Raw genomic sequence first — 105512 nt, forward strand, 5'->3', positions numbered from 1 at the left:
GATAGAAAGGAGAAAATAAAGAAAAATAAAAGCGTAATACCAAAAAAGAGAGAGAAGGAGAACTACAATGAATCAGAGACTGGCCAAACAGTAAAGACTGGCTACAGGAAGAAATCAAAAAGAGCAAAAAGCCGTAAGGGTCTGTGCAGGAAGGACATTCCTGGATGCATGTTAATATATAAGGAAATGGGATAAAGACAGAAGGAAAAGCCTTCAGAGAAAGGAGAGAAAACTAACATTTTCGCAACGCAAAAGCCAACTTTATAACTTGGAGATGCCAGTCTGAACACTCAAAAAGCTGCATTTTCTTTCCTTGCAGACAGTTTTCCTAGTTGCCAACAGTGGTGGAAATTACATAGATTCCATTCACATGGTTCACGAGAGGCGTACTGTCTCAGAGATTCCAATTTCAAACATTTCTTCAGAGCTGCTAATACAAAAAAATGTTTTCACTTCATATTTACGTATCGGGAAAACTGAAAAGAATCAAAGGAAAAGCTACTATGACAATTAGAGACTTTGTAAGGTAGTGATTTTTTTTAATTAACAAAGAAAAATAGGTACCCATTATATATCATAAACAAAAACTAGTACAAAGATATAAAAGAAGACCACATTCATGACAGCAAAAAGAAGACAATATTTAGGCACAAATCTTACAAAAGAACGTCTGAAACCCAGTGAAGAAAACTAGAAAACACTCCTAAATGGCACAAGAATCGTCTCGAACAAACAGGAAGGCACTCCACATTCTCAGATAGGATGATTTGACATCGAAAAGGAATCAGTTTTCACTAAACTAATGTATGAGTTTATTGTGATTTAAATATTAAAAATTATCACAATTTTTTCTCTCTGGGGAGACAGGCTGGTTATAGAGTTGATTTAGAATAATGCACAAGCAGGCACCTGGGTGACTCAGTCGGTGGCTCAGTCCAACTCTTGATTTTGGCTCAGATCATGATCTCACGGTTCGTGAGTTTGAGCCCCGCGTCAGGCTCTGTGCTGACAGCTCAGAGCCTGGAACCTGCTTCGAATCTGTGTCTCCCTCTCTCTCTACCCCTCCTCTCCCTCTCTCTCAAAAATGCATTAAAAACTAAATATTAAAAAAAGGAATAACAAACAAGCAAGCAGAACCCTGAAAAGAACAGGAATGGGGGAGGGGAGGGGAGGGTGGCTGGACCTATAGGATATTAACACACACTACGAAGCTTCTGTGATCTAAAAAGGTTTCTATTGGTGTTTGAATAAACATACATGACCCGGGACAGAAAATCCTGAAACAGGTGCACGTGGATATGAAAATTTGGCAAACAACAAAGACAACATCTTACTACAGTAGGGAAAAGATGGACTTTTTCACAAGTGGTGTTGAGCTAACTGCATAGCCATAGGGGGGAAGCAAATTCTCTGCTCATGCTGCGTGTACACCAGGATAAATGGCCAATGGTGTTTATTTAAATAGTAAAAAAGATAAAACCACAAAATCCTAGAAGACAATATGACTGAATTTCTCTTTAACTCAAAGTGAATAAAACTTTCTTAATTAAGACTTAAAATCTAGAAGCAATAAGTGAAAAAGATTGATTAGTCTCATTACAAAAGAAAAACTTTTATGGCAAAAAAAAAAAAAAAAAGCATAAGCGAAGTGAGAAGACAGGAGACCCACATGAAAATGCATTGGAGAGTCAATGTCTAATGATAAAGAGGTTCTAAAAATAAGAGGAAAAAAAGCCAAGGACTCTACTGAAATGTCATCTATCTATAGATGATAGATAGATAGAAAGATAGATGATAGATAGATATAGATACAGACAGATATAGATATAGATTAGATATAGATACAGATAGATATAAGTGGTTTATGGAAAAATAAATGTGACTGATTCTTAGACAAATAAAAAGATGTTCAACCTAGCTCATAATAAGGGAAATCCAAATTAAAATTATACTGAAATACCACTGGATTGAAACACATCAAATGTGGCTACATCTGTATGTTCATAATGACACATACAGGCACAAAAGTCTTTATTGTTCCTCCCTGGAGGATGCCTGAGAAGCAATTCATTACTGTGAAACTAAGGAAGAGAAGAGAAAGGATCAAACATTTATCCTGCCTTTCCTAAATGGACTGTTGTTTACTATAATCAAAAAGGTGATAAAAGGAGTTTTCTCTTTATGGAACTGTCCCAGCTAATACATGAATGATGGAATTTAAATATCACCATTTGCAACCCTTCATGAATTAATGTATTGGCAAAATCCCCAAATTTGACAATATATGCTTTTCCTTTACCTGTCGCACTTCTAGGATCTAACCCAATGATACACTGGCAAAAATTTGAAAACCTATATTCAAAAGGCTGTTCATTACAGCACTATTTGTGAGATTGCACAAAACTTGGGGCAACCCAATTGTCCATTAGTTAAACTCAAGGTGAATTAACCAGATACATCTACAAAGTTCTAAGGTATGTTGCAGTATTTTTTTTAAATTTTTTTAACATTTATTTATTTTTGAGACAGAGAGAGACAGAGCATGAACGGGGGAGGGGCAGAGAGAGAGGGAGACACAGAATCGGAAGCAGGCTCCAGGCTCTGGGCCATCAGCCCAGAGCCTGACGCGGGGCTCGAACTCATGGACCACAAGATCATGACCTAAGCTGAAGTCGGACGCTCAACCGACTGAGCCACCCAGGCGCCCCTATTTTGCAGTATTAAAAAAAAAAGTGGGGCGCCATGGTGGCTCAGTCGGTTAAGCATCCAACTTCAACTCAGGTCATGATCTCATGGTTTGTGGGTTCGAGCCCTGCATCGGGCTCTGTGCTGACAGCTAAGAGCCTGGAGCCTGTTTTGGATTCTGTGTCTCCCTCTCTCTCTGATTCTCCCCCTCATGCTCTGTCTCTCTGTCGCTCTGTCTCTCTCCCCCACCCCCCGTCAAAAATAAATAAACATTAAAAATTAAAAAAAAAAAAAAGAATGAGGAAGATTTCTATTATGAGGTGATCTCTAAGATGTATAATCAAATGGAAAAAGAAAGGCGGAGAATAGTAAATACAATAGGCTAAGAAAAAGGAAAATATGAATATATATGGGAATTTACTTAAAATGTTAAAAACATTAATGGGGGCCTATGGAAAGAAGGAATAGAATAGAGAGGATAGAGATTAAAGCTAGACTCCTTCGAATAAATCTTATTCTGTAGATTTAATCTTAAGAGCATAGCTATAAAACAAAAATAACTTGAAAAACAATCCCTAAGAATCAAAAATAAAGTGAACCAAATGAACTTAAATGATATCGAGGAGATAGCATAACCACACAAAGGAATGTACATCTGCGGTGACAACTCTCTAAGGCAAAAATAACTTCAAACAAATCTTAAATTGTTTTCAGTAAATATATTGCTCCTGCAAATGTTGATATTGTGATTTGAAATTTGTATGTGTGCGCTGTGGGATAATGCAAATGATTAATTGCATTGGTGTCACTGAGATCCTGAATTTTAGTGTAGAAGAAAAAATCCAAATGTAAGATTGATGAGGCTAAGTAAAAACAATGGCCCTAAACTTTGAATTGGAAGTTTAAGCATGAACTCTGGATAGAGCTTATCTTAAACAGCAGATAAATACACAAAAATATTTCCTATCTCTGTCTGCTGCAAGTCCCAGAATCAATGACCAGCCCAATAGCAATGAGAATCCCCAGCACCCAGAGTTTGACTTCAATTTTCCCACTTAAGGGAGTAAGTACTCCTTGGAAAATAGGCTCTTACGGGTCTGGGTCATTAATGTATGAGATGAGTCTGAACATCTTATCACACCAGAAAACAGGGAAGCTATCGAGAATTGCTAGGGTTCTATGAAATAACTTGGGGTCCAAATGGAAACAACCCAAATGTCCATCAATGGAAGGGTGGGTAAATAAAATGTGTATACCCATAGAATAGAATGTTATTATGCAATAAAAGGAAACAAAGTATAGACACCTGTTACAGCATGGATGAACTTTGAAGGCATTTAGCCAAAAGAATCCAGGAACAAAAGATCACATGTTGTATAATTATATTGTATGGGCTCTCCAGAATGGGCTTATCCATGGGGACAGAAAGTCCCCATGGGTTGCCTAGGTCTGGGGGTGTGAAGGAGGAGGAGGCAGGCAGGGGGCGGCTGGGAGTGACAGCTAATGGATACAGGGTTTCTTTTGGGGTGACAAAATGTTCTAAACTTGATCTTGATGATGACTGTGCAACTCCGAATACAGTAAAAACAATATGCTAAAAACAATCCTTTAAATGGGTGAATTGGCATGTGAATTATGCACCTCAATAAAATTATCTTAAAAATTAAGGGGGCGCCTGGGTGGCTCAGTCGGTTAAGTGTCTGACTCTTGATTTTGGCTCAGATCATGACTGTCGTGGGATCGAGCCCCACATCGGGCTCCACATTGGGCATGGAGCCTGCTTAAGATTCTCTCCCTCCCTCTCCCTCTGCCCTTTCCCTGCCTATTGCTCATGGGCATGCTTGTGCTCTCCTTCTCAAAAAAAAAAAAAAACAAAACAAAACAAAAAAAAAAAACAAAAAAAAACAGGGACCAATGTGGTCCAAGGCAGCAAATTTGATTCTCAATAAGGACAATCAATACATTGGATGAGAACATGTGACGTAGGGTTAAATCCATACATTCATAATAATGTTCTTCAAAGTTTTGATTTTCTTTGGGGAAAAGTCTAGGAACTCATTATTATTAAAACCAGTAAGTAAAGAGAAAAACTCCAAGCATTTATTCTGCCCTTCTTAAATGAACTGTCCCTCAGGGTTATCAAATCGGTGATAAGGAGAAACTTCTACTTTATAGAAATAATCCAGCTACTAAATGAAGATTGGAGAGTGAGACCATTTTGCCATCTCTAATGAAGTAATGGATTTAGTCAATTGGGGATTGTTTTGTATAGCCCTCAAGCTAAGAATGGTTTTATATTTTTAGAGAATTATAAAAGAAAAAAAAAAAAAAAACAAGAAGAATATGCTCGTCCAGTGTCCAACACCACAGACAGCCAGGTAGGTAATCCTTGATTCTTTCCGGTGGAAGGAAGCTCACCCCACCACACAGGAGCAGCCTTGCCAAATAGATCAAATCTGATTCTGACCCTCCACCCTCCTACCACTTCATAGGAAGGACAGCAGACAGAGGGACAGGTTCAGGGTCCCAAGGACGATGAGTCAGCAAGAGTCAGACTGCTGGAGAATCTACAGGATAAAATCTATTGGCATCACCCAATAACTGCAGGGGGAAACCTATGTATTAAGACCCTGTAGGAGAGATGTCACCCAGAGGCCTGCCCGGGGCCTTGCTAGCACCCTGATTCCAGCAAACAAACAAGAGGGGCTCCTGGGTGGTTCAGTTGGTGAAGCATCCGACTCTTGATTTCTGCTCAGGTCATGATCTCATGGTGGTGAGACCCAGCCCCACCTCAAGATCTTTCCCTCTGCCCCTTCCCCTCCCTACACCCCAACCCCCACCCCCCAGCTCTCTCTTAAACAAAAAAGAAACACACACACGAATGTAACATCTATAAGCCAAGGCCGTGGGCGTGGGGGGAAGGGGAGCACAACTTGGGAGTTTAATAATAGTAACTCATTCCTGATGTGAAGTCTTTCCTGTTACTTTTGTTTAGATGGAATGATACACAATATACAATGCACACTTACATACTTTACCTATCTTAAACTCCTAGCAAGGAATTGAAGTTGCTCCCAAGCCAGCTCTGTAAAGCCAGAAACACCTCTGCACCACATCACCCACCTCCAGTGGTCTCCAGCTGGCCTTTCCTGCCCTTGTGCCCACAGCCTCCTTTTCACCAAACAGCAACAGAGAAAGGTCCCTGCAAAGGGTGTCTTTTCTCTGCAAGAATCAAACCCCCAAGACTAAAAAGTGTTATCGATCAGAAACGCTGCTCCTTTTCTTTCTGAGAGAAGAGGGAAGCAGTTTCTCCCTGCTCAGCGTCAAATAAGGAGCTTGTGAAAACCTACTTGTGCCCACTGTGCCCACTGTGCCCAAGGACTCTCCTCGGACCCTCAGAAGTGGCCACGGTTCCCAGCCTTTTCAACTTTGTCCTGTCAGAAGCCTGTCAGAGAGCAGGACAGACTTCAAGTGTGGATCTATGCGACCACTGGCAGCATCGGTCATCACCAGCCAGGGGTCTGACGTTCCTGCACGAGGACAGTAGCCCGAGGGGGGAGCCGAGGGTCACCAGCCAGGGGTCTGAGGTCCCTGGATGAGGACAGTAGCCAGAGGGGGGAGCCGAGGGTCACCAGCCAGGGGTATGAGGTCCCTGGACGAGGACAGTAGCCAGAGGGGGGAGCCGAGGGTCACCAGCCAGGGGTCTGAGGTTCCTGGACGAGGACAGTAGCCAGACGGGGGAGCTGAGGGTCACCAGCCCGGGGTCTGAGGTCCTGGATGAAGACAGTAGCCAGAGGGGGGAGCCGAGGTGCAGGCAGCAGGTGGAATTCGGGAGCCGGGCAGCTCTACCCACACAGGGAGAAATCTAGTGTCTTGTTACCCTCCTCCGTGTCACTGCTACCGGGAGCCTCAGTCTTCCACCTTTTCATCTCCGGGATGACACCGTTTCTCCCTAAACCCTAATTTTCATCATCCCTTCCCGTCAGAGCAGGAGACCCCGACTGCTTCCCGACAGCGTGGCCTCCTCACTCCCGAGCTGGCCTGAGGCCACCTGGGGAGCTTGGTCCTGGCTTCTCACCTTAGCCTCCAACCCGTCCCCACCCCCAGTTCCACACGCTGCGTCTTAGTCACATGGTGTCTTTGTGGAGAACAGTGCCCTTCTGCACCAAACCCGTGTTTAACGGCTCTTAGCGGTTTCCTAGCAGGTGAAAGCAGGGGTCATGACTAAAATGACCCAACTCCAGAGCTCGCTTTTCAGGCTCTGTGTGGAGCGGGCACTGGGGGACCCTGCCCAGCTCCTCCTTACGGGCTGGTGGGGGCACCCATCCCCCCCACTGCTGAGAAGAACGCTGCCTGGTGCTATGGGTTGAATCGTGTTTTTCCTTTCCCCCCCAAATCCCCCCGTTGCACGCCTAACCCCCGTACCTCGTATTGTGACTTTCTTGGAGACGGGTCCTCACAGAGGTGATCAAGTTAAAATGAAGTCATTAGGGTGGCCCCTAACCCCGTATGACTTGCTTCCTCATAGAAAGGAGACACAGACACGGAGAGGGAGGATGAGGCGAGGAGACGCAGGAGAAGGCGGCCGTGCGCAGGCCGCGGAGAAAAGCCTGGAACGGATCCTGCCTCACCACCCTCAGAAGGGACCGGCCCTGCAGACACATTGATTTGGCCTCCAGAACCGGAAGACAGTAAATGTCTGTTGTGGAAGCTTCTGGTCTGCGGCTCTTTGACGACAACCCCATGACACGACTGCAGGGGGTAACTCGCTCCTGTTCCTTCTCCTGAGCATCCCTGCTGTCCTGGCGGATGTCACCCCGCCTGGCCACCCCCCACGGCCAGTGATCAGTGGCCATGGAAAGACAAAAACCTAGCCTTCTTGCCTCAGAAGAAACCAACTGTGGGGCATGACTCATGCTTCAGGGCCTCCCGTGGGATCGGGCTGAGGCTGGCCTCCAGTGGAGCCCACACCCTCGCTTAGCTGCCCCCACACCCGCTTCGTCCCCGGATGCCTTCCTCCCTTGTCCCGAGAGCACTTCTTCAATCAACCCCTGCACCAGCCTCCCCGTATCAGACTCTGCTTCCAAGAGCCGGACTCTAGACGCTTAGCAGCTGAGTGAGAGCGTCTGGGTGGGTGGGGGTCTTTCCGGCACTCACCCCAACGTCACATCATCCCCACCTCCGCGTCTCCAGCTTGACTTCCTTCCTCCCAGAAACCTCATGGCTTTGACAGCCGGGACACTAGAAATCCAACAGAAATCCCCCAGAAATCCAACACCATCAGGCATGTGCCAGGGACACAGAGCACCCCCACCTCTCCGCTGAGCCACAGAGCAGAGCCCCAGGGACGCCAGCACGTTTTACTCCCCACTGAATTGCCACATTGCTGCCATGGCTCCTTCCCCCTTTTTTCAGCTTCTCGATGCGTTTGGGATGCCTGGGGATCATTAGAGAAGCTATTCAAGTCCTCGCGAGCAAGCCTCGCTAATGGACAGATGAAGGGGAAAAGAAAGAAAAAAGAAAAGAAAAGGGGAGGGGCGAATCTTACTGGTTTAAGATTCACTAGGGGGAGCGTCCACCCATTTTCCCACTAGATTTCACGTGGCTAACAGGTTTATCTCCCAGTTTTCTCTTGCAGTGAGAAGAAAGTGTTCTCTCTCAGTTTGCAGGCGTTTGGGGGGAGAGGTGTGACTTTTGTGTTTTGTTTTCTTATTATTTTTTCTAACCTTTGATTGAGTGCCTCGCTCGAGTCCGGCCCCAAAAACACATGGGAAGGGAGAGATTATATAAATCACTTTCCCTTTGATTGTGTTCCAGCAGATCCAGGCAAACCCACACTTACGACTTACAAATGGTTTCCACGTGTCCGCAGAGTCGATGGTTTTCAGGGCATAAGCGTGCACTTGGAAGCCTGCTGCTCCCTGCTGAAAACCGCTGTTCACTCTCTACTGAAGCATCGCAAAGGCAAGTCAATCCAGAGTAAAAAGACCTCAGAAGCTCCGCTGGCCAGCCAGCCTTCCAAGGCAAAGTCTCTGGGGAGTTGTCTCCAGAGATCAAATGTTTCCCTTTCAGAAAACATTCTACAATATTCAGCCAAAGTGCTATCTTGAATAGCCCGGGTTTTAAAATACAGCAGCAATACCAGGGGGAAGTCATTCTGTCTTTCTTCTGTTCAGGTTTCTTCCCACCAGGATTTCACATCTTCCTCTGGGTCATATCAGAACTGACTCCCTTTTAGTCCTTCTTTTGTTTTTCTTATTTTTACGGACACTGTTTTCATTGCTGGGCCCTAGTTTCGATCTAGTTTTCAGTCTGGCCTGTCATTGTAATTCCCCTCATATTTGTGAAAATACACTACGTGTCTAACCATCCTCAGTTGAAGATGGAAAGCTGAGCAAGATGTAGAGTCCATGCTCAAGAATTTTACAGAATTAACAGAGGAGGTTAATCAACAACCCACTAAGTACAACGTGGGGCAGAATATGATGTCTATCATGAGAATTTTGCAAAGTGATGGGGGGTGCCTCCTACAGGAGGCATTCAGGCCAGGCTTTAGAAATGGACATAATTTCAACAGTTAGGAATGGGTTGGGGAATGAGGGACATGGTTGGGGAATGCAAACATATTTTCTGGGGGGGGGGGGGGACAATCTGTGCAAAGGTCCAGAGGTAGGGGAACACAGGTCATGGCCACTGCACCGAAGCCAATCTAGTGTGAGCAAAGTATGGAGGGTGGATACACGAGCAGTGAAGACAGCAAAAATAGGTCAGTGCCAGATCATAAGGTCCCTTAAAGGCCTGGGAGAAGAATTTTGCCCTAATGTTAAGAAACTGGAAGCCATTAGGGGTGCCTGGATGGCTCAGTCAGTTGAGCAGCCAAGTCTTGAATTGGGCTCAGATCATTAATGGGTCACATGGGCCACGGGGATGCGGCTATTAGGGGCCGATGCCCCCAGCAGCTCTTCTCCTCCTCTCTCGCCATCAGAATCCCAACTGTGTTCAGCAGCTGGAAGGCCCTGTGCCTGTGAGGACCAGGCTCTCTCTCCAGTCCCAGGATGAATCTTGATTGGTCTAAGCCAGTCACTACCATTTTATACCCCATGTAGGTAGCTGATTCAGGTTTGGAAGGGAGATGCAGTCATGGTCAAGTATGATGGGAGGGGGGGATCAGCTGCCAAACATCTGAGAAATTATTCCCTGCTCGAAAAATAGGACTGTCAACTGTGTGCTATGCCTGGAGTTGTAGCAGCCATCTTTGAACGGTGAGGGAAGCCAGCCTAGCAGGACAAGCCAGGCCACCAAGGACAGCAGAGGGGACGGGGGGTGGGGGTGGGGGGGTGAGTTGAGTCCCAGCTGATGTTGCTGTTAGCTTGTCTGTTGCTTGCAGCCAAAAGTACCCCAATCCGTGTAACTCTCACTGGTCCACGTGGAAGAGTTTGGCTCCCCTTCCTCTGGTGCATCTGTTGCCTTCACTCAAATTAGGGGCAGAGTCCGGAGGGCCCTCTCTGTACATCAGCCCTCACGCCACAGCAGGTTTCATATCCCTGAAACAGCTTCGCCTTGGAAGAACCTGGGAAAACAAGTACAAATTCCTGGGAGCCAAAGCGCACACGTTTCCTGCCGACCCCCTCCCAAGTTGGGCCTTCTGTTCTGGAGTGACTCACGTCGCTTTTCCCCTGGACTCTTTCCAATGTTTTCGGCGTCCTGGTGCTCGTGTTTCTAAACCCCAGTGCAGAATCCCAACTGTGGGCTCGTCAGCTTTCTCCAGACTATGCTCTTCGTGTTTGCCAGGCATCTTTTCTGACAGGAGTCACAATGCTTTTCTTCCCAGATCCAAGCTCCCTGCTGGACCTGAAATGGTAGCAATCATAACAGTGCCTCACATACCACTGCAGAGTTCACAATAGTTTGCAAAGCATTTCCACACACGCCACCTAACTGAATCCTTGCAATGAGGTAGGAGATAAGGAGAGCAGACAGAATTATTCCTACTTTACGGGACAAGAAGCACATTTAGAGAGGATGACTGGTTGGGCCTGGGGTCGAATGGCAGCTGGCACGGGTAGGATGGAGACCCAGTTAGACGGGGTGTCTCTCCACCAAATTCAACTCCACCAAGTTCAACTCTGTTCCAGTCTTCCCTTGGTGCTTGGCACTCTTGGGCTTGCCTGGACAGCCACGAGGATGAGGACTTTGTTCATGCTCCTGCTTAAAAGACACAGAAAGAGGTCCAATTGATGTCAGACACCAGTGATGGGATTCAAGCCACGTTTCACTGTTCATTTGTTACGTAAATTTAACGTGGTGCCAGGAATTTGATACAGTCTGCTCTTTGTTCTACTAGGAAGAAGGTCTTCGGTTTGTGTTTTCTTGAGCTCTGTAGAGGGAAATGGAAAGCAGGGAGTGGACGATGTTCAGTGGCTGTGAGGCACGGGCTTGGCACAGAGAGCAGAGGGAAAGGAGGACTGGAGAGGAAAGTCACACGGAAAGGGGAGGGTCACTGTGGTGCAACCAGGACCTGTTCGGTGAGCTGAATAAAAAATGAAGGTAGTAGCCATATTTACCAAACACTTATTGTGCTTGAAGCGTAACAGTTAGTTATTGATGAGTGACAAAATGTCCCAAAGTTCTGTGCCTTAAAACTACAACTGTTTATCATTTCTGAGTTAGTTGTGTGGTTCCAGTGATCTGGGCTGGGCTGTTCTCGGCTTGGCATGCTCATGAGTCTGTGATCAGTGGGCAGGGTGGCTGGGGACATGCTGCTCTGGGGTGGCCGTGGCTGGGACAGTCATCAAACAGGCTAGCCTAGCCATGTCCTCATGGCAAAGTAGCCCAGCATGAGAAAGAACAGAAGTATGCAAGGTCCCTGCCACACTGTCCCATCTGCCGTCTTGGAGACAATGCAAGTCTCAAGATGACCTAGACACAGGGGTCGGGGAATAGATATCACATCTTGATGAACAGGGCAGCAAAGTCACTTGACGAAGGGCTTGGGAAGTGGGAGGGGTAAGGAATTGAGATCCATTCCACAAGTTGAACTGTGAGGGCTGAGAGAAAACCATGTGTAAGATCATCCTAATCCCACCACGTGGAAAATGGTTACAGGTTGGTCTGGTGACCTGTAAATGCTTGCTGAGTAGGACCACTGGAAAGACATCATTTGAGACCTTGTTGATGATTCCGAGGTCAAGGGGATATTTTTTCGTGAGAGAGGATAGCCGTCCACGCACCTAAAAAATAAAAGAGCAGATCAAGAACAATGGCTTTGGCCAAGGTCAGGGCTACTAGCACCTGGAACAAGGCCGCTCGGGAGGTTTGGAACATTCACCACATCCAATAGCTCATGCTCAACATATGAAGAGGTCTTGGCACACATCATTGTGTGTGACCCCACAACACCTCAAGGTGAGGAACATTCTAAGATTTCTCTCTGAGTTTGATTCAGGAAACTTTTGAGCGCTCTGATGGAGAAAGCAGCTGTCAGGTACATGTGAGATGTGTCGTGTAAGAACACTCCTCCCACCAAAGCAAAGGGAAAAGGAGTACGTTTTATACTTTGCCTCCCACCAAAGAACATCCTTCTTTCCAACCAAGCCCCTCAGAGCAGAGCTCTAGAATACTTCAAGGCTTGACATTCTTCTGTTCAAATCTGAAACGAGCCATTAGAAACAGATAATATCTGGAATATGTTATTCCCAACACATTTTTGTGATTACCTAAGTACCAATAGTCAAAATTTTTACGGAATGCTGAAGAGCAGCCTCGCTCTGACATCTGTTAACAGTAAGCAAGTGGAACAAAGTGGACGTCTCTCAATGATTCCAATCATGTCGCTGCCTTGTCCACGGTGAACATTTTTATGACTCAGTAGAAAGTGCTGCCTTTACAACAACGACTTACCGGGAGGAAGATGGGGAATCGGCCTGAAGCCCCTGCTAAAAATCAAAAATTTATGAAATTCATAAACTTGTAAAATGTTAGCATATTCCCTTTTACTAGCAGGCAGTAAAGCGACAGCGATGCTCAGACAGACAAGCGGTTCCAGTTAAGAAAAGGAACAGGGGCGCCTGGGTGGCTCAGTCGGTTAAGCGTCCAACTTTGGCTCAGGTCATAATTTCGTGGGTTCGAGCCCCACGTCGGGCTCTGTGCTGACAGCTGAGTCTGGAACCTGCTTCAGATTCTGTGTCTCCCTCTCTCTCTGCTCCTCCCCCACTCTCTCTCTCTCTCTCAAAAGTAAATAAACATTTTAAAAATTCAAAAAGAAAGAAAGAAAGAAAGAAAGAAAGAAAGAAAGAAAGAAAGAAAGAAAGAAACTGGAGCCAACCCACACCAAGACCCTCACGTTGGCCTGGGAAGGAAGGATTCTGCTGGTTATGCTTGACACACAAAATGGTTTGAAGAGAGGCGTACCTTGGTGGCTCAGTCGGTTAAGCACCTGATCTCGGCTCAGGTCATCATCTCACAGTTCATGAGTTCAAGCCCTGCATCAGACTCTGCAAGGAAACCGCCTGAGATTCTCTCTCTCCCTCTCTCTGCCCCCCCCCCAGCTCCCTCATGCACACATGCTCTCTCTCTCCCTCTCTCAGAATAAAAAACAAAACCAAAAAAAGAATATTTAAAAAAATGCGTCGAAGCGAGTCGCTTTAGGGATCTCAGAACCCTGCAAATAAACAGAAAGATTGCTTCTGGCCTCCAGAGAAGACAGAAGTGTGGCTGAGAGTCTGGAAACTTGGCTTCCACCCCTGCCTCTGCTACTTGCTGACTATTAGATTTGGGGCCAGTTGCTTCGTGTCTTGGGACCTCAGTTTCCCCCAACACTTAAGTGGGATTATAAAGGACCTACCCCAGTGGATCCCTGTGAGGTTTAGCTAAAGCGGGAGTGATGTGTAAGGATTGTAGAGCAAAGAGGCAAACTGTAACAAGGGCACGTAAGGACTGGAACAACACAGCCTCGGGGCACAAAGAGGAGGCCGGGGCTCCTGCCCACATCTCTAACTCTGGGCGATGACTCAGGCCTGAGAGCCTGAACAGTAGCTGCAGTGGCCAGACAACAACCAAGCGCTGGACAAAGGCGCAGGGACCTGAGGTCAGTCTTCATTTTCATTGATGAGGAAGAAGAAGCCCAGCTGGAAGGTTCCAGAGAAGCCCCGAGGCTCCGACATACAGCCAGCCCTCAACTCCCACCATTGCCAGGCAAATAGGCAGCACTAACACTCCCTCCTCCTTCATCCTCCACCTGCCTCCCCGTTGGGCACCGTTTCCTCCTTAAAAGTTCCTGAATGTTAAGTTTAACAGACAGGAAGGAGCAGTGGGCAAGAAAAGGGGGACTGACGTGATCAGAGTCGCCCCCGTCCTCATATTCTTCCAGATGGCCATTCCTCACTCCCACAAAGCCGTGCACGGCCCTGAGGCGCTCTTTGCCATGGCTCGTGAACGCCCAGCCCAATCCAAGGGGGGCTGCTGTATGCACTCGCTTTCAGGAGCTTCGGGGCGCATGTACACGCACACACACACGCTCACACACTCGTCACACGTACACACAGACACCTGCATGAATGCACACACACAGGTTCAACCACACAGGCACACACATAGGGGCACACACAGCTTCTCACATACAGATATAGGTTTGCACATACACACACACGCACACACACACGGGCACAGCGACAGCTTCCAGCTGAGTGACGGCAGCAGTGATGGCAATCATAATGCCCAGCTTACTCACCTGCTTGTAAACCCCCAGACCAGGTTTCCAGACAGTGACTTGCTTTTATTCATATATTTTTTTGAAAATATAACTCGTGTATAATTAGTATCATTTTGATGAAAATATTTCTGAAGAAAACAAAATATTCCAATCTAAGCCTACAGCAACTAAATTTAAGTAGCATTCATCTGTATAACAACTTAACAAATATTTTATTTTTTTTGTTTCAAGTTTCTATATAAATTCTAGTTAGTCAACATGTAGTATAATATTAGTTTCAGGCACAGAATTTAGTGATTCATCACTTGCATACAGCACCCAGTGCTTATCAATCACAAGGACCCTCCTTAATGCCCATCCCCCATCTAGCCCATTGCCCCGCCCACCTCCCCTCCAGCAACCTTCGGTTTGTTCTGTATAGTTAAGAGTTTGTTTTATGGTTTGCCTCTCTCTTTTTTCCCCTGTGTTCATCTGCTTTGTTTCTTAAATTCCACATATGAGTGAAATCATACGGTATTTGTCTTTCTCTGACTTATTTTGCTTCGCTTAATACACTCCAGCTCCATCCACATCTTTGCAAAATGGCGAGATTTCATTCTTTTCATGACTGAGTAATATTGCATTGTATATCCATAACACATTTTCTTTATCCATTTATCAGTCGATGGATATTTGGGCTCTTTCCATAATACGGCTCTTGTTGACAATGCTGCTATAAACCTCAGGGTGCAGGTACCCCTTCAAATCAGTAGTTTTGTATCCTTTGGGTAAATACCTAGTAGTTCAATTGCTGGGTCATAAGGTAGTTCTATTTTTAAATTTTGAGGAACCTCCATACTGTTTTCCAGAGTGGCTGCACCAGTTTGCATTCCCACCAACAGTGTAAGAGGGTTCCTGTTTCTCTGCATCCTCACCAACACCTGTTGTTTCCTGAGTTATTAATTTTAGCCATTCTGACAGGTGTGAGGTGATAGCTTATTGTGGTTTTGATTTGTATTTCCCTGATGATGAGTGATGTGGAGCATCTTTTCATGTGCCTGATAGCCATCTGGATGTCTTCATTGGAAAAATGTCTATTCATGCCTTCTGCCCATTTAATTGGATTGTTTGTTTTTGGGGTGTTGAGTTTGGTAAGTTATTTATAGATTTTTGGATACTAACCCTTTATCTTATGTATCATTTGCAAATACCATCTCCCATTCCATTGGTTGCCTTTTAGTTTTGTTGGTTGTTTCCTTCACTGTGCAGACGCTTTTTATCTTGATGAGGTCCCAACCGTTCATGTGTGCTTTTGTTTCCCTTGCCTCCGGAGATGTGTCTAGTAAGAAGTTGTTACGGCCAAGGTCAAAGAGGTTGCTGCCTCTGATTTCCTCTAGGATTTGATGGTTTCCTGTCTCACATTTAACTCTTTCATCCATTTTGAATTTATTTTTATGTATGGCATAAAAAGTGGTCCGGTTTCATTCTTTTGCATGTTGCTATCCAGTTTTCTCAACACCATTTGTTGAAGAGACTATTTTTTTTCCATTGGATATTTTTTCCTGCTTTGTCAAAGATGAGTTGGCCATATAGTTATGGGTCAATTTCTGGGTTTTCTATTGTGTTCCATTGATCTCTGTGTTCTTTTTTGTGCCAGTACCATACTGTCTTGATGACTAAAGCTTTGTAATGTAGCTTTAAGTCCAGAATTGTGATACCTCCTGCTTTGCTTTTCTTTTTCAAGATTGCTTTGGCTATTTGGGGTCTTTTGTGGTTCCATACAAATCTTAAGATTGTTTATTCTAGCTCTGTGAAGAATTCTGGTGTTATTTTGATGGGGATTGCATTAAATGTGTAGAGTCCTTTGGATAATATAGACATTTAAAACATTTTTGTTCTTCCAACCCATGAGCATGGAATTTTTTTTCCATTTCTTTGTGTCCTCTTCCGTTTCTCTCACAAGTGTTCTATAGTTTTCAGAGTAGAAATCTTTTACCTCTTTGCTTAGATTTATTTCTAGATATCTTATGGTTTGGGGTGCAATTGTAAATGGGATCGATTCTGATTTTCTGCCGCTTCGTTATTGGTGTATAAAAATGCAACCGATTTCTGTACATTGATTTTGTATCCTGTGACTGTACTGAATTTGTGTGTTGGCCGATGCTCCATTAGCATGACACGTGATTCCCCGTCACCTTACTTTCAACCTGCAGGTGTCTCGAGGTCTAAAATGAGACTCATGTAGTCCCAACAGTGACTTTCCGTCCAACACTTATAACGTGTCCTCCACGGTTTGTCACCGAGATTTGACACCATAGGCACTGGAGGACCATCAGTATTTAACATGGGTTCCCGAGGTGGGAGAGGGGCAGGGAGAAGGCCCTGGCTTGTAGGATTTGTTGAGTTCTGTGGTGTAGAAACTCCCTCAAGGGCAGTTCCAAGCTACCAGCATGACATCACTGAAAGTCAGGTTGGGAGAGACACCAGCAAAGACAGCTCCAGGAGCCCCAGCAATGGTTCAGGGGCCAGAGAGGCACCAGTGTGAACCACAGGAGCAGATGTCTTCCCGGTCAGAGACCATGATGCCAAACCCCGGGAGGAAACAAAACCAAAACACCTTCCCAGCTACAGGCCAAAGTTTATTTGTTCAGTTGACAATATTTACTCAAGCAAACTAAAACTATAGAAGAATATTAGGGAAGAGAAAACCTGCCTTTGGACTTTTGGCGAAACCTGTAGTTAACAAATTTAGAACGTTTTTCTCTCCAGAAACCGGCAGAATAAGTGTTACTGGGAAATCTCTGGCAGTCATCATTTCTTATGGAATTTTTTTTTTATCTTTTTGAGTCTGGTTTAAATTAACTTCAAACAGCTTTATGGCACACAAAGTCAGAAAAGAAGAACTTACTGGAAACACACCCAAATCTAAGCAAGGCCAGTGTGGAAGGATCCTCTGACTAATGTGTGTAGTTTTGCATAAGGGACTAAGGGACATCGGAAGCTTTGGGAATGATTACCTGGGGTGAGCACACACACCTGCCCCCTTTCCCAAGAAACCACCAAGTCCTACTGCGAGGACAGCCCTGGGCCATTATTCTGCAAAATCCTCATCAATTTCTTTTCATTCCTGCTTTAGCTCGGTTGTTTCCTGCTCACATTTTTATTAGGTTTTCTGAATGTAAACCTGAGATGACTCCCAGTGCAAACAGAGAAGCTTCTGTTACAGTCCATTTGAAAAACTGCCCACTGGAATAGAGAAAGAGAAAACACATTTTCGTATTTACCCAAAAGCAATGGAGCCTCAAACAATAAGTTAAGATTATAATATTCTTGAGGGAGGCGAATCCTCTATTCCAATATAAACTCTACAATTGGTTATCTCTATACCATTAAGGAAGTGTCCCAGCCGAATGAGCTAAATACACTCTGGATGGCCGAGATCATTTACAGAATAGCAATCAGAACAAAGGCAAAAGAGAGATAAAAATAGAACACCTCTCGCTGACAGCGACCCCCAAGCAGAAAGCTATAAACCTATTAGGAGTGTGCGTTTAACTTCTCATCCTTCAGGAGTTTATTAATGAAGCCATGTGGCTATGAGAGCTTGGATTTATGAGGCACAGGCTTCAAGACTCATACTTAGACACTGAAACTCAGAAAGGTGAACTTTCAGCGACGTTATCACTGCAGGTATGTGCAGAAGTGAGGATCAAACCCTGGTCCTTCTGTCTTCAAGGTCGATTCTCATTCCAGCAGATCAGAAGGGAGTGGGGAGGTCACAGCACCAAAGCATTCTTTCCATAGCATGCCTTTGAAAACTAAAATTCCCCTTGTGAATTTGTGAGATACGAGCGTTCTATTTTGTGCCACCTCTAGAAACTTGTATGTTGAGTGAACTGAAGTACATCTGATTTTGGGGCGACTGGGAGTTGAAGAGGGGTAAAGGAAGATGTAGCCTAACGTCCACCAGAAGGCTAAGGCATGAGGGTCCTGGAGTTGATTCTTTCTTCCAACATTTTGGAGCTGTGCAATCCTGGGCAAGTTACTTAACCTATATGAATCTCAGTCGTCCTCATCTAAGAAATGGGGATAATAATAAGTATCATCATATGTAACAGGCATCACCCTGTTGAGAGTGTTCAGTGAGATAAACCAGGCACGTGGTAAAGAGTCAGAGATTATCAGCTATCATTTCTGTTCTCCATTGGCCCAAAAATGTGCTTCCCACTTCCCCACATTTTAACATTTCTTCAGTGAAACTGACAGTCTGCAGCATCCTAGCATTGTGTCAAATTTTAATGGCACATCTTACAATCAATGGAGTCTCGCTTTCATGAAATACGGCGTTATAATTATCAGTACTATTATCGCCAGAGATTTGACCATAAAATAATAATGAGACTGCTTCCACGAGCTGTGGACAATAAGCAGCCTTATTATTTTATAATAGCATGGCAGATTTCCCAGCTAGAAGACTCTCCTGGGGGCCACTGTGCAATGGCTAAGATGGATGAATGTTGCCTTCTGGCAGTAACAGACTTTCAATAGATCTGTCTGACTTTAAGCAAGTGCAAGATACGAAAATCCACATTTTTATTGAAAAACTAATTAGAAGGTAATACTGTAAAATAGAAGAATGCTAAAAGTACCCATTTAGGCACATTTCTCAACCTTTATTCTCCACCCCCCATCATGAGCCGTTTAAGACATTTTTGTTCAAATCCCTTCCCCCAATGAAATTTTAATGTTAAAGACACACTATCTATCTATGTATTGGATGCATATCTGTGCTTGACACATAAAAACCTGTATGAACAATGTACAAAGGAGTATGACTTTTATGCTCCCTTGAGGATTCCCCTTTGAGAATGCATGGTTTAGAGACAGATGTTAAAGGTCATTTGAGATACTATTTGACGGGAAACTTTTATTTGCGCGTAGATTTTCCATGATGTGTCAACTGCAGAAAGGAAGAAACACAAGTAGCCTGTTAGATAAAATGTCCACAGTGGGGTCCCTGCTCCACGTTCATTACAGGCCAGTGTCTCTCTGTTTTTTAGACCATGGTACCCAAGCAACATACCAGGAAGGTGGGCGCAAGTATGAGCCAGATTTGACTTTATAATTGAAGAAAACTTGCCTCAAAGTTCAGTAGACTTCTTTTAGTGTGCACGAGGGTCTATCTACCCCATGACAAATAGGCATGAATGACCAGTAGTTCATTCAAATAACCGTGATTGGAATTACTTCTACAATAGATCTCAATATATATTTTTTTCTTATCTCATACTGTTTTTTCTCTAGTAGTTGAAATCAGCATGCAGGTCAACAAGTTTCCTGAATATTCTCTGCAGGTTAGCCCCAAGGGCAGGGTTCTCTGCCTCCCTAATCTTACTGGCCCTGGGCAGGCTGAAGTTTCCTGGATCCCAGAGGAAGGACACCTGAAGCAGCAGAAAACAACTGCTTCCTGTTTCCTGCTTCTCACTTCCTGTTCCCTGCTTCTCACTTCCTGCTTCCTGCTTTGGCCAAAGTCCAAAGCATCAGGAATGAAGGACTCCTGGCACCTCTGCCTCAGAGTAGATGGCAGAGGCTTGGACAGAAGATGGACAGAAGGTTCACAGGAAATGAGCTCTGCAGAGCTAGAAACCTTTGCCTGGCAGGAGGAAAGAACAGGGGCTAAAGGAAGGTTAATGAGGGGAGCCCCAACTTCGGTGATGGCAATGAAGAGAGGGAGCCAGTGTGGGAAAGCCAGGAAGGAGGCAGCAGGCTCACAGGGCAAAGTCCAAGGAAACAGTGGGCTCCAGTCATGGGCAGCAGCAGAGGGAGCCCAGCTGCCCCTACCCCCACGTGTGTGGGGACATATGTACAGAAGCCTGGAAGCAGCAGTGATGGCCCAAAAGTTAACCTCATCCCCCATCCAGGGGCCACATGAGAGCAGGCTGCGAGGTTCCTTTGAGGACTGCTCCAACCCAGGGCAAGATTTCAGAGGCACCTGGGGCTGGGCTCAGAGCAGCACCCACACCATCACCTCGATGCTCAGGAGATAGGCAGTTCAGTCTGCTAGTACCTGTTTAAAGAGGCCAGGGCCTTCCACTCCAATAAGATTGTTCGCCTGAAATGTGGAAGGAAGGAAGGGAAAAAGGAAGGAAAGAAGGAAGGGAGGTGGGCAGAGAGGGAGAGAGGGAGGGAGGAAGGGAGAAGGGAAGGAAGGAAGGAAGGAAGGAAGGAGCCTACAAGGCTGTCCACCTCAGTAAGGGCTCCATGCAAGGGGTTGGGATATTCAGTCCTTTCCTGTTGAGCCTCAGGAAAACAGGGACCTGGTAAGAGCCGTCTCTCCTCCCAGGGTCTGAGGGCCTCTTGCACCTTGGAACGACAGTGCTTGTTCTATAATATAAATATATTTTAAGTTTATGTATTTATTTTGAGGGGGGGAGGGCAGAAAATGAGGGAGAGAGAGAATCCCAAACAGGTTCCGTGCTGTTGGCACAGAGCCCAATGCTGGGGCTGGATCTCATGAAACACGAGATCATGACCTGAGCGGAAACCAAGAGTCAGATGCTTCACCGACTGAGCCACCCAAGTGCCCCTGTTCTCATAAGGATCCCATTCCTGGCTGCCTCCAAGCCTCACTCACAGATCCTCTTTCCCTATGCAAGGGCCCGTTGGAGCCCCTGACTCAGTGGGCCAGCTTGGGGTCCCCAAGCATGAGGAATTGAGAGGCTCCAGAAACATGCACCATCTTCATTTCTGGATAGAGTCCCAGGCCTGGCACCCCCGGTCCCAAGTTTTCATCTGACGGTAAGCCAGGGATGGCCACTCTCTTCTTATTTGGATAAGTGGAGGAGATAGGGGGGCAGAGCAACAGGAAAGAGGTCCCCTTCCTCGACTCCACAAACTCTCCAGGTGCTGCTTTGCCTCTGTGGATGCTTACGTAAGGGAGGTGCTAGCAAGCACGTCATTTCACACCCCGTGCCCACAGTCATTCAGGACTCGACAAGAACACTGGCGAGACCCACTTGTAATTGTCTGGTGGTTGAGTGCTTATTTAATCATTTTAATTCCACAACTGGGATAAATTCAAAATTTACTTTGCACGACCCTTACTTGGCAAATGAAGGGAGGTGACACAGGTGACTGGGTGCTGACATAAAGGTGGGTCAATAGAGTGTAACTTGGCTAATGGCATATAAATTAGAAACTGGAGAGTTTAGCATTGGAGGAATCTAGAAGGAGGAGGCTTATGCACATACACCCACACACATGCACACACAGGTGCACACACACCCACACACGCACGCACACACACACACACACACACACACACACACACACCTCATTGTCCTGTTTATTTCCAATACTGCTGTTCGCACAACCTGAATGTACTTAATTGGTTTACTTCTTTGTCACCAGTTGACCCACTGTTAGAATGTCCCTGAGAGCAGGAACCTTGTCTGTCTTGTTCAACCCAGGATCCCGGGGATCTAGAACAATGCCTGGAACCAGAGCCCATCACTGTTGGTGAGGAAGAGAGGGAGGGCTTAGCAGCCAGGCACCTGTCCCATAGTAAGTGCTAAGACCAGGCAGCCTGCAAGGCCACGCTCAGGGTGATGATGTCAATCTCTTCAATAGTTCAGAAGGCCAAGTACAAAACCACAGGTCTGGGACAGTAACCATCTCTTGAAAGTTACCTAAAGGGCAACTACGTTAGCTAAAGTAAGACAGTAAGATGGAGAAGAGGAAAGTCCTTCCTGGTTTCAGATACACAGGAGATTTGCAGTCACCCGGGAGAGGGAAGAAACCAAACACGCCATCGGCAAAGCCACGCTGCTGGCTTGCTCGCCACGAGAGCCCTGCTCACGGGGAGTTTGATGTTGGCACAGCCCAGCGAGCTGGAAACCTGGGCAGTGACCCCAACAGTAGGGCCTTCGCTCTGTCTGGAACACTAGGCCTGACGTGCCTCAGTTTATAACTTTGCCGTGGTCTACACAGTGGGCGCATGCCTGGAGTTCTGGCTTACAATGTGTGCTTAGCCTATATTCTGATGCACTTACACAGAAAGGACGGAGACCACGTGTGCCCTGGACTGATGGGACACCATGCACGTGCAGCTGGGAGATTTTTGTTTCCTCTGAGCATAACAAGCCAGCACAGTTGGAGCAGGACTGTGTCCAAGCCCAGCTCCAGACTGCACTGGGGACAACACCGTAAAGCGCTCATCAGCAAAATGGAGAGGTCCGGGAAGATGGAACCACTGTGGTCAGAGGACCCATGGTGTGTACCCTGGAAAAGTGAAGGCTTGAAAGGGCCGAGAAAGTTACAAGGGTCTGACAATGAGGAGGAGCGCAGCCGCTCTGCCATCCAAGCAGAACAAAGAATTTAGGCCAAGGAAATAGGAAAGCAAATACTGGCTAAGGGCAAGAGGATTTCTGCACCAGTTAGAGCTTTGGACAACTGAATATACAGCAGAAAACAAGCATGGCGTCCGCATCATCCCTGAGCTGCCATCTGCTCGTGGCGAGGCCTTGGGCAAGTTAGCTAATTTCTGTGAACCTCAGCTATTATCTCCAAATTGGGAAACATAGCAGTTTCGTCAACGTTGGCAGTGAAGGTTAAAATTAAATGGTGCATGTTGGTGGGAGTGCAAACTGGTGCAGCCTCTCTGGAAAACAGTGTGGAGGTTCCTCAAAAAATTAAAAATAGATCTACCTTATGACCCAGTGATAGCACTGCTGGGAATTTACCCAAAGGATACAGGAGTGCTGACACATAGGGGCACGTGCACCCCAATATTTATAGCAGCGGCTTCAACAATGGCCAAATTATGGAAAGAGCCCAAATGTCCATCAACTGATGAATAGATAAAGAAGATGTGGTTTATATGTACAATGAGAAAGAATGAAATCATGCCATTCGCAGCAATGTAGATGGAACTGGAGGGTATTATGCTGAGTGAAATAAGTCAGAGAAGGACAGATATCATATGTTTTCACTCATATGTGGAATTTGAGAAACTTAACAGAGGACCATGGGGGAGGGGAAGGGGAAAAATAGTTACAAACAGAGAGGGAAGGAGGCAAACCGTAAGAGACTCTTAAATACAGAGAACAAACTGAGGGTGGATGGTGGGGGTGGGGGAGAGGGGTAAGTGGGTGATGGGCATTGAGGGGGCACTCGTTGGGATGAGCACTGGGCATTGTATGAAAGTGATGAACCACGGGAATCTACCCCAAAAGCCAAGAGCACACTTTACGCACTGTATGTTAGCCAATTTGACAATACATTATATCTGAAAAAATAATAAAAATAAGTAAAGTAAAATTAAATTAAATTAAATTAAATTAAATTAAGAAGCGCATGTAAAACACTTAGCACAGAGAGTAAGCACCCAAAAACAGTAGCTCTGATCATCTCAATCTTATGGAATACTCATGACATAGACATAGTCCTCTATTATGTAAAGGGGTGCTAATAGGGGCCCAATTGTTTCCCCCTCCCCCCGCAAAAAAAAGATGTATTGGAGCCCTAAGCCCCAGTATCTCAGCCTAGGGCTTTATTTGGAGACAGGGTCTTTACGGAAGTAATCCAATTAACATGAGGTGATTAGAGTGGAAGCCAATCCAATATAACTGTTGTCTTTGCAAATAGGGAAATGTGAACATTCACACACGTAAACAGAAGATGACACACAGAGACGCAGGGAGAAGAGGGCTTTCCGCAGGCCGAGGACAGGGGCCTGGAGCAGACTCTCCCTCCCAACCGCAGAAGGGACCGTCGCGCTGACGCCTCGACCTTGGACTTCCAGCCTCCAGAACTGGGAGACAATAAATTTGTGTGGTTTAATCCCCCTGATCTGTGGTTGTTTGTTAAGGCGGCCCTAGCAAACTGAAACAGGTTCCCCACTCACCAAACACTGGCAGCCTCCCGTGGGGGCTGGGGGCGGACGTGACCAGATTGCCACCATATAAATACAGGCTCCTGGGCTGACCAGAGACTTTGATTCAGTTAGGTCAGGACAGGACCCAGATACGCATTTTGAAAAAACAGCCGCAAGGTCCAGCACGTGGAGGCTTGGTTTAGGGCCGGACAAGCTTCGAAGTAATTCTTCAGCTCTGTTAGCCCTCCACCTTGTTGTGCAAAGAGTGTGCGCAACACGTGTGTGTCTGTGTGGGTCCAGGCCTGTGTCGTTCTAAGCATATGCCAGATTCGGAAAGGATCCCCACGTCAAGATTCCACAAACGTACATGAGAAGAGAAAGGTGAAGAACACAAAATGAACCGATTTGTCTCTGCCCAAATTGGCTTCCATCCAGGCCCAAGCAGCCGCGGCAGCGGTCCTGCCTCCGTTGCCCGCGCGGCTCCAGCCACAGCCTCCCGGCGCCCCCTGATGCCCCTGCCACCCAGACAGCCACCAGGGGCCCCCGCGGACCAGGTCTGCGAGTAAAGACAGGGGAAGACCCACCGGAGGGTCCTGCCCCGCCCCCCAGCAGTGTGCCAGCCTATTCGAGGGCCAGGACATGTAGCCTCCGCGAGTGTTTGCCAACAGGTGGGGATATGTGACCTCGTGGAAAAATAACAGTGCACTTGGAAAGGTCACTACTTTACCTGTGTAACAGTGTCTAATTCCATTCAACTTAAACAAAGCAGATTGAGTAAGTTATAGAAGCCCAAAAGCTATATCGTTCCCTAATTCAGCTCCGGTCTTTTTTCCCTGGGTAATAGTTACCCACAGTTGCATGACAAATTACCTCCAAAATGTAGTGGCTTAAAACAACACACATTAATTATCTCACCATTTCTGCGGGTAGGAATCCAGGGTGCCTTAGCGGGGTGCCTCTGGCTCAGAGCCTCTCGGGAGGAGGCAGTCGAGCTGTTGGACAGAGCTGGGGTCTCATCCAGGGCGGGCGCCAAGAATCAGCTTCCAGTTCACTCGCATGGTTATTGTCAGGGCCCCATCTCCCACCACGCGGGTATCATCCTCACAGGACCGCTTCCCAGGCTGGCTCTGCCGAAGGTAAGCAAACGAGGCGAGCAAGAGAGAACAAGAGATAGAAACCACAGTCTTTTTATAACCTAGTCTCAGAAGCGACATTCGTCACTGTTGCCATATGCTGTCCAGTGGAAGCGAGTCATTAGGCCCAGCCCACACCGGAGGGAAGCGTCTTATACAAAGATATTATCGCAAGGAGGAGGGGACTGGGGGGACGTTATCTGTGAGGCTGCCTGTCATATTCTGAGTCAAAGAAGAGTTTCAACATGGCCCCTCGGACAAGGTCTTCCTACGTTCCACCATAAACTGTTCCTCATGGCACATGTCACCATATCACAGATCGGAAAGATGGTACTCTCTGGAATTGTCTACCTGTGTCACGTTTCCTAAGAAATAAAGGCTTAAACATAAACCCCGAAGTGATCCGTTATCAGAATATTTACCGAGGGCAAATCCCTTTGCTTCTACTTTTTGTTGATCCTGTAGTCTATAGGGGAGAGCAAACAGGCTACCAAGGACCAGACAGTAAGTATTTTTGGCTTAGGAGGCCACGTGACCTCTGTCACAACTACTCAACCTTGCCATGGTAGCACGAAAGTAGCACGAAGCAACAAGTATGCAAATGGGCATGGCTGTGTTCCAATAAAACTTTATTTACACAGCAGACCTCAGGCAAAATTTTATTCACAGGTCATAGTTTGCCAAGTGTCACAGAAAGTAGCCCGTATTCTATTAGAGAATAAAACAGAAGTTAGGGGTAAAAGTGGAACTAGCATGTTACTGTTTCTGACAAAGGCATTCAGGTGACACATGTATTAAATGCTTCATCGTAAACACAGGCAAATCATATCGAATCCGTATTGACCACCATCATCCAAAATTGAGGACACGTGACCTTGAACTGTCCTGTCGCCTAGAATCGTGTTAGAAGTTGTGTGACTGTCGAGGCATTGGGGTGAGTGTGGACGGCCTGGAATTGCCTGAAAGGTTCCCCTCGCCATCCTAATGATGAATTTCTACCTAGTCACCTAGAAGAGAACTTCCATTCATTTATTTTACTTAATGACACAACAAAAGAACATTGGGCCAACCATGACAATCCCATCTGTTGAGGGGATACCGGTAATGTAAATGGGAGGAAAGGCTCATAAAAATAATTTCTAAACCTATAGCCAAGATACAAGAAGAGCCTTGCTTGTGATGATTTTTCAATTCTGAGCTTCTAGAAACCAGAGCCAGACCAGTCATGGGTACAAGGGAATTTGCCCACTCCTGCTCCAGAGGATAAAGGACTGCCACCACCCCTAGCTCACAGGGCATAAGCGATGCCTGAAAGGGTAAGGGGAGCACAAGACAGCCTCTCCCCACCCCACATTTCTTCCTGAAGGATCTTACCGGCAAAGGCACGGAGAACCGGGAATGACATGACACTTGAATTTTATCTTTTAAAATGTGTCGCAAGGAACTCTATGAAGTCTTTGTTTAGAAACAACCCAGCATGTTAACACTGCAAAGCTTCAGAAACTGGGAAGTTGTTCATCATTTCAGTTTGTTTTAGAGGAGAATATCAGACGCTTATGTCTGTCGCTCACTATGCACAGTTTCAGCCTCCGATAGACTAGAATGTAAGCTCTAAGAAGGCTGAGACCTTATCTTCACTTTCTAGAAAAGGGCCTGGCATAGGGTATGTCCTCAAAAATATTTGTTGAATGAAACAAAGTCTATGAAATCGATAAACTCCTTCCGAGTCTTGGGATTCCTAGATTTATCCTCAGGGCCTGGTAGCCAACTGTGCCTCCCTCCCCCTGCCATTAAACCCCTGGGATCATAGGAAGAGGACAAGGACCCCAGGAGAGAGCTCAGGCCAGCACATGTCTCCCAGGACCCCCTCATGAGTAGATAAGGACAGGGCTCCTTTCTGTCTCTCAGCTACCATAGCAGCACCAGCCTTCTGCCTGGAATCTCAAGGAACATTCAGTTCTCCAATCACCTCAGTGAAAGTTGGGGAAGCTGGAAATGAATCCCAGGGAACCCGGGATAAAAGCAGAGGGCAGTTGATGGAAAGAGCCTGCGGTAAACGGTGGGTCTAATGGGATAGGACAGACTTCAGTATCAGAAAAAAAATAGCAAGGTAGAATTGCCGGGGGCGGGGGGCGGCGGGTGCAGGGGAGCAGGGAGAGGGTGGAGAGCAAGGCTTCAAATTGTGTAATGAATCCGTTGGGGGCACTGCTTTTTATTTATGTGCAATTTGTAAGGGTGCAAAGGAGGAAAAACTAGACCCCTCTCTGCTATCTGTGGGTGTGAAGTCACATCACCTTTTCCCTGGACCCTGCAAGGGATCCCTTCAGTGTAACTTTTCTTTACCCAAACACTCCGTGGTTCTTTGTTAGGAAGATGAATGGTCATGTTGTAAGTCTCAAGCGAGCTACGGAAGCTTGCATATTTTCTTTTATCTTTTCCATGGCCAAAGGCAGTTTATTAATTTATGTCAGTAAAAAGCTCTGAATGGTGCCCCAGAGGGTCCCTCCAAGCCTGAAGGATGGGCTTGAGATTCGTTCTTATCTAGATCAATCGCAATTGTATTTCCCAAGCTCGGACTTGCCCCTAAAAATTGAGCAAAAGCTGAGCTGGCTTTTCCGCAAACATGGTGAGAAGGAGGACGCCCACCGAAATCATTATTTACAGCCTTCTCTAGCCTGCAAAGTCACACACAGATACTTCCACCCGAGTAGAATAATTAATCGGTTTTGTTAAATCACTTCACTGGGAAGAAAGATGGCTTAAAAAGAAACCCAGGTAACCTCAGCAGGGAAAATAGGCTTTCAATTTGTTAGGGCAATTATTTGCCAACTCTAACCTCAGAATGGTGAGAGAGAATAAAACTCTCTTCCTCTCATTAGCAAAGGAGAGAGAGAGAGAGAGAGAGAGAGAGAGAGAGAGAGAGAGAAAATGAAGAAGTGCCCAAAGGTATCTTCCAGAATCTTCCAGAATCATAGCCATGTGTATGCTTATTGATACAGGCTTATCCGTTGAAAGTTAGGACACAAATAACTTAGCCCCTGTTCACACTGATGCCTAATAATAGCTGAACTTACCAGTACATTAACTTAAATCTATAAAATAACCTCACCTATGATAACCTATGCTGATAGCAGGTGTCCTTGAAATTATGTGGAGAGAAAATGACGCTTCCCTTCCATGGTCTTCCTTCCAAAAATCCATAACCCCTGTATAACAGGGAATGAGGGAAACATCAGACTAACATAAACTGAGGGGCAGTGCACAAAACAAGACAGTTAAAAAGAATCCTTATCTATTTTTTTTCTGGAAGCCAGATGTTATTAAATGTTATCATCTTAATGCTGATAGGATTATTAAGAAGTGGGGACATGTGTCACCAAGAAGTGTCCAAATTCTCCTTTGGACATCGCTCTGTTATTTAGGTTTTCTAAAGTATATTAATTTTATTTTTTAATGTGTTTATAAAAAGTGCTCTTACACGAAAGGCGTCCAAATATCTCCTATGTAGTAGTCAAAACATCTGTGCTTATTAAGAGAAGGCACAATTCGCAGCTTTGGAGGGGAAAGAAATGGCCAATAGCCTCCTCTTTGAGATCTTCTGCCGTTTCTTATTTAAAAGTCTGTGAATTGTTTTCGCTATTTCTGCGAGAAACAATTCAAATTTTGACAGGGACCCCCCTAGAATCTATAGATGGTTTAGGGTGGTGTGGACTTTTGAACTACATTCATTTTTCTAATCCGTGAACATGGGATAACCTTTCCATTTGTTTGTGTCTTCAATTTCTCTCACCAAACTCTTGTAGTTTCCGTTGTACAGGTTTTTTACTTCCTTAGTTAATGGGATGTGCATGGGTTGGATCCTGAGGGCATTATGCTAAGTGAGATAAGCCAGGGAAAGACAACTACTGTATGATATCACTTATATGGGGAATCTAAAAAAGTTGAATCATACAAACAGAGAGAAGATTGGTGGTTGCTAGGAGCTGGGGGTTGGAGGAACTGGGGAGATGTTTAAGAGTATGGACTTGGGGTGCCTAGGTGGCTCAGTTGGTTAAGTATCTGACTCTTGATCTCATCGGCTCAGATCTTGATCTCAGGGTCATGAGTTTAGGCCCCACACTGGGCTCTGTGCCGGGCACGAAGCCTACTTTAAAAAAAAAGAAAAAGGGCACAAACTTGCAACCAGTAAATAAATAAGTTCTGTAAATGTAATGCACAGCACAGCGATTACAGTCACAAACACTTTATTATAAATTCCAAAGCTGCTAAAAGACTAGGTCTTAATTGTTCTGGCCACACACACACAAATGATAATTACGTGACACGATAGAAATGTTAGCTAATGCTAAGGTGACGATCATATTATAATATATAAATATATCAAACTATCACATTGTGTACCTTACCCTTATACAATGTTATATGTCAATCATATCTGTTTGTTTGTTTTTTTTTTAAAGCCTGTGAAAACAGCTCTTTTGAAAACTGGTGTCAGTAAGGCTATCAAACCTCTAAGATTTCTCAAACTGCGTTTCTGAAAGCAAGCAGCACAACAGGAGGGCTTTGCCCATCTGGAAACAGCGGTGGGGAGTGGGGAAGCCCAGCCAGTGGGGGCTGCAGCTGTCATTTGGGAAGACAAGCCCACGCCACCCCCGCATCTGACCTGGCTGGCCCAGCACCTGTGAATCAGTCCTGAGTGCCCACCGGCTAACCTGGACCACTCTAGGGGATGCCAGACGGCACTGCGGTTCAAGTCTATCGTAAGGCTGACATCACCAACTACAGGGTGGTGGTTGTTTTTTAACCTAAATGCTCTTTTATTCTTAATCTTAAATCAATGTGTCTAAAGAATGATCACGAACAGCAGCCTTCAAAATGTGGTCCGGGGACTCCTGGAGTTTCCCTATACCCATTCAGGGGAGCTATGAGGTCAAAACTATCTTTTTTTACGATACTGAAATGCTTTTTGCTTTTTTTTTTCCACTTTCATTCCCTCTTGAGTATACAAGTACAGGTTTATTTTGCTATTTCTCTAAAATCTCCAACAAGTCATGTGCTTTGGGCAGACTTGTATTTAGTTCTTTAAAGTTTACCAAGCATCTTCAATATGTGATCCCATGCCCTTCTTGTAAACATTCTGGAAGGGTGTATGATTACTCCCATTTTTAAGGCGGGGTGGGAGGAGGCTCTGAGACTCAGAGGGGATAGTGTTTCCCCAATGCCACACATAGTGTGATCAGGCTGGGTCTCAAACCTTGGTCTGCAGCCCCCAAGACGAGCGCTCCATCATTTGCAGATTCTCCTTCCCAGACCGATCCCACATGGACGGTGTGAGCAGAGGCTCACGGCCGAAAGGCAGAAGCAGCCCCTCAACATCCTGTTTGTCTTTCACTTAAGCTCTCTAACAGTGACATACTCCCCGAGGAAACTTTTGAATTTTCTTAATGGGAAAAGGGTAAAATAATATCCTAGTACCATTGAATCCTGAATAGATTTTAAAAAAAAAAAGAAAAGCTAACCAAAATATGTTGTTCTTCAATTTCAGACTCCCTTGAATTGATTTTATCTTGCTGAAAGCCTCTTTATTCTTGATGCCTCTGTCATGTTTATTTTTTCTACTTATAGCAATTCATATACCCTTGTAAGAATTTTATATAAGGAGATAAATGCTAAGGCATAATACTGAATAACTGTTTGAATCCCCGAGTAGGATTCGTATTACGGCCTCCACTGTGAAACCACAATCACGGAATGCGGCGCAAGGTCAAATAATGACTCTGCGAAAGAGCCGGAAACAAGATTGCCCTTGCCCCACCCCCCACGCCATTTCTCCCCGCTGGAACACACTTTTCATAAATCGCCTCCGTAGCAGGTGCGGTTCCGTGGGAAATCAGTATTCACGGCAGTAGCACTCTCATCCTGTTCGCGGCTTCTATTTTCTAACGTCCAATACAGATAAAAATGTGTTGCCAAGATTCAGGCTGCTTATTTTTTTCTTCAAACATCCTTAGCCAGAGGGTAACCTCATATGCGACTAAAATCGACCTCCGTGTCTTTTATTAGCTGTTAAATTACTTTTGAAAAATGCCTCCAAGTGCTTCTCAATTACCCTGTGACTGACAAGTTGAAGCCCAATGATATCCCAAAGGATTCCTCGTGTGTGTGTGTGTGTGTGTGTGTGTGTGTGTGTAAGATATGTGGTGTTCTATGATTTTTATTTGGCTCTAGGACATGCATATTCTTTTCAAGTACTGTTTGTGTGTGTGTGGGGGGGTGTCATATAAGTCATATTCAAATTAATATTATTTAAAACCTCCATAATATAGTAAGAAATACCTTGGATGTTACAAAGTCAAGAATGCTGCTCTCCCTTTCTGAGCAGTATCAACAATGGAAAACAAATTCTGCATAGTGAGTAAGAATATAAAAACTCTCATCCATCAAACAAACAGCACGAGAAGACATAACGTACGGGCCAGTCTGGAATAAAGAAGCGATGTTCATCACAGTGATTGATAGGTGGGGTTATTTCAATACGCTACAGGATAGCTCATGGATTCCATGAATTCTCATGAAAACTCCCTTTGTAGTAGTAACACTACATTCTACGGTATGTTGAGGCTTAGAGGGCAGGACGGCGGCCAGCACGGGGTTCTCTCGGGTCTCCAGGCACCAGCCACCAATTCCCGTGCTTGGCCTTTCGCAGACTGGGTTTCTCCACGAATGAGGGCGGAGAAGTCCTTGGGTCTCAGGATCTCGTGGACGGTTCATGTGGCGAGGCAGAGCTACATGGAGCACAGGCAGCACTCAATCCCGATCTCACACCAGTCTTGGGGGAGGTGAGTGCTCACCTCTCTGAGGGATTGTGCAGATAAGGAAACAGGCTCAGAAAGTTCCGGGGATGTAGCCCAGGGTACAACATGCACACATGGAGAAGAGGGTCTGCATTTTCTGTTCCTTTTTCCAGTACTTTTTCCAGTGCTTACAGTATTCACCTTAAGAAGTATCTTACAGGGGTGCCTGGGTGGCTCCGTCAGTTGAGTGTCCAACTGCTGACTTCCACTCAGGTCATCATCCCAGGGTTATGGGATCGAGCCCCAAATCAGGCTCCGAGCTGAGCACGGAGCCTGCTTAAGACTCTCCCTCTCTCTCTGTCAGTCTCTGTCTCTCTCTCCCTCTGCCCCTTTCCCCTGCACACTCTCGTCTAAAATAAAAAAAAAATTTTAAATTGAAAAAGAAGTATCTTACATTCAGCACCATTTCTTCCAGCACCATTTGGGATTGGACAAGTCTACGTAGAGAAGAAGGGGGAAATAGCTCACAAAACTCTATTTGGAAGGCGGTCAACAGTGGGAGAAAATGGTATTGGGGCTTCAAAAATCCAGCTTCTGGTCCCAGTGCGCAGTCGAGAGTTGTGTCCCGTATCAACCCAACAATCCTTTCTTCTTTCTGTCTGCTTTTGTTTTTCTTGGTAAAAAAACTGCCTTGCTCTCAGAATTACAGTGAGCTTCAAATAAGATTAGTCACCCAGCAATTCTAACAAAATCTGAGTGTGCATGGCCATATAGAAACTTTCCAATGGGTGGTGCCTGGCATTTATCCTCAGGCATCTGGGACTGGTGAGGCTGGACACGCCCATGCATATGCATGTGAGCGCGCGCGTGCGCGCGCGCACACACACACACACACACACAAACACGCATGCACGTACACACATGCATACACAAACGTGTTCACGGCGGGAGCAAATGTTAGAAAGGACAAGCGGCCATCTGTACTGATGTTGCCATTCTCTGCATAGTCCTCATTCACTGCTCTTCATTTTGGTAACAATTGTGGGAAATTAAATGCATCCATGCTCTGGAGTTATGGGCGAGAATATCCATTGAGTGCTTTTTATTTTTATTTTTTAATGTTTATTTATCTCAGTTTTGTGAGAGAACGCGAGCAGAGGAGGGGCAGAGAGAGAGTGAGAGAGAATCCCAAGCAGGCTCCACGCTGTCAGTTCAAAATCCTGAACTGTGAGATCATGGCCTAAGCCAAAATTAAGACTTGGATGCTTAACCGACTGAGCCACCCAGGCATCCCTTGAATGCTTTTGATGTGCCCACCTTGGTTTTGGGTGCTGAGCATGCAGTGGGCAAACTGGACAAGGTCTCTCCTCTTTTGGGGCTGGCACTCAACCAGTGCTAGTCAGAGGAGACAGACAGCTGACACTCAGAAGACGGATGAGGGATTCTGGAGGAGGATGAGGTGCCGTGAAGACAAAGGGATGAGAGTCACGTACCTAACTGGCTGCTTCAGATCTGGTGGGCAGGGGAGGCCCTATGGAAAAGCTGGTTCCAGAATAAGAAGGATTCTGGGGGAATAATCTGGAGGAAACAGTTCCAGGTGGAGGGAATGGCTAATGCTAAGGCCCAAAGGGAAGAATTGGCTTATCACACTCGAGGAGTATCAGAAAGGCCAGGGTGGCCAGATGGGCCATGAGAGATGAGCTCCTAGAGGCGGGCACAGCCCGCATCACACAGGGCCTGGGAGGCCACATGTGCTGGGGGTTGCATTTGGCTACATGTAAAGACATCAACCACAGGGACTTGATCTAAATAGTCTGGAAGCTGGTCCATTGCTCTGCGGAGCACCCCCCCCCCCCACCTGACCAAGAACCTCAAGCCCGTGTATTCTGCCACCCTGAGCACATGGCATTCATGCCCTTAGTTGCCTCACAGTTGCAATAGGATTGCTCTGCTTTGCACCTGCTGTCTGAATTCGAGGCAGTGTGAGCCACGAGGTCAACACGAGAAAGAGCAGTTTTCACACCAAACGTGCAAAATTTTGCCACAGATCTCCCAACAAACCTCCACTTACATTTCCATGGCAGAATGTGCCCTCCCCTAGCTGCAACGGAGGCTGGGAAAAACTCAGATGGTTTTTTTCCAAGCCGAGTTCCTTACACAACCACATTTTCTTCAGTAGTAATGCTATTGACGAGGCAGGTACCCCACACCGTACTCTGGATGCTATTCTAGGTGGAAAGGTATTTGGGGCTAGGTGCGAGAATCAGGAATGCTGCTTTGAACATATAAAACTAGACATGACTATCACACCAGAGTGTTCCAGTCAGCTTGGTGCTAGAACAGGCCTCAGGGCAGCCCAGTGGGGCCACCAAGGTCCTTGAGTAGCTTGACTCCCTCCTCAGAAGCCTCCTTCTTTTACCCCAGGGTTCCCTAGCAATGCCACATGCCCCTGAAGACATCATCACTCTTCACATGCAGCTTTATGTACCACTAGGGGCAAAAATGCTGCCAATTAAACTATAACACAATGTTTTCTAGAATTATTTCATACTACTTAGAAACGGTTCAGAATTATTAAGACATGAGTCTTTACATAGCACTCATGCACATACATAAAAAGGAAAATCTTCATACTATTAATTGGTTAGGTATCCTTAAAGGTTCTTTCCATTCAGGATCCATATCCAGAGTGTCTGTGGATTTTCTCACTGTTCCATTTAGAGTGTTAGTGACGGCTCACCTCTTAAAAAGAGCGCTCTGCTATTTATTTCGGATTTTCTTCTAAGCTGCTGACACCTGTCTGCGAGTTTTGATGTGAATGAATGCAAAAGAATGACAACTACATCACGACAGCCGCCTGGCCAACAACTATGTTGCTATTAATGCTATTGAAATGTGGGGAGAAAGCCCCAGTGGGTAGAACACGCATACGTGCTGTGATGCACACTTGGACAGCGTTGGGTTAGGCACCCAGAGGTCAAGGAGACAGTGGGAGTCTGAAGCTTAGTGGAGAAACAGGGGTAGAGAAATGGGTTTGCAGATTTGTTATCCGTAAGTAAATGAATGACAGTCATACCCATGGGCCTGCATGTTGCCATAAAACAAGATCCAGACAGAAGAAGGCTGATGATGAGCCTTAGAATATTCAAACGTCTATAAATCCAGAAGAAAAGCCAACACACCTAACAGAGTTAGGAGGAGGCTAAGGAGGAGGGGGACGGTCAGCTAGGTCAATGCTGACAGGTCAAGCAGGATGAGATGGAAAGGTGACCACCGGATTGGGCAGCACGGAGGTCATAAGTAACCTTGATAAAAGAACTATACCTGTTTGAGGGTAACCTCGGGGGCAGCTGGATAGGACTGGGCCGAGGGGTAAAGGGGGAGTGAGGTGTTTAACCTCTTTGATCAGTTGTATTGCCAAGGGTACGATGTACAGCCAAGAGAGACGGTGGTATTTCCTTTCCTCAAGACACTGGGCATGTTTGAACGCTAATTCGGCAAGGCGGGATGGATGGTGCAGGAGAGGATACCTGCAATCGCAAAGCGCTTGAGAAGGCGGGAGTGATGCGAAGCAGGGCACGAAGGCTAAGGATCAGCTTTGGACAGAACCCAGATCCATCGCAACAGCACGCCGGGGGGCCCAGAGGCAGCAGCTCAAGAAGTCTGTCCTGGTCCCTGGCTTCACAGCGCTGTGTTTCTCCTGGGGGCTGCGGGGGGCACTCCCATATGCAGGGTCTTTGAGCAAATCCCTGCCATCCTCAGGCTCCTAGTCGGTCCCACGTGGGGTCTCATTTCCGCACATAATTAGTCGCTCCAAGTGTGAGCTGGGGGTGCACACCTGGCCGCGCGGGCCGGTTCCCAGACAACCTCCATCACCCCTGCGCGCGCCACCCCGGCGGCAGTTTCCGCACCTCCGTCACCGCCCCTCCGGCGGGGGGGGGGGAGGTGAAGCGCGGAGCGAGAAGGGGCCACCCCCCCGCTGGGCCCTTTCGACCTCCTGCCGGAGTCTGAGCCAGCATCAGCCCCGCCTCCTCTAACCGCAAACACCCCACCCTCACCCTCCTTCTTCCTCCCGCGCCCGCGGCCGCAGCTTCCAACGTGGCGCTGCCAGCCGCGCATGCTCAGTGCATAGAGCGGGAGGGAGGGGCCGGGGCCGGCTGGGCGGGGCCGGGCGCAGTGACGACAACGCGCAGCCGCGGGCAAGGGGGACGCGCCACGTCGGCGCGCGGCGGCCGCGCCCCCTCCCGGCGACCGCAGTCGCTGCCTCCGTGCGCGGCCCCGCCGCCCCCCGCGCGCGCCTCCCTCGCAGCCCGGCGCTCAAGCTCGCGCGCGCCTCCCTCGCGGCTCGCGAGCCCGCCTTGGTCGCCGTCGCCGTCGCAGCCCCTCGAACGCGCGGTCGCATCATGTCTTCGCCTCCCGAGGGGAAGCTAGAGACGAAAGCCGGACATCCGCCCGCCGGTACTGACTCGTTCCCACTTTCTCTCCCGCCGCGGGGCGCGAGGGCGGGCTCGAACCTGCGGACGCGGGGCGCGGAGGGGGCGCCGGGCGGGGGCGTCCGCCCCGGCTGCGGGGCGCGGGGGCCGCTCGGGGGCTCCGCTCGGGGGCTCCCCCTGGGCTCCGAGCGCCCCCGGCTTCGCCAGCCCGTGGGAGTTGCATGCAAATCAGAATGATTGGAAGAAAGTCGCTTGCACAACTTCCCCCGAGAAAGTTTGGGCCGAGTGCGTACTTAGAAGGGACAGACAGATGTCTTAGGAAAACGGGCAGCCGGAACGCTGAAAAGTCCGTGTGTGTCGTGTCGTGGTGACGATTAATTGTAGGCTGACAACATTTCGTGCGGATAAAAGAACTGGAGAAGCGGAAATAATTTTTATCATTAATCACTCAGTGTGATTCCCCCCCCTCCCCTTCCCGACTTTCTTTCGCATCCAACTTTTTCTTAAAAGTTTTTCCTCGGACTTTTTTTGTTGTTGTTGCAAATCCTGAACTTATGAGCCAAGGAAGTTAATTAAATCCAGGATAAAGAGTCAGCTTTCTCGAGAAAAAAAAAAAAAACACAAAAAACGAATCTAAGCAGACTTTTTAAGTTCATAGGGCCCACCTCTTCCCTCTCGGAGCAGGGTTCCCGTTTGTTCTTTGGACTCTGTCCAAACGGGTCGCTGTCTCCGGAATGACAATCGATCCATATGGAAGGACACAGGGAGAGACTCAAAGGCTACCGGTGCCTCTCTGCGTGTGGGTCTTTCAGAGTCTGAACTGTACACGTTAGTGTTATGAACTCAGCCTTCTAGTAACAGAAGCCTTATGGAAACGTGGCTGCTTTCTGTGCCCCATTTGTGCCATTCTTGTTACAGTAGAGTCGCCTAATCGCCATCTGCTGTCCTCACGTTAGGACACTAAGTCTCTGCCTCAACAGGGGCAACGGAGCAGTTTTTCAATAAGGTGCATTCCAGAGTAGGTAATATTTTTCGCTGGTGAAAAAAGCTCTCAACAACAGGAAGGCTAACTGGCACTAGGGAAGAAAAATGGCTGACTGCTGTGTGGGGACTTAGGAGGCGTGGGATTTGGGGAAGACAGGCTTTGGGGCCATTGCATTAGTTACAAAAAACAGTACCTCAGAGGGATTTTTTTTAAAGATAACTCTGACCTTGGATTCCTCCTGCTAGGGATCCACGTCCAGCTGCCTGCTCACCTGGGCAGTTCTGCAGGAAGGAACCCCTCCAGTTGCAGTCATGTCCTTGGACTATGTGGCATTAGTCTGCCCATGGCTCCCCTGTCCCAGGGGAATGAGTGGCATTAAAGTGTATCTGTTGGAATGATACCAAATCCACGTAGCAGTAATTAAATTGCATGGAGAGACATATCCATATGGAGATTTTTAGGATCAGAGGTATAAACTGTACATTGTTAACTCCCTGGGAGAAATTTCTTAAAGAACTCTGATTTTCTGTGAATTGTGAACAGCTAGGCTTTGCGAATTCCGAACTGAATGGCTTATTTATGCCCTGAGGTGCAAGGAACCAACTTTTGTTCACTGGTGAGCAGTGAACCTGGGGTTCTAAGTTTTGAGGCCTGTCACTTCTCTGGGGCTTACTTTTCCTAATCTTTGAAATGGGAGGGTTGGGCCAGCTGATCTTCCTCTGGGAAAGCCCAGGACACTCTTCAGCTCAGTCCCTTCCATCCATCAGGATCAGAGCCAAAGGGCATTTAACCCCACAGGTAAACTCAAATGACTTCAGGACAGGTCCTTCAGCCTTTGGGTTCCCAGTCAAGAAGGAGCTGCTTAGGGATCTGTCACTGTTATTCTGCATTTTCTGAGACTGGTCACTCTTGGCCAGAGTCGGAGGAAGTGCCTGGCATCCTGCCCCAGGGGCACAGGTTAGAAAGGGGCCTTTTGCTTTCTACGGCTTGGCCTGCGGTATTTTGCTTCCCAGTAGTGCCCCTCAGCGCACTCTCCCAGATCACAGAGTTCCCTGCGGGGAAGCTCAGGGTCTGCTTGCTTACTCCGGCCAGAGAGTAGGAAGCTCTGCAGAGTAGATGTTATTTAAAAATTTAAAACAAAAGAAAGAAAGAGAGAGAGAGAGAGGAAGAAAGAAAGAAAGAAAGAAGAGAGGAGAGAGAGAAAGAAAGAAAGGAAAGAAAGAAAAAAGAAAGAAAGAGAAAAAAAGAGAGAAAGAAAGAGAAAGAAAGAAGGGGGGGGAGAAAGAAAGAAAGAAAGAAAGAAAGAAAGAAAGAAAGAAAGAGAAAGACCTGCTATAATAAAGAATAATCATCAAAGATAGCCAAGAGCACCGTTCATAAATCAAATAACAACCTTAAAAACTTTAGGAACCCTCTCATTAAGTGCTTAAGTTGGATGACAAAGACTTGTGCCTACATCCTCAATCAGAAACAATAAAATTCTCTCCCATGACTGTCTTCATGTTCTTTTGTGTTTTCTCGTTATTGCTGTCTGCACCAGGGACCCTCCTGTGCATCCCTATGACATCCCGTTTCCTTACTGTCACACTTACGTGCGCCTGTCTGCCTCTCTTCTCCTTGCTTCTGCCTGGGACTTACTGAGATCTTCATCCCCGGGGGCTGGCACAGTGTCAGGCACAAAATAATAAATAGCTCCCTAGTGAGTTTCTCCCAAGCCGAGCCTCTTCTCACCTCTCACTTTCCCCAGACAGAGCATGCAGGATCCGCAAGGTCCCTGAACTTCTGAGCTGCCCCCAGTGAGTCGTAGTGATGCAGGGAGGCTGTGAGCCAGTTTAGGTAGCATCTTAGCAGCGGAAGTAGTAACCAGCCTGTGCTGAGTGTTACCGTGTGCCAGTGTTTCCCTCCACCCTTCTAAATTCTTGGCTGAGGACCCTCCTACTGCTCACAAAAGACAGACTAACGAGAAAAACAAACAGAAGTTTGGTAACACGTATGCCTCCTGTGTTTATGGGAGAGACCAAGGAAAACGGAGTAGCTCCCCAAAGTGGTGCAAACCACCACCTTAAATACCAGCTTCGGGGCAAGACTGGTGGAGGCATCACCTCCCAGGCTGCAGTGCTCCTGTCATCCTGGCCGGGCCCTTGGTAAAAGTAATGAAGTCTTAATGATCGGAGACCCCGCCACTGCTCTCAGCTACAAAGTATCTGTGGAGAAATGGGCTGAGACCGCTCGTTTTATGAGCATTCTTGCAAATACAGATTAGCAAAGTTAAAATTAGCGAGGTTCTGTTGCATCACGCAACACAGGTTCTGTTGCATTAACTACACACAGGTGGACCAGTGCTCCACGGCAGAAAGGAGAACGTAATTATCAGACACACTATTACTCATTTCTGCCTGTCTTCGGGAGTTTGTGGCAGCGACGTGGATAAAATCTCACTCTTCAATACATTTTGCTGGCCCCGTTCCCCTCCATCTCCCAGGGTAGCCAAAACCGTATGTCAGTAAAGTTCTCGTAAATCTATGGATAGCTTTGAGCGTTACTAATTTTACATATGGTTTTCTTTGAAAAGTAGACTTCCCATCCCTTCTAGAGCAGAGTCGTACGGAAATATAAACACGACTGTATTTATTTAAAGTAAACGGGAAGTAGACTACTTTTTTTAGTAACTTCACGATAATTGAATTCTTTGTTACATCAATCACTCAAATGTGAGTTAAGGATGCATTTAAAAGATTGTGGGTGATGGTTCTCCCTAAATCATCTCCAGAAGGTTTTTCATGTTACCGAGGCCAGTGTATTGCTAGCAATGAAAGACTAATTTGTCTTTTATTGTATTAAGCATAAAGCCGCAAATTTGCCGAGCCTGCCCCCAGTGTCCTCAACCCAATCACTGATTAACGCTGGCAGAGTACAGGGAAGAGGTCTGCCTTCGCTCCTGACATGCCAAGAAAAAGAAAAAAAAAAAAAAAAGACCCTTCTAGTCACTGCATTTTTTTTCAGACGCTTCAAGTCGGGGTGGAACGCAGCATTTCTAAAACACAGTTTAGGTTTCACTTTGCTCTTCAGGACTTGGCTTCGTGCTCTGTGTATGTTCCTTCCATTCAGGACGACGCCCCGTGCATTCGTGCTTGGTTCGGGACATGCTTTCCCCTTCCCCGCTTGGGGAATCTTTGTGTTTATATAGGGAACACTCACTATTGTATCAAGTACTGTATTAGTCCCAGTTATATTAAAAGTATGAAGTATTAATTACAGTTCTGTCAGTAAGTCCAATAGTGCTCACTGCCATAACAGACACCGCAGAATCCCGGGCTGAGCTGGTCGAGGTTTGTTTCCCTTTCGGGCAGGCGGCCCTCCCACAAGGAGCAAGTGCAGGGGCCGGGGCCCCCGCTGGCATGGCCTGTGCGGAGGGGACAGCGGGTGTAGGTCATGGTGTGGAGGCTTACGGTCACTCTGTGACTTCCACGGGTCACTGCATCACTTTCCTTTGGCTGCTGTAGCCAGCCTTGGCCAGAATCCAGTTCAGTGGCTCCAGCCCACCTGCAAGGGCGGCTGGGATGGGGAGTGAACCCCTAGCCTTATGCTCCAGTCCAGCCTTGTGCTCCAGTCGCTGGTGCCAGGTTTCTCTGCTGGGCTTCCAGGCTCGGCCCCTATCCTCCCTGCACTTTTAGGGACTGGCTTCCCTAACCTGAAGGATACCCGTGTGGCTGCCCCCACCCCCTCCTCAGCTTTGGCCCAGGCTGCCCAGCAGGGTCCCCCCATCCTGGTCCAGTCAGACCGTGCAGTTTGTCCTTTGGGTCACAGCCCCGTTGCAGAATGGAGCGCGCACGGCTGTGGAGGGCGGCCCGGCCTGTCTAGGTCTGATCCAGAGCTCCAAGGCCCTGGCCATCACGCCATGACCCTGAACTTCATTTCCACCCCTGGAAAGTGACCGGATTGCCCTGTATAATGTCAGGGCCTTGCGACCTTCGTCTTCGATTCTAAGCGCAGAATAGCAGTTTTCCTCCATTCTTCCTCTGCTCTCTTAGGGATCAAACCATCAGGGGTAAGTTTGGAAATTTTTCAGGGGCTCATTTTTTAGCACAAGTCATTGCTTCCCCCCTACTCCCCCCCCCCCCCCCCCCCCCCCCCTGTGAACCTGGAAGCCCCTGTCAGGACTGCTGGCTAGTGAGTTCTCCGTGCCCGCTCCTGGGGAGCTGTAGCTGCTAACTGCCGTGGACCTTGCTCCTTTGCCCCCATCTCCACCTGACCTCCCAGCCCTGGGGGGCGGGGTGGGGGGCCCGCCTCCACCTTCCACCCGGCTCACCTGCCCTGCCTGAGATTATTGGGTTTGCTCCTAACCTACAGCTTCCGGCTGGCTTCTGGTCTGGTTCCTTTTCTTCTCACCTGAACGGTTCTGGGACCCTCGCACCCCTTCTTTTAGCTGGACTAGCTTTCCCTCGAGTAACATTTCAGCGGCTCTTGTCAGGTAAGAACAAAGGTGCTGTACACTTTTCACGATGTGCTGGGACACCTGCAGTTAGTGCTTTGGGGATATTTGTGTGAAATGGGGGCTGAGACGTGAGTAATCCTAGGGAGAGCCTTCTTGTCCCCCTGCCCGACTTCCAGCTGTGGGGCCCTCTAGCCTGCTACTGAGCACGGACAGAGAAAGCCGCCAGCGACCCCCTTACAGCCAGCACACCCAGACCCCTGAGGGGATGCCCCAGCCACAGGAGAGTGTGCTCAATATGTCCCCCCTGGCAAAGTCTGACCAAGGAAGATGCTTCCCCCCCTCCCCTTACCCCTTAGGCAGGAAGCTCTCTGTAGAGAGCTTTGAAGGTCAAACTCATGGTCTTCCCCAGCCTGGTGGCAGTAATCAGAGCCTGCCCGGGCCATCACTGTGTCTTTCTATGCGGTCCGTGATGCTCTCTGTCTTCTGGAAGGTCCAAGCAGAGAAAGGCCTGCAGGGTGCGGTTAAGGGCACAGGCCTCAGGGCCGGATCCGGCTCTGCGCTGGCTCGGCCCGCCGGCTCCCCCCACCTCACCCTCGGGATCCACCCCGTGGTACCTGTGAGGTGGGAGATCACGAGGCCAGTGGTGAGAACGGTGCCTGCACCTAGCCGTATGGTGAAATGGTGAGGAAGAGTGAAGCTGAAGAATGAGCCGGGATCTGATTCCCTGGAAGCTTCCACACTTAGATGGTGATACACTGACAACGGTCCTGCTGTTGGGTAGCTGCCCACATCAGCAGAACGCTTTACAGCGTGTCTCCCCCTTCCCCCATCCCCCATCCCCACAAGCCTGGACCTTCATCCTGTCTTACATCTTAGGTGACTGTCATGAGGGAAAGGACAGCACCCAGGACACAGGCTGTGGAGGTCTAAGTACTAGATGCTGAGGGTTAAAACCCATTTAATAGGAGCAGCTACTGGCCGAGCCCTCGCCACGTGCCAGGCGCTGGGGGAGCCGTGTCACATGGGCTAAGTCATTTAGTCCTCCACACCCCCTGCTGGGAGAGCACGGTTTCCCCTTCCTCCCAGACGGAGCACCCCAAGCCACAGAGAACAGCAGCAACACACACACACGGGCGAAGAGACGTGCATGTGCACGCACACACCCGGGCAGAGCCAGGATTGGAACCCAGGGATCTGACTCCAGGATCATGCCCCTGACGTGCGCACAGCGCTTCCAAGGGGCATCTGGGATTCTTTCATTTGAGAGAAATTCCGAGTTCTTTTTTTCCTAATGTCTCCTAAAAATATTCACATTTGCAAAGATTTCTGCAAAAATAACTCTGGCCTTTGTATTTTTTACAAATGAGGAGTTCTAGTGACGGCAATAAAACAGCCACAATAAATGCTGTCATAGATTTTGGCAGTTATCGCCAGTTGAAATGAATGTGTCTCGGTGTTGAGTTATTATTATTATTGGCACTTTTTATTCCTGCATTAATCACCACACACGCTGTGAGGGATTGATGAAGTTCATTGTTTTTATAAACCAAATTAAATGAAGTGCTAACGGGGGGGGGGGGGGGGGACTGAGCCTTGACGTGTGTAGTGACTTCGACAGAGCCGTGGAGCTTTGGGCTGGCTTATTTCAAATGTCGACTGGACCTTCATGGGCGGCTTTCTTTGTATGGTTATACAGCCCTTTTCACTTTCGTCCATTTCTAGGACATATCTGTGAGCTGTAGTTTCAAAGTGTTATGTCTGCTAAGTCGACACGATTCAGGCATTGTGTTTTAAACGGGCCTGAGTATTAGTCACCTCCAGCTGCTGTAACAAAATCCCACAGGTGGGGTTTCGTTTTCTCAAAGTGCTTGGAGACTGGAGGGCTAAGATCAAGGTGCTGGCGCGTTTCTCCTGAGGCCTCTCTCCTGGGCTTGCAGACCGCTGTCTTCTTGCTGTGTCCTCATGTGACTTTTTCTCTGTGGTGGCATCCCCAGCGTCCTTTCTTTCTCTTAGACGGACACCAGCCCTGTTGGATTAGGACCCACCCTGACAGCCTCATTTTAACTTTCTCACCTCTTTAAAGGCCCTATCTGCAACTACATTCTGAGGTGACAGGGCTGAGGGCTTCAACATGTGAACTTGGGGGACACAACACAGCCCATAGTACCTTTGATCAATTTCTAATGGGTGTGGGCGGAGGGTGGGATATATGGGGAGGAAATGAATTTAAAAAAACTTTAAAGGGCGCCCGGGTGGCTCAGTTAAGCATCTGACTTCGGCTTAGGTCATGATCTCGCGGTTTGTGGGTTTGAGCCCCACGTCGGGCTCTGTGCTGACAGCTCAGAGCCCGACTCGGGGCCTGAACTCACAAACCGTGAGATCATGACCTGAGCCGAAGTCAGGCACTCAACCGACTGAGCCACCCAGACACCCTAAAAATAAATAAACTTTAAAAAAAATTTTTAGAAAAACAAAACTTTTAGGGGGACAATTCTTACAGCCCCCTTTAGCCAAAAACATAACTCTCTGCTCTTACATTTCAATAGAGTAGAAAATTATCTTAACATGTTACAGAATTTTCTTTCAGTTTCTATTTCTTAAGGGTTGACAGACTACTCAACCTGGAATATTGTGATAAGCCACCTGCAGTGGTGTTTTTGCTTGCTTTCTTTTCATAAAAAAAAAAAAAAAAATCTGAGCCCAAAGTGAGGGAGATCCCCAGGAACCACACCCGAAGAAGAAACAAATTCAGAACAGTTAGCATGAGCCTTGGGCCCACATGAGGCAGGCGGTGGTTTCTCTTCCTCTTTGTATAAGGACACCAGTATGTTGGATTAGGGCCCACCCCACCAGGCTCATTTAACCCAAGACCGAACATAAAATGGGGTGCTCAGAGGTCAAACCTGTGGAGCAAAGGAGAAGCCCATATGCCCAGCAGCACAACGGGATGGTGGGGAACCACTCTCCTTCAGCCTGGGCTCCGGCGGGGGAGAAGAAGTCTCCGTAAGAACGTGTAAACGCAGGCCTGCCTTTACAGGGGCTAGGAGTTCAAAGCTACAGCTTGGCAATCCCTGTTCTGAGAAATCTGACACAAAAAGGATTTCCAGGTGCCTGTACTGGTCTCACACAAGCGTACAACATCTTTCCGAAGGGAGGCCGCCTGCGCCCCAGGCCCCAGAGGTCCCCACAGACAAAGCCATTCTGAAGGAGAGCTCATGATATACAATCACCGGAATGAGCATGACAGTCAGCAGACAAAATTCGCAGTGGGATTAGACTCCCAAGGACCTCAGATCATACAGTAATTGAATGCACAATGACACGAGTGTGCCTAAAACGATTGCACACAGAAAAGACTTAAAAACACAAGACACGACAAAGACCCTATCAAGTAAAAGACGGGGTGAATTGGAAATGCCCTAGAAGTGAAAAATAAAATGATTGAAATAAAAACAGATGGGCTCAGGGCGCCTGGGTGGCTCCGTTGGTTAAGCATCCGACTTCGGCTCAAGTCATGATCTCACAGTCTGTGAGTTCGAGCCCTGCGTCGGGCTCTGTGCTAATGGCTCGGAGCCTGGAGCCCGCTCCGGATTCTGCGTCTCCCTCTCTTTCTGCCCTTCCCCCACTTGCGCTCTGTCTCTCTCCTTCAAAACTAAACATCAAAATTTTCTTTAAAAAACAGATTTTTGGAAGAATTCCCACACAGGATTATATTTCCTCCTTTCCAAGTAGAAGGTCCCCTTGAAGAGAATTCGTGTTGGTGGCAGATGTGTCCTCAGACACAGTCCTTTATGTTACCCGCCCTCTGCTTTGCATTTTTCCGACGGGCTGCCTGCTGCTAGGCGCTGTTGGCCTCGAAGCAGGTGCTGTCGGCCTCCTGAGGCCCGGGCCGCAAACTCTGGCTGGGAAATTGAAAACTAATAACCCCCAAGTGTGGGAGCCTGAGCGTGTTTTTCACATTGTCCTTCCTGTTCTTTAGAATCATAAGGAAGCTTGCCCTGGACTTTTCTTAATTCAGCAGGGCCCCGAGGACACGGCCTGCCACATTGGCTGTCTGTGAGCAGAGCTGTGCGGAGGAGGGGGGGCTACACGGAGAGCCCCACACCACGACCCTGAGGGCGGTGAGCACAGGTCACTACACTGCACTTTGTTTCAAGTACTCACCGCCTTAGTCCTGTTCGGGCTGCTGCGTCGGAGCACCACAGACTGATGGCTTATAAACAACAGAAGCCTCTCGTGGTGCTGGAGGCCAGAGGTCCGAGATCAAGGCACCGGCAGATTCGGCAGCTAGTGATTTGGCTGTGTGGTGCGTAGATAGCCATCGTTTTGCCGTGTCCTCACACGGGGGAAAGGACAGGGTGCCTCGGTGGGGTGGGGGCTGGGGGTCTTTCATACGAGCCCTAATCCCGCCCAGGAGGGCTCTACCCTCATGACCTAATCACCTCCCTGAGGCCCCACCTCCAAACACTGTCACGGGGGTAAGGTTTCAACAGCTTCTCTTATTCAAAGATCTCAGGATGCATCTCTTACCCCCTTTCTGCAGATGAAGCAGCGAGGCTTTGAGGGGCTAAACAGTCCGAAACCATACAGCTGAGGGCAATGTGGTGGCTTACTGACCCCACAGCACGTGCCCGTGACAGTCACGGGAGGCTGGCTGTTTGAGGATATAAGGCCGGCATTTCCAAACTCTTCTGTGGAGGACTATGGTCCTGAAGGACGAGAACCAGCATTACTGGGGTGGGAGGGACTCGTGGCGTCATATGAACGTGGGGAAGGTGCTCTGCCCTGTGCCCCTCATAAAGCTCACAATGCATGCTAACGGCCAAGAAAATCTGTCTTGAGGAAAAGCATTAATTTGTTCAACCTAGCATTTCCCACGCTAACAGATCCTAGGGTCCCCATTTTTGGTGTTTCGTTTTTGTTTGTTTTCTTGGAAGGCAGTATTAACATATTAGCCATTGAGGAAACACAAGTCAAAGTACAATGAGCTAACACTCCACACCCACTAGGATGGCTACAATGAAAAAGTTAGCCAGTAACAAGTGTCGGCGAGCATGCGGAGAAACGGGAACCCACAGACCCGTTGGCGTGTGAAATGGCGCCATGGCCTTGGAAAGCCGCTTGGCGTCCTTCTCAGAAGGATGAGTGCAGTCACCGTGGAACACAGCTACTCCACTCCTAAGTGTGCGCCCACGGGAGGGAAGGTGTATAGCCACGTCTCCACACACAAACTTGGACACACGTCGCTCATGGCTGCATCCTTCATACTAGGCACAAAGCGGAAACAGCCTGGATGTCCCACAGACAAAGGGACACGGAAAATGCGGTCTGTCCGTGCCAAGAACACCACCATGCAGCCATAAAAAGGAATGAAGGGCTGACACGGGCTGGTGCGTGGATGAATTTTGGAAACATGCCGAGGGAAAGAAGCAGGCCAGATACGCACAACAGGCAAAGCCAGACGAGGGGTTGCTATGGGCTGGGGGGAGGGGCGCCTGGGGAGGGGCCGTTAGCGGGTATGGGGTTTCTGTCTGGGGTGATGACGGCGTGCTGGAGTCGATTGTGGCGATCGCCATACAGCAGTTCGGAGCACACTCACAACCATTGATTGTGCCCCGTGGGTGGGCAGCTTGTGTGTGAATTATGTGTCAGGAAGGCCACTTTTAAAAACAGAGTTAACGTGTGCCCACAGTGAGGCTTCACAGTGTAGTTTGGGAACGGCTGCCACAGACGTTTTGGCTTCTGCCCGCGTGGGCTCTGTGACCGTGTCACGGCAGCTGTCCCGTGTCACCTGTGGCTGCATCGTCCCATCCACAGCATCATCGGTATTTGAGAAAATGTCACAGGGCGGGGATTAAGGGGGACCCCGTCGAGTCCAGACGATGTGCAGAAAGAACCCAAAGCAAGCAGCCACCTTGTCCACGTGGTTTATCCTCCGGGTCCGCTCCTGCTCTTGCAAAGTTCTTGTAAGAAACAAATGGAACAAACAAGAGCCTTGGAAAGCGTCTAAGTGGATCTGGAGTCAAAGATTGCCTTGGCTGCCACGTCGTCCTCGCACTGACCTCTGTCGTTAATCGTTGTCACTGCCCGGTCGTCGAGACTAACTTGTGGCCGTAGGGGGGACCGAACCTTTCCAGCTAGCTCCCCTGCGCCTCTCTCTGGTGCTTGCGTTGCCACGTCGATGACACCCCACTCTGTTTCCGTTGTAGTGAAAGCTGGCGGAATGCGCATCGTGCAGAAGCACCCGCATTCGGGAGACACCAAAGAAGAGAAAGACAAGGACGACCAGGGATGGGAGAGTCCCAGGTGAGCACGCGGGCGACTGTGTGTGTTTCACAGCCACGTCACTCGGTTACACGTTAGGTTTGTTCTCCTCCCTGCACGTCTGGTGACCCCTCGCCCTGTGGGGTCCTGTGCCGCTTATTTCTTTCTTTCCTACTCAGTGAGGCTCTGTCCCCAGACGGGAGAAGCAGGCATCTGGAGCCTCTGCCCTGACTCAGGCGGGGCGTATGCTTACTGTCGGTCCATGGGCAGTGCCCTCAGTTTCCACGACAGTATTGAAATCGCCTTGAGACCTGTGAAAACGCCCTTCTGGTTGAATCTCTGGGGCAGGCTGGCATCTGTGCAGCTAGGACAGTGAGCTACGGATTTAAAACCATCCACAGGTATCTGGTTCTTCAGCCAAATCAAAACCAGTGAGGCCACACCCTGAGGAGCGCCCAGGTGTCCTTAAATGACCTCTCTGCCCCTCACTCCCCGGGTCCCCGACAGCTCATCTGTCTGCGGCGCCCCCAGCTCTGTTACCCGTTCTCCTGGGAGGTTCTGATGTCGGGTTTGGCTGCAGAACCTCGCTGCAAATCTATTCCTTTCCACCCTGTAATATGCAAACGTGGGCCACAAATACATACATGTCTCTCTGAGCTTGTCTGCGAAAAAGAGTGAACCCCAGGCCTTCTGCCTTACGCCGTGTCCCCAGAGGGTGTCTCCGCCGGCTGGAGGAGGAAAGTCAACGTGGGAAGGGTCTGGAAGGTAGCTAACCCATGTTTCTGCGCATCTCCTTGTTTCGGTCCAACAGTCCTGCTGAACTGAAAATCTCCCCGATTTTCACATGGGACACAGGTCCACGTGCCTGTGCCATGTGCCTCGCAAGTTATTGGATCTGGGATTTAAACCTGGGTCTAACAGGGCCCAAACAGGCCAGGCTTCCAAAGAGTAGCTCCCAAGAACACATGTCCCCTGAAAAGACATCCATGTTCACAGAAACCCCACGTGTCCCTGTAGGGTATGAGTTACAGTGCAGTCACCTGGGGGCAAACAAAAGTAGGGGCAAAGTTTCTGGGCGATTATTGCCCGTTTTAAACCATGGGATCAGCCATGTCGAGGTTCTGTTTTAGAAGAAGGAGGCAGTTGGGGCGCCTGGGTGGCTCAGTCAGATGGGCGTCCGACTTCGGCTCAGGTCGTGATCTCGCAGTTCACGAGTTCGAGACCCACGTCGGGCTCTGTGCTGACGGCTCAGTTAAAGAAAATTCTAGAATTGCCTGCCTCACTGGCTATTTTCACACAGCCATGTTTGGAACATAACAGCATCGGTAACCCTCCTAGAGGTCCACAGTCCTGTATCCGAAAACCTTGGGGCCCAGTTTATTTCAGAATTGAGAAATTTGGGGGTCCTAAGAGGATGAAACCATGTACACGTAGCACCCGTAGTGGGGCCTCAGGCAGCATATTGGAATCTGTGTATGATGTTTTCAAATTTACAGAGTTGGGCCAGCTCAGGTTAACTTTTGCCTCCGTCTGAGTTAAAGGAAACTTTCAGTTTTTGGACATTTCTTGAACTCAGTATCGAGTAGGAGAGCGTGGGCCTGTGGGATTTCCTCCACCACAAAACCTGGGAGGCCCCGTCTTTATATCCAGTCATTCCGTAAGGGACAGAGAGGATGAGAGAGAGAGACTTGGCTGGGGAGCAGATGGAACACGCTTTTCTGCGAGAGTTCCAGCGGAGTAAGGCGCGAATAGCTATTTCCCTGTGAAACGGCGTCAATACAGTGAGAGTCCATCATTCATTAGCATGTCTAGAAATACAGACCGAACAGCCTACTCGTTTTCTTTCTATTGATTTTTTTTCATGAGGTGAAATACAGCGTTTAGGGAAGACGTGCTATTTACGTAAATGTGCCAGAGGACGAACGAGTGCAAGACATAGGAGTGAGCACAGCGGCACCCTGGACCTTAACGTCCTACCTCAAAGATTTCTCCTCTGTGGGGCCAACAACTCCGAAGCAGGCTGATTGCAGAGCAGGGTTTGCATAACATGTGAGCGAGGGTTGTTTGTTTGTTTGTTGGTTTTCTCCCTGCAGCGACATTGCTGTAATATGTTCCTTAGGAGCGTGTTGGCTCCTGTGCTCTCGACTTCGGCCTTGCTCTTGACCACTGTGGGTTAAACCACTTGACACGCCGCTGGCAGATGGGGTTAGCCTCTCAAGGCCCTTGAGCCGTGGACAAATGTTGCCGACACACGTCCTTCCAGGCCTCCGCGCCCCGCCTGGGACTCTGCGTAAGAGATTATTTCCGCCACTAAGCACTCCTCAGCTGTCTGGTGGGCTGACTGAGTCATCACAACCCGTCACCGTCGCCAGTGTTCTAGAATGCAGGACATCTGGCCCTGTCCTTGGTACCCTGTGTGCATTAGTTCATTAAATCCTTGCAACTACTCTATTTCTTATCATCCCTGTTTCTGAGTTGGTTATCGATTAACCCCATTCCAGATCGCTACGCCCCCTTCAACAGCTCAGAGAGGTTAATTGACTTCCCCAATGTGGCACAGCAAATGAGTGGCAGGGCCAGTATCCCAGCAGAGTCCAGAGTCCTCACTATCGACCCTTAGGCTGTGCTTGCGAGTGGAGCACCTGTTTTGTTCTGGGCACTTCTAAGTGCTTCACATCAGATGCAAAGCTCACACCACCTGGGCGCCTGGGTTAATGCATCCGACTCTCCATCTGGGCTTAGGTCATGATCTCAGTGTTCGTGAGTTTGGGCCCCGCATCCGGCTCTCTGCCGTCAGCACAGAGAGAGCCCGCTTCCAGTCCTCTGTCCTCCTCTCTCTCTCAGTGCCCCTCCCCTGCTCTCTCTCACAAAAATAAATAAACGTTAAAAAATATATTAAAAAAAAATAAAGCTCAAACCACCTATAGGCTGGTATTACTGTGCCCGTTATAGAGATGAAGAAACCGAAGCTTAGGGAGGTGATCTGGCCCAGTGACACGTAGCCAGTGAGTGGCCAGGCCAGGATTCAGCCCTGATTCTGTCTGGCCCCTAATATGCTGTAGAAGCCCCCAAATTGACACAGTAAACAGAATATATTGACGGAATGTAAATCCAGTCCCTAAACTGGTTGATTCCGGATTGCCCATGACCTTTCCCATAGTCCTCTAGCCCGTGATTCCACCCATGCAGCTTTGCTGTCAGTAGATGGTGTGATTATCATTTTATAGGGTTTCGGGGAGGGGGGATAGGCTGTCTTTACTTTACCTATAAAAACGCCTGTTTATGTACAGAATTTGTCAAACATTTCATTATTCTGTTGGTCGTATCATGGCGTGTGACTTCAACATCCACATGACCCTGGTCCTAAAGTTTGATGATGTTTCATGTTTGGGTCCAGGTGTCCTCCGGACATGAAAATAAGTGTAGAGTCTCAAATGCCAGTTTCCTCCTTAGATCTGTGTTTGCAAAACTCTCTGCTTTCCTTTCCAGGTTTTTATAACTGGCTCGTCTTTACATTTCCTGACTCATCTCTGGTGACTTCCTTCCTCATTAATCTGAAAATCAAATACTGATCACAGAATAACTGGAGCATTATTGTGTGACACACACACACACGCACACACACACACACCTTTTTTCTTGCACATATTCATGCTGTTCTTCCTCCCTTTAATCTTGTCATTTTCTGGGGTTTTACAGATAATTTCCTAGGCTGCCAGGCCGTTTTGAGATGCTACATTTTAAAAAGGAAAAAAAGGAAGTAGCAGAAATTTGAAAATGTTGCCCTAGAGTTCCTGTCAAGCTGGGCACTAGTTCCGTGTGGCTCTTCATGGCCCAGAAGAGGACTAGAGCTTTGAAATTCTTCGCCAGTGCTGTCCTGAGTAGCTGCTAGATCCCATGTCAGAACTGACCCAATTAAGGAAAGCCGTGGTTTTCCCCAAAGCCTCATGTCAAGCGTATTGAGATGAAGTGCTCACTTTGATTAGGCGAAGGGGAAATTGCAGACACAGCATGGACTTCAGGAGCCAGTAAGACTCACTAGAGAACACGGTTCAGTGTCGAACATGTCCTGAGGTCCTACCACGAGTGGAGCTTGGGACAAGAGATTGAAAAGTGTACATGACAGGAGGGGTGAACGAGAAATGCAAGGGTCTGGGTGTGGACGAGGTTGGGGGGAGAGGGGTGGAAGGGAGAAGGAGATAAGGGTGGGATTGATAAGGACCCAGAGCAGACAGCCCTGGCTGAGCGTGGCCGTCTTTTCACCCTGACTTAGAACCTCACGTACCCGAAAAATAAGCAAACGATTCAAATTTTGCCACGTGTGGGAGAGATCCAGAATGGAATCCGAACAGGAAGAGGTGAACTTAATTGTAATACAGATGATTACTCTAAGCCATTGAAAGGACTGGGGAAGAAAATACCTTAACCAATAATTTTGGAAAACAGTATTCTGACCGGATACTCTTAAGACTGAAGACAACACACACACACACACACACACACACACACGCACACACCTGTCCCAAAACGCTGCACACTAGTTAGTAGATGTGTTTCTTACAGGGGTTTGGGTTACAATTCTGAAATTGCTTTGGTGTTTGAACAAGTATATAAATATGTCGTGGATACTGAGAGTGAAGCTTCTCACTGCCAGAGGGAGAGGTTACAGCTGGAAAGAGGGAACCGAAATGAGCTTTGTGGCGTTGAATTGAATTAGAGGTATTCGTATGAACTCAGTTTTAAAAGATGGGTGGATGGATAGGAGACAACATACAGATGTGTACATACAGGCAGAAATAAAGATGGGACGCCTGGGTGGCTCAGTTGGTTAAGTCTCTGACTTGATTTCAGCTCAGGTCATCAGCTCATGGTTCATGAGTTCAAGCCACGCGTCGGGCTCTGCGCTGACAGGGTGGAACCTGCTTGGGATGCTTTCTCTCCCTCTCTCTCCATCCCTCCCCCACATCTATCTCCCTCTCTCTCTGTCTCTCAAATAAATAAGCTTTTAAAAAGAAAAAATAAAGACAGATGGGGAGGGTTGGCGCTCACACCTGTATTTCCTTGCTGTGTTCGGCAGGAGCCTAAACACCTATGAGAACTGACACCCATGTAACCCTGAGCGTCACTTGGACCCGGATCTTTGTTTCAAACACTTCTCCCCCATCACGGGAACCAGGGTTCCTTGCAGAAGTGGTAAATTCCAGGGCCGGGGCAGGAAAAATCCTAGATGAGCCTGGAACAGCTTGTAGGGCCAGGACAAGAGGATGCAGTGTGACAGATGATGGGGCTCATCAGGACAGAAGGCCACTGGGAGGAGCTCCTCATGGCCAAAGCTGGGGCAGTCAGCAGCCAAATGGCAGTACTGGATTATAAGCCACAGGGTAAAATAAACATTCCTAAGTGCATCCTGATATAAGTAATTGAATATATAAATGAAGAGAAGAGACAGCTCTCACAGAAGAATTTTAATTAAGAATTATGTAAGGAAGGAAATAGACCATCACCAACAGGCAAACAGCTCAGTCACCGTTGCAGACAAGATCCACCAATGGATGTTATGAAGAGTGGGAGGAAGTCTAAGGAGAAACAGGATATTTGCATAGTCTCAAATATCTCCCCCAGTATATGTATTAATTATAAAACAAGGAGTATTCTGGGGTGCCTGGGTGGCTCTGTCGGTTAAGTGTCCAAATTCGGCTCAGGTCATCATCTCACGGTTCACGAGTTCGAGCCCCGCGTTGGACTCTGGACTCTGTGCTGACAGCTCAGAGCCTGGAGCCTGTTTCGGATTCTGTGTCTCCTTCTCTCTCTGCCCCTTCCCTGCTTGCTCTGTGTGTGTGTGTGTGTGTGTGTGTGTGTGTGTGTCAAAAATAAACATTAAAAACATAAAAAAACAAAGGGTATCCTTACACTGGAGACCATGAAAAGGAAACTTGTTTGCAGCGTAAAAACTGAAAGAAGACAGAGTGCCATCTTGTCCGACCTCGTATGGAACTACACGTCAGTGATCATTTTTTGCTGCTCTGCGCATGTCTGTGGACCACCACAAAAAGTGCCGCGAGTGTTTGTTTCTCGTCAGAATTCCACCTGCTACTTTTAGCGTTCACCCGTGACCTTGCCTGAAAGTCATTACTGTATGGATGCTGTATCACTAGGGGGGCCACCATAACACAGGCAACAAGGCAGTGGCTAAAATAACTGACGCATAGCGCCTCACAGTGGTGGAGGCTGGAAGTCCAAGATCAGGTGTCCCCAAGGCTGGTTCCCTCTGAGGCTGTGAGGGAGGATATGTCCTGTGCCCCCAGCCCTGGTTTCTGGTGGTTTGCTGGCCATCCTTGGCATTCCTTGGCTTATAGATGCCTCACCTCGATCTGTGTCGATCTGTCCACGTGGTGCTCACCCTGTGTCTCTTTACATCATCTCTCTGTGTATGTCTGTCTCTGGGTCCAGGTTTCCCCTTTTTGTAAGGACATCAGTCATTGGATTAGGGCCGGCCCTAGAGACTTCATTTTAATTCAATTACTTCTGTAAAGACCCTATTTCCTAGAAAGGTCAAATTCTGAGGTACTGGGATTAGGATTTTACATAGCTGTTTGGGGGAAAGAAGTGCAGTCTCTAACAGATGCCAGTGGTAACCTGTGGCCATTTTTAATGGTTGTCTCACTTAAAGTGAATTAAAAAAAATTTTTTTTAAATATAATTTATTGTCAGATTGGTTTCTATACAACACCCAGTGCTTATCCCAACAAGTGCCCGCCTCAATGCCCATCACCCACTTTCCCCTCCCTCCCATCCCCCAAGAGATACAGAAACGCTAAAAAAAATTTTTTAACGTTTATTTATTTTTGAGGGAGAGGGAGAGTGCAAGTGGGGTAGGGGCAGAGAGTGAGGGAGACAGAGGATCCAAAGCGGGCTCTGCCCTGACTGCAGAGAGCCCAATATCGGGCTCGAATTCACAAACGATGAGATCGTGACCTGAGCCGAAGTCAGACGCTTAACCGACTGAGTCGCCCAAGTGCCCCTAAAGTGAATTCTTAAGAAATAAACAGATCCTGAGAAACTTAACAGAAGACCATGGGGGAGGGGAAGGGGAAAAAAAAGGTAGGGAGGGAGGGAGCCAAACCATAAGAGACTCTTAAAAACTGAGAATAAACTGAGGGTTGATGGGGGGGTGAGAGGGAGGGGAAAGGGGCTGATGGGCACTGAGGAGGGCACTTGTTGGGATGAGCACTGGGTGTTTATGGAAACCAATCTGACAATAAATTTCATATTTAAAAAAAGGAAATAAACATTTATAACTGAAGCTAAGGGATAGCACAGCCTACACACCTGAGATTACTTCTGCAAGCCGTCATCTGTGTTGGAACGTTAGTTGCACCATGTGTTGAGCCAATGTCAGCATCATCCGTACTTTCCGGTGTGGTCTTTTCTGTCCAGGCTAGTTGTCAGCTGCCGTTTAGAAGAGCTGTGTCCTCCCTGAGATGCGTGAAGATGCCAGTGGGCTGGGGGTGCTGAGTGCCCACCGGCTACCAACGTCTGTCCTGTTGCGGGCGCCCTGTGCTGGTGGGCGGGGCCCATGACACGGCGGCCACAGACCCCTGCCCTGGACCGAAGGCAGAGAGTTGATGTGGTGGCATCAGGCGACCCGGAATGTCCTTGGGAAGGGGGTACGTGGCTGTCACCCGCTTGTGGCCTGAGATGCCTCCTGCAGGGAGAAGCGGTTCTGAGGGCACCGTGTGAGCCCAGAATAGAAAGCCCGAGATCTCACGGTGGCCCGAAGAGCGCCGAACAGCCCTGACTGCCGCGGTGACAAAATGGGGGAGACTCTGGGTGCAGGTGGGCGCCTCTCACTGCCAGGTTTGCCTACACGAGACTCGTAGATCAGTGCTCTATGTCTGCAGGTGACACGGGGCGGGGGTGCAGCGTCAGCATTCGTACGCCGGCAGGGAGCGGCGAAAGTGATCCTTCAGCCGGTGGCAGCTTGGGCAGGAGAACGCTGACAGAGCAGGTGCGGGTCCCCACATCCCCACACGGCTGCCCGGGTCGGCCGGTGGCCCCTGTGACGGGCTGCCGGGGGAGGGGTGTCCATCTGCGGTCACAGAGTCTGCAGCCTGTCCTGATGTCAGCCCTCCCTCCCTCTGCTGGGGACCCCTCCCGAGTCCCCAGCTTCCAGCAGGTGTGAACTCCTATCAGGCTGGCAGCCTCTCCCGAAGAAGCAGGGTATCTATTTCCTAGGGCTTCCGGAACAAAGTGCCACAGACGGGTGGTTTCCACAGCAGAGACGTTCTCTCGAAGTTCTAGAGACAGGGATGTCAGTGGAGCCAAGTGCCCTCAGAGGCACTAGGGAAGGAGGCTTTCCAGGTGTCTCCCCCGGTGGCTGGCAGTTAGTTCCTTGGCTGGTGGCCACATACAGATCTTCACCTGGCGTTCCTCCTGTGCCTGTGTCTGTGTCCAGTCTCCCCTTTCTTTTTTTTTTTTTTTTTAATTTTTTTTTTTTAACGTTTTTTATTTATTTTGGGGACAGAGAGAGACAGAGCATGAACGGGGGAGGGGCAGAGAGAGAGGGAGACACAGAATCGGAAACAGGCTCCAGGCTCCGAGCCATCAGCCCAGAGCCTGACGTGGGGCTCGAACTCACGAACTGTGAGATCGTGACCTGGCTGAAGTCGGACGCTTAACCGACTGCGCCACCCAGGCGCCCCCCAGTCTCCCCTTTCATAAGGACGCCATCCTGTTGGGTTAGGATCCCTCCCTGCCCCAGTGTGACCTCATCTTAACCAGCCACACTTGTAACCACCCCATTTCCGAACAAGATCACATTTTGAGATACTGGGGGTAAGGACTTTAACTGAGAAATTGGAAGGGGACCCGGGGCCCCTGAGTGGCTCAGTCGGTTAAGCATCCAACTTCCGCTCAGACTTCCTCTTGCGGTCTGTGAGTTCGAGCCCCGCATCGGGCTCTGTGCTGACAGCTCAGAGCCCAGAGTCTGCTTTGGATTCTGTGTCTCCCTCTCTCTCTCTCCCTGCCCTCCCCCTGCTTGTGCTGTGTGTGTGTGTGTGTGTGTGTGTGTCTCTCTCAAAAATAAATAAACATTAAAACGTTTTTCCCGGAAGTGCCCGATGAACACAGACCACGAAGTGTCCCAGAACTCGCAGGCGTTAGCGTCGTCAGGAACTCAGCCTCTGAGTTCTCTTTTCACGGAGATGGGCTCCAACGGAACGCTCGAGCCTGGCAGGTAGCGATTCGGAGGCTCGATGCTCTGCCGTGGGACGGAGCGTACGGGCATCCATGTGGCCCGGGAGCTTGGCTGGACCCCTTCCACTGGGGGCTGAGAAGGACGGTGCTGAAGGCCCAGCGTTCCCCCGGCGCCTGGTGCTGCCACCGATCAGCTCGTAGGCAACATCTGGTTCCGGAACGGATGCGGGGACCAGGCGTGATGGCTTAGCTTCTGAGCGCCCCATGCCTGCTCCCTCTCTCTCCACAGGCCTGCAGCCTCCTTATAAGACTGTCACCCCGCCCCCCCCACAGTGGGAGAGCTCTTTTTATCAGATGGAAGGAGGGAAGCAGGGAAACGGAGCTATCAATTTTCCCCTCCAGACACCGCTCTGTGTATCTGCAGTGGAGTCAGCCTCTTGGAACGGATGAGTCTTTTGTTTTCATGGTGTTACTCAAAGGGTTGCACTATTTATCAGGAGCATTTTCTTATTACATAAACGTATGAACTGAATTTAAAGCAGCTCTCCGGTGCTTGGACTTTATAGAATGAAGTATGGAATAGTAGCTTCATGGAATAATGCTACATATAAGAATAACTACATAGAAACAAGAGCCCTTTATGGAGTTTGCTACATTCTAATTATTATGCCTGAAATCTTTAAACCTTCTATTTAAATACACTCTATTGACTTCAACTGTCTCAGAATCCACAGCACTCAGAAAACACTTTGGTGAATCAGTGATAATACAGCTTAGACTCTGATTCTTTAAAGGGAAAATAGTTGGGACGCCTGGGTGGCTCAGTAGGTTAAACATCTGACATCGGCTCGGGTCATGATTTCGCGTTCGTGAGTTCAAGCCCTGTGTCGGGCTCTGTGCTGACCGCCCAGAGCCTGGAGGCTGCTTCGGATTCTGTGTCTCCCTCTCTGTCCCTCTCCTGCTCACACTCTGTCTTTCTTTCTTTCTCAAAAATAAATAAAGATTAAAAAAAAAAAAAAAGGCAAAATAGTTAATCAACTTTATTAACTTGATTACTTCTTATTTCCCAGCTAGGAAAGGAGGTCAGTGAGGTAAGGCCAGTGTGGAGGAAGAAAAGTCTTTACTCTTATGGACATCTTCTATTGGACCCATAGCTCTCTCTGGGCAAGATACTTACTTTGGTTTTTGGCTGTGTACAACCTCTGACGCAGGGCTGCAGTCATTAATGTAAAACGAATGTGGACTGGAGTCATGAGGATAGTGATGTAATCGAGAAGTTCTCATAGAATCATCAGATAGAGCTGGACATGACCTGATAGATCACCTAATCCAAGGAAGATGTCAGATGTTACCAAAGATCTAGAAGGGTCTAGATACCAAAAGCAAAACATCTACAGGGTAGAGACCCACAACGTTTTTTTACATTAAAATTAAGCCCTTGCCAACTTCTGGGTATATCTCCAAAAGATTTGAAAGCAGGGTCTCAAAGAGAAATTTTCACAACCATGTTCCAGCCATTTCTGTTCCACCGTTGACATGGCACCACGGTAAAGATGGGTCTTCCCCTCAGGGGAAATCAGACTAGGATCTTCACCGATGTTGCTTCAAGAATCATGGTCAAGTCTGAGGTTAAGGATTTTGCGAATAGGGCACCATCGTGGGTTGTTTGGTGTGCTGGTGGAAAGGTGGCTGGCCGTGGCCCCCCTCACACTCTGCAAAATACAGCTCCCCCCCCCCAGGACAGCTGCATAGCAGTGGAGAAAACAGTGTGTCTGTGGTACTCCAGGAGTTTGTCCAAAAGTTGGACTGCCACCACTAACTTTGTATTCTAGATAATTTTGAATTTGTACGTTGGGACGAGAGCTTAAATGACATCTGTTCACTGTTCCTTCGTGGCAGGCTCTCTCAGCATGATGACCATGAGATTTAGAGCATCTTCAGCCAGTCTGACTAAGTATAGAGGAGTAATTGCTATTTTCTGGGGGGTGTTGAGGGAGGTGGGGAATGAAGGGAAGGACCGCTAAGATGACAGAGCAGAAATAGGAAGTTTTGATGTGGGCACTTACCTCCCAAGATGGCAGTTGACTGTAAAACTTAAGCTTGGTTCCAGACATACTAATTCTACTCCTCCAGAACAGCTTGAGCTCTGCAGCAAAGGTTAGCTTTCCGCACACGTGGCGTCAGTAGAAAGTGGACACGATGGAATAGTTCTACCCCCTTTGTGGGGAAAGGGTAACTGCCCTCCTGCAATTTTGGCTAAGTTCTGTGGGTTGACCGAAACACCAGAACAATTAACACAACGTGAATGTTGTTAGTTAACACGCTGTCAATTAACATGGGGAAGTTGATACTCTGAACCTAGAAGCATATGCAGAATTGTGATAAGGCAGAAATATGGGGAGTCTGAGTCAGGGCAAATGGTGTAAATGAGCATTTTGCAAAAGGCAAAGGAGGTGATGTTGCTGATGCCGGAGGGAGGGCCGGGCTGGCTCCGTCCCCACTGCCTCATCCTCTGTGGATCTCTTCCCTCTCTATACTCACTTTGGCACAAGGGCTGCGTGTGCCATGGCTGTGCAAAGGCGTGCTGCAGCGTGCCTGCCCAAAATTCCTATCTTCGGGCAAGATATGTCCCTCCTGAGTTCCCCCTAAGTGGAACCTAGGAGTGTGGTGATGATACCCATTTACCTGGACTTCCTGGCAGGTCGGGTTTCTAAAGAACATTCTTAGATCTGTGAGATTATACATCAGGGGGCACCTGGGTGGCTCGGTTGGCTAAGCATCTGACTCTTGATTTTGGCTCAGGTCATGATCTCGAGGTTCATGAGATCAAGTCCCGCGTGTCTGTGCATGCACTCACGCACTCTCTCTGTCTCAAAATAAATATTTAGAAAACAAAGATTCTACGTCAGCATCACTATTTTAATTTCTTGACCCCAGAATCTATGACTCTATACACCTTCTCTTTATATCTCACTTCCCTGAAGCTCCAGAAAACAAAGCAAAACAAATTGAGTGTCAGTCGTCCACCAAAGCTCTCCGTTGTCTTTTTTGCCTGTCCCTTGGGCTAAGTCTGAATGTTCCCCCAGAACTTTAAGTGTGTGTTGGGGGGGAGGGGCGGGGCGGATTTCTGGACTCTGGATTCTGTCCCATTGGTCTGTGTCTCTTTTTTTGTGTCAGTACCATACTGTTTTGATTACAGTAGCTTTGTAATATAGTTTGAAACCAAGAAGTGTGATGTCTCCAGCTTTGTTCTTCTTTCTCAGGATTCCTTTGGCTATTTGGGGTCTTTGTGGGTCCATACCAAGTTTAAGATTGTTTTCTTCTATTTCTGTGAAAAATGTCATTGGAATTTTGGTAACGACTGCTTCGAATGTGTGGATTGCTCTGAGTGGTCTGGACCGTTTAACAGTGTTAATTCTTTCGATCCATGAGCACAGGCTGTCTTTCCATTTACTTGCATCTTCTTCAGTTTCTTTCGTCAGCATTGTACAGTTTTCAGTGTGTAGATATTTCACCTCCTTTATTAAATGTATTCGTAAGTATTTTACAATTTTTGATGCTATCGCAAATGGGATTTTCTTAATGTCTTTTTCGGCTAGTTTGTTGTTTGTGACTAGAAAGGTAGTCGATTTCTGTGTATTGATTTTGTATCCTGCACCTTTATGGAATTTGTTTATCACTTCTAACACTTTTAGTGAAGCCATTGGGATTTTTTAAGATTACATCATCTATAAACAGAGACAGCTTTACCTCTTCCTTTCTGACCTGTATGCCTGTTATTTCTGTTTCTTGCCTGATTGCTCTGGCTAGGACTTCTAGTACTGTTAATAGAATAGGAGTTTTGAGAGCAGGCACCTTTTCTTGCTTTTGATCTTCTCAGCAAAGCTCTCAGTGTCTCACCGTTGAGTATTACATCAGCTGTGGAATTGTCCCAGAGGCCTGTGTCTTCCGTGTGTGTGTGTGTGTGTGTGTGTGTGTACATGCAGGTGCACACAGAAGAAGCCTGTACAGTGATGTGATTACCGTTGCTGCTCAGCTAAGTCTCCCCACCAGCGCTGTCACCATCCCATAGCCTGTCTCCTCTGACCAAGGAGAGGGCAGAGGCTCTCAAATTTCAGAGTGCTTACAAATCCCCTGGGAATGCAGATCCCACCTCAGCAGGTCTGGGGTGGGGCCTGAGACCCCGTTTCTCACAGGCTCCCAGGGGGCGTGGCTTGTTCTTATCCCACTTGGAGTAGTGAGACCCCATTCCAGTCTCTGTAACGCTGATAAAGTTTATGTGCTTCTCAGAAATGTGTCAACACTACGTCAGATGTAAAAAATGTTATATGAGGGGCGCCTGGATGGCTCAGTCAGTTGAGTGTCTGACTTCAGCTCAGGTCATGATCTTGCTGTTCATGAGTTCAAGCCCCACGTGGGGCTCTGTGCTGACAGCTCAGATTCTGTGTCTCCTCTCTCTGCCCCTCCCCCCACTCATGTGTGCTCTCTCTCTCTCTCTCTCAAAAATAAACATAAAAAAATATTTTTAAAAATGTTATGTGAATAATTTATCCTTTCGCTATCTATAAATAAATACAACTTCCTAATTGATCATTCTATTTAGAAGTACTCCAGACAGGAGAAGAGAGACAGTATAAGCGAGAACTATATATTGGGCTTTTTTTTTTTTTTTAATGTTTATTTACTTTGAGAAAGAGAGAGAAAGAGAGAGAGAGAGAGAGCACAAGCAAGGGAAGGGTGGAGGGGGAGGGGGTTGCAGAGAGAGAGAATCCCAAGCAGACTCTGCAGCTTTCGGCGCAAAGCCCGATTCGGGGCTTGAACCCACGAACGGTGAGATCGTGACCTGAGCTGAAACCAAGAGCCTGATGTTTGACTGAGCCACCCAGGCACCTCCTAGCTGTTGGACTTTTTTATGGGACTTTAATCTATTTGGAAAGTGTCAGTCAGCCTTTTGAGTGTATGATACGTCTCATCTTAACTGGGCCCTGGGGAATAAGAAGTTCCCAGAAGACTGTCCCTGCTATCAAACAAGCAATTTAGCATCATTTGGAAAGTCGGACGGCCAAATAATGACAAATACAAGCCACGGTTAGACCAGGTACCTTACATACTTAGTCTTACTTTGTCTTCACCGCCTGCAAAGGGAGGCAGTGTCTCTCATGTTATGGATGAGGAAATCTGCTGAGAAACGCTGCTGACATGCCCAAGGTCATCCTAACGGGAAATGACACAAGTAAGATTTGAATCCAAATCTGTCCTGTTCCAAAGACTTGCCACTGTGCTACCCACCGCTTGTGTTCTGGCAACTAACCAACCCTCTTTTTCCAAAGAGTTTGGGGGCAATTATTGAGAAGAGAGCCTCATTGTTTACTCTGAATTTTAAAAGTTCAGAGACATATTTGCAGCACTAAGGTTGTTTCCAGCTAAGCTCACTTAAGATAGAGTTTCTGGGATTTTTCTTCTACCCCACTGTCAACTCCAGCTTGCAGCTGTACAAGGCACAGTGCAGGTGGCACGGGTTCTCACGAGGGCATGCCCCACTGCCTCGGCCTGAACAATGGCAGCACGGCTCCAGCAAGTGCTGAGATCTCCGTGACAGAAGCCACAGAGCCAGGAAAATGACCATCCGCCTCAGAAGCGCCCAGCCCAGTGCGTGGGAGACACAGAGCACCAAGACTGGGGCCATCTTGATTTTAGAAGCCATAGATCGGACGGAGATTCCTAAAGTCAGCAAAGAGAGGAAATCAGAGCAGAAAAGCACAAATAAGAGGAAGTTAGGGTAAAACCGATGACTCATGGCTACTGAATTCATTTTGACTTTAAGTGGAAAAAAGAAGTAAAAAGCCTTAAATGGGAAGGGTGGTGCCCACATGGGCCCAAAACAAACACTGCTAAAGAATGGAAGAGTGTGTTTTCATTTTGCCAGAGGCTCCGAATGTGATTATAGATAGAAACAAAGTCAACCCTTCCAGCTCAAGCAAGGCAGAGCCTGGGCGGTGGATTTCTGTGCGAAAGGACTTTGTTGCCTTTGTTGGGTCAGAGGTCTGAAGCCTGAAGCCGAGAGGAGGGGGAAGGAGGCCCAGGGCTGCAGGTGTCCATGGAACCCCCAGCATGTTCTGGGCACTCAGAGCTCCAGACTCTGCGCCTATGTGGCCGTGGTCCCTGGATGGGAGGTTCTGGAAACCCAAGCCTGGGGGTGAACACAAGGGCTCCTCCCTCTGAGTCACTGAGCTGGCATCCTTTAGGGGACAACAGAACCAGGAAAGAGAAATGTTTCCACTTGAAGCGTGAGTTTGACCCAACTCAGACTGGGTCTTTTGTCTGTTCGTTTATCTGTTGGTCTTTGTAGCTTTCTTTTTTGATCCTAGACCATCTTTACGACTATGAAACCAAGCATTTTAGGGACATATAGTCTCCTAGGTTCAGGCTTCCCGTTGTCTGCCTGAAATGTGCATGAAGGAGCTTGGCCAGGAAAAGTCTGCGCTGGGGGACTCCCCACGTCCTGATCCATGGCTCCTGGGTCGTCCCACCTACGGCACTAGCCTTCCGGGCCTGTCTCTTCATCGACAGCATGACACTTGTAGATGAGTCTTTTCTCTTGTGGGACTTTTATGATGAAAATAGAATGAGGAAAAATGAACACCTATAGGCTTTGAAGCAAACTAAAAGCACGCATGTGTGAAGTTCCTGTTCTGTGGCGGGGACTTTGCTGGACTCCGGAGGAGACGAGAAAACACAAGTGAATCCTCGTGAAACTTGGAGACGCGGATAGGTCCTCAGTGGGACCCTTTGCCCTGCGATGGTGGTAGAGTCGATCCTGGGTGGGCGATGAGTCATTTCAAACTTAAACAGGATTAAAGGCACTGTGCTTTTAAGTCTTTTTAAAGTTTTTACTAAGAATTATTGTATGACATTTTTAGGATAACAGAAGGAAATGGACTGTCTGTGAGCTACGGTTTGTTGAACAAATCTCTCAGGTTTTCTTTAGTGCTATATGGTTTTTTTCTGCACCCAAACAATGCATCGTTTGTATTTCAGTATTTGCTTCAATAATCTTCCAAATGAACACCCTGAAAATGCACTCAGGTAACACACAGTCCCCACTAGGAGGCAGAGGAAGGACGAGGCTCCTTTTCATAGATCCTTGGGAGCCCTTTGTCAACACCGAAGTTGTCACAACTCAGCAGTACAATGAGGATGGAGATAATGGCATATAATAAAATGTATAGCCAACTCTGACCAAGATTTTTAATGAGGCAGGAGCTGGGTTTCACACATTTATTCTTTTGCTTTAGTATCTGGCCCAGAGCCTGCCATATAATCTCTCCTCACGAAGTGCTACGTGTTAATTAGGGACTGTAGCCTGCTCTCTTTTCCTTTACTAAAAATGCTCAAGCACTGCTTTGTTTTATTTCCTGCCTGGGTATTCTTAATGATCATTCCTATATATCTCCATTCGTCATCTGTTATTTCTTCCCGAGAGTCCCCAAGACATGGCCCTACCAATACTCGTGTTAGGATGACCCAGGGGAGCTGAGCATCATTTCCAAGGTTCCGTAGCCACTGAGTTGTTCTTACAAAGCGCCAGGGTGGACGAGGAGGCCCCAGTTAGACGACCTGAGGTGAGCCAGCTGCACCAGGAGCTGGCTGAGTGAGCTTTGCTCCGCAAATTGTATCTCTAGGAGAGGAGATACATATATATGCGGAAGGGCGGCTGAATTCTTTTCCATGGTTTGTAACATTGTCTTCTGTTTTGATCCAATGGGCTATTAATACTGTATCTTCTCTCTTCTATCAGCTTAAGAGTTTGTGACTATAAATGCTGTTTTGGAGAGACTGGATGTGTAGCCTTCTTTTATAAACTGCTTACTCTTCCAAGGGGACTGTCTGTGGCAGCCGGAGGCTTGCGAGGCAGCAGATACATAGGTCTATCTGCCTATGTTTCTTTGTCATTGGCATTTTATCAAGGGACACGGCTCTGAAGCATGACCGTGCCTTCTAATGGCCAGGACTTTGCGGCCCCAATGGCCAGAAGCCTAAGGATGTGTAAAGAGGATTTTTCGGTACATTGATTACTGAAAGTCTTGCTATGCAGCTTCCGTGACGGATACTCGGTTCTGTGGGCTTCTTGCTAACTGCAGTCTAAAGGGTGATGGGGAATAGTAATTGTGAGAAAGAACCGCCGTGAGCATTAGCTGTTGGGTGGTGGGTGTGAGCGGGGTATTGTCAGGGGCTAGGCGTTGTCACGTAGACGTTGACATTTCCCCGATGGGTTTCCTTAGCGTGACTGGTACCTCCCTGTGGCACCTGCCTGGTGGCTGACCCCCTGGCAGCAGGGACCAGGTTTGCGGTTAGCAGCTGCTGTGGGAGGAACGCAGGACAGAAAAGATTTCTTCTTGCTGCCCAGGGGCGTACAGACTTCCAAGGGTGTTTACTCGGCACGACTGATCTGTTCCTGAAAAGTTTCTCATAAATCACAATTTCTCTTATCAAGCTTTGTTTCCCTGCTGACACGATTTCAGACCTTCTGCAGCCCCGTTTTCCCCCCGATTCTCTGCGGGTGGCACTCAGTGTCTCCTGTGCCCCCACCTCCTGGTGTCTCTGGAAACTGTGCACAACCAGTAAGCATGCTGAGAACCCAGGCTTCCTAAAATGGGCCCCGGCTGTCAGTCAGAGGGGCACTGCCACCGTGGGGTGGGCGCTGAGTCGGGAGGTGTGGCAATTACTGAGGGCGACCCTGGTGTATCCTCGTGCCATGCATCTCCGCTGAGCCAAGGCTGCCGCATCATCAAGAGGGCTCCGGTCACGTCCAACTTGGGATCATCAAATTAATTGTTACATGTGACAAACTGACATGGAAAGTGATAAATACCTCCGTGCGTTCTCCCTGTTAAAATTCCACGGTGAGTTTTCATGGCCGGGAGCTCAGATGATGGACAAGGCGGGGGGCTCCCTTCCTACAGCAGCCTGCCCTGCTTCGTGCCCTCGGAGCACTGGCCCTGTTTGCCTAGAAACCTTCATTAACGCATTGATTTCTTGCTGGTTGTGGCAGTTCTCAGCATTTTTCTTCTTTCTGCTCCCCAGATAACTCTGGGGAATTGCTTTCAAGGGGTGCTGTTCACCTAGAAGTGACCCAGCAGCTATTTTATTGTTTATTTATTTTCGAGAGACAGAGACAGGGTGCAAGTAGGGGAGGGGGAGAGAGCGAGAATCCGAAGCAGCTCCAGGCTCCAAGCTGTCAGCACAGAGCCCGACGCGAGGCTCGAACCCAGGAACTGTGAGATCGTGACCTGAGCCGAAGTCAGACGCTTGACCGACTGAGCCCCCCAGGGGCCCCTAACCCAGCAGCTACTTTATAAGCACATTTGCCGGGTCCTCAAGAAGTACCTGTCCGATGGCCCACAGGTCAGGCAGACAACAGCCAGTTGCCAGAGTTTCTCAAAGTCAGAAGCTGCTGCCGTGGGAACCCACAACCGGTCAGACTTCCACCCTGTGTCCCTGTGTCCCCATGGGGAGAGGGGAACAGACCATGGACTCGGCTACCTGAGTGTCACCCGCAGGTGGGTGGGCGTGTCAGTAGCACCTGGGCTGGAAAGTTACCCCTGATGTATTTAGAGCCAGGCTGTCACTTCCTGAATGCTCTGGAGTGTTCCTTCTAAGGAGCAAAGCCGGGACACCTGCTGAGACTTCCCCACTCTCTCTAGTAGCCGCTCAGCACCTGTGCTCCCCATTCCTCCCCATCCCCTTCACTGTGCTGCGGGCACTTAAGGCTCAACTTCAGGAAGTCCCTACAGGGGGAACCCATGACCCCCGATGGGAGACCCCACAGTGTGTGTGTCTGCACGTCTGTTCCTTCATTCTCGAAACCCTTTCAAATTCGTTCCTTTACGTTCTTCCCGGTTTTCTTTTTGTTTGCTCATATTACAGGTTTTCTTGCCCTAAGAAGTAGGAGATGCACTTATCAAAATATTATTGTAAACTATGACATAGTTATTCCTTTAAAACTGGAATAACAAGATTTCATGACAGGTCTAATGGCCGCTGTCACTTTGAGGTAGTAATGAACGGCACGACGTTTTAAGACGCCTGCCTGTGGCAAGGCTGCTGTGAGATGGGGTCCCGGGTGCTGCCCACACAGCAGCAGCTCGCTGCTGAATCCCTGGGGAAAGGGAATGTTACACGTCAGTTAGGTGCTGATGAGAACAAAGGTACACGGTCCGTTGGTTGGTCTCCCCCGTTCCCGGTTCTTGGGTGCCCTGATTTCTGTTTCGGAGCCCCTTGGGTTAAGAGAACCTCATCCTGTTCCTCTCAGAGCCATGTTAGATCAACACGTTTATGTCTCAACTCACAGGTCAGGTTTACGTCAGACAGCTCTTCGAGGACCTGGGTGTCGGCATGATGCTCAGAGTTCCAGACCCCAGATGCGCCTTCACCGTGGAAAGAACCCACGGCTGAGTTCCAAGTCCACGTGCTGCGAGTCCTGACTGCCTGGTCGTAGCCACATGTAGAGAACACGCACAGGCAGACAGATGAGATTTCCCCTCGTACGATGAATGTCCCCTGACGCCCCGCCCTCAGACCTCAGTGCTGTTTTCTGTTCCCCATTCGAGAACATGCCTGTCCTCCTGCCCCAGTCCTCGCCCCGATGGTGGCTACCCGCGGAATGGCTCTCCCCGGCCTGGCCGCCTGGCCAGAGCTGTCTGCCGGCTGGAGGGACGGCACCGTCCCGCGTCTGGCTTCAGCTCGCCTCTGCAGGGGCGTGGAGCCCGGGGAGCTCAGCTTGGGGCACAAAACTTGACCTTCCCTCCCAGATTTGTGACCTGCTGCTTGTGTGGTCGTGGAAGAAACACTTAAAACCCTAGAGCCTGGGCTTGGGCTTCTTGGGTGTAACATGGGGGTAAAAATGAAGACCCCTCACAGGGGGAAAAGACCCCCCTCTGCACAGGATAGGGCACTTTTTGAATGCCCGTTGTTGATCACTGGGAAAGTTGAGGGCTCTTTCAGCCAGGACTTCAAGGCTCATGTGCAGAGCCACACGCTGGCCTGGCCGTGGCCAACAGCTCCTGGTGGTTTCGTGGGTGCCTGCCCTTTGTAGCCCAGCCAGCCTCGTGCCATCCAGCCTTCCTCGAAGACCTCTCTTCCCGCACGTTTCCCTGAATCTGGGGCCTGAGCAGGCCATGTCCACTCGCTTACCCAAACTGTATCGACCCTTCTAGACCCACACGAGCTCCTTTGTCACAAAGCTTTCCCTCACTGCTGCAGTCCCGGGGTCGGCCCCCACCTGACTTCTCTGCACATGAGCTCGACGTCCCTCTGTGTCAGTCGGCTCAGGCCGTCACAGTGTCATAGACTGGGCGGCGTAAACAACAGAAATGTGCTTCCTGGCAGTCGTGGAGGCTGGAAGTCCAAGATCGAGGTGCTGGCGGTATTGGAGTCTTCTGAGGCCTCTCTCCTTGGCTTGTGGATGGCTGTCTCCTGGCCGTGTCTTCGCCTGGTTCCCTCTGTGCGTGTCTGTGTCCAAATTCTCTCTTCTTATAAGGTCACCTCTCATAGTGGATTGGGACCCACCCTGATGACCTCATTTTAACTAAATGATCTCTTGAAAGACCCTGTCTCCAGCTATGGTCACATTCTGAGGTCCTGGGGGTTAGGCCTGGGGGCCACCGTGCTGCCTGTAACAGCCCCTCCCTTAGCATGGGGTCATCACCTGCTGAGGCCTTCCCGGCTACCTGTGTTCTCTGTTTCCCTGAGATTGTCTTCTCTTTAAGGGAGTATCATGCCCTAGATCACTTACACACCACCGTGGGGCTCGAGGCCCCACTCGGAGGGCGGCGTGAGAAGGACGGAAAGAGGTACCTCACCCTAAATCAGCTAGTGATGGGCTAATCTGGAGGACGGGGCACAGCCCTTGTAGGGCAGAGCACGGAGAGGCACCAAGAGTGAAGCAGAAGAGAAAGTGCCTTAGGGGTCCTGAGGATTTTAAATGCCAAGAGTAAGCAAGTGTGGCCAGCGCAGCCCTCCCAGGGTATGAATGACACTAGACAAGGCCAAGTGCATCTGCCAGAGCCCCGGTTTCTAAAGAGAAGAGCTTCAGGCCCAAGCTGGGTGGGAGACCGTGCAGCCAGGCGGCTGGGGGCTGCAGGTAACTGTTGGCCACGCCGACCCCTAGGTCTGCCTGCCCTTAACCTCTCCCTCTAAGCGAACAGGAGAGTATGAGCCTTCCCTCTCCCTCATTCCCAAACCGGGAAGCGTGGACCCCTGGCAGGGTTTATGTCATGTTTGACAATTTCAAACACTTCCAAGAGGTTAAGTTTTACATTGACTCATGTTTAAATTAAGGCTCTCAATTGTGATTTTATTAGCTACATCGCATTTTTTCCTCTGTCCCTTCTTTCCTCGTCCGACGTGCTCCCAGGGTGAGCACGGTGTTTCAGACCGTGCGTCTACAGCTAACCCTGTACCCAGCTCTCTAGCCCTTGCCAACTGCCCCGCCCAAGACAAACTAAATGCCATCTGTCCGTCCCTCCGTACCTGCTTCTCTTTCGTCCCACCTTGCATCTTAAACCCCAAGATGGAGGGGCTCTTGCAGCCACCCCCAGCACGAACACACACAGCACGCTGTGTGCACCTCCAGTCCTGTGCCCACTGCACCCTCTGTGCCCAGAAGCAAGGGTCTGGATGTTTCTAGAGGAAAATCACACAACCTACCACTCCAGATTTCATGGCAGGGCCCCGTCCAGCTCACCTTCCTCTTCCTGAGGTGACTGTCCCCCTCAGCCCGTCTCTGCCCCACCTCCACTGTCTGAGCACCCAGACGGTGAGAGCTCCCCCCGAGGAGAGCCAGGCCTTGGCCACCTGCGCATTCCCCCATCCCTGGCCCTGGAGACTGCCTAGCAAATACCAGAAGCCTCTCCTCCCTGCTCCCGTGCACCCTTGCTTGGGCCTCGGCTTCCCTGCCTGGGGAAAGGCCACAGAGTATGGAAGTTGTGTTTTTAAAATCTCTCTCTCCCCTCCTTAGAATACTCCGCGTGTGCTGGGCTCGGGGGTAGGCCGGGGGCGAAGCCCTGAGGGCAAGGCCAGCCCTGAAAGCATGGACACACCGCAGGCAGTCCCTGGGAGGGACTCAGGCTGGGACAGGTTGAGTCGGTGCAGAAGGGTGACTGAGTCTGGGTTCTAAGCCTGGGTCTGAGCTGAACCGGGGCGTTTTCTCCAGGGCCACACCATAGGCCGAGTGGGAGGGCACCGTCTGCCCGTGCCTCTCATGGCCAGGTGCAGAGCTCTACAAGGTGAGGGGCTCCCCCTCACCTCCAGAAGACCGTGCACGGTCCTCACTCGAGGTGTCCCCTGATGTGACCTTCCCCAGCTGTGTTCCCCACACCTGCACCTCCCATCATGTCTACTTCTAGGTTGTGGTCTTGCTTTGCTCTCCCCTCCTCACTCTCTGGACATCCCCCCCCACCCCCTGCACTAGGCTGCAAGACCTGATATAAAAGTCGACCTGATCTCACCAAGAACCTTCTGTCACCTGTAAACCCCTTAGCAGACCTCCGTGACTCAGTGTTTTATCTATGTTGTGGCTCTGGGGACAGGTTTCCCGGAGGCATCTTGGTGCCATGAGGTGAGCTCAGGATGACGGATGGGGTTAAACCTGGTTCTCCCAGGGCCACCCTGTGGCTTTCACCACGTCCCTGTGACGCCCTGAGCCTCAGTCTCCCATTTTGGAGATGGGGCAGTAATACTTTGTTCAGAGGATTTTGTGGAGGGTTTAATGCGATAGAGGCTGGCAGGGCTCCCACGTGGCCAATAGCAGCCAGGAGATCCCAGGGTGCTCTGTCCCCCCTGAGACCTCAGGGAGGAAATGTTCTAGATGGGCCTGGTTGGGGCAGGGAGATAGTGTTTACAGTGTGTGTGTGTGTGTGTGTGTGTGTGTGTGAATGCAGATTAAAAACTGTTTCCAGATTAAAAACTGAATTGCCTCAGCACCGGTAGTGAATTTTCCCTAACGTGTTTCTGAAGGTGGAGGGGAGTAGAAACTCGGTGCTGCCCTCCCCCGCTCAGAGCACAGCCTGGTTCTCAGCCTTGAGTCATGTCAGCGTCCCCTGGGGGTGGGTGAGACACTGGGGTTTCTGACTGAGGAGCTTCTGAGGGGCCCGAGGATGTGCAACTCCGGCCAACCCCCAGGTGCACCGATACTGCCTGGAAGGACCACACGTCCAACCACCGCTCTAAGGAATACAGGCAAAACACCTGCAAACCGTGTTCAGAGACGACCACTCAGCTCTTTTGAGGGCCTCACCTGGGACACATTACAAGTAGCTAAATGTCAGCTTATTTTGCATTGACCGCTTTTTCCATGCCAGTGTGAGCCGTGAGCACGTTCCTCGTGTAGCATTTCTCACAGCCTGCTTCCTGGCACGCGGGTCCTAGAAAGTACTCTGATAACAAGTCCCGTGTCAGAGAGGCCAGGCAGGTGTCCTCCTGTGGTCTCCTGTGGGGAACTCCCAGGGCCCCTCAGCCTGCCACCTGGCCCGAGAGAGCCACACAACCCCACGTGCAGCCCTGTGCCCCGTGCGGGGGGAGGTTTATGAAGACAGCTGGGCAGCAGGCTGGACTATGAGACCTTCTCCTTCTCCGGAGGTGGAATTTCTTTAACATGTCACCTGTTTACCTCATTCCTCTCCAAAAGTACATTCAGTTTGGGTCTTAAACCTAGAGCGACAGTTACACCATCTTAGGGCACCTGGGTGGCTCGGTCAGTTAAGCGTCTTGACTTCAGCTCAGGTCATGATCTCACGGCTCATGGGTTCGAGACCCGCGTCGGACTCTGTGCTGACAGCTCAGAGCCTGGAGCCTGCTTCAGATTCTGTGTCTCCCTCTCCCTCTCCGCCCCTCCTCTGCTCCTGCTCTGTCTCTCTTTGTCTCTCAAAAATAAATAAAAGTTAAAAAATAAATAGAAATAAAACCACCACAACAAAAAACAGTTATACTGTCTTAACTAAACTGTGGTGGGATCACAGGACATTGGGCTTTTGTTATCTGCTCTCCCACGTCGTCTGCCTGGCTTTTCATAGCAGTGGGGGTACTTCTGAACAGCAAATCTAAATACTTACAAACTCATGCAGTAGAACTTCACCAACCTGTATTAATTCTACCGAATGGTTGTGTGATAGACTTTTTTTAATTCCAAATTATAAAATATTTATTAAAAAATAGGGTATTGTTGCTTTCATGATCATACTGTAACTCAGACTTGTCTAATTACAGTGCTTCCAGTAGATTCCTCCTAGGGGGCGCATGATTTAATGCATAAGGAAGACTTCTGTATAACAAACATATCAATTATTTGTGTATAAATTCTCATGTCGGGTGTTTTGGGTTTCTCCCCCAAACCTTCCTTCTTTAAGGGGTTAATATTCTTCCTACCATCTCGTTTATGTGGCCTGTCTGTGCAGCCACCTTAGAAGAAACCACCCCTGTGATAGCACCCGTGAGCAGCAAACGGAAGTTTGGGAGGGTTTCTTTTAGTGCATTTCGTCAGAGAAGACTGTGTTTTCCAAACTGTGGGTTGTGGCCCATGGTGGGTCATGAAGTCAGGTCAGTGGGTGGAGACCAGTATTTCTTTTCATGTTTATTATTTATTTTTAAGAGAGAGAGAGAGAGAGACAGAATCTGAAACAGGATCCAGACTCTGAGCTGTCAGCACAGAGCCCGACGTGGGGCTTGAACCACGAGCCGTGAGATCATAACCTGAGCCAAAGTCTGATGCTTAACCAACTGAGCCACCCAGGCGCCCCCCCCCCTTCTTTTAATAGAATAGGATGAAACAAAATATCAGAGTGCATTCCAGGCTGTAGGAGTCAGACCATGTGTTCCATGTACGTATGTGGGTCTGTCTGCGTGCACAGGGTCACAGTGTTAAAAGACCCAAGTTTTTTATTGTGGGTCATGGTCAAAATACAGGACAGATCTTTGAGAAAATAGCTTAAGCAACGGCAGAGTCGAAAAGCATGCCTGACTTAAGATGAAACTTGTCTTCCTTAGTGTCCTGCTTTGGCCCTCTGTCCCCTTGTCCTCTCCGGGCTTTGCAGCACCATGCACTGTAACCCACCCGGTAAATGAGCTCCAGCAACGCTGAGTTTGTACTGTCAGTGGGATTCCTTCGCCCTGTTAAAAGTTGATTCGTGTGCTTCGGACCAAAGAAGAGTTTGGGCACCTAAGGGGGCAATGACTGCACAAGGGCCAGGCACCAAAGTGGGCGACTGGTGGACAAATTACTGTGGAACTGGAGTCGGGGGGTTGGTGCCCCCAGCATCCACCTTTGGATCAGTGCTGGCTGCCATATTGCAAAGTATTTTGAATATTGAACCGTAAATTATTATAGGGTCACCGGGGTGGCTGAGTTGGTTAAGCATCCAACTTCGGCTCAGGTCATGATCTCGCAGCTCTTGGGTTTGAGCCCCACATCGGGCTCTGGGCTGACAGTGCAGAGCCTGCTTCAGATTCTGTGTCCCACCCACCCCCTTTCTGCCCCTCCCCTGCTCTCTCTCTCTCCCTCAAAAACAGACCTTAAAAAAAATTTTTTTAATGAACTATAAATTGTTATAACCCAGCGTGCTGCCGTTGAGAAGACAGAGCCATCCCCAACCCCCTCTCCCTGGTCCCCTGCCCACCTGGGGTCCGGTGCCCGCCTCGCTCAGCTAAGTGCCGGTCTTCTGGAGCCCAGCGGAAACATCGGGCTCTTGCACCTGACGCCCCTGCTGTACCTACTCCTGTAGTGTCTTGTCCCTCCCAGTACCAGCTGTTTGCCTAAATGTAGGCCTTCCGTCAATCTCCCACCGCTTGGTCCCCACTGGCCCCCAGCTGCCTCAGGTGTGTGCAGCCTAGCACAGTGCCTTGGAGGCGGATGGCTGGTTTCTCTTTAAAGCCGACCCCCTATGACTTCTCCGTGTGGGTTTGGGACTTGGCCTGCCCCCTTGTGTCTTACAGTTGTGGGGATCCCGATCAGGAAAGGAGAAATCACTTGGCCAAGGTTACGCGGTCAGGGGAAGACAGCGGTGGTTTGCACTGTTCCTGAGGAAAGACCAGAATACTCTATGTGCATGGGGATTCCCTGGCACCTGGACCTCTTAGTGGCAGGGGCTGACCTGCTTTCCCCTCCACCCGCTCTCTGACCTGCAGTGTAGGCTTGACAGGCACACATCTGGCCACGTCTACGATGCAAGTTAATGTCTTTACTTTAAATCATTTCATGACCTGGGGTCCCTGGGTGGTTCAGTCGGTTAAGCGTCCGACTTTGGCTCAGGTCCTGATCTCCCAGTTTGTGAGTTCGAGCCCCAAGTCAGGCTCTGTGCTGACGGCTCGGAGTCTGGAGCCTGCTTCGGATTCTGTGTCTCCCTCTCTCTCTGCCCCTCCCCCACTCTTGCTCTCTCTCTGTCTCTCACAAATAAATAAATGTAAAAAAAAAAAAATCCCCCCTAAACTTTCAGATAAAGTCGCATAAAATGCAAAACAAGCACAGTTTCTGGGTGATTTGAAATGAGGTTAAAGAATGTCTTGGGGCGACTGGGTGGCTCAGTCGGTTAGGCATCCGGCTTCGGCTCAGGTCATGATCTCACAGTTCTTGGGTTTGAGACCCGCGTCAGGCTCTGTGCTGACAGCTCAGAGCCTGGAGCCTGCTTTGGATTCTGTGTCTCCCTCTGTCTCTGCCCCTCCCCTGCTCATGCTCTGTTTAAAAAATAAATTAAAAACATTTAAAAAATTTTTAAATCATTTCATGACCTTAGCTGTTGTTCTCAAGTTAGTAAAGGTATGTTCTTCATAAAATTCCATGATAGTTTTGTCTCACAAACCATTAAAAGAAATTCTTCCTCCAGGGCGCCTGGGTGGCTCAGTCAGTTAAGCATCTGACTTCAGCTCGGGTCCTGATCTCACAGTTCGTGGGTTCCAGCCCCAAATCTGACAGTGTGGAGCCTGCCTGGGATTCTCTGTCTCCCTCTTTCTCTGCCCCTCCTTCACTTGCACTTTCTCTCAAAATAAATAAACTTAAAAAAAAACAAAAACAAAAATGAAATTCTTCCTAGAACAAACGTTTCTTATCTGCCTGGGCATTGATTTGTAAAATTAGTCTTAACCAGTCCGTCTGATTTCCTTAAAAGCCAGCGACATTTGGGTGAATTCACACAATTGTGCTATAGCCACAAAAGGTCTTAAGGTAGCTTCAGGTCTGGACTTTGGAAAACACTGGCTGCTGTTAGGGGCCAGGTTCATGACCGTGGATCCTGCCTGGCTCCGCCTCTTACTGGCTATAAGCCTGGGCAGCTTGCTAAACTTCCCTGGGCCTGGGTGTCCTCGTCCGTAGATTGTGAGTGATGATAGCACTTCCCTGAGCAGGCTATTGTGAAGATTACATAAGTCATGTGTCTGCGGCACCTAGAACAGCTCCTGGCACAGAACAGGAGAGAAATATTAGCTCTCGTTAGTAGTATTCCATTATGTCTCTTTATCTCTGTTATTTTACAGTCAAAAACCTGGAACTGAAAGTAAATCCTAAGACTCTGTAAACGGATAGCTGTGGTGTTCATAGAATATTTAAGGCCCAGTGTGTTTAGAAGGACGCCTTTGCCTGTCCCCACTGTGTGACGCATTCCACGTACGAAGTCAGACCGGAGGCAGATTGCCAGTGCTGTTCCCGGACACCGCAGCCCAATCGGGTGTTAGGGCATCTTTCCAGCGTTGCACCGTTTGATATCATTGCCGGTGCTGAGCTAAGCTCACTCTCCCAGGCCAGAATTTGGAGATGACTGTGGCTACTTTCTCGTCCCACCTGATCACACGTGTTTGAGAAATGCTTTGTTTCTGGGGATCTCACACGATTTCAGGGGCAGTAATTGCCCAAATGAATGTCACTTTGTTACGGCTCGTGAAACTGATCTTCGACCTTGGTGCCGCTCTCCCACCTGACCAAGGATTTAGAATTTCCCAACACATACATACGTTCAATAATTCCAGAAGAAAAGCAGCGTGCAAAGGCATGACTTGACCTTACTTTTAAACCTGCCCTCCCACCACCTCGCTCGTAAAAGGTTGTACTGAGTTGGAAAGGAAAATTGGAGGAGAGCAGACAGTGTCTTAGACCAAAGTTGAGTTCCCCTGCTTCCTGTTACCCAGCAGGATTTGCAGACAGTGCCTGCCCTGAGGGGGGCGTCCGGCCTGGAGGGGCTGCTCCTGTTCCACCACAAAGACTAGGCGCTGGGCATCAGAGCCAGACACACAGCAGTAGAACATTCTCAGGCTCGTCCGTCCGTCCGGCGACGGCACAGTGCGTGGCGGGAGGGGGCCCCGCGGTGGTGGTGGAGGAGGAAGACAAGGAGGGTGGAGAAATGGACGCTTAGACAGGGTCTCCTGATAATCATGGTGGGTTCTCTTTCAGCCTTTGAGGTAAAGCGCTTTCCAGATGGATACGCTGCTGTCAACTCTACGTAAAAGCATAAATTCAACCGTCGAACTTGCCTTTAATCAGCGTCCCAAAGTGTGTCGATGCTGACGGGGACTTCTGCCCCAAAGCGTTCCAGATTCAAATGCATTTGGGAAACATGGGTTCAGTGAAGTTAATCTGGTTTCCTTAGTTGGCTCCGGGTCCTCGTGCCTGACCCACGAAGGGGATACAGGAGGAGCGGTGTTGCCAAAGACTCAGTTGACCAAGGTCACGCAAATCACATTGCAAGACTGGAGATGGGCTGAACAGATGTGGGGCCACAGTGCGTGTGGCGGGTGGCAGGAGAGCAGTTTGCCGGAGAATCTGAGGACCCGGGTTCTTGTCCCAGCCCCGCCTCCTCCCAGCCCCCAGGCCACGGGGGACGTGGCCACCTCTCCCAGTCAGCTGCTTCCTTGTATAAAAGGAGGCCAGGGCTACCCGTGTGCCCCCCACCCTGCACACCTCGCAGCAGAGGGCCCTGGAACCTGGGCAGACAGGCTCCGGAGATCAGCCAAAGGCCTGCAGAGGTAAGACGGGGTGTTCGTGTGCCGTCCGTCGTCTCCGCCAGGAGAGGCCGTGGTGGAGCTGACCACTGGGGAGAAATTCTGGCTGCATCGGTTTTCTTCTGCCTTGCCAAAGGTTTTGCTTGCATGCGTGAACCGTGCTGACTCTGGATAGATACATGCATAGACCCGACCACAGCCTCCTCCGGGTAATCCCAGAGTGAGTGAAGCCGAGGCTGCTCTTTCCCCCTTGACGGCTATGCCCTCCTGTGTCTTCCAAATCCAGTTCTGTCTGTTGGTGCTGGAGGGAGTGGTAGCCAGAGCTGCTTAGGAAGGTGTAATCGGAAAGTGCCCACATGTCCCCAGGACAAGCAGAATGCTCAGTCCGGAGGCCTCGGGAAACTGCGAAGGTTTTACGTCTTCGTGCTGAAACTCACACGGTGGCAAAAACTGAACTGGTGTGAGGCTGCTTATGGTCCTTTCCCGGCTAATTTCCATACTTGGTGCAATATCCATACGTTTTGCTGTAGAAGATATTAATGAGTTTAAGGATGGGGTGTTGCCCCAGGACGCCTGTGGGGGTGTTCATCATACATGATTGATGTAACATGTTGTCTTTAAACATTTTGAAAAAAAAAATCTGAAGTTTGAAACCTGTCTGGCCCCGCGGGTTCCAGGTAGGAGGTCAGGGGCTATAATGGAAACTGAGGCACCGGTGAAGCGAATGGCACCCACGCCGGCAGAGGGTTTGAGGAGCAGGCCACGCTGTTGTGGATCAAGGTAATGGGCTGCCGCCCCGTGAAGAACGCTCAGCACTGTCGTGGCACCTGGCGAGACGCCTCCCCGCCCCCTCCCGTTGCTTCCCTCTTGAGGCCACAGACAAGGCGGGGGTGCCAGGCTCTGGACCGGGTTGGGGGAGGTGAAGGCACAGTCCCACCACGGACCCGCTCTCTCCCTCCATCAGGGCCCTTTGGGAGGCCGCCAGGGAGAAGGCTCCCTGATACCCCCTCGCCCAGGCTGTTCAGTAAAGAAGCAGTTGGCTCACACCCCAGGAAGCCAGCTACCGCCAGAAGCCAGCAGCGTTTCGTGAGCCTTAGAAATAAGCTTCTTGCACCGGTCTGCTGTAAATTACTGAATCAACACTGCACATTTATAGCCACTTCTTAATAGTTTAATAACTTACTCATCCCTTATGGATCCTTTCGTATATTTCTTTTAATTGTTAGGGAAAAGAGGCCTTTTAGAGCTAACGTCTCGGGCTCCTCCCTCGGCCATGCTTCCAGAATGCTAACACAGAATCCCACACAACTGCTCCTGAGCATAGAGTACCTGACACAGCAAAGCGACCTGTCCACGTGGAGTCAGGCGTTTGCCCGCACCCGGGGGCTGCAGAAACCAGCCAGCCAGTCTCAGTCCCGAGACTCCCCTCACTGGCATTTCATGTCCTGCCCTTGGGTTCCGTGGATTGTGAGACACTATGGGGACCTCGGCATCATTAATGCTGTTTCTGGGGGGAAAAAGCCTCTCTGTGTCCACATAAGTGACCGCTCTGGCTTGGCACTGGACCTCACTCATGTTCTTCAGTGCTTGGCGACAACAGGGAGTCGAGTCCACAGCAGCCGGCCGTGTGTCCTATCATGTACTTGAGATGAGCAACCATCGTTAGGAGATGGCCATAGGTAGGGAAGAAGTTTCCAAATGAAGACCTGGGTCCTTCGGGCATTTGAGAATCCAGCTGAAGAGGCAAAGCCTGTAAGACTGTCCGCGTTGAGGGGACGGGTGGTGACGGAGGCTGCACATTTTGATCTTCTCCAGGCTCCTGAGAAGATGGTTTGGACGTTACAAGTCCCTTGTGCATGGAACTGGACTTTTGTCATGGGTGAAGTCGCACTTCATAAAAAAAGACGCCGGTTTCTTTGCAAAGTTGGCTGCCTTTGAGCCGGGACCTCAGTCTGGCTACCTGTACTTTTTGACCCATTCTAGATTTTTAGGGAAATACGGGAAGAGTCCTGCTAAGAAATCCAGCCCTTGTTGGCACCTGCCAGGAATTGCCATATAGAAAGATGATGGGGTTTTTCCTGTTAAATGTCTTAATTCAGACTCTTGAGAATGGTTTGAAGAAGGATGTACCCTTCCTTCTCCTTTTTCTGCCCCTAGCACCCATGTCCTTCAAGATCTGACCGATGGAAGCTTGACGTGAGGTGATCTGAAGAAGGGCCTCTTAGCCTCAGCCCTTTCTCACTAATTCAAGCCGTTTACTAATTCAAGGACCCCAGGTTCCCTCCCCATCACCAGCTGGTCGGTAGGTAACAAAAATAAATCCACCTGATCTCTCTGATGGCTCCCTTGCAAACCTCTGAGGCCCTCCATACACAAGGAGTCGCGTGCATTTCCGAGACGTGGGCAACAAACATCCCCAATTAATCCCCTGGGGTAATTCGATCCCGCCTCTGCTGCAGCCTGGGCCAGCCGTGCTCACGTGGCATTGGCCGCATTTGTTGAAGCTCTGTCTACACCAGACGCTACAGTGCTTCGGAACAACAGATGCCACCACCGTCCTTGACCTTCAAGGGGAATTCGGTGTGCAAAAGTCTATGCTGCACGGATAAGTGGGAAGTTTTTGCGGGAACACAGCTGGGAAAGAATCCACACAGGCCGGCAGATCGGGGAAGGCATTGGAAAGATAACACGTTAGCTGGCCTTCGACCAGGTGTTTCCCAGCTGACTCAGTGTTAATAGACCAGAGGGGACATTAGCATTTCTTCCATGCACAACGAAACTCCTAAAAGCCCCGGGAATGTTAAGGTTCATTCTAGAATTCTGCATCTCGGCTTGGAGTGACCCTGCAACATGTTTAGACCGGTATGTTTTGAGGGTGAAAGGTGGTGTGGCTAGTAATTATGCCAGGACCGAGGCCGGGCCAGCAGCCCCAGGAATCAGGGACGCATGACCACCCCAGGGACAACTGAGGCTGATTCTGCGTCCCCTCCACCGGTCAAGGAGGACGCAGCAGGGTTTAGCTGCTTCTTTTTCCTAGAAAATATAGGAAGACAAACATGCCATCTGCCTTTGTATCATTTTTGAAGACTGCATTGCAGAAAATGTTTGTACGGATGTCACCGAGAGTGGTTTAAGTCTCTCCCAGCCGTGTTACTGCACCATAAAGATGCTGTCTTTTCCTTTCTAGTCAGATCAGCACTTTTTTGAGGCAAATGCCGAGGAAAAGCAACAGACTGCATCTTGAGCTTAAGAAGAGCTCCCCTTTAGGGTCCTTTGTACCTGATAGAACTTAGTTCCTTAAGACAGTGCTCCAAGCAAATGCTCCCATTCCGGCTGCCTTTGTGAAACAGGCAGCATCGATGCAAATGACTTTGATCTGGGTGCTTTGTTTACGTATCTCCTTTGTTTCCTTAGGAAAAGCCTCAAAGTGAGTGGATGCCCCAGTCCCTGCCTTGCCCCCACAGGCGGCCTGCCCCTCACCTTTCCCAGTTCCTCCCGGGCAGCACCTTTCCTTGTGGTCTGTCCCTCTAGTTTCCTAGGTGACAGCTTGATCATCAGATGCCTACCTGAGGCTATGGAACAGTGCAAACACGGGGGTTTACACCCCCTCCTCCAGGACCCACAGAGTTTCTAGAAGAGAATATTCTCTCCCACTGCCCACATGAGGACTCCCATTTGTCAGGCAGTGTATTCTGGTTTTGATTAACAAAATGCAAAGCAAAATTGGGTTATCTTATCTAGAGCATGTGACCTAGAGAAACAAGGGCCCTGGGTTCACTGGCAAGTAGGTTAGGTCTGTGTTGAGTTCCAGTCCACCCTGGGGAGCCCGGGGCCCTCATGCAGTTAGGCTCCAGGAGGGCAGGCCCCATTTGTGTCCTCAGTACCCAGCCCTGTGGCTGGCACCAGTGGTTTCCCAGAAAATGCTTATTCGATGCAGGGGCCCAGGCATGTTGGTGGCATGCAGAGATCCCCGTGTGCAGACCCCCCATGCCACTGGCATCTGCACTGTCCTAGACCTCAGCTGTGTCGGGTGGAGCTCCGCAGCCAGAACCAACTCTTCAACTGAAAGGTCCACCTCTCCCAACCCTAACAAATGCCTCTTCCTGCAGGCCCAGCAGGTGTCCCAACCTTGTCTGCATCACATTTTAGCTCATTTACATTTATTGTGATTCACTGCTGTGAAGTTCAGAGGAGTGAAAGTTCTTACACTCTGAACTATAACCTTGCTGTTCTTACACTTTCCCTCACTCCCCCAGCCTGAGCCTCACTTTTCACGGCCGTGGCCTCGGGACAGTCTCTCCTTGGCCTCCAGGTCATTGCTGGTTCAGTCCTCTTCCCACCTGGCAACATCCGCACCGTGGCCCCCAAGCATTGCCTAAGGGTGCCGGGAGCTGTCCTCCAGGCACAAGGATGTGCTTCTCTGCTCTGACTTCTCTGCATATGATAGCCATCACCCTGTCCTCCCTCCCCTCTCTAATGTGGCCTCAATATATCTTCAGTTTACCCACGAATCTAATAATGGTTCTCTCCTTGAGTCACTGCTCGTATGTGCAGCGTGCCTTACCACATGGAGCTCACTTGATCTTCCCCAAATTCCCCTGAGCTCCGGAGGGGTTATTAGTTCCTTATTTCGGGTGAGGAAACTGAGTCTCAAGTGCGTGCTGCCACCTGGCTGTCACAATGCCTGTTTTCTGTCTGGCGGCCCTGTTCTCCTTTTCAGTGCCATGGAACTGCCTCACCATTCAGTCATCTGCTTCACTTTTTCATACAAGGCACGTCGAATGCTTCTTTGGTGGCAAAAGCAGGTTTCTGGCTGTCCCCATGGAAAGAAAGGTAGCAGATGCCCAAAGGAAGCACTTGGAAGGAGGAAGTGGTAAGAAGAGCCTCGGGCATGGGGTCCAGGGCGCCATGTGTCAGACGCTTGCTTTACCCCGTGCTTCTGTTCTTTCCTCCTCCACCTGAGGTCCTTATTCACCAAGTGCAGGGAGATGCTCTAGTTCCCCAGGGTCCCCAGGAGCAGCCCTGGGGGACTTTGCATCCTTGACGGAGAATCGGCCCATGGAAGTCCTTCCTGTGGGTGAAGACAAGGATATGCTCGGTTTTCTTATGGTTGCTGCGGAGACTGGCCACACTGAAACAGGAATGACCTGTGTCTGGAAAATCACGATGACCTGTTTTCCGCTTCTGGGAAACCTCACAGGAGTCCCCCTCTTGATGACATTCGAGGGGCCCCTGGGTCCAGCTCTCTGATGGCTTCCACCTCCACCCAGCCCCCACTGCGGAGTCCCAGAAAACGGATGATCACCAAACACTCGCTAGTGGAGGAGAAGAAACGGTGACGAGCAGTGGGGGCGAGCCCGGTGTCCCTCGAGCTGCTGAACAGCAAGAAGTAGGAAGTGCGTCAGATGAAACTCCAACGCTGCCCGATTTTGAGGCGTGCTTGGTACTTTTAGACGTGTGTCTGTTGAATGAATAAACAACTGATACCAACAGACAAACCACAAATAAACTTTAGGGTCCTGACTATATTAATTTACCCAGGGAGTGAGCTGGTCGCCGGGATCAGAGCAGCAGGACCGTTCAGTGTCAGGGAGCAAAGGAAGACGTTAGTGCCCGGAGTGCTTTTCTCACCAGCGTAAGTGACTTTGACGTTAGTCCACACCACGGCCTGTCCCTGTCATTCTCGCGCGCTATTTGGATATTCCGGAGCCTCTGTTCTAAACAGGTGCGGGAGGGCGGGGCTCTTGGACTGAATGCAAGTCCTCGTAACTCACTAACTGGTTTGTAAAAGTAAGCAGAGTTAGAGGTGGGTTTCGATTTCTGGGTGCTTGACTTTGCTCCTCTATTTCTGTTAATTGCTGAAAAAGCATGAGGGTGCGGCGTGACCCGAGGAGGGTCCAGGAGCTAGTGTTTTCAGTCAGGAAGCAGCTGAATTTGCAACCCGGGGACCTTCGAAGGCAGCAGCGTGTCGTGTCCTGCCCGGCTGGCTGGGCTCCTGCTGCTGCTGTCAGCTCACCAAATCCCTCCCTGCCAGGACTTTGGAGGGTGGATTAAGGATATAATTACAGGCGAATCCAGCAACAGAGAAATCCGAAAGCTCTTGTCCATCATCCCGTGTACTTGACTTTAACCTAAGCCGTGTTCAGTCCTCCCAGGCCATGTTTTGACTTTTGCTTGATGCAAAGCTCCCATGGCCGAAAGTCTCCTGAGAGCAAGTGAAATCTGGCATCTCTCCTTTTTTATTGTCGGGTTTTCCTGAAAAAACATCTTCACGCTGGCTGGTCCCGTTTCAGGCCAGCCACCTGTTCTCCTGGAGCTGGAAGTGGACCGAGACCACGTGAGATTCTTGGTGTCTGTATTTGATATAATGTCAGTGTGTTCATCATCCTAATGGGAATTCTGTTAACACTTGGCAGATTTTTTCCTACTTACACAATCACTTTCCTACTTAAAGCTGTAACAGCTAGAGAAAATACATACTTGGAACTATGGACACCCTCCTCCCCAAATCACATAATTGTAAACGTGACCCATGACCTTGAACAGCCGACTGGCTCTGATTTCAGAACACAGACAGTAAATACTTTGATTTTAGCACCCACCCACTCAGCACGAACTATTTATTCACCGGCATTCCCTGCAATTGAACTTCAAGAGTCTGACCCCAAGACATGGATGTGCTCAGAATCAAAGATGGAATAGCTTTAAGTGTCAATGCTACTTAACGGAAATGAAGTACCGTTTAAAAAATTTGACGCGTAAATATGATAGTTACACAGATTGTCTGATAATTATACAAACTAAGCCGGAGAAAAGAGCATTTCCCAGTTGTAAGGAGTGAGTGGACTGCAGAACAAGAACTTATGAACAGCAACCGAGGAGCCTTTGCAAGTATCACCAAAATATTCCTCGATTTAGCTTCTCAAGGGGCCACCCACCTACAGCAAACATCTTCCAACAGTGTAGCTTTGGAACTTCAACCAACAGGCAAGCTTTTTTCCCAGCATCTCCTACATTGCCATGTGGTACAACACACAGATTGTTGTTGTTTTTTTCTTTTTTAAACTTAGCCCTTGTCTTTAATGATAATCTACATTCTTCCTAAAAAGGTATCTTCCCTGGAACCTTTAGCAACATAAAGGAGGCAGTCTTTTTTTTCCCCCCTATGCCTTTTGAATAATACAGGAATCTGGCAGTAAGGGACCTTTTCTCTCTGTAAAAACCCTCCCTTCCTACCCCAGTGTGACCGTATGAGCTCAGAACAAGGAGTGAGAAAACAAGATGGAAACCCTGGCATTCTTCAAAGAAGCTCTAAGAAACTCTGGAATTATGTAGTCAAGAGAGAGGGAGGGAGGAGAGAGGAAGGAAGGGAGTGAGAGAGAAAGAAAGGAAAAGAATTTTTAAGTTACAGTTTAGAAGACACAATAACACCTTGTGGGCTGTCTTTATTTTGGAAATTAATTCAGGATCTGTTACCACTAAATGTAACTCTGTTGGCGGAGACATAATTCTAAGCCCAGTGTATACATTATTCCATTTAAACTGTCAACTATTCTGGGAAAGAGGTGGTGTTCCCATTACACAAGTGGACCCTGAGGCCCAGAGAGGCTACTCATCTGATCTGAGATTTGAAGCCAGAGCCGTTTGTCTCCAAAGCCAGGGTCCTCAAACGCTCCATTGCACACTTTCCTCTGTGCTTCTGCATCTTTCCTGAACTTTCTACAGAGGCAGTGGCCGAATGAGGTGGATTTTCTAAAGCGTGCAGGTGCCTAGCACCCTGCAGCCCACCCACACCCCGCCCGGAAGCGTGGTTTCCCTCATCCAATGTGGTCAACCCATTCTGGCCGGGACGACCCTGTGCATTAAGTCCATGAGATGTGAGCTAACAATGAGAATTCTTGCTGCGTGGACCTTCTCTGTGTCCAGTGAACAGGGACAGGAGGGAAGGACAAAGAGAAGAAGGGAAATCCATCAGTCACACGATGGGATCTCTGTATGGACAGAGCACTCAGCTTAGAGTAGATTCTGGAAATACGCGTCTGGAGGGAAAATGAAGATTCCCAGGTCCTGTTGAAACAATCAGTAGCTTTCCCAATGGATCCTGAGTGTCTGTAGAACACATCGTTCACGTCTACGCCACACTCATCCTGCACACTCAGGACTTGGGCTGACAGCCTTCTCTAAGTAGCAGGGGTTAAAGTGCTGGCATCTGGGCCAACAATGAGCCATGCATCTGTGGGTGGAACGTCATCTGGATAGAAGTCGTTTGAGAAGCCCTCAGAGACCTGGACCCCCACGCGTCTCTAGGACGGACTCAGGAGGATCAGGCCTGGCTAAGGATTTGTCCCAAAGTCAGATGCTCAGTAGGTGTGAGCAAGGGGGTGACATGGCACCACTCCTGACCCCGAGCCTCAGTCGTCTCCTTGAAAATAAGGTGTTAGGAGACCGGTTTGAACACAGGCTCAGACAGTCTCTCCCAGAAAAGTACCTTTGCTCGGGCCCTTTAAAAAAGATCTACAAACTCCACATACCAAATCCGGAAGGAACTGGGTTCCAGATTATTTCTCCTTAGATTTAGAATTTTATTTAAAGCCCTTGAGTCGTGTTTTATTTCCCTTTAGACAGACTCCCCGGACAATCATCTGTTCCTTAGACGGGGGACACGCCTGTCCTGAGGTGCCCCTGCCCGCCGGGGACATCCAGCCTTCAGCTGTCCTCTGTGCGGAGCGCGCCGGAGCTTTGCGGCCCTACAGCCAGCAAAAGGACCAGCAGCGCCATCTTGTGGGAGTGCTGTGGGCCGCCCGACAACCTTGACTGTCAGTCTTTGAAGAATGACATTACAAAGAAATGCAGTCAAGGAAGCTGTTTCCTTCTGGTCCCCAGCCATGCTAATTATTATTTTGGTGTCTAGAAAATTAATAACCCAAATAAATTAACGCCAAGCCAGAAAGATATGTCAAGAAAAAAAAATGGCTAGGAAGGGTTTGTTTCCCATTTACTGGGAAATATATATATCACCCCAGGTGGGGATATACTTTTCCATAAACTCCATGAGAACACAGGTCGTGTCCTTCCCATGACTCAGCTCACATGTCACCTTGTCGGGGTCTGCGATGACCCCCCCCCCTCCTCTAAGAAGAGCACCCTGTTCGTCACTGTCCTAGAGCTGGTCACCATGTCTGCTTCTGCGCCTGCACCCGGCCTCTGGAGCTGGGTCACCCCCTGAGGGGAAAGCCCTGCTTTGTGGCCCCAGGGGGCTCAGTCACTGTGGCCGAGGCTGAGGCGTGTGAGAGATATGGCAGCGCCTGGGGCCACAGAGGAGCCCTCACAGTCATCTGTGGTCGGGTGCACTGTGTTTCCATTTGTGGGGCTGCATTTGGGCGGGTCCTGCCTCTTCCTCCCCTTTTGACCACACACAGCACCCCGGAAAGTCTCTGTGGTCTGGGAGCAGCATGGTGCCTCTTGTGAGCAGCCCGCAGATTAAATTGGGGGGGGGGGGTGGTGGCTTCTGTCGTGTGTCCTCGGGGGGAGGCCTCTTCTCACAGAACTGTTAGCTGCTTATTGGAAAGTGAAATCAAAACTCTGACACAGCCTTCTGGGCCTGAGTGTTCATGTAAGCACTGCTCCCTGACTCACCAGACAACTCTGACTGTTCGGGAGATTTTTAGGGAAAATCCCCTTCTGGGCGCACACTTGTTTTCTTACCAGGAAGGAGTATCACACGATGACTCGCTCCTGGGTCCTGATACAGCCTTTTCTGGATGGTGCTGGGTTACCACTGACCCCTGCCAGCGTCCCGGCCAGTCTTCCTTCCATCCTTGTCTCCTGTTCTGGGACCAGGAGCTGTGGGTGGAGGAGAGGCTGGTGGCCTCAGTCGTGAGCATTTCAGATCACTTTCTACCAAGTCTTTTCTGTCACAAAACCCGTCACGCGTCATCACGGTCCTTGGCCATGCAGCCTTCAGACAAATTACTTAACCTCTCTAATTTGTCATTCCTTCATCTGTAAAATGGACATGGTAGTTCCTGCCTCACAAGTTTGAGGGGGTTAGATACAGTAATTCTACGTAAAGCACTTAACTCAGTGCCTGGCCCGTGGTAAGTGGTCAATAAATAGTAGCTATCATCATCTGAGATCATTCTCATCCCTTAGAAAAATTAAGAAACAACGCGCTACAGGCTTTTATGACCCCATCTGTATACAAACATCTCCCTCTGATATTTTCAGAGTGCATTTACGTGAAGAGGAGAAAATACTTGCAGAGGATAACAGTGGCCTTCCTTGAACCCAGACCGAAAGCACTAACATGAAAATAATTCTGTTAAATAGAACTCTCCAGCAATGCCTTTGCCGCCATTTTGACTACTTGCAGTGGGATGGGTGACTTGACTGGATTCCCAGTCCTACTGATCACTGTGTGTGTGTGTGTGTGTGTGTGTGTGTGTGTGTCCCCATCCCAAAATGCTCCTACACAGCAACCAAGCTACCCTAATCTCTGCCAGCACACTTGGGGAGGCATAGACCAAACGCTCATGTAGGCATAGAACATCACCAGCTGTTCACAGAAACCTAGAACAGATGCTCCCCGGAATTAAAGGGAGGAGGAGGAGGAAGGACCCCATGTAAGCAGCTAGGAAAGCAGGGTTGCTGCAGAGCAGTGGATACAAATCACGCCCACCATGTTGCCTACCGATAGCAGTCCTGGGAAGCTTAGCGTTTTGGTCCTTGCCAGGGAGCCCAGAATCATTTCCCCGGGCTGCGCTGCTCTCCGTAGCTTTGAGGAAGAGGAGCATCAACGTTCCTGGACCCGGTAGGCATCCTGCAGAGGCCTGGGCTGCTGGGGTGCATCTGGAGTGTCGGTGTGGTTCAGGGCAAAGGTCAAGAGACCACACTGGAATGGAAGTTGTGGGGGAGGGCCCCAGACAGTGAAGGAATTTACAGTCCTGTCCTTTAGCCTGGGAAGGGGGTGTCCCCGAGGCTTGTGGAAGCCCTCCTCAAACATCGAAGGCCTGTCCCGCAGAAGAGGCCTTGGTCGTGGGATGGAGCCCCAGATGGTGCAGAGGCCTCCCCGAGGGCACACAGGCTCACGTGTGCAGAGACGCGAGGGCGCGGGCCAGGGCGGCCGTCCACGGGGAGGAAAGCTGGATCAGGTCACCTCCTTCCCGGCCCTAATGTCCAGGGCGGCTGAGTCTCTCCTGGCAGAGTGGACAGAAAACGTCACGTCTCCCGAGGCCTGTACTGACAGTCTAGGTCGTGAGGTCTTAAGACACACAAAAAGAATGTAAAGTGATCTTGACGCTTTTTCTGTGGATCCCATGTTGGACTGTCATTTGGATGTGTTGCGTTAAATTAAATATGTGGCCATTTATTTCAATAATTGCTGTTTTAGATTTTTAGCAGAGTTTTGAAACCATGAATGGTTTTCTCACCCCTGGGGACTTTTATTTAAAGACGAGACCAGAAAACCCAGTCCTGAGGGCGGTCCGCCTTCCACGGGGACGCTCGTCCACCACGCATTCCTGGCATCTCGTCCCCTGTCTGGGATGCCAAGGAAGCATGGAGCTTGTTCATCAAGGAAACTTAGGAAATAAATAATGAGATCTGTAGTTCAGGACAGAGGACCCTGTCGAGACTGTGATGTGGTCCTGAACAGGTGAGCCTTGGAAACCTCTGTGCATATTTGGCAGCTGCTTAGGGCAGGTATGAGGAAGTTTTGGAGTTTTCTGCCAATACATAAGAAACCGTTTCTGGGGCGCTAATCCCTGCTAATTCCGCCTCGGTTGCAATTCCTTTAAGTTTAGATAAGTGTGGTTTTTAAAAACTGGAAAAGCCCGAGGATGTGGGGAGGGCAGGAACAATATTTTTCACTGTCTCTGTTTCCTGAGAGAAAGTAATGTTCATCTTCAAAACAACATCTGTTGGAATGATTCTCATCAGATTAAATAAATCCTCAAAGCCGCGATCACAGTTTATAGAATCTTGGAAATGTACGTTATGCTGTGCATGGAGCCCTAATGGAATTTAAAATATGTGTGTTTTTGCGAACACAGCTTTGTAAGCAGACTCTTACCGGGGTTTCTCGTTGGTGAATTTTCGTTTAAGCTACCACATCTCAAGGAGCTTAGAAAGTGTTTCTACTAGACAAATGTAACGAACAATCGTTTACCAGTTTTGAGATTCTATTAATTGTAGGTGGAAAAAGACAAAGAGCCAGGGGGCCCTTTGGCCAACCCTGATGAAAATCCACAACACAGTCTGTGCCAGAAGAGGAGCCACGTGGAACTAGATGTCACCGTTAGGTAGCATGGGAGAGGTCAGCCTTCGGTCATCTTGTCACAGGCAGCTGCCGTATGTCCTTACAGGTGATTATAGCCTTTTTAGTATCAGAGAAGGGAAGAAGATTTCCGGGGGGCGTTTTGTGTCATAAAGACCTTGAACGACTGATCGATACACATGGATATGTAGTATTCTGTGCTGCCGGAAAGCATATTCTTACATTGGTCTGCTAAGTCTAAAATACAGATTTGAAGGGGCACGTGCACCCCAGTATTTATAGCAGCACTATCGACAATATCCAAACTCTGGAGAGAACCCAGTGTCCATCGACTGATGGATGATAAAGGTGTGGTGCGTATATGTATACGTGGGGGGAATACTACTCGGCCGTCAAAAAGAATGAAATCTTGCCATTTGCAACCACGTAGATGGAACTAGAGTGTATCATGCTAAGCGAAATACATCAGAGGAAGACAAATTACCTTATGATGTCGTTCATAGGTGGAATTTAAGAAACAAAACAGACAAACATATGGGAGAGGGAAGAAAAAAGAGAGAAACCACAAGAGATTCTTAAATGCAGAGAACAAACTGAGGGTTGCTGGCCGGGGAGAGGGGAGGTGGGGGGGGATGGCCTACATGGGTGATGGACATTAAGGAGGGCACTTTCTGGGATGAGCACTGGGTGTCGTATGTAAGTGATGAGTCACTGGCTTCCACTCCTGAAACCAATATTGCACTGTATGTTAACCAACTAGAATTTAAATGAAAATTTGAAAAAAAAATTAGTTGCTAAGTCTAAACAAGACACCACTTTTCACACATTAGGATGGCTACTATCAAAAAACCCCAGAGTAGAACCAGTATTGGTGATGTGCAGAAACTGGAACCTTGTGCGTTGCTGGGGAGAACCTCAGCGGTGGAACGTCCATGGCAAACAGCTTGGCGGTTCCTCAGAGCCGACCACGAATTACCGTATGACCCGGAAGTTCCGCTTCTGAGCGTGTACACGAAAGATTTGAAAGCGGGGACTCCAACAGATCCTATTAGACCGGCGTTCATAGCATCATTAATCACAAGAGCCGAAAAGGTGGAAACAAGTCAAATGTCCATCAGCAATGAATGGAAAAACAGAACATGACCTACCCATATAATGGCATATAATTCAGCCTCAAAACGAAAGCAGTTCTGGGGCACTTGGGTGGTTCGGTCGGTGGTGAAGCATCTGACTCTTGGTTTCGGCTCAGGTCATGATCTCACGGTTAGTGAGTTCAAGCCCTGCATCAGGCTCTGAGCTGACGGTGTGGAGCCTGCTTGAGATTCTCCCTCCCTCTCTCTCTCTCTCTGCCCTTCCCACGCTCCCTCTCTCTTTCAAAATAAATATAAACTTAAAAAAAAAAAAAAAAAAGCAAATTCTGCTATGTGCTACAACCTGGGTGAGCTTATGCTAAGTGAAATAAGCCAGGCATAAAAGGACAAATATTGTGTGATGCCACTCATATGAGGTGCCCAGAGTAGGTTGAGTTCTTAGGACACAAAGTAGAACAGCAGTTGCAGGGGATGAGGAAGGGGGCTGGGAGAGGAGGCTGGGGAGGAGGCTGGGGAGGGGGCTGGGGAGGGGGCTGGGGAGGAGGTGGGGACGGGGCTGGAAGAGGGGCTTGGGGGAAGAGGCTGGGGAGGGGACCGGAGGAGGGGGTTGGGGGAGGAGGGTGGGCAGGGGGTGGGGAGGGGGTTGAGGGTTGCTGGTTACTAGTGTCTCCTAAGGATGCCAAGAGCCCTGCAAACGGGTGGTGACTGTGGAGGTGGCTGCGTGACATCGTGAATGTATTGCCACTCAGTTGTACAGCTGTACGATTTACAGCGGCGACAACGGTGAATAAATTAATTGCTGAGCTAGCTGGGATTTTAAAGCAGACCGGGCGGGGAGGGGAGAGTGCACACCGTCTTCGGGAGCATCGTTTACCTGCCGCTGACGAGAGCCAGCCCGGGCCCGGGTCTCCCCTGCAGGCTAGGTAAGAGTGTGCGCGTACAGCACATTTCTTGAATGTGTTAAAACTTAAAACAGTGCAGGGGCGCCTGGTTGGCTCGGTCGGTTAAGCGTCTGACTCTTGATTTTGGCCCGGGTCCTGAAAGCTCACCGTTGGTGGGTTCGAGCCCCGCACCGGGCTCCGTGCTGCCGGAGTGGATCCTGCTTGGGATGATTCTCTGTCCCGCTCTCTGTGCCCCTCCTCCACTCACACTCTCTCTCAAAAATAAATAAAAAACATGGAAAAAACCTACCTGAAAATCTGCAGGGCTTTTCCCCTTGTGGCCTCCGGTGCTGTATTTCTTACCAGCACCGACAGATGGAGACACGGGAGCACAGGGAAGCCGGATGAAGTCTGAGGTCTTCACCGCCGCTTCCGAGCCGGCTTAACTGGATGGAATATGCCTGGTTTTGGCTGCGCCCCAGAGTCTGCTCAGACCGAAGCCAGCTTGGCGCCCCTGCTCCTCTGCCCAGATCGGCCCTCTGGGTGCGCAGAGGGCGACTTCCTGTCCCTTTGAACAGGGGGTCACAAGCCCCGCACCTGGCGGAAGGAATGGGGCCTGCCGTGGCCAAGACGTAGGAGTGGTGTGGCCTCAGTGGCTCCCTGGGCCACACCCCCTCACCCCTGCACAGCTCTCTCGGCAACCCCGTGGGCCCGTGCCCGCCGGTATGCCCGGCAAGAAGCCTGTGATACGCGTAGGCACGATCAGTGCCATGTACTTCTTAAGACAACACCAAAAACCAAAGGCTGGAAAAGAGGATATTTGAGTTTTGAATTTTTTAGTATTTACTTACATTTTAATATTTCTATTAATATGGAATGTTAATGTTTACTTCTGCAATTTGGGTTGCCCACCGTTTCCGGATTCCTTTCCAAAGGGGCCATGGGGTATATGCGCTCGTCACCTGCTCCCTCTTCTCACCCCTAACCAGAAAGTGGTTCCTGAATTTCAGCAGAATGTTTCAGAAACTCCCCTCCCTCCATTGCAACCCTAAAGAGCCATTTTGTACAGAATATACATGCCCTAAGACAGCTGGGTGGCTTAGGACACCTGGGTGGCCCAGTCGGTTGGGTGTCCAGCTTTGGCTCAGGTGGTTGTCTCATGGTCCGTGGGTTCGAGCCCCACATCCAGCTCTGTGCAGACAGCTCGGAGCCTGGAGCCTGCTTCGGATTCTGTGTCTCCCTCTCTGTCTGCCCCTCCCCCACTCCAATCTGTCTGTCTCTCAAAAGTAAATAAATATTAAAAAATTTCTTAAAAGTCTGGTGTACAGAGCCACCAGCACCCGGCTGTCTTCCCACCCATCGCCCGGACTGTTCTCAGAGCGTATTTCTTTCCTCTGAGTCCAGCTTGCTTTTCACGGACACACTTTCCCTTTATGAGCCGAATCCAACAAGCCATTAAAGCCCAACAGCTTAAGTAAGGACTCGTCAAGGCGCAGGTGCCTCCGGAAGACGGGGGTCGGCGAGGGGAGCGCCATTTTGCACACCATCCTCAGGTTCTGTGCCCACAGCCCCTGCACACCCCCTAGGGAGTGAGCCGGGCTGGGGGCACTCTTATTTCGGGGTCTCTGTTAGTCCCCAGAGTCGCTCTGGAAGCTCTACTGTCGTGAGGGGAGGTCTCTTTGAGAGACTCACCTGGAGGGGAGCCTGTGGGAGTCAAGATTCCAGGCACGGCCGCTCCCTCCCTCCATGTGCATTTTCTGATGCTGGGGCTGGACCAGGGCCATTAGTGACCTCTTAGGATCATTGACACACATGTCCCGAGACGTTCTCAAGGCAAGGACTGGAACCCACCCTCGTGTTTAATGTGGGAGACTCACAGGGACCGACTTGCATGGAAATACCCAGACTTTGAAGGGCACTTCGGAGGAGGGTCAGGGAGCCATCGGGTGGAAGCGTAGGACCCCGTGATGGGGCTCCTAGGGTCTGGAGACCCTTCCTCCACGCACACAGGGGAGCGGGCGCCGATGACCAGATCCCAGGAGCCACGGGCAGGGACTGCCGTCCGGAGGGGGCCGGGCGTTCCAGGGGTTCAGGACGTGGGACCCACTGCAGGCTGGCACTCTGCCTGCGACGGGCCACCCCCTTTCTCCAGAACCAGGTGCTACTCCCCCAGGAGCGTAACCTGCTGATGTGGCTGCAGTTTCCTTATAGTCTGGCTCTGGGCGTAAATGTGCATCTGTGTGTTTTATACACACAGTCAGTTAGAATTACACGTGATTTTAACTTTTTGTCTTGTCTGCTTTTGTCCGTTTTTCAATAACGAATGTATACATACACGTATAGAAAGAGACAGGGAGAGAGAGAGAGAGAACATATGTGGGCTTTTTTTTATACTTATTTTTGAGAGAGAGAGAGAGAGAGAGCACGAGCAGGGGAGGGGCAGAGAGACAGGGGGACAGAGGATCTGAAGCAGGCTCTGTACTGCCAGCAGAGAGCCCGATGTGGGGCTCGAACGCAAAAACTGCAAGGTCATGACCTGAGCTGAAATTGGACACTTAACCGACGGAGCCAGCCGGACACCCAGGCATACGTGTTCTATATAGATAATGGCTCACGCTTCCTCAGCCACCTTTTGGGGCTCACTTTGGACCAGGGAAGCCACTCTACTGTGTATTTACTCTGACTAGATTCACTCTCTGTGGGTGACTTTCTCACCCAGTTCTTGCTGAGGGGAGGGAGCTGTCTCTACTGCCTGTAAGAGCCTTGGCTGAGGTTACAAAACCAAAAAAAGTGGAGATGATTCAAGCAATCATACACTCTTGGTACAAAACAATGGCGATGCCTCCCTGGAAGGTGATGCCGTGTGATTAGTTGACGAAATGGAACCGTCCCTACTTTAGGCTCTTCCCAGATTTTTATTTTTTATCTGTTTTTAATTTTTTTAAGGTTTATTTAATCTTATTTTCGAGAGAGAGACAGAACACAAGCAGGGGAGGGGCAGAGAGAGAGGGAGACACAGCACCCAAAGCAGGCTCCAGGCTCTGAGCTGTCAGCACAGAGGCCGACTCGGGGCTTGAACTCACAAGATCATGACCTGAGCCGACGACTGAGCCACCCGGGTGCCCCTCTTCCTAGATTTTTAAAGGAACATTCAAAATGTAAGAAAGTTTTATGGTGCCAGGACCATATTCCTTTCTAAAACATTTATGAAATGTTAGAATCCAAATACACTACATGGGGGACTCACACTTGCGTTGAACTCATTCATCTCTGGTTGGCTATTGATCCTGTAGCCAAATCGTATGTGTAATAAAAGAAAAAAAAAAAAATCCAACCCATTTAAGCACACAACAAAAGCGAAATAAAACCAGTCACGTAGGGGACGTTTCTGTGCTGCTTAGTAAGACTTGAAGTTTCTTAGTCTCATGAAGTGACAGAAATCACTTGGGGAAATTTGGGGTATTTTAGCTCAACTGTTAGGGATGTAAACAGTGGACTTACCGAATACTGGGACTTTTGCCTGCGGCAAAACAAAGCTAAGACAAGTGGTTTCCTTCCCAGGATGCCCGGCAGAGCAGGTGGGAGGCGAGCTGGGCAGCTCACGGGATGGACCCCCCTCTGTCTGCCCAGCAAGGCTGTCCACCCACCGGAGCCGCCCGCACCCCCCGTTAGTTACCCTCTCCCTGCCAGGCTGGCGTTGTATTCACCTCCTGCTCCCCGGTCCCCTCACCTCTGGTGGAGGCATTCAGGGGGCGTGCAGCTGTATACTCCCTGGAACTGTGTTCTCATGTTTTTAAATGATGGCACGTGCAGCCACTTTTGAAAATGCACAGGAGAGTGTATGCTAACGTGAAAGTGTGCTCGGCGTATCCCAAATACAGAAAACAACCTGACTCTTTTGTAGGAAGTTTAATATGAAAACAAGTGTGTCTGTCCACAGAAAGAAAGACAGGATGGATATCCATCTATTAACTGCGATCATTTCCACTTGGTAGAATGACAACTGACTTCAGCACGTTTGAACTTGTCTGCGTTTCCGCAATGCACAGTTACTGTCCCCCACCTCCCCAGTCTTGCTGACAGGTGGGCGGGTTCAATATGACTTGAGATGTTAAGAAATGACAATAGCTTCTCAAGGACCCTGCATTTTTAATACTTGGGTCTCCTAGGGGCCAGGAGCTTTTGCATCGGCTCTGGGATCTCACCCGTTAGAAGCTGCCAGAAAGAAGCCGCGGACCTTGCGAGGGCCCCGGAAGAATGCCTCCTTAGTGGGGGTCTCCGAGTTCAGCCCAGGGCGACCCTGTTTCTTCCCTGCCTCGGGAAGCACCTGTGTCCATCGTCTCTTGGAACAGAAACACCTGGGCTTGCCCCTAGCCTCAATTTGGGGACAGTCCCCCGAACGACAACAAAAGAAAGCACAGGACTCACCTGCTGCCTACTGGTCTCCCGCTCCTGCCCGAACTCAGCCTCAGGAGAAGGACCCCAATGGCCAGCGGGGGGTGGGATGCGATACTAGAGGAGGTCGGCTGCCCCTTCCTCCCTCCTCCCGGGTCACCGTCTGTTACACTCCCCCAAACCCACCTCCTCCAGTTCGCGCTGCCTGCCTCCCTCCACTTCTGTGAGTTGTTCCCTGAAATCACCTTTTCCCTTCTTGTCTTGCAGCCCGCCCAAACCAACTGTGTTCATCTCCGGTGTGATCGCCCGGGTAAGAGCCTTTCCGCCAAACCCCCGGTGCGCTGTGGGACTCCTCCTGTCTTTGTTAGACCCCATTCGTTCATCTGTCGGGGCCCAGAGGCCCCTGGTCCAGAGGCTGTGTCGTGTCCGTGGAGCGCTTCCACGGCGAGCACTGTGTGGCGAGCACTGCCAGCAGGGCTCACACAGAGGAGCCGGAGCTGCCTGCCCCCCGCCTTCCTCGTGCTCCCCTTCTCTTTCGACTCAACCAGGGTCGGCTGCTCCCCAGCGAAACAAGACTTAATAAGAATCGAAATAAGAGTTAGCTGTTGTGACACATGAAAATGACATGAAATTCACATCCCGGTGTCCGTGGATGCGGTTTTAGCCGCTCGCGGCCACACCCATTCATGCGTGTCCACACTGCTTTCCTGCTACAGTGGCAGCTGAGCCACGAAGCCCGAAATATTTACTGTCTGGCCTGTTACCACAAATGTCTGCTGCCCCCAGACTAAACTCACGGGGGTTTTGTCGCACCCTTTACTTTTCAAGAGCCCCACTTCTGGTGAAACCCAACTTTAAAAAAAAAAATGTGTTTTAATGTTTATTTTTTGAGAGAGAGAGAGAGAGTGTGTGTGAGCAGTGGAGGGGCAGAGAGAGACAGAGACAGAATCCGAAGCAGGCTGCAGGCTCTGAGCCGTCAGCACAGAGCCCGACACGGGGCTCGAACCCGCGAACCGCGAGATGGAGACCTGGGCCGAATCGGGTGCTTAACCGACTGAGCCACCCAAGTGCCCCCCAACATTTTCCTTTAATGACTCAGCAGCACACTCTCCTTTGAGGGAGGGCACAGCAGTGCCAACCACAGCCCTGTGGCTCACAGCACATCCAAGCCCTTAGCACGTGAGGACTTAAGAAAATGCTCTTGCTGGACACAGCTCACCACGGAGCCCCAGGACCCCGGGGGACACACAGGTGGCTCCTCAAATACACAAAAGAAAATTAAATGCTGACACAAGGCCAGAGTCACCCATGGTGACAGCTCAGCCCCTGCACATCAGGGCTCCAGCCTGCTTGCCGTGGTCTGGGCCCCAGCCACCATCACACATGCACTGTTGTCTCAAGAAGGCATTTCCTCCCCGACAAACAGCCGGGTGCCTTCTGTGAGACTCAGCAGGTTGGATCTGGCTTCATCTCATGGCTTTCAGCCCTGCCCTGGCTGTGTCTCCTTCCCAACAAGTGCCCTGACTCGGCCATGGCAGCAGATCAGAATTAGGACACTGGATTTGGTTCTGTTTTGTCCCTGGATGTAGAGGTCACAGTTCTCGCAGAAGAAAGCCACCCAATACCGGCTTAGTCCTGAGCGACTCGTATGGAGACCTGAGCTCATGGCAAGGGGGGCAGACAGCATTATCACTCTCTGGGTGCCCCCCTCAGCACCCCAGACAGCTTCAGGACCCCCACGGTCCCAGGAGACAGCCTTCTACCTGCCAGCAGGCTCCCCAGCCCACTGCCCACCCTACGGGGAAGCCAGAGGACGCGGGGTCGGGGGCTTTGGTCTTGCGTTACCCCGCTGTTCGGTGTTGGTGAGCTGGTGCATTCTGTCTCCCGACAGGGCGACAAAGACTTCCCGCCGGCGGCCGCCCAGGTGGCTCACCAGAAGCCCCACGCCTCCATGGACAAGCACCCCTCCCCGAGAACCCAGCACATCCAGCAGCCTCGCAAGTGAACGGCGAGGCCCCAGCGCCCCCACCAGCAGTGCCTCGATATCCCGACCTTTGGTATTTCCCCGGCAGAGACAATTGGCGTTTTCTTCAACCCGCTGCTCCCCTGGGAAATCTAAGACAAAGTGAAGCGCCCCCGTCCTTTGCCTTAAATTTCCGTGTCTGACACTAGAAAGGATCTGACCCCAAACCTCATTTGCAGGGAGTCCTGGTTGATGTCGTTTGAGGGTCAGCGTGCCCCTGTACGTGCCTTTAGCAGAACTTGCCGAGACCTAAGTGAAGTGTTCAAAGCCCAGCTTTACTTGTACGTCAGCGGTCGTCGAGGGCGCAGATTTGGGAGGACGAGATTAAGGCTGGAGGGAAAGTGGACCATTTCATGCTTTTTAGTAACAGGACAATGCGTCTTAACACCTAGGGGACGCATTTCAGAATCACAGGGGCGCGTTTCAGAAAGGCAGGGCAAGGCAGGCTTTTGAGAGTGGCACCAGCGTTACTGAATTCTCCTTCCCGTGTGACAGGGGGTCGCTGTAGGGGGACACCAGGTACTCCTGGGAAAAGCCAAAGAGAAGCTCCCGTCTTTGAAATGGCTTTTGAATCCCAGGAGCCACCTTCTGGAGAAGGAGATCGTAGACAGTCTGTGCAAAGGGAACAGCTCCAGAATGAGATCTCCGTGTGCGTCCCAAACCCGGCACGGCCCCGATCCAGACCGCCTCCAGCGGGGCAATCAGGCAAACCTGCGTTTCTCGTAATCCCCTCTAGAGCCGCTTTTGAGTTCTAGAAGTGACCACCGACCGGGGGAGGAGTAGACGTAAAGCTGGTTCTGGAACACCAAAGCAAGAACGTTGTGGAAAGAGCAGATGAAACTGCCTAGAAGAAGGTAGAAACACCGTGTTCCACGTGAGCTAGAAAACACCTGTCAATCCCACTGCCCTGAGTTTCTTCTGCCCACGTGCGGTTTGCCGGGCCCGTTCACCTGCGCGAGCCGGACGGTCCTACTCTTGCAGCGCGTCCTTCCTGCCCGGAGCGGCCCTGGAGGGCTCTTGGGCTCACGGCGGTCGAGTGCTTTATTGTTCCGAAAAGCCAAAGGGCCGGTCCACTCGGATGCTGTGCCGTCCGGGCCCTGACCGGCCACCGCCGACGGCCGTGTTTGCCAGAGGCCAGCGCCGCCGGCCGCCCGATGTCCTTACCAAAGCCGCACCTGCCAGCTGGGCACCGTGACCTCATCAGACCTCATCAGACCCGCCCCTCGCCCTTCCCCGAGGGGGGAGCCCAGCGCTGCTTCACCTTCTAAAGGCAGGTTTGCTTTCTCTGCTCGCTGATTTGCTGAGGGCCAGTGAATAACCCTCAAGGTGCCCTGTCATCACATCTAGTATTTCTTAGCCGCGGAGATGTTGGTATCATGGGGCTTGCAGGGCTGCAGACTAGGGGGGGGAGGGCGTTGGTGGGGGAGCTGGCTGGTGGGGGGCATATGTCGCAGAGCACAGTGAGTAAGCAGCCACCTCCCAGGGCTGGGTCAGGCCTGGGCGGACCATTGTACCATCTGCTACAGAAATTAAGACGCATCCTTTTCCTTGATACTTTTTAGTTTTGCGGCCCCAGGGTGCCGAGCTGTTTCCCAAGGTGCATTTTTTTCTCGTGTACTTTTAGCTATTTCTGGCATGTAGCCCTGGGCTCTAAATCATTAAACGCAAAATATTTTCCTCAATGAGTTCAATTGTTAACCTCAAGATTATTAACGATTGCAATAAAAGTCCCGCATTTCTTCTCATGGTTTGTTTTTTCTTATATTTCAGAGATTTTTTTTTCTTTTACATTTTACAGGGGCTCCCCGACGCTTTCACTAGAATCAGGCACATGCCCACATTATGGATACTTTCACAGATTGTTGCCCAGACACAAAGTCGAACCTCTGGACAGCTGACACCTTGAGTCTCATCAGCTACTTTAGAATGTCTGAAAATGGGAAAGCTTAATGCAGCTGATTAAAACATACTACTTGAGCCCAGCAGCTGGCCCTATGCTAGGGAGGCCCTTCAGGACAGACTTAAGAAGGAATTAGTAGTAAGCCCAGGGGTGGCTGTGAGCAGCTTTTGGTGAAAAAGACATTCACCTTTCTCCAAAGGTCTCCGGGAACCCTGTGCGGAGGAGGAGAGCACAACTGTTTGACCCTGGGATTGAACTGGGACGGTCCCCTAAAGTTTCCCCACCCGGGGCCTCCTCCTCCCTCAGGTGAGGACCTGAGTGTCAGGCATCTGACAGGCCAGAGTTGGCATCTCCCAACCAGCCTGGCCTTTCCTTAGCCCTCGTGTCTCCTCTGGAGCTGCTGTTTGCATTAGCACATTTGTCTTAAGAGGCTGGGAACAAAATGAGGGTCTCACGTATTTAGCGTCACCGGGCAGGGAGTCGGGCTCTGTAAAATGCTGTAAAAAGACAGAAATGCAAAACACACAACCAACATGGAACAGAATTGTCCCCAGGCCTTTATTATTAACATCATTGTGACCTACATTTTCCCCACATCATTGCCTAACAAAGTACCAGAAACTGGCTGGCTTGAAGCGATGGAAATCTATTATTCCATGGTTCTGGAGTCTAGAAGCTTGAAATCGAGATGTCAGCCCAGCCTTGCTCCCTGGGAAGGCCCTGGGTGATGCTCTTTCCCTTTCTGATGGCTGCTGGCATTCCTTGGCGTGCGTTGCTGGTTCAGCATAAATCCAATCTCTGTCCCCGTCGTCACATGGTCACCTTTTCTGTGTGCATCTGTGTCCACATTTCCTTCTTCTGAGGACACCATCATTGAACAATGTCCTTAGACACTTGAACCACTGAATGGTTCCCCCTAATCAGTATGACCTCATGGAAAGGAATTTGATCTGCAAGACCCTATTTCCAAATAAGGCCGTGTTCACAGATGCTGGGGGGTAGGACTTGAAAATAGCTTTTGGGGAATCACAGTTCAACCCAGAGCATCAACCATGTGCTGAAAAGCCAAGAAACCTCCCTCCCGGCTCACATTGTTTGACTATTTTGTAAATCGCTTTTTTGAATAAACTTAGCTGTAAGAATGCTTTACCTGCTGCAGATTACTAGCCAGGGAGCAGTCAAAGCCCGTCTGCAGGTGGCAGGGGAGAGGCGTGGGTGTGGTTGGTGCCTCCAGCCGCAGGAGGCTGTCTGTCCCCTGGTCCCGGCTTGTGAGGCTGCAGCTGTCTCTGCCCATGTCCTCAGTCCAGAGCCACATGCTTCCAGATCCCACATCTTCTTCCCTATAAGAGTTTTCCATCGGTGGTGGCTGTCCCATTTCACAGACAGGAAGACTGAAGCCCAGTGCCCAGTGGCAAAAGCCACTGTCAGCAAACATTTGTCGAAGGGAAATATACAAATGGCCACCAAGCACATGAAAAGATGCTGGGGATCATCGGTCACCAGGGAAACGCAAATCAAAATCACAGTGAGGGACCACCTCGCACCCACTAGGAAGGCTAAAATCAACAAAGTCAAAGGACAGCAGGTGTTGGCAAGGATGTGGAGAAATCAGAACCCTCGTGCAGCGCTATCGGGAATGTGAAATGGTTGCAGCCACGGAGAGAAATGGGAACATACGTCCACACAAATGTGTGTACACAAACACTCATTAGCGGCATGATTCTTTTCTTTTAATGTTTATTTTTGAGAAAGAGAGAGAATCCCAAGCAGACTCCAAGCTGTCAGCACAGAGCCCCACGTGGGGCTTGAACTCACGAACCGTGAGATCGTGACCTGAGCCGAAGTTGGACGCTTAACTGACTGAGCCCCCCAGGCGCCCCTAGTGGCATTGTTCTTAATAGTCAAAAGGTGCAAACAACCTCGATGTCCATCGACTGAAGATAAACAAAACGTAGTATACCTGTACAACGGAATATTTGGTCATAAAAAGGTTAAAGGCAGACGAACCTTGAAAACCAGGGGCGCCCGGGTGGCTCAGTCAGTTCAGCATCCAACTTCGGCTCAGGTCACGGTCTCACGGTTCGTGAGTTCGAGCTCCACATCGTGCTCCCTGCTGTCAGCACAGAACCCACTTTGGATCTTTGGATCTTCTGTTCCCCTCTGCCCTTCCCCTGCCTGTGCTTTCTCTCTCTCTCTGTCTCTTTCTCTCTCTCTCAAAAAATAAACTTTAAAAAATGAAAAGAAAAACGTTATGCTCAGTGAAAGATGCCAGGCACAGAAGACCATGTATTATGGGGTTCCGTTCATAGGAAAGGCCCAGACTAGAGAATATCTAGAGACAATGGCTCTTGGGCTGGTGGGGGCAGGGAGGACAGGGAGGTGGGTGAGAGCCAAAGGGAACAGGGTTTCTTCCTGAGGCGATGAAAATACTCAAAAGTCAACTGAGAAGATGCTTGCACACGTCTGTGAATATGCCAAACCAGAATTGTGCGCTTTACTTTAAGCCTATTTACTTATTTTGAGAGAGACAGAGACAGCGTGAGCGGGGGAGGGGCAGAGAGAGAGGGAAACAGAAAATCCCCAACAGGCTCCACATTGTCAGCAAAGAGCCCGACGCGGGGCTCAAACCCACGAAACTGTGACCCACGACCTTGGTTTGATGAGCCGAAACCAAGAGTTGGACGCTTAACCAACTAAGCCACCCGGGCGCCCCTCGAATTGTGCACTTTTTTCAATGGACAGATTGTTGGTGTGGGAAGTGTATCTCGATAATGATTTTTTTTTAAGTCCGTGTTAACAAGTGGCAGAGCTGAGCCTGGACTCCAGATCCTCTGACCCCAGGGCCACGGCCTCCTCAGCATCGGGCCCCACTCTGCAGTGCTCGCCGGACGGAGGAACAGAAATCCCACGCAGAAAGGGAGCTGCCAAGACAGGACCACAGGCGTGGCTGGATGCCGAGGGCACGAGGAGGGGACCGTGCGGCCGTCGGGGGCCTGGACGGCATGATGGGGCAGGTGCCATCCTGGAGAAGAGGTGAGGGGAGCGGCAGACCGTGTGGGGCCTCCGTGCAGAGCTGCTGAGCAGGGCTTCGACAAGGAGGGGCCGAGGCGTGTGGTGGTGCCAGGGTGGGGGTGACAGTGGGGCCTGGGGACGGAGACAGTGGGCACGGGCCGCTGGGGACACAATGGAGATGTGAGCCCAAGGTGCCAGGCAGGCGGAGAGAGGCAAGCTGTGTATGCAGAGAAAGGGGTTTTGCAATTTTGCAAGAATACGAAAAAATCATTGATACTGGTACATCTATGGTCATATTAGATACCAGTTTCATTAGATACCAGTTTCAAAAGAACAGAGCCCCCAACATGGGCAGACGGTGCTGGCAGGGCGTGGAGGTTTTGGATAGCAGGGACAGAAGACTGCAGAAAAGGAGGGCCGGATCAGTGCCAATCCAGGCGGTGTCTGGGATTAGAGAGGAGGCCAGAGAGGCTCGGTTAATGATCAGCACAGCAGGGAGGGGTAGAGCCTTAGGACCCTGAGGACCCCCTAGGACAGATGTGACCCAGAGGTCAAGGAAGCTTGCATTGGCCCCTAGCTCCTGCCTGCTGTGCACGGTGCTCTGTTTGGGCTCATGTCTCCCTAGTACAAAGCTCAGCCCCTTGACTGGTTTCAGCAAGAAATCCCCCTGTGACTTTCACAAGTGTTATTGGGTTGATTCAAGACACAAGAGGTTATGGGGGGCACCCACAGAGCCAGAGTCCTGCGCTCTCCCCTGGTGTAGAGAAGCAGACCCCCGCCCGCCACCCCACCCCATCTCTGGGCCCTTCTGGATCACCTGCGAGGCGCTGGCCTGGTCTGGGGAGATCAGCTCCCCACTCTCAACACATCCCCTCCTGTGCCAGTCCCTCTCTGGGTCCAGGGAGGAAGACAGGGGCCATATTACACCCTGTCCCGTCCTCAGGTGCATGCCGGTGGCACCAATGCCCATCCACTCGGGGGCCCGCCTCGACTCCACTCTTCAAACCACAGTCCGCCCCTGATGGAGCTGTGCCGGCCGTCATCGGAGCCCAGAGCAAGCGTGGGCCCTCTGAGGTCATGTGCCACTCTCCACTCCGTACCTGAGCAGTTCACTTTTCTTCTCTGGGCCTCGGCTTTATCACTGCCAAAGGAAACCTTCCTGAACTTCCCAGATGAGGCTGTGTGCGTGTGACAGGGGTGAGCACTCAGTCGATCTTAACTTATCATCACTATCACGATGGCTGTTATTTAGGACGCAAGACTAGAGACACCATGAGACTCTGCCCGGTTAAAGCAAACAGCACTAAGAGGCCGAAGAAACAGGGCGAAGGCGGTGGGGCCCTGCTGTAGGCCTCTCGAGAACCCCATGCTCTATGACCCCTCAATGCCGACTCAGGGGTGCACGAGCACATGCCCAAACCCGAACAACACTCTCCCCATCCTTGATCCAGGTTCTTTCACAAGCCAGGCACGGGCACAGGGAGCCAGTGCGCACTGGGAGCCAAGCTTCAGGGTGTGGCAGGCCCGTGGCGGGAACAAAAGCAACCGGAAACAGCGGAAACGACTGGAGACAGAGGAACGACCACCGGCAAAGTGGAGGGCGCTGCCCGGCCCGGGCAGATACCGCCTTCAGGCACCCCAAGAAAGGGCAGGGCTGGAGGGAGGACCTGGAAGGGGACGAAAGAGATCGCCAGACCCAGCAGATTTTTAATTAATGAATTAGTTCGAAAACATCTGCCCCTGCCTCAGCGGCCGGCGGTGCCCTTCTGCTGTTCTCCAGCTTTTTCGAACGTCACAGCTGCCATGCTGGTTACATGCTTCTTTCTACAAACCCCAAAGTAAACTTTTTCTTCCCCCCAAGACTTTGTATCCTGCTGGCCTCTGCAGTATACAGAACAAAAGCAAAACCAAACCAAAAAATCCCAGGCATTTCATAACCGTCCCAGGAGGCGTCTACGGCCATATGCTCCTGAAGTCGAGAGGGGGTGAGTGGGTGGTGGTGGAGAGCTGTGAAACTCCGAGGACTTGAAATTTCCTCAATAGTTGTATTAGCTAGAATTCTCCAAAGAAACAGAACAGGAGACGATGGTAGCTGACCATAGATATAGATGATAGATGGATATGATAGATGGATAGGTAGAAGATGATAGATAGATAGATACATAGATAGATAGATGATAGGTAATAGACAGATAGATAGATAGAAGATGACAGATGATAGATAGATAATAGATGATAGGTAATAGATAGATAGATAGATAGATAGATAGAAGATGATAGATAGATGATAGATAGATAGATAGATAGATGATAGATAGATGATAGATAGATGATAGGTAATAGATGATAGATAGATAGATAGATAGATAGAAGATGATAGATGATAGATAGATAGACAGATGATAGATAGATAGTAGATAGATAGTAGATGATAGATATATGATAGGTAATATATAGATAGATGATAGATTG

At 49.4% G+C, this 105512-nt stretch overlaps 1 protein-coding gene and 1 long non-coding RNA gene across 3 annotated transcripts; both read left to right on the forward strand.

Moving 5' to 3' along the window:
• Positions 1–19915: 19915 nt before the first annotated feature.
• Positions 19916–24184, forward strand: LOC125935185 (uncharacterized). The gene is made up of 3 exons (XR_007461617.1): positions 19916–20060; positions 21031–21172; positions 24020–24184. It is a non-coding gene; the product is annotated as an uncharacterized LOC125935185 (long non-coding RNA).
• A 12187-nt stretch (positions 24185–36371) lies between these two features.
• On the forward strand, positions 36372–99873 carry DAP (death associated protein). 2 transcript variants are annotated; one of them, XM_049648274.1, is made up of 4 exons: positions 36403–36633; positions 48238–48334; positions 96373–96415; positions 97997–99873. In XM_049648274.1, the coding sequence occupies exons 1-4, from the start codon at positions 36579–36581 to the stop codon at positions 98108–98110; spliced, it is 309 nt and encodes a 102-aa protein (XP_049504231.1). In that variant the 5' UTR covers positions 36403–36578; the 3' UTR covers positions 98111–99873. The 2 variants fall into 2 exon arrangements, with proteins under 2 accessions (XP_049504230.1, XP_049504231.1); XM_049648273.1 differs by lacking the exon at positions 97997–99873 and having other exon boundaries at positions 36372–36633; positions 96373–96766.
• Positions 99874–105512: the final 5639 nt, after the last annotated feature.

This window comes from Panthera uncia (genome assembly GCF_023721935.1).
Source record: "Panthera uncia isolate 11264 chromosome A1 unlocalized genomic scaffold, Puncia_PCG_1.0 HiC_scaffold_17, whole genome shotgun sequence".
Taxonomy (NCBI): Eukaryota; Metazoa; Chordata; class Mammalia; order Carnivora; family Felidae; genus Panthera; species Panthera uncia.

Excerpts from the sequence above, each read along its gene's own strand:
- DAP (XM_049648273.1), top strand. The coding sequence starts at position 36,579 with ATGTCTTCGCCTCCCGAGGGGAAGCTAGAGACGAAAGCCGGACATCCG. Across the intron at positions 36,634-48,237 it reads AGCCGGACATCCGCCCGCCG|TGAAAGCTGGCGGAATGCGC; the intron begins GTACTGACTCGT and ends TTTCCGTTGTAG. Across the intron at positions 48,335-96,372 it reads CAGGGATGGGAGAGTCCCAG|CCCGCCCAAACCAACTGTGT; the intron begins GTGAGCACGCGG and ends CTTGTCTTGCAG.